This window comes from Punica granatum, chromosome 1, assembly GCF_007655135.1.
Source record: "Punica granatum isolate Tunisia-2019 chromosome 1, ASM765513v2, whole genome shotgun sequence".
Lineage (NCBI taxonomy): Eukaryota > Viridiplantae > Streptophyta > Magnoliopsida > Myrtales > Lythraceae > Punica > Punica granatum.
The window spans coordinates 53,661,776-53,780,368 of record NC_045127.1 but is presented as its reverse complement, the minus strand read 5'-3'; the positions used below and the strand labels follow the sequence as shown (position 1 = coordinate 53,780,368).

Genomic DNA, 118,593 nt, shown 5'->3' with positions numbered 1-118,593 from the left:
AGATACGGAATCTGTCATGAGCTCATGGTTATCACGAACTGTGAGTGCTCTAGTAGTGAGATAGGCCAAGAACTTCTGGAGTCTGTCTGGCCATTTGGAATAGGGAATATCGTCTAAAGTAAAGACAAGATTCCCCCTGGTTGGTGCTGCTAGTGCTGCCGCTTGTGGTGGATCCGCCATTTCAGATCTGGCGTCGTCCAAATCAACTCCATCTCCCCTTCCCATCATCTTTAAAGGAGGGTAGGAGTCTTCTATCTCCCACGAGTCCTCTGACTCCTCGGGAGAGGCTTCTGATTCTTCCTCTGATACTGAGTCAGATGTTACTTCATTAACCACCATCTGACTTTTTTCGCATTGCTCCTTAAGAAAAGAGCTTAGAGGATTTTCATTAGGGAAAACCATAAAGGCTCCCTGAGGATCTTCTTCTTCTTCGTCACTTCCGTTCTTCTTCTCCTTTTCTTCTTTTGGAGGCATGGGGGCAGACAAAACTAGTCCTGAAGGGGTTTCATACACCTCCTTCTTTTTCTCATGTTGTCTTCGAGCTACCTCTGTAGCTTGTCTTGCCCTTTCCCTTATTTTCACAAGTGTAGCCTTTTTAGGATGTTGTTCTTCCTGAGAAGGAGAGAACAGTGTGAGCCTTGCAGGTCTGCTTCTTTCTCCAAGTGGTCTCTCCAAAAAGTTGAAGAGGCTTTTGGTCGGGAAAGTTGGCGGAGATGGTGCTGGAGTCCCAGAGAGAATCGCAATTTGGTTTTTTAGCTTGCGAATCTTTTCCTCCTTTCTATCCAGATCAATCTGGAAGTATGAGACAGCAGGAGTGTTCTGGATCTCCTTAAGTCTCTTTTGTAGTGTCCGGAGGAGTGACTGGATCTCTTGATGGTGCTTGTCAACCTTGCCATCAAGCTGGCTGACTTTTGCCGTTAGAGTGTCCACCTTAGTTCCAATGGAGGAGAGTACACGGTTTTGGGATACCGCATTTTCTGATTGCCAGTTAAGAACGGCTTCTCCTCTGGTAACAGACTTAGGGCTTCCCCTTTCATCACGGTCAGTGGGATTTGGAACTTTGAAGACATGAGTATGCGATGTGAGACCCGTCATACTTTTTATTTTTTTTCAAACCTGCATACATACTCATATACATACATATACTTATATATGTATATTATATATCACGTTTATGTGGCTAGAAGGAAGAAAAAAGGTTTCAAAGGGCCCCACGTGGCCAAACATTCTTCCCCTCATTTTTCCCTGAGAATCCACCGCCATTGACTTCTCTCTTTTCCTTTTTCCTATTTTGTTTTGGGCTGGGGGCTGTGTTCTAGAACAGAAGAAGAAACAGAGCAAAAATAGGGAGGGAGGGAGAGAGAGAGAGAGAGAGAGAGAGAGAGAGAGAGAAGTGAGTTGAGTTGAGAAGACACGTTGGGGAAAAAGAAGAGGAAGAAGACTAAGTTTGGAATTCTTGATTTGTAAGTTGATTGACTAAAATTCAAACATTCATATTCACCAGGTTTGGCATAGTTATGGCTCTCCTTGCATTCATCTCAGCTTGGTTCAAGTTTGAGAAGTTTAGTTGCTATAATTTGATTAGTTTTCTCCAAGTTAATGTCATGTGAGTTGGATATATTGGGAGTTAGTCTTATTTTGTGGTTGGAATGAGTTTGGTCATCCATATGAGCTTAAAAATTCAGTCTTGAGGCAGGGAGCAAATCTCTTGATTGAATTAGTAGGTTTCTAATGCATATATATATATATTAATATATATATATATATCTTAGTGGAAATTGATCGTAGTGACAGAAATTTGTATTTTTTTTTGTTAAGTTGACTTGTTGTGATTGAGAGTAGGGTATGTAGGAAGTTTATTTGGGAATTAATCATGCATTATGGTGATATTATGTGGTGGATTGAGTGACTAAGCTCTTGCTTATTAGTATTTTAGAATAAGGGAAGTACTTAGAATTCTTTGCACCCTTTGGTTGAACTTGACTAATTGAATTGGTCAACCGTTTGATATGATCTGCTACATATTCTAAGTTGATATGATTTAGGTTATATATGTGAAAGTAAATGGAGTGATTGACATGTATAAATTATTATAAATGTTTTGGTGGGTGAGGAGATATATTGGTTGATGAATGCATGTGTATATCTCGAAAGGGATGAGATGAGAGGTTGAATTTAAATTGATTGAGCTTCTTTTACTTTTAAGTTTCTTTTTCTTGGACGAGTTGAGAAGCTGTTTGTTTTCATGGAATTCCACTACTGAAATCAATTTTTTTTATTAACTTAAGCATCTTGTTAATAATTGAAATGAATACTTTTCTTCATTTAATTGCTTAAGCAGAGTGTGAAGGTTAAAAATCATTAAATGGTGATTTTAGAAGATGTAGAGGATGATAATGAGGTGAATTAATGGTGTTACACGATTAAGTTATAGTGATTAAGCTGGGATTGATGGGTAATATAGGATAAGATAGAGATGAGATTGATTATTGAAGTATCAGTGTGGCTTTATCGTATCAGGAGGGAAACCTACCAGCATCGGTATGTATTGTCATTATACTGTTCATAATTTAGTTTTATGCTTCAAATTATAGGCAATGGAGGAAATCAAAATCATGAACCAGAAGGTTTTAACTCGGTGAAATAATTTTGGGCGAGTTTGGTGAGTACTTCATTCCATTGTGAAATGATATATATATAAACACACACATGTGATGTGTGAGTACTTCATTCCATTATGAAATTATATATATATATACATATGATATGTGAATACTTCATTCTATTGTGAAATGATATATATATATATATTATATATGTTATGTGAGTACTCTATTCCTTTGTAAAATGATGTATTATAGTTATATAAATTATTTAAGAAAAGTATTGTGATAGTTAGAGATTAAGAAAACGATCTTGCTATGTTGTGTGAATTGATTTGAGAGATATTGCCTTCTATGTTTCATTTTGATTTGAGATATAAAGTGTGATTGTGTATGCTGATTGTGTATAAGATATGTTATGATAACATGCTGCCATTATAATGTGATTGGGATTGTGGTTGTGTATGACGATATATGAGGTGAGATGACATGGTTACAATTGATTATGCTTGTGTTGTTTAACTATAGCCATGGGACCGTTGGACCGAACGGATTGTAAAATGGGTCAGATCGGCCGCTAGACCTGGCATAATATAAATATGGGCCAGATCAACCACTGTACCCGGCGAAATATAAATAGGGACATGATCGGCCGCTGGACCCGACGGAATATAAACATGGACATGATCGGCCGTTGGACTCGGCGGAATAGAAAAAGCGACCCGATCAGCCGCTCGACCCGGCGAAATATAAATTGAGGTCAACTCTTACTGCCAGAGGTTAATAGGCGGCCCCCGCTTATGAAACATGGATATTGGGAGTTGGGGATGATATGAATGTGATGTGCGGGGTCACGGTACCGTCATAACTCTGTTGCAAGAAAATGCAACCCTATGACTATATTAATTGGTTGTGTTGTATATTGTTTGTCTGGTATGATTGTTGGAGATATATTGATTGGTTGTGTTGTATATTGTTTGCCTGGTATGATTGTTGAAGATATGTTGATTGGTTGTGTTGTATATTGTTTGCCTAGTATGATTGTTGAGATTGTTTGAAGTTATTATGTGAAAGCTGTGTTGTTTACAAGAGCTTGATTTAATCGGTGTAAGGATGTTAGGTGGTGCTGAGTTAGTGGTAAATTCAAATATTATTATACGGTTATAAAGCTAACCGATTATCTAAGAAAGAATTTAGTAATTATTGGTATGTATTGTACAATATATTGTGTTGGTTAAATGACGAACGTGGGCATGCTAATATTATCTTTGTTCATTTAAAAAATATATTTCTAGTTAATAATAATTCATTTCACTCTGGAATTTTGTGCTCACTGAAATGCAGCTCACACTCTGCATATATTTTTCCAAATAAGCTTCTAGTTGCACAGGAGAACTTTTAGGACATCGAGGATTAGTTCGAGAACTATGTAGAAACCTTAATTATTTGATAAGTATTCTTTTTGTATAGAATGTATTGAATATGTTACGACCTGAAATTTTTGTTTAGTTTGGTTTAGTGATGCGGTTGAGAAAAGAAAATTACTCTCTTTGAGATGCATATTCATATTAGATCTTCCTAGATTGGTTTTACATGGGTAAATTGCACTTGTGGTCCAAAAAGTTTTACAAATATTTCAATATGGTACAAAAAGTTTTTTTTGCTACTTGATGGTACAAAATGTTTCAAAGTTGTTTCAGTATAGTACAAACCGTCATCTCGCCATTGACACCGTCAAGTCGACGTTGATTGTGCAAAACCGATTTTTGTGGGACGTTACATGATGGTGCAAGATGTTTTGAAGTTGTAACTTAATAGTACAAAATGTTTTACGTAAGTTACATGATGGTGTAAAATTTACAATCTTGTAAAAGACAGCTTGACGGCGTTAATGGCGAGATGACGGTTTGTACTATACTGAAACAACTTTGAAACATTTTGTACTATCAAGTAACAAAAAAAACTTTTTGTACCATATTGAAACATTTATAAAACTTTTTGCACCACCAGTGCAATTTACCCGGTTTTACATTTTTTGGAGTCTATGGAAAGTCTATTTTATGTAAATAATTATGGGATAATAGATATCGAGAAATTTTAAGAGAGACTGTTGAAATTTCGGGTCGTGACAGAAGAAGGTGATCGGGACGAGGAAAGTCAGATGATGACACTGCAAATGACAGTCCCTATAAGTTGAGACCATAGGACAATAGTTCAGACAAGTTTCACGAGGGAAGAGTTGAATCAGGTAGAGGTAAAGGAGTAGAAAAAGGTGAAGGAGGAGTGCAAGCACCGTCCTCGAAGCACACAGTATGGGAAGAGAATGAAGAGAAAGTGCAAGGTGAAATCTAGCAACTCAACCTCCAAAATCAACTCCAAATCCATTAATAAAATTGGATATAAGAGTAAATGAAGGTTCAAGGACAGGACTGCTGCTGAGAGGAAGAATTTCCAAATACTTTTAGCTCTGCCTAGGAGATAGAAGTATGTAGTGCAGATGGAACATACGTAGCTCCTGCTACATCCACATCTACTGCCAACCTTGAAGAATATAATATATGTGAGGGATATATATACATATGAGTTGAAGTCAATCCATGATGATATATGTGAGGGATATATATACATATGAGTTGAAGTCAATCCATGATGAAGATTCAGGAGATGAGAGTATCAGGTATCCATGTTTCAATTTAGAAGATGATCATAGTGTTGTTATCACTAAGTCAATGGAGTTTGAGAGTTTGGAACAATTCAAAAATGCTGTGAGTGATTTGAATATCTCCATTGGTAGGGAAGTTGATTTTGTGAAAAATAACAGTGAGAGAGTCAGGGCTGTGTGTGTTGAGAGAGATGTGGACAATAAGGGTAAGGGATGTCCTTGGGTCATACTGTGCTTAGAAAACAAGGCAACTAAAATCTTCTAGGTGAAGGCTTTCTACTCTGAACACACATGTGCTTCAAGGATGATCAACAAACTTGCAATAAGGGAGTAGATAGCCCCTAAGTTGGTCCCACTTGTCAGGATCCAACCAGACATAACTGGGCAGGTAGAATATGTCTATATGATCCATAGGTATGGAGTGAAGATGAATGATGTCATGTTATCTAGGGCTTTGAAGTCAGCTCATGAAATCTATGAAGGCCAAGAGAATGAGCAAGATACAAAATTGCGTGATTATGCTAATGAGCTATTGAAGAGAAATGTTGTTGATTACTGCCACAACAGAGGGGCTTTCCATAGAGACCTTAAGGTACACATTTCTGCTCCAAGAACTTCAAAATTGGACTCACCTGTCAGATATCCGACTGATCTCTAAGGTCATGGTCAACATCGAATTTATTGCTCAATGCGAATGGAGTCCTGAAAGTCTCAGATTTTGGACTGAGTGCCCTAGCTCCGCAAGTTCGGGTGAGTACGAAGGTGTTTCTTAGCCCCTCAGGACATGATTGCCGATGCCAACGCATGGGGAATAAAAAAGCATTATTCCCTCACTCTCCAGTGCCATTAGATACCATCACCTTTTGTCTCAATTATTTTAAAGAATGAACTCGTTATGTTTCTTTCAATCTAGGAAGATGGACTGCTCCATACAACTTGTGGGACACCAAATTATGTCGCTCCTGATGTATATCAGAATCTGCTGCTAATGCCAGTTTCTCCAGCTTATTGAAGTGTGTACATTTTCCAGGTGATTAATAACAACGGGTATGATGGAGCAAAGGCAGATTTATGGTCATGTGGGGTAATCCTTTTTGTCCTGATGGCTGGTTACTTGCCATTTGAAGAAGCCAATCTCATGGCACTATACAAAAAGGTAAATTTGTATTTCCATCTTCCAGTAGTTTCTGTTATGCATAGTGAACCGTGTCCAATTAGTAAGAGATCTCATCATATTTAGTAGAATTTCATGGAGCTGAACTTCAGTTTCCGTTATACATGTTTTAATGACAAGGCACAATTTTGGCAATCCGATTTTGTAATTTTTTTTCTCATCAAAGGTTGCTGGCCCTAGAATCACTGATTCAAGTACGATAAGCAAAAAATTTATACTTCCAGGTACTGGGCGTAAATGTATCTTTTAGTGAGTTCTTATATAGCGGTTTGGCTGAGGAAGAACTTAATATCAGTGATTCAATAGGCATGTTTGGTTTATAAGGTGTTGCTTGATAATTGAAGTTTTCTTTGTTGATCTAGATTTTGAGAGCGGACTTCTCATGTCCTCCATGGTTCTCCTCCAGCTTAAGGAAGCTCATCAAAAAAATTTTGGAGCCTAATCCCGTCAAAGTTTATGATTCCTTTTGCTCTGATATTTAATTGGTCAAAGTATATGATTCCTTTTGCTCTGATATTTAATTGTTCCGAGTTTAAAGAATATTGGCCTTCCAAATTTTTTACTGGACATGGCAGTTCTATTCTTATACCTTCTACTAAACTATGTCCTGATTCCTTGCAACAGCGTGTTTCAATAGCTGAGGTCATTGAGGATGAGTGGTTTAAAAAAGGATATAAGCCTCCAAGTTTTCAACCATCCGACATCAGTCTCGATGTTGTTGATGCCATATTTACTGAGTCAGGAGTAAGATGAGCCGCCTGTGCTGAATTTCCAATGAATTAGCAATCCTCATCTGGTTTATTTCTAACATTGGCAGTGGGGAGCTGATCAGTTTGATCAATCTTAGGAACCTCAAAACCTTGCGATGGAAAGGCAGGAAGACGGTTCTATTACCCCAGTGACTATGAATTCTTTTGAGCTGATCTCTAAATCCTAGGGACTTCACCTCAATACACTTTTTGGAAAACAAATGGTATGTTCCTTTACACTTTCTGCGTTAAATGAAGTGTGTAACTAACGTTTGACTAGGAAATGAATGGTCCAAATGAGGAGTCAAGAGTAACTCAGTTTATACAGCCTATCGACCTATTGTGAGTAGCAAGCAGGGACTCATATTTTCACACCTAAACAGGCTCTTGTGTGCTACATCTCTTCAAAATGTGAAGTTCAAGTAGGTTAATGATCACTCTGCATTTTATATGTTAATAATTATGATGATTAGATGCTATCTTATGGCATTGTTCATGGATATACAATACAAGAGAGTTGATTCTTGTGATTTGGTATCATAGGGAATTATCAAACGAGAAACGAGGATCTCTTTTAAATGCTCAGTTGATCAGATAATTGCAAAGATCGAGGAAGCTGCTACGCCAATGGGTTTTGATGTCAAGAAAAATAATTTCAAGGTACTATCTCATCTAATGTATTATAATCTAGTTTTTCTGTATTTAGGTGCATGTGCGCTTGTGAGATGGGATAATTCTTATTGCCCTGTGAACAATATCAGTTTCCCGTATGTTGATGGGTTCTCATTCTTATTGCCAACTGCAGATAGAGCGGCTGGCAGAGAAAAATGGAAGGAAGGGTCAAGAAAAAAAATGGAAGGAAGGTATTTTTATGCCTCCTCATTTCCAAGTTGAACTGAAACGCTTGCAGAGAATCACGAATAGAATATCACCACTGCTTGTGAAACTATAACTTATTTTCATTCGTGTCTAATTAGTTCTACGTGCATATGTTTCAGATTTTTGAGATGGCACCTTCACTTTACATGGTTGAGGTTCTCAAGTCGGGAGGAGATACCTTGGAGTTTCACAAGGTAAAAATATTACAGATGACTGTTCTAATCTCTTTTTGGAGTTCTACATGGCCGCTACTGAATTAATCTAATTACACTAAGAATCTTGATATATGTCTATGAAACTAAGATGTGCAGCATTTACCTTGCGATCAGTTAAGTTTGTAAATCTTGGGTCATATTCTGTAGTTCTACAAGATGCTCTCGGCAGGGCTGAAGAATATTGTTTGGAAAGCAGAAACAATAGCTGAAGAAAGTGATGGTTATCTCCACCATTTATATGCACTTTGAATGAACTTCCGAATACTTGTGCAATGTATATTGACCCATATTATTTGTGAGGAAGATATTCGAGAATATGAATGATGATTGGATGTGAATAATTGTACCCGATTAGTGTTATACTTGTCATTCTTCGTTATATAAACAGCCATTTCGAATAAACTCTCTGAATATTTGCACCATTTATCAGATCATACTCAGAGCTCAAGGAGAGAGAGAGATCAAAACTGAACATCCCTTACTACGAAAGATCTGCGTTAAGTTAGGGGCTTCAGATGCAAAGCAGCAAAAGTTGGCTTATATATATACCATCAAAAAACACAAAGCTCATATAGGCTATCATACTTACATGCATTAAAACAGCTTGCTTACTAGTTTAGCCAGTGAAGGGAAGCGGCGGCGGAGGATAAGGGCAAAAGTGGTGATTCAGGAAGCTCATCAATCCGTCCAGCTTTGCAGTCAGACTTGCCAATCCTTGCTCCTGTTGGAACCCGAGGTTCTTGAGTGATGATGCCACCATATCAACCCAAGCAAACAGCTTACTCAGAGACTCGTTAACGTTATCAGCCTCACCGCTGCTGCTGCCTCTAGGCCCATCAAGCGATATATCTCCTCGCGCTGCATCCGTTACTGAAGTCAGCTTTTCCTCTTCCTCTTCATCCATTGATGCCCGCTTCCCCTCGTCTTCTTCCATGGCTGCAGGCGCCTCCTCTTCCTCCTCATCTCCCTGTTCCTCCTCGTCAAGTTCTCCCGGCGCTTCCTTCGATTTCTGACCCACTTTTGTTGGGACATATCCCATCCTAAGAATGGTGTGTGAGTTGTAGACTTCTTTCCTCTTCAAAGTCTCATGAAACTCGTTCTTGGCTATATCAACACTGCATGCGACGAACACTTTGGTCAGTAGCATCCTGAAGGGCAAGAAACTGTTGTCAACCGAATTTACATATGGTATTCTCGATAGTTGGTCTGATTAGGACATGAATTATCTGGCCTGGATTTAAACATGGTTGAGTATACTCAAAAGAAATATTTAGAGGTCAATATATGCATTTACATCTTGTTCTAGTCATAGCGAGTTCGAACATTGCTCTGGCAAGATCTTCCTCGGCTTCATCCATTATTATGAGCAGCTTCTCCTCTTCATCCTTTACAAGTCATCCCGGTGGTATTATCAGCGTACCCTCTCCTGATTCCTTGTGCATTTCTTCCTCATCCAGATCCATGGATCCCCTCTTTCAATTCCAACCTGCCTCCGTCGGGATACGCTCTATCTTAACAGCGCGAACAATACAATATATAGATGTAGACATCTCTGCTCTTCAATGGTTCAAGTTATCATTCGTGAATGGGACGTCTTTGATTTGTACCGTTGTTTCAACTTGCAAAGCAAGCTCACCTACTCGTTCAGGAATGGATGTATCGAACCATGTGGTGGATGTAATATAAGAGATTCACATTCTCCACACCGAGGATCTTCTCGAGCAAAAGAACTAGCCCGTCCTTGAGATATGGTCCTCGGCAGGAACATGAACATCAAATGCAGTACAAGACCCGGATCAAGGACCGCATATTGGGACCATATCAAGTCCGAGATCTTATACATTATCCCCCAATACAAAACTCAAAGCTATGAGCTACGAATACAAGACTAAATTGCACTCATTACTTGATATTATAACGAGAGCGGAGCAAACTCCTTTACCTGCATCTTTGCATCCCATGTAGCCCTGCTTTTACTCTGTATTCGATGAGTATAGAAGCTGGAGATTCAGTTTTTTTTGTTACAAAGGAGGCCCAAACCTAATACAATGAAAGAGAAATAATAAATAATTAATAAAAAAGCACGAGATTTAGAATTTTAAATCATTCTTGTGAATATAATTAAACAGAAGTTGGCACATATGAGCATAGTTCACAGATGTTGGGATGTGAATGAATATACTGAATTTATTGAAATGAATATTTTAATGAAATTAAAATTTTATTTTGTAAGAAAAGCTCATAAAACCGAGAAATAACAATCAGTCCAGAAAATCTAAATTTATATGTTTTAAAGAACTTAACAATTTTAAATTTAAATTTTTTAAAGAAAGCTTAAAAATAGAAAAAAAAATAATGATCGTTCCCACAAATCTATATCTATATATTTGAAAAATCAAATTTTTTGTTTTACAAAAAACTCGAAAGATCCGAGAAAACTCCATTCAGCAATGTGGTGAAAAATTTCAATATATCATGTTGTGCGGTGAAATTAACTATTAGAAAATTCATCATCGTAGAAAGCTTAGAAAATCAAGAAAGTAACAACTGGTCCCAGAAATCTATATTTATATATTTCACAAAATTAAAAAAAATTGTTTTGAATAAAGCTAAAATATCTAAGAAAATTCTATTCAAGAACCAACCGATTTATTTGACCAGGCCCACCGTGTTCTTGCTTTCATATATGTATATATATTTTTATATATATTTATGCTGATATAACATTTGGAATACAACAGTTTCATTATAGAACAATAACATCGCATGAAACCTCGGTTTAAGAAAGTTGAGAAGGTATCACTATTCTATAACAAGACTACATGGGATATATATGGATTTTATCCTAATATTCATTGCAACTGCATTATATTTCCATGCAAGGTGTCGGTATATATCGATTTATTCCCAAGTTCTTATGGTCTGTATAATTTATTAGTCCACCCAAAATGTATCCCACGTGCTGGTGGAAGGTCCACTTTATACGGAAATTCAATTGGATGCCACAGAAATTGAAATTCTGGTGGGGTTGGAGAATCCCTCACGTGACGGATTCTTCCGGTAGGATTCACATCCATTCATGCTATAAAAAGGTTTCCAGCACCACAAGATGATATGGAGACAACTGAATCTATGCAGCAGGGGACATACGAACATTTATTTATCCCTCTTCCTGAAAAACACGAAGATATGTAGAATATTCTTATATATTGACATGAGTCATCGAGATTATTGAAGTTGTATCTTTTTTTTTTTTTTTAATCTGGGCGGAAAAGGTCGTATCGTTTTTAATGCCCCATGAGGTTCATTGGATACTTGAAAGAGCAAAATGAATTAGGAAGCAGAGGATGTAAGGACTCTGCTCTCAGCCTCAACCTATTTACTAAAACATCCTTTTTCATGGTAGATAATTAATTGGATCGATATAAACCACTTTTGCAACTTTTTTTTTTTAAGTAAAATTTTGATCCTAGGAAAGTTTACTAAAGCTTTTCATAGTTTCCAACTGCCAAAATAAGACTGACTAACAAAATGTATCCATATGCCACTGTATATAACATATAGATACATGTTCAGTATACAAGAAATTGACAATGCAGGAGGTAATGGTAGTTAAGTATAATTGCGAGTGAGGTCTCGCAACAATTGGTCCGATAGCAACGAAGAAATTGAACAAAATGATGTATGTGTTGACTAGAGCAAAATGTTCCTTCATCACAACCATCTATAAATAGACATCTTTCCTAAAGCTACAAGAATGTAGAAGTATGAGCGACAATTATTCTTCATCTCCTTCTTTTGCATCAATTCAGTAACAAAGCCAATCCCCCTAAATTTTTGAGATTTGGGCATTCAATAACTAGCACTGGCTTCAGGTCTTCAAAGAAGACACTGCCATCAATATCCTGAGTTTCAGTCGCCAGAGGAGTCTGCCTCTGAACTTTCTTCTAGATCCTGACTTTCTTCTCGTGTAAAGGCAATCCCCCTGGAAATTTCAAGTTTCGGACATGCAATAACTTGCACGGGCTTCAGGTCGTCAAAGCTGATGGTTCCGCCAATATCTGCATTGCAAATACTCAGTAGCTTTGGCAAATTAGACAGACACAGTTTTCTCAACGACATCTTTACTACAGGATCATGGCACCGCCCGGCAATGTCAAACAACCCTTCCAATGAATCACAATAAGCTATACGCAGCTTCTCCAGATTCCTGAATCTTTCAAGGGTGGTTTTGGGGCGGAAATATTCTCATCAGCTTTTTGCAATGATCGATCTTGACATCCCTCAGTTGATCAAACGACTTCTCTGCAAGTAGGTCATGCCATATGATGCTCAAGCTCTCCATGTGGGAAAGCACCAATATTTGCAAGCTAGGGAACAGAACCTGCAGTTTGCATCAATTCGACTGTATTATTAGTAGCGGGGACAAGATTCAATCCTAAACAATTCTTCCTCCATTCTTTGCACGAAATAAAGCACAAACACATGTGGAAATGCATGTACTTTTCCAGCAAATATCACCATGGAACGGCAGTAAATGTCAATCATCAACAAATCAAATACAGTCGTCAAATGCTATATGTGAGGTGATGTGGAGTTGCAATTTGTATCAAGAGCAACCATAAATATACTTGATTTAAATTGTTTCCTTTTCCAATAGTAAACCGACCTTTTCACAGAAGAAGGGTTCTTGAGGGATGTTAATGTCACCACTATCCTCGCACGCTCTTTTGCTTCTTTCACCCACCGGATTGGACAATTTCTCTTTCGGGCATGGAGAAGTGAGGAATGTCCTCATTTCAGGACAGTTTTTTATGGTCATGTTCATCAAAGATGGACATTCAAATAAGCAACTATGTGGAAAGAAGCTAACAACTTGGGCAAGGACTCTAGAGTTATATATCTCAACTTTTCAAGCCTGATGTACGTCTTCTCGCTTTCTTCTCTCCTACAATCACTGCCTCCAGCATCCTGCAGTCCCTAATTTCAAGGGTTCCAAGCCAAGGGAGTTCCGACACATGTTTTGGGGTAAGTATGTTCTCCAAAGAGTGACAATTCTCAACTTTCAGAGTCGTGAGGTTCGCGAAGTGGAAGTGGACCCCTGATGAGAAGCATGTCAGATTGGGACGGTGTCGCCCACTCCATAATGATCTGATCATGTTATCATGTTATCGTGTTGCATATGCAGGTTTCCACATTGGAAAATGTTCCCTGCCAGGATCATCCGAAAGTTATCTCTTATGTATATAACACAAAGTTACAAAATTCGCACTCAAATTAGTACGTAGCTAGAAATATCTCATTATTCCTGTTCTGCTCATCTAATGTGTGTCGATAATTAATTTTCATAATCTAGGGGAGAGAGTCTGGCATAGGAAGCATGTACCTTGTCAACCAAGAGCAGGGGTTGTTCAGCTTGATTGCCATTCCTGGTTACTGCTTGGGATTTCTTCGAGTCGAAAGCAAATATCTCAACCTTGCTGCTCTTGGAGATCATCAACTCTCTCAGCGAGGGCCATCGAGAAATATATTTGCCTGGGTAGAAACTTTTGAGCTGCGGCAGGTCTGAGAGCTCCAGCTTGGTAGCTCGAGGGAAAACAAATTCCAGGACACTAGCGGGTGGCACGCCTTTATCTTCCGCAGCAACTACCTCGAGGCTTGAATCTCTTACCTCCAGCTCAACAAGCTGGACGAGGGCTTTTGCCACAGAGGCATGGAAGAGATACCCGAGGCTGCTGCATCCCATAACTGTGACTGAGCTCAAATTCTGAAAGCTGAGGATCCCTCTCGGGTCCCTTCTCCATATGTGCTGCAAATTCGCCAAATCAGTGAGAGAAAGCTTTTTCAGTTTGGTGACAGAAAGATCAGAACCTGCATTCTCCTCTATTTCATACACCACTTCCAATGCACTGCAAGTTCCTATCTTCAGAACCTCAAGGTTTTGAAACGAGCACGCTGTGCCAGAGGGGAACAAGGTCACCAGTCTGTTCATCTCTGAAATCTCCAAGCTCTCCAAGTAAAGGAAGGAAACCTGCAGCATGCAGCGCTCAAATCGGATCTTCTTTTGGAAATGGTTGGACACAGAGGAAGTGTATATTTAATGTATGCGCTTATGCACGTATGACTGTTCCTAGCTAGGTCGAGCAACTTGCTCGAGCTAGACCACTAATATCATCTATATCTTGGCAAGTTCCTCATCGTTGCTTACGATAAATTTTAAATTTCGCTAGATAATATGAGGAAAACTGCACGACCTAAGATAATTACTTCCAGTTAGCAAAATAATTAGAACCTAAGAATCTTATTGTAAGAAAATAATTATGCCCTCTGTGATATGTATCAAATGACAATTTGGCTCGATGATGTGGTGGCAACTAAATTAGTAAAAAAAATAATTATCTTCTTAGAAAATAAAACAATTGCTAAAATAACTACGTAAGATAATTATCATTGAAAGATAATTGTTTAGACTATATATATATATATAACACTTATCCTGGAGAACCTGGGTGGCGCGGTGTAACTTCAAAATCTAGAATTGCCCTTAACAAAATATTTACAATTAATAGCAATTATTGGATTGGGAATAATATGGTAATTTTACAAAAAAACAGTCCATATTTCTCTCCACCACTTCCACTCTCCTCTCTTTCTCTCTCTCTCCTTCCTCTATAACACAACCTCCCTTTTATTTTTCCTAGTTTTGTTTTTCTTTTATCCTCTTTTCCTCAATATATTTAATTAACTTCCAAATAAAAATTAATAGGATTGAAAATACGTCGAGTTGACATATTAGACCTTATGCAAAAATTTCCTTTATTACGATAATTTTATGAAATATTGTATATTGAATATCAACACATCATTGACACTGTATACATCCAACCTCAATTTCTTGGCATATGTCGAACTACTACAACCATTATGTTATCAAAAGAATTTTTTTCCCCCGAGGAACATATATCTAGAAAAACTACATCAATGAAATAATTATCAGATTAAGAAAATTAAGTAGGCATAATATCATATGCAAGCTAGGGAGAAAATTTTTGGAGGGAAGCAGGGGCGCCAAGGGAACCCGTGGCCTAAAGCGACATGGTAAAGTGAGGCCTTCATTTATTCATTGGGTATGTAGTTTTGAAATTAATTTTTCTAAGTTTTGAGATGCAACATTAAGTATTAAATTTTTATATTAAATTATATCTATCATTTCTTCTCAACAATACACCAAAAGTTTTGCTTTCTTTGTTGCTCGTAATATTTTAGAGAAGTAGAAATTTAGAATGAAAAGATTAAAGAAAAGGAAGAAAATGTCTCTTTATAATGATGCAATGTAATCGTTGGAGAAGAGGATTTTTTTTCCCAATGAAAACCGTTGGAGCAATATGAAAATCGGAAGGAAAATTAATTGAATTAAAAATGATAATCCGAAAATATAGCAATCGATAAAGCTAACTTAAGTAGGTTAGGAAACTACTGAAAGGTAATCAAGTCAATTACTGTGGACGTTTGTTAGAAAGGATTTTGCCAACATCAATTAAGTAATCTAATGACAAAATTTAGGAGGTTGCTGAGAGTGATTAAGGAAATTAATGAAGAATTATGGGAAAGTGTCATTTAAATTTATAAGATATAAATATAATTTATGTACTTTGCTTGGGCCATGTACAGGCCTCAGTGGGCCTACAATTGAGGCCCCCAAGTAGACTAGTCTTCCTTTTAAATAAAGGCTTTGGTGGGCCTCCAATTATGGGGCCTCAAGCAAGGGCTTTCCTTGCCTATGGGTTGGGCCAGCCCTGGAGAGAAGTGCAACAGGAAGTTGAATATTTGTTGATTTCTCAATAAAATATTAGATATTACTTCAAAATATAATAAATTAAATGATTATGCTTCTCATACAAATTCTTGATATTAAAATTATACACTGCATTTACCCCTTAAACATAAATAATAAAAAGGTCAAATGACAAAAGAAAAAATACAAACCGTACGTGTACCTTTATTAGTATAAAATATTTTTTTCTTTCCATGGAAATACGCAAACTTTTGATTTATTATCACGTTTGGTACGGCGTTGGTTTCTCCATTAATTGTAACGGAATTACGGACTTGGCACTTAGTCATGTGCCATTTGGAGATCAGCCGAGTGAGCCCTAAGAGTGATGGAGCATAGGTTGTGGTACCAAATTTCAAGAAAACCATGCTTTTCTATGCCTTTTTTTTTTATTGTCATTAACTCTCAACAGACCTAGTGCAAGGAATTACTTCCAATGTTTTGAAATGACTCCTCTAGCTGATCCAGATACTGCTTTAATCAGCAAGTTTACCCCAGAGAATTAGTTGCAAGTTGTAACCAATTACGTGTGTTAGAGCTAATAATTGCTTTTGAGATGTATGAGTGTCGCCTAATATTTTCTCAACAAATACATGCTATAGCAAGCTGAATAATTAAAAATGAAAAGAAATTAGAAGAAGATCCATACCTTATCTACCAAGAAGAGGGTTCGTTGAGAAGGAGAACCCACATCATTATTGTTACCAGGTGCATCTCGGAACAAGTCGATTTCACAGAACAAGTTTTGGATGCTGTCACAGCGATTGATCTGCAATGTTCTCAACAAGGGCCATTTGGAGATATGCCGCCTTTGGCAGAAACTCTTGAGTCCCGGGAGTCCACAGAGCCTCAGATGAGTAGCTCGAGGAAATACAAATTCTAGGGTACGTGCAACTGTTTCCACTGCCTCATCAACTGCTGCTGCGACTATCTCCTCTAGCCCTCTATTATCCTCTATCACCAGTTTGCTGAGGTTGTAAAGAACCTTCGCCACGGAGGAAGGAAAGAGATACATGAGACTCTCGCATTCCTCAACTTCAACCGAGTCCAGGTTGTGAAAGCTGAGAATCCTTCCCGGATCTGCAATACTCCATATGTGCTCCAATTTTCGCAAACCATTGAGGCGCAATTCTTTCAGCTTGCTCCCAGCAACAACTTGATCAGAATATTCCATGCTGTCCTCAATGAGCCCTTGCATATCGTAGATGACTTCCAATGAAGAACAAGATTCTAACTCCAGCTTCTCGAGTTTCCATAGTGCACGCACCATGTTAGGTGGGAATATGGTAACCAGTGCATCACAGCCTTCTATTGTGATTCCTTTAAGTTTGCTGAAACAATCTCCAGTTATTTGATTGGGCCATATCGTTCCTAAATTCTTCATGCCTGAAATTGTTAATTCCTCCAATCGAGGGAATGAAACCTGCATGTTACAAATTTTATATTATATATTCTTTCTCCCTATATTATATACTAAATGGCTCTAGGAAATCCCTCTCAACAAGGCATTCACAGAAATCCTTGAGGAATTCACCGGGAAATTTCTCAGGGGTGATATGAGTTCTAGAGGTGGATCGAATTGCAAAATGGGAAGATTTGTACAAGTTAAAGTCATTTGGAATAAAAGGTACCTCTTTCACCTTATCAATATCTCAAATCAAGGAGTCCTTCGACTACTATATCCTTGAATCCTAGAGATAAAATGATTTTTCTTTATTTGAAATATAATATACTTGACTTGCTATTGAAACAATAATCAGAAGACGGACTATTTCCATATTAATGATATAGTCTTGAGAGTATTTCATTCTTAGTGGATCGGTAGTTTAGATTCATAAAATAAATAATAAATGAATTTTTCAAAAATATTCAAAAATGCAAATATTGGCAATATTTTTATGATATGTGATTCAGATAGTTTAGGTTATGATTATTAATTGGACTTCAAGCTAACCCCAAAAATATATCCTTCAATTTTTTTCTATGTCAGAGTGGCGGTGGAAGTGTGAAAGTTTAAAGAGATATTTCTGTGTTCAATGGAATTTATATTTACCAAATATTCAGAATTTCCATAGAAAAATAATCTATTATAGATGTATATTTGGAATCTATCGGGAAAAAAATGCTGGATCATACGTTTAGGAAGGTTACTATTTGGAATCTTAGTTTATTATGTAGAAATATAATAATTATAGAAATATATGTATATGAAAACAAAGTCTCGAACTGAATTATCATGCCGCCATGATATCATAAATATAAAACGAAGCTCTCTTACGATGTCACGTCATCATTTATATAGTAATAAATTTTTTTTATTCTTTTAAAATATAAAATTAGTTATATATTCATAGTATATTTTTATTTGTTTATTTATGTAAATTTTATATTTGCATATGTCCATGTACCCATATATAAGGTAATTCCAAAAAGAAAATATATATAAAAGCTCATGTATATATATCATAATGAAGAAGACTTCTTCTCGCTTTTCTTAGATTTGTTCTTTCTTTCTGACCAATTGTTATAAATTTTTCACAAAGAATTACATGTGAGAGTAAGTTTTTGCACTCTCTCCTCCAAATTCTTTTCTTTTTTATTGAACTTCGCTTTTGTTGAATGAATTTTCTCTTTATATATATATATATATATTTGAAATTGATCATATAACATCAACTTTGATTGTTTCAATAAGAACTTTAATCCAATTCCAAAGTGGCTTCTCAGTTGTAACTCTCTTTTGGTTTATTTGCCACTAAACATTTTTTTTTTATTTTTCTTCGTTGAAGATTTTTTCATGAACTTTGAGTTGAGTAGTTATACATTACGATAATGATTCTGATTTCTTGATAGTTTGAGATTTTTTTGTTTCATGAATTTTGCTTTTCATTTTTACACATATATGGGGCTTTAGAAGCAGGACATTAATTTTTGAATGCACGGATGACTAATTGAAATTTATTTATTTATTTTTTCTTATTTATTCAGGCTCTAACTCCATAATTGCTTCTTAATTGTAATACTTTTTCTGTTTTATTTTCCCTTAATATCTCTTTTCATTCTTTTCCGTTCGTTTTTTTCCATAAGCTTTGAATCAAGTACTTATAGGTTAATAGAGATTATATGTACATATTGATTCCTTTTGCATCTATAACAATATATTTCGTTTGTATTATATATATGCATATATATTAATTTCGTTATTTAATCCTTCTAATCTTTATATATATATATATATATATATATATATATATCGATTCCTTTTGCATATGCGACAAAATATATTTCGTTTGTATTAGATATAAGCATATCGTCAGCTTAATTATGTAAATAATATATCACGTAAAATATATCAAATTTTTTGTTTGGACTTAATTATAGAAATTTATTTTTTGGACTTAATTATAAATGGTAAAAGAATTATAAGAAAAATATATGACAGTGTAAGCACATATTTCTATTCCAATTAATATATATATATATATTATTGTAGAAATTTAAATATTATATTTCTTTTTAATGAACTTAGACATCTCTTTAGTTGGCTATAAATATGCATTTTATACTGTTCAAGTTTTCAACAAGTAATAATCCATTAATTCTCGAATTAAGACAATTTCTTCTTTTTTTTTTTCGGAACTCCCTCAAATCTTGCTCCAATTCAAGTGGTAGAAGATCCAATCGACTTTGCTACCACAAAATTAGATACCAATAATCACATTTTGTATTAAATAATTACTTTTTTGTATAGTTATTGCATTACGTATGTGTTCTAGCTAATAACTGCTAATATTTTCTAGTTATATATTTCTGCTAGCTAGCTGATCACCAATTAAAAGGGAAAAGAAAGAAAATATGTTAATACCTTATCTACCAAGAAGAGGCCAGTTTGTTGAGAATTAGGAGAACCCACACCATTACTGGGTGCATCTTGGAACCAGTTGATTTCAGAGAACAGGTTGTGGATGCTGTCGCAGCGATTGATCTGCAATTTTTCCAGCGAGGGCCATTTGGAGATATGCCGCCTTTGGTAGAAACTCTTGAGTCCTGGGAGTCCACAAAACCTCAGATGTGTAACTCGAGGAAATACAAATTCCAGGGTATCTGCTGCTATTTCCACTTCCTTATCAACTGTTGCTGCGACTATATCCTCTAGCCTTCTATTATCCTCTATCACCAGCGTACTGAGGTTGTAAAGAACCTTCGCAACAGAAGGAGGGAAGACATACTTGAGACTCCCACATTTCTCAACTACAACCGAGTCTAGGTCGTGGAAGCTGAGAATCCTTCCCGAATCTGCAATACTCCAGACGTGCTCCAATTTTTGTAAATCACTAAGGTGTAATTCCTTCAGCTTGGTCCCAACAATAACATGATCCGAAAATTCTATGCTGCCCTTTGTGAGCCTTTGCATATCGTAGATGACTTCCAGTGAAGAACAAGATTCTAACTTCATCTTTTCGAGTTTCCATAATTCAAGTGCCATATTGGGTGGGAATAGGGTAACCAGTGCATCACAGCCTTCCACTATGATTTCTCTAAGTTTGTTGAAACAATCTCCAGTTATTCGAGTGCGCCATATCGTTCCTAAATTCTTCATGCCTGAAATTGTTAATTCCTCCAATCGAGGGAATGAAACCTGCATATTACAAATTTTTTATAATGAATTTACACACGTTACATGTGAAACCTTCTTTGATAAGGTTAAAATCCATAATGCTTTAATGACAAAATATATGCTTGTAAAATAATACAAGAATTAATGGACCACAAGATGTTTATGAGTTCAAAATCAAGAGAACTCTTTTAGATAAAAAAAAGAAATATATAAATCAAAAGTAAATCAATAGTATCTCCAAGAAAAGCAAAAATTTGCCCTTTTATTATTTCTAGCATGAGTTTTTTTATTTGCATTAAAAATTACAATTATGAGTTTCGTGTCACGTCTAGCATGTCATCATTTTCCTGTCAATTTTAACAGATTTTTCTAATATGGTACTAACATTGCAGACATGGCTCATGAAAATCTATGAAGTGAACCCCGTGGGTATTTCAATATTAAATTAAAAATAAAGATTATTAAAAGCAACTAATAATATTCACAAAAAATATTTATTTTGATTTAATAAAGGAAATAAATAATATTAATTTTAATGAAACATATATATGTATATATATTGATAATAGTATTTACATATGGGTAACATAAAAGTATATACAAAATTAGCATACTAATGAAAAATCATTGTATCATAATATATGTATCAGTTTTTGTACGATTTTATGAAATTATTCCCATTATTTTTTACTCTATTGAAGAAAAGTAAAACGGAAGGCAACAATGAAATTATAAATGAAATTAATGCAATTAAAAAATAATTTCAATTATATTTTTTTTGACTTAATCTTTCATTTTAATAGAATATCCCAAAACAAAATGGAGAAATGAATTTAAATTTTCGATAAAATTTTACAAAATAATTAATAAAAGTATTATTTTCACGAACAGTCTTGCAATGACACCCGTAACTCGAAAATTCAGAAAAATCAGACCTAACGATCAAAAAATTCCAAAAATTAAAGACCTTGATCGACCCTAATTTTATGTATATATAATTTTTTTTAGAATAGAAATTTATTATATATTACAATTTATACTTAACAATTAAAAACAATAGTTTTTTTATTATATTCTTTCTCCCTATATTATACGCTAAATGACTCTACGACGCCTCTCTCAACAAGGCATTTTCTGCAATCTTAATCGAGCATGTTAGATGAAATTGTTTATTATTGCTGAAATTGACTGAAAACATAAATCTGCAATGGAATTTACTGGAAAGGGGCTCGAGGATGATCTGAGCTCTAAACCTTTTCCATATTTGGCTGAAAAAGTCAACAGGAAAGTTTATATTCTGAGAGACCATACTAGGAAAGATGAATTATTTCAGACGGTTTTTGGTTACTAATGAGGTCCATAGATCATAGCATAGCATGCAAGCCCTCGCCTGGTAATCAAGAGGTTATAGGTTAGATTCTTATGGTAGGACTATTAGTGCTCATTTATTAGTTATTTAAGATTTTTATTTTATTATAACAAAAAAAAAAAGAGGTCCAAATGACTCCTCTGGCTAATCCAGACGTTGCTTTAACCATCAAGTGTACCCTAGAGAATTAGTTGGAAGTTGTAACTGATTACTTATGTGTTAGGCTAATAACTGCTTCGAGATGTATTAGTCTTGCTTGATATTTTCTCGACAAGCTAGCTAATTAAAATGAAAAAGAAATTCAAAGACGATTCATACCTTATCTACAAAGAAGAGGATTTGTTGAGGAGGAGAAACCACACCATTGCCGTTACCGGGTGCATCTTGGAAAAAATCGATATGACAGAACAAGTTCTGGATGCAGTCACAGCTTTTGATCTCCAATTTTTCCAACCGGGGCCATTTGGAGATATGCCCCCTTTGGCAGAAACTCTTGAGCTCCGGGAGTCCACAGAGCCTCAGACGTGTAACTTGAGGAAATACAAATTCCAGGGTACCTGCAGCTGTTTCCACTTCTTCATCAACTGCTGCTGCGACTATCTCCTCTAGCCCTCTATTATCTTCTATTACCAGCTCACTGAGGTTGTAAAGAACCTTCGCTGCAGAGGGAGGGAAGAGATTCTTGAGACTCTCGCATTTCTCAACTTCAACCGAGTCCAGGTTGTTAAAGCTGAGAATCCTTCCCGAATCTGCAGTATTCCAGATGTGCTTCAATTTTGGTAAACCACTAAGGTGCAATTTTTTCAGCTGGGTCCCAACAAGAACGTGATCAGAATATTCGAAGCTGCCCTCAGTGAGCCCTTGCATATCGTAGATGACTTCCAATGAAGAACAAGCTTCTAACTTCAGCTTCTCGAGTTTCCATAATGCACGCACCGTGTTGGGTGGGAATATGGTAACCAGTGCATCACATCCTTCTATTTTGATTTCTTTAAGTTTGCTGAAACAATCCCCAGTTATTCGACTGCGCCATAACGTTCCTAAATTCTTCATGCCAGAAACTGTAAATTCCTCCAATTGAGGGAATGAAACCTGCACATTACAAATTTTACATTAAACTCGCGGGCTAGTACTGAAAAGATGGTTGACTTAAAGAATAAGCTTATAGATGATATAAAATATTAACAATTAACAAAAATTCATCCATAATTTTATAAATAGAGTTTGTCTATATGAAAGTTTTCTTTATACGTATTTATAAGGAAGTTGTTATAATTTTTTTTAATTTATGACCATATATTTAGTTAATATTTATTTCTTATTAATCCTATTTCGATTAAACTCCTACAAAATAGTTAGCTGAATATTTTTGTGTGCTTTCAATAAAAAGTTCAATTTTCGTAGTTCGTAGAATATGAAAGTTTGTATTTTATTTATGTGAAAATGTTAAGACTATGATAGATGACTTTCTATCTTCCATAACTGAAAAATTAGAGTTCAATGAATAATATGGCCAATGATACTATGCCATTTTTCATATCGTGATTGGTGATAATTTAAAGAGTCACTCAACTATGAGGTACCTGCATCCTATGAGGCGTTGTCCAGCGCTTCATTCCGGCTTTTACAATTGTATATAGATATATAGGGGCGTTTGTTTTCAGAGTTAAAGTAACTTTGATTTTGATTTTGATTGTGGAAAAGGACAAATGAGATTGTATTATAAATTTGACTTGGGAAACGTGTATTTTTGTTGTATAGTGAGTAGAGTTAAAATCAAAATCATGATTTTAAAATCATTTCCACAAACCAAACAAGTCTTATATTCTTTCTCCCTATATTATAGGCTAAATGCCTCTAGGACACCCCTCTCAACAAGGCATTCACTGAAATCCTCATGCATGTTAGATGATACATATTTTATTGCAAATATAATTCTCCAGAGAAATTCACTAGGAAGGAGTCAGGGATGATATGTATTCTGATGGTCTCTACGATATTTTTACGATATTAGCTACTTTAGTTTGTGTTTATTCACTAAACTTCAAGCTTACCCCAAAATTATATCCTCTTAGTTGTTTTTATATGTCAAAGTAGCAATGGAAGTGTGAGAGTTTATTGAGATCTTCGGGTATCCGATGGAATTTGTACTTACCAAATATTCAGTATTTCTATAGAAAAATAATTTATTATGATGTATATATGGAATTTATTGAAAAAATGCGGGATCATACAGTTGGGAAAGTTACTATTTGGAATGTTAGTTTATTATGCAGTAATATCATAATTATAATTATAATATGATGATCATTAATGTAAGGGCAATAATTTTTGGGCCTACGGCAAAGGCTTTTGTTACCTTGCCCTTGGGTCGGCCTTGAATTGATTACATATGTGTTATAGCTAATAACTGCTAATATTTTCTAGTTATATATTTGTGCTAGCTAGCTGATCACCAATTAAAAAGGAAAACAAAGAAAATATGTTCATACCTTATCTACCAAGAAGAGGCCTGTTTGTTGAGAATTAGGAGAACCAACACCATTACTGAGTGCATCTTGGAACAAGTCGATTTCAGAGAACAAGTTCTGGATGCTTTCGCAGCGATCGATCTGCAAATTTTCCAACGAGGGCCATTTGGAGATATGCCGCCTTTGGCTGAAACTCTTGAGCCCAGGGAGTCCACAGAGCCTCAGACGTGTAGCTCGAGGAAATACAAATTCCAGGGTACCTGCAGCTGTTTCCGCTTCCTCATCGACTGCTGCTGCAACTATTCCCTCTAGCCCTATATTATCCTCTATCACCAGGTCAATGAGGTTATAAAGAACCCTCGCCACAGAGGGAAGGAAGAGATACCTGAGACTCGCACATTTCTCAACTTTAACCCGCTCCAGGTTGTGAAAGCTGAGAACCCTTCTCGGATCTGCAATTTTCCAGATGTTCTCCAATTTTGGTAAACCACTAAGTTCCAAGTTTTTCAGCTGGGTCCCAACAATTACATGATCAGAATATTCCATGTTGTCCTGAGTGAGCCCTTGCATATCATAGATGACTTCCAAAGAAGAACAAGATTTTAACTTCAGCCACTCGAGTTTCCATAATGCACACCCCATGCAGGGTGGGAATATTGTAACCAGCGAATCACAACCTTCTACTGTGATATTTTTAAGTTTGCTGAAAGAATCTCGAGTTATTTGACTGCGCCATATCGTTCTTAAATTTTTCATGCCTGAAATTCTTAATTCCTGCAATTGAGGGAATGAAACCTGCACGCACATTACGAATTTTACATTATATTCTTTCTTCCTATATTATGCGCTAAAGGCCTCTAGGATACCCTCGATCCCCTCTCAACAAGGCATTTACTGAAATCCTCAAGCATGTCAGATGAAATCGTTTATTATTTGCTGAAATTGACTGCAAACACAAATCTGCAGGGGAATATTAGCAAAATGAGGATTATGACTAGGGCCATCACCTCATTATTTACCATAAAAAGAATTCCTTATTTACCGTAAAAAGAATTCCTTTCATGGTGATATATAGCGTAAGACATATCTATAATCAAATAAGAGCAAGTACTATATATATGCAAGGAAACTGGGCATTGAAGCTGACCTTTTCACTGAAGAACGGTTCTGGACGTATGTCAATATTACCACTACTTGAGTATGATTCTTTGCTGTTTTCACCCATCGCATTCAATGCTTTCTCTTTCAGGTGTGGAGAAGTAAATGTCCTCATTTCAGGACAGTTTTTTAGGGTCATGCCCTTCAAAGATGGACATTCAAATAAGCAACCGTGAGGGCAGAAGCTAACCAACTTGGGCAAGGACTCTAGAGTTACATATCTCAACTTTCCAAGCCTGATGTTACGTCTTCTCGCTTTCTTCTCTCCTACAATCACTGCCTCCAGCATTGCACAGTCTTTAATTTCTAGTGTTGCAAGCCAAGGGAGTTCCGACACCATGTTTGGGGTGAGTATGTTCTTCAAAGAGCGGCAATTCTCAACTTTCAGAGTCGTGAGGTTCGCGAAATGGAAGTGGACCCCTGATGAGAAGCATGTCAGCTTGGGATGGTTGCGCCCACTCCATATGATCTGTTTCATGTTATCATTGTGTTGCATATGCAGTGTTTCCCCATTGGAAAATGTTCCCTGCCAAGATAATCCGAAATTTATCTGTTATCTATATATCACAAGTTTAAAAAATTGGAAGCTCACCCAGCGGATGCTTCATCATTCATAATCCCCATTTTGCACTCAAAGTACGTAACTAGAAATATCTCGTTATTCCTGTCCTGCTCATCTAATGTGTGTCGATAATTTTCATATTCTAGTGGAGAGAGAGTGGCATAGGGAGCGTGTACCTTGTCAACCAAGAACAGGGGTTGTTCAGCTTGACTGCCACTCCTGGTTATTGCTTTGGATTTCTTCGAGTCGAAAGCAAATATCGCAACCTTGTTGCTCTTAGAGATCATCAACTTTCTCAGCGAGGGCCATCGAGAAATATATTTGCCTGGGTAGAAGCTTTTGAGCTGCGGCAGGTCTGAGAGCTCCAGCTTGGTCGCCCGAGGGAAAACAAATTCCAGGGTACTGGCGGGTGGCACGCCTTTATCTTTCGCAACAATTACCTCTAGGCTCGAATCTTTTACCTTCAGCTTAACAAGCTGGATGAGGGCTTTTGCCACAGAGGCATGGAAGAGATACCCGAGGCTGCTGCATCCCATAACTGAGACTGAGCTTAAATTCTGAAATCTGAGGATCCCTCTCGGGTCCGTTCTCCATATGTGCTGCAAATTCGCCAAATCAGTGAGAGACAGCTTTTTCAGTTTGGTAACCGCAACCAAGCCAGGAAGATCAGAACCGGCATTCTCCTCTATTTCATACACCACTTCCAATGCACTGCATCTTCTTATCTCCAGAACCTCAAGGTTTTGAAACGAGCACGCTGTGCCGGGGGGGAACAAGGTCACCAGTTTATCACATCCTTCTACCGTGATTTCTATAAGTTCGCTGAGAGAATCCGCAGCGACTTGAGAGTCCCATATTGTTGTCAGGCTGTTCATGGATGAAATCCCCAATCTCTCCAAGCAAAGGAAGGAAATCTGTAGCATGGAGCACACAAATTGGATCTTCTTTTTGAAATGATTAGACAGAGAGGAAGTGTACATTTACAATATGGGCTTACAGTTGGAAGTGCAATCGGAGGTTGAAAAAGCGCTTTTCCATTTATTTTTTTTTACGTAAAAGCAATGTTTGGTAAATATTTTCAAAATCATAGTTTTGGCTAATTTTGGCAATTGAAAAAAGCGATTTTCTGCGGTAGGTTAACACGTGCTTATGAAACTTACTTCTTATTCTTTATTTGAAGCACTACTTTTAATTTTGACAATTTTAAATTAGTGTCTCCCAAATAATTTAGTTTATTATAAAATCAACACTTATTTTTTTAGCCATTTTGTTTCAGCACTTACTCACAAACCAAGTCTTAGGGGATGGATACATCACTACAGTAATACCATGCAAAACTATGTGAGAATCTGTGGGTTGTGCAAGAAAACTTTTGATTTCATGAAGTAACATGACGATAACACGCAATAGAAAATAATTATTTCAAGTTGACGTAATTATTTAGAAGAATAATTATCTAAAATACTTATCATAGGAGAGTAAATATTTCCTTTTTGATAATTACTAGAATTAAGATGTATCGACAAACTTGATAATTTTGATATGATGATGTGGCGGTGGCTAACTAAGTAATCCATATACATATATATATATATATATATATATGTAAAAACAAAGTCCGAAATTGAATTCTAACATCACCACATCATCAAAAATATAAAACAGAGCTCTCTCGCGATGGCACGTAATCATTTATATATTAAGGAAATTTTTATATTCTTTTATCAAGAAATATTTATTCACCTAGAAAATATTCATAACATTTTTAATATATTTATATATATTATAGAATATAGAATATATAGAGTATATTTTCTTCATTTTAGAAATATATACTTGCAGTGTATATCATATATTGAGACTTAGGCTACTATTACCAATTATATATATGTCGTATATATCGTATAGTTGAATTTAGACAATTATTTTCCGAGATAAAAATTTCATTATATTGAAACTTTTATATTCGATAGGAAATTCCTTATCAATTTGCATGACATTTGCACTATATATACTGTATATGTTTATTTGATATACTAACTCCAATATTTTACATCAATTTGGTTGATCACAAGACTTCATCAATATTTCAGTAGGCTTCATCAGGTTTTTTCTTGAAATCCATTATCCTCAAATTCATGTATTTTTAATAAAAGTAATTTGTTTAGGGTGTTATCTTTTTAATTGGATGTTAATTTGTTTTGGTGCACTTATTATTTGCTTAGAACTATTATATTTGCAAGAAAATTTTTCTTTATCATTTATTGTTTAATCTATATACCTTAATAGATTTTGAGTTGTACAATAGTTTATTATATATTAGAAGAATTGGGATCGAAAGAAGTGATGTAATTACCAATTTTGATATGATTTTCTTGATATGGAGGCATAGTTGCTTGTTTGACCAAGTATATTATTTCATTAATCAAATATTATTAATTTATTATTTCTAATGAAATTAGGATTCATTGATGCATATAACTATAAGAAAGTATTAGATTGATTCTGTTTCCGGCCTTACTTTGAGAAAAAAACTTATACATAATTAATAATTGAAAGATAAATTATATCATCCAGTTGATGTTGAAATAAAGATATCGTTTTTACTTTGTCAATATGAATGATTTGTTATAATTTACTGATATCCTTAACAAAATTCATTGGGTTTTAACTAAATATTACTTATGCATAACGTATAGAATTATTTAGATCGGCTACAACAAAAAATTAGTTAATTGCGCACCAATACTTGAGTCATCAACTACAATATAATTCCCTCAGAGAATAAAAAAGATTGAAAAGTTAACAAGTGACACGGCCCGCGCAACATTTTACTATTTTCAATTAATATTTATGAATTAAAGTTACAAATAATTATGTCTAATATATTTCCTTATCAAGAAGATATAAAAATTGGTAAATTACCTCCATAAATATTTTTTCTAAATAATTTTTTTAATGTATTATATTTTTCAAGTAGTGTGCCACGTGTGCAGAGACGACCCACCTTGAAGGCCAGTTCAACTTACCGTTAGTGTTTCGAATGGAATTCAAACGGTGTACTAAATTTAAAAAGAGAATTGTGATATGTGCTATAACGTGCCAATTTTAAAAACCGTGCTAGATGATGAAAATGACTCAAATTATGTACTTCACGTAGATATATAATAAAAATAACTAACGAAACATTTCGCTTTGCCATGTCATCACTTCTATATTAAGGAAATTTTTATTATTGACTATATAGCATAATATATATTATTTATGTATAGCCTAAAAAATATATACTATATACATTAGTTGCTATTCAAGAAAGTTTTTATATTGTGACAATTGAATGGCCCTTTACAATATATTTTATATTTATAATATTTATAGACTTACCCTTCGCATTATGGACAAATATATTCTTATAATATTAACCACAATCAAATTTCAATTTATATAATGTTGTTTGCTTATATTACCGTCTATATTGTGCCATATATATATATATATATATATATATACACTCACACACATACCTCAATCGCACGAGTAATGGAAAAATAAATAAATAATAATAATATTTTATTGAAATAAAAGATTATGAAACGACCATTAGATTATTAATCTTAATAACCTTAATCTTTTAATATATATATATTTATATATACAAAGTATAATCTTTTAATACATATATACTCAATAATTCTCGTTTCTCTCGCAATGCCATGTAATTATTTATATAGCGAGGAAATTTTTAAAAATCTTTTATTCAGAAATATTTATCCAACGAAAAAGTATATATGTAATATTCTCATATTAATCTATAATATAGTCAAATATATAGATTATATCCACAATTGAGGAAGGTGGAGTATACAATGGAATATATTTTCGATAGGAGCATATTAGTGGAATATATATAGGGTAATAAGGACATCTGAAATACATAGTGAAATATAGTCCATCATTTGGATATACCTAACTATAATTATAGTCCAATAATTTAATAGATGGAAAATTTTTTAAATAGCTATTAAGGAAATAATTATGTATATATATTTGGTCGTCTAGTTCCAAGTACTGATGTATAATTACTGAAAAATAAGTACTAATTTTATAATAAGAAAAAACGTTTAAGAGATAACAATTTGAAACTATTGAAATAAAAATTAATGCTTAAAATAGAGAATAAGTATAAGCAATTTTTATAAGCACCGATCAACCTACTAGAGAAAATTACGTTTCCAACAGTAAAAATTAGCCAAACCATGGTATGGATTTTAAAGAATTCACTAAACACTAATTATGCTTAAAACTCAACAAATTAAGCACTTATTCAACTGTCACCGTACTCCCAAACAAAGCCTAAGAATCATATGTGAAAATAGATTTTTTTGCTCACGCAGACTTGAAGGCAGGGATTTTCTTTGTTTTCAAGTTTCAATGAGGTTCATAACATATTCATTATTTCCTGAATAATTGCATTGATTGGAGCAAGAATACTATTTCTTTCATTGGTTGTATTTTTTCACATTCATGAGGTTTTTCTTTATTTTCATAAATTTATTCATAGAGTTAATCCACGGCATTAGGATTTAGTTGTTATTTTATGTTATTGCGATCTTTTCAATTGTTATGAATTCGCACTACATATTTATTGAGCATTTTAGATAGTCGTCTTCTTGCTATTGAATTTTCGATTTGAAGAATTTTTTATTCTACTGAAGAGTTGTGATTGTCATGCGGGATGTATATTTGTTAAGATGGCAATTGCGATTGTGATGAGCTATCAAAAATTGAGTTGAATAGAATACTGATAGTAAAAAATAATTTTATTATAATTTATAATTACGGTCACTATCGTAGAGAAAAAATTACATTTTTTAATAGACGCCTCTTCTAGTTACTTGCTTTCCTAGATCAATTATTTAATATTTGTGTTTTCTTATACTTGAAAAACCGGCACATTACTTCATTTTTCCACAATATATATATTTAGGATATTAAAATTCTGCTCTTGACAAAATATAATTTTCTACTGAACTCATTTAATTTTTAAGTGAAACAATTTTAATCCACAATATATTTTTCTTGAATAAAAATTCATCATGTACTTAATTTTAATATTACCTAGTGTTAAAAAGTTAAAAATATTTGTCGCGCAATACGCGGGTTATCACCTAGTTATAATTATAATAGTATTAACTTAAGGGCAACAATTGATGGGGTCTAAGGCGAAGGTTTTAGTTTCCTTTCTCTTGGGTCAGGCTGGAATTGATTACATAATAACTGCTCAGAGATGTGTTTAGTCAAACCTAATATTTTATCGTTAAATTTGTGCTAGCTAGCTGACCAATTAAAAAGGAAGAGAAAAAATAAATGTTCATACCTTATCTACGAAGAAGAGGGTTTGCTGAGGGGGAGATCCCACATCATTACTGTTACCGACTGCATCTTGGAAAAAATCCATATGACAGAACAAGTTCTGGATGCGATCGCAGCTTTCGATATCCAATTTTTCCAACGAGGGCCATTTGGAGATATGACGCCTTTGGCAGAAACTGCTGAGCCGCAGGAGTCCAGAGAGCTTCAGACTTGTAGCCCGAGGAAATACAAATTCCGAGGTACCTGCAGCTATTTCCGCTTTCTCAACTGCTGCTGCAACAATCTCCACTAGCCCCCAATTATTCTTTATCGACAACACATTAAGGTTGTAAAGAGCCTTCGCCACAGAGGGAGGGAAGACATACTTGAGACTCTCGCATTTCTCAACTTCAACCGAGTCCAGGTTGTGAAAGCTGAGAATCCTTCCCGGATCTGCAATATTCCAGATGTGCTCCAATTTTGGTAAATCCCGAAGAAGCAATTCTTTCAGCAGGGCCCCAACAACTACGTGATCAGAATATTCCACTCTGTCCTGGGTGAGCCCTTGCATATGGTAGATGACCCTCAATGAAGGACAAGATATTACATGCAGCTTCTCGAGTTTCCATAATGCTCGCACGGTGTTGGGTGGGAATATGGTAACCAGTGCATCACAGCCTTTTACAGTGATCTCTTTAAGTTTGCTGAAACAATATCCTTCGGTTATTTGACCGCGCCATATCGTTCCTAAGTTCTTCATGCCTTTAATACTTAATTCCTCCAACCGAGGGAATGAAACCTGCGACATTACAAATTCTTTTTATTTATTTTTTGAGAACTGTTTTGCCCACTTGAGACTCGATTGGCAGTGAGCGCTCTGGTACACTTAACCTGATTAGTCAGTTTGTGCTAAAACTATAACGACTGAACCAAAAGAACACAAGCTGTGGGAGAGAAGATATGTCACCCACCTTATCAACTAAGAACAGAGGATGTTGGAGTACTGGAGAACCTTTTTCAGATGGCACTGAGAAACTCCCAAAGTCAGAAGCGAGGAGCTCCACTAGGTCGCCTACCCCTTCAACTGTCAATTTTTTCAACAAGGGGAACTGCGAAATACGTCTACCTGAGTGGAAGCTCTTGAGTTCCTTTAATTCCTCAAGTGTGAGGTCTTCCAGTTGTGGAAAGACAAGTTTCCAGTCATCGGATGCTTTGTCCACTTCATCATCAGCAACAACCACCTCTAGCTGGCTTGATGCCCCAATCGTCAGCTTCTCGAGCTTCAGAAGGCTTTCTGCCAGAGAGGCAGGGAAAAGATACGCGAGCCTTCCACATTCAGTAACATTAACAGTGGACAAGTTCTGAAAGCTGACGATTCCTGTGGGGTCCCCGTTCCATATATGCTTTAACTCCCTCAACCCATTCAGCTCCAATTCTTTCAGATGGGCAGTGGTGGCAGCATTTTCCACTCCCGGGTTCACTACGAGCCCTTGCAGATCGTATATGACCGATAATGAAGAGCAGTCTGTAATTCTCAGCTTTTCAAGGTTCACGAAAGACTGTAGCATATCGGATTTGAACACATGCTCTAGCTTATTGCATCTTTCCACATTAATCTCTGTCAATTTGCTGAAAGCATCTGGAGCAACTTGCCCATGCCATATCATCTTTGACTTGCCTATACTTGAAATCGCCAACTCCGCCAAGGAGGGGAATGAAACCTGCAGTGCAGGGCACAGAGCTTTGGTTAGTTCCTTATTTTGGTGATGATAAGGCAAGAAACAGATGAGGTGCGTGTCCATGCTAATTCTAATTATTGTTACTCAAGAGCACTAGACACGTATAGGAGTAACTTTAGACTGTGAAGCAATTAAGAGAGTAAATGTAATGTAGGGACCTGTGTACCTGCTCAACCCAAAATAGCGATGGCTGAATTTGATGCTGGAGACTGTCCTCTTCCTTCCGGCCTGATTCTTCATGGCTTTCTTTGCATGATGTGTGGCGCTTGTGGTAGAAGCTGCAGAGTTCTGGCAGATCATCAAGTTCCAAGTTAGTTAAGCAAGGAAAGACAATGCCCCCGGTTGCCAGTGCCTCTCCATCTGTAATGACATGTTCCAGAATATCACATGATTCTATCTTGAGACGCTGGAGATGTCGCAGACATTTCACATGAGAACTTGTGAAAAGATTTCTTTGCTGGCAACCATAGATCTCTAAGCAAGTCAGCCTCTCCAGTCGCTGCAACCTCTTCATGGCAAAGGATGGAACCCCGTGAAACTCAGGGCAGCTGAACATAACAGGTTGCCTCGAGCTTTGCAGAGACCCAGGAGGGGTCTGAGTGTGCAATGACAACTCTTTCAATCCTATTCGGCCAATCTCTAATTTCACCAATTTCGGAAGCTCGACCTGCATGTGGAGCAACAAAAAATGTCATGCAGACTACTGTAAATTAATGAATGAGGCAAAAGAACACCAGCTTTGCTTGCTTGCATTCGTCAGTCCACTTGATGTGTGATCAAACTAAAGCAAACATCAGCAACTGAAGACTGAAAGACACAATGAAATTTGTTTTGGGTTGTGTGTGTGTGTGTGTGTGTTTGGGGGCGGGGGGAGGGGGGGAGAGGGGATGGGGAGAAGGGGTGTAATGTAAACCTTCTCATTGAAGAATAATGCTGCAGTTTCAGTATGTGCTATGGGCGAGATGAATGCCTCCATCTTATGGCAGTCCTTTAAACTTAGGTCTTCTAAGGATGGAAAGTAAAATGAACAACTCGCAGAAGAGAAACAGATCAAATTCTTCAGATCATGAAGTTTCAGTGAACTCAATCGAGGGAATGTCAGTTCGTAAATCCCTTCCCCTCCTTCTTTCGCAATCACTTCTTCCATGCTGTCGCAATCTTGAATTGAAACTTCCTCTAGCTTTGAGAGTGTTGTGGCTGTGGCAGTAGGGAACATATACATTAAACTTTTGCACTCATCCACTTCAACTTTTGTTAGACTCGGAAATCCCAGTAGTAAGCTATGGGACCGAGAGCCACCCTCCACAACATGCGTCAGTTGTGGCAGATCATATAACTCCACTTCTTTCAGTTCGGGTAGACTCATCCATTTGAGCTTTTCATCAGAGTCCCGCAAAACAGGTGTGAATAGTCTTCTTAGAATTGAGCAATCTTCCACGCAAACACTTGCCAGATTCTTCAATCTTTCTATAAAAGTTGAAGGAAAGACAACTGATGATAGATGGCAACAAAATAGTCTTCTTAGATATGGGCAAATTCTAACATTGACGCTTTTCAGATTCTTCAATCTTTCTATGAAAGTTGAAGGAAAGACAACTGATAGATGGAGAGACCAGCCAATACGGAGATCTCCTAGCTTGCAAAAGGATCCCTGAGGGAGTTTGTCATGCCATATCTTTTCACAAGTTAAGTCATCGAGTGATAGCTCCTCCAAGCTTGGAAGATGAACCTGGGAAGCACAACATCGTCACATAAGCTTATCAATTGTCAATCATCACAAAAATGTTTTGTGACTTTTTATAATTTCGTTTTGATCTATTTTTCGGTATATCTATACAGACTATACTAGAAAGAGACCTCCATTAAGCGCGAAATTAAATTGAATTTCGGTTAAAATTGGGATGCAATAAAGAACGAAACAATGGAACATGTTCAAGACTTTCTGAATTAATAGAAATCGTTAACAATATATAAAGAAGTTTACATGGAAAAGTTGTATAAAGTTCTATTCTACAATCCAACATAAATATTTCCAGAGCAAGCACTTTCTAACTTAAACTTAAAGATGTTACCGATTGAAGAGTGGTATGTTAAGCGAAATAAAAGTGTTACCCCCATATTCGTTAACAGTGGAAAGATATGAATGGATTGAAAGAAGGAAGGAGAAGACATGGTAGACGATATAGATTTTTTTTTTTTGCTGGAAAGATAAACGATATAGAACTTAAAGATTGCTAATATAAGAGAGAACATGATTTGTGAAGTCAAATAGGAAAGAGACTGGATGGACAAGAAAATATTGTTACAAGGATATAACTCATAGACTTGCTTAAATGGGAAATGAGGGCACAGTATAGTCATGCAACTAGTAATTGTTGTGAAAATAGCCCCGGCCTTAATCTATATTGCAAACTAGAGAAGAAAAATACTTGATTTTCCTTTCCTTTTTCCAGAATTACCATTCCTCCAATTCCTTTAAAATTAAGTAGCTATTAGAGTTAAAAATAATTGTGATTTAATCTCTCCGTGGGAGTGATTTTACAACAGTACAATTAAAAAAAATGTATTACGGTAGTACATAAACACAAGCCATTAAATTTGTATCTTTAAGTCCTATTCATCAATTACTATTAGTACTTCAAGTGTTACTTGAGTCCTTTTAATTTTTACATTCACTTTTTACGCTATATATATTACCAAAAAATTAAATTGATCATACACGTGTTAATGATGTGTCTCTCTTTTAATTTTTCTAAGTTTTGAGCATAGAAACTATTTTTTTATAAAAAAAAAAAAGGAGATCCACGGAGGGGAGAGGAGAGGCAGAGGGCCAGAGGCGATCGGGACCAACCGCTATAGGTGCATGATTGCTATTATTAGAAACCGAAATGTAATTTTGCAACAAGATTTTAATAGGACTCATTGCAATGAGTCTGTTTCCCATTTTTTGTCCAAAATCTTTCAATCTTATTTAAACTAGGTAATAAGACGCGCATTGCACTAGAAAGATTTTTAATTTTTAACAATAAGTAACATTAAAATTAAGTACAATATGAATTTTTATTCAAGAAAAATATATTGTGAATTAAATATGTTTCACCTACAAATTAAATGAGTTCAGCAAAAAAATTATATTTCACCAAGAGCAAAATATATTATCCTAATTATAATGTGGAAAAAAGAAAGTAATAGGCTGATTTTTCAAATATAAGAAAATGCATTTATATAAATGTTCTAGGAAAGTAAATAACTGGAAAATATATTGGTTCCAAGATATAATTTTTTTTCTCTACAACAAAGATCATAATTATAAATTATAATATATATTTTTTATTATCAATATTATATTCAACTCAATTTTTACAGCTCACACACCACAATTACTGTATTAAATCTACGTCTCGCATGACAATCACAACTCTTCAATAGAATACAAAATTCTTCAAACCAATAATACAATAGGAAGACAAGTATCTAAATGCTCAATAAAATGGACAGTGCCAACTCATAACAATTGAAGAGATCACAATAACACAAAATAACAACTAAATCCTAATGCGGTGGAATGACTCTATGAATAAATTAATGAAAATAAAGGAAAACTCGATGAATGTGAAAAAATAAATAAATAACAACCAATGGAAAAAATAGTACTCAAGCTCCAATAAATGAAATTATCCATGATCTAATGAATATTGTTAAGAACCTCGTTGAAAATGAAGAAAATACCTACCTTCAGGTCTGCATGAGCAAAAATAATAATAATAATTCACCTTCAAGTCTGACTATCAGTGCTCGACAACCAATATATGTACATAATTATTTCCTTAATAATTATCTAAAAGTTTTCCCATCTATTAAAACATTGGACTATAGTTATACTTAGGTAATATTACGCTATATCTAAATGATGGACTATATTTCACTATGTAATCCAAATGCCCTTATTAGACTATATTCCACTATTATGCCCCTATCAAAAATATATTTCGCTGCATGCTTCACTTTCCCTAATTGTGGATATAATCTATATATTCCACTATATAGATTAAATAAGAGAATATTACAACTATATTTTTTTTGATAGATATATATTTCTTGATAAAAAATAGGGCAAATTACAAAAAAAAACCCAAGTTTTGTAAAATGTCTCAGTTTTGTCCTAAATTTTGTTTTGTAACAAAAAAAACCATAAGTTTTCTAAAATGTCTCAAAAATGACCTCCGTTATAACTTCCGTCAATTTTTGCCTACGAGTGACCTACGTGGACTGTTAAAGGGACCCACTAGCCTACGTGTGACCTACGTGGACTGTTAAAGGGACCCACCATCAGTAGCAAAAATTGACGAAAGTTATAACGGAGGTCATTTTTGAGACATTTTAGAAAACTTATGGTTTTTTTGTTACAAAACAAAATTTAGGACAAAATTGAGACATTTTACAAAACTTTGGTTTTTTTTTGTAATTTACCCTAAAAAATATTAAAATTTTCTTGTTATGTAAGTGATGATGTGACATCGCGAGAGAGCTTCGTTTTTTATTTTTTACGATGTGGCCGAGTGAGAATTCAGCTCGGTTATTTTCATATACAGATAAAACCCTGTGTGCTGTGAGGGAAATATTTAATTTTTTAGTATAAGTAATAAAAATAATTACAATATTATTTTCCTAAATAGAAAAGATTAATGCTATAATATATATATTGATAATAACCATATCACGGTGACACAATTTAGTTATGTTTGGGTCGGATGGCCCATCGAATATTTCAGTGTTTAAAGTCGGAATGACAAAATTTGAGATAATATTTCGGAAAGCAAAAGGATTGAATTTGAACTAAAAAATAAACATAATCGAAGAAAATTATCTTAAGAAACAATTTTAAAATAATAACTTAAGAAATTTTTTTCTAGAAAATCAGTTTTTTTAAAGAATTATCACCAATAAGACATATGTAATATTTTATACTTTTCATTTCGAATATATATAGATATGGTTATAGATTATTAAAAAAAAAGTAAAAACATTAAAGTAAAAGAGATAGTAATATTATATTTATTCACATATTTATTGAAAAGTGTCTGTGAAGGATTTCTTAATCATTAACTCCATACGTATCACCTTGATTTCTTCAGATATACATGTGTAGAGCGGAAACGAAATTCATCGTATTAAAAATATATTAAACCTAATAAACATTAAAATCAGTTTTTTGGATTCTCTATATTAGAGGAAATAATAATGCAACAATTCTGTGAAGAAGTAATTATTTTGGGTAACTTGGCCGTAGAAGATGTTCTAGGAAAGTAAATGCATTTATATAAATGTTCTAGGAAAGTAAAAAACTAGAAAATATATCGGTTCAAAGATTTTTTTTTCTCTATGACAAAGATCATAATTATAAATTATAATATATTTTTTTATTGTCAATATTATATTCAACTCAATTTTTTACAGCTCACACAACCACAATTACTGTATTAAATCTACGTCTCGCATGACAATCACAACTCTTCAATAGAATACAAATTCTTCAAACCAATAATACAATAGGAAGACAAGTATCTAAATGCTCAATAAAATGGACAGTGCCAACTCATAACAATTGAAGAGATCACAATAACACAAAATAACAACTAAATCCTAATGCGGTGGAATGACTCTATGAATAAATTTAATGAAAATAAAGGAAAACTCGATGAATGTGAAAAAATAAATAAATAACAACCAATGGAAAAAATAGTACTCAAGCTCCAATAAATGAAATTATCCATGATCTAATGAATATTGTTAAGAACCTCGTTGAAAATGAAGAAAATACCTACCTTCAGGTCTGCATGAGCAAAAATAATAATAATAATTCACCTTCAAGTCTGACTATCAGTGCTCGACAACCAATATATGTACATAATTATTTCCTTAATAATTATCTAAAAGTTTTCCCATCTATTAAAACATTGGACTATAGTTATACTTAGGTAATATTACGCTATATCTAAATGATGGACTATATTTCACTATGTAATCCAAATGCCCTTATTAGACTATATTCCACTATTATGCCCCTATCAAAAATATATTTCGCTGCATGCTTCACTTTCCCTAATTGTGGATATAATCTATATATTCCACTATATAGATTAAATAAGAGAATATTACAACTATATTTTTTTGATAGATATATATTTCTTGATAAAAAATAGGGCAAATTACAAAAAAAAAACCAAGTTTTGTAAAATGTCTCAGTTTTGTCCTAAATTTTGTTTTGTAACAAAAAAACCATAAGTTTTCTAAAATGTCTCAAAAATGACCTCCGTTATAACTTCCGTCAATTTTTGCCTACGAGTGACCTACGTGGACTGTTAAAGGGACCCACTAGCCTACGTGTGACCTACGTAGACTGTTAAAGGGACCCACCATCAGTAGCAAAAATTGACGGAAGTTATAACGGAGGTCATTTTTGAGACATTTTAGAAAACTTATGGTTTTTTTGTTACAAAACAAAATTTAGGACAAAATTGAGACATTTTACAAAACTTTGGTTTTTTTTTGTAATTTACCCTAAAAAATATTAAAATTTCTTGTTATGTAAGTGATGATGTGACATCGCGAGAGAGCTTCGTTTTTTATTTTTACGATGTGGCCGAGTGAGAATTCAGCTCGGTTATTTTCATATACAGATAAAACCCTGTGTGCTGTGAGGGAAATATTTAATTTTTTAGTATAAGTAATAAAAATAATTACAATATTATTTTCCTAAATAGAAAAGATTAATGCTATAATATATATATTGATAATAACCATATCACGGTGACACAATTTAGTTATGTTTGGGTCGGATGGCCCATCGAATATTTCAGTGTTTAAAGTCGGAATGACAAAATTTGAGATAATATTTCGGAAAGCAAAAGGATTGAATTTGAACTAAAAAATAAACATAATCGAAGAAAATTATCTTAAGAAACAATTTTAAAATAATAACTTAAGAAATTTTTTTCTAGAAAATCAGTTTTTTTAAAGAATTATCACCAATAAGACATATGTAATATTTTATACTTTTCATTTCGAATATATATAGATATGGTTATAGATTATTAAAAAAAAAAGTAAAAACATTAAAGTAAAAGAGATAGTAATATTATATTTATTCACATATTTATTGAAAAGTGTCTGTGAAGGATTTCTTAATCATTAACTCCATACGTATCACCTTGATTTCTTCAGATATACATGTGTAGAGCGGAAACGAAATTCATCGTATTAAAAATATATTAAACCTAATAAACATTAAAATCAGTTTTTTGGATTCTCTATATTAGAGGAAATAATAATGCAACAATTCTGTGAAGAAGTAATTATTTTGGGTAACTTGGCCGTAGAAGATGTTCTAGGAAAGTAAATGCATTTATATAAATGTTCTAGGAAAGTAAAAAACTAGAAAATATATCGGTTCAAAGATTTTTTTTTTCTCTATGACAAAGATCATAATTATAAATTATAATATATATTTTTTATTGTCAATATTATATTCAACTCAATTTTTTACAGCTCACACAACCACAATTACTGTATTAAATCTACGTCTCGCATGACAATCACAACTCTTCAATAGAATACAAAATTCTTCAAACCAATAATACAATAGGAAGACAAGTATCTAAATGCTCAATAAAATGGACAGTGCCAACTCATAACAATTGAAGAGATCACAATAACACAAAATAACAACTAAATCCTAATGCGGTGGAATGACTCTATGAATAAATTTAATGAAAATAAAGGAAAACTCGATGAATGTGAAAAAATAAATAAATAACAACCAATGGAAAAATAGTACTCAAGCTCCAATAAATGAAATTATCCATGATCTAATGAATTTGTTAAGAACCTCGTTGAAAATGAAGAAAATACCTACCTTCAGGTCTGCATGAGCAAAAATAATAATAATAATTCACCTTCAAGTCTGACTATCAGTGCTCGACAACCAATATATGTACATAATTATTTCCTTAATAATTATCTAAAAGTTTTCCCATCTATTAAAACATTGGACTATAGTTATACTTAGGTAATATTACGCTATATCTAAATGATGGACTATATTTCACTATGTAATCCAAATGCCCTTATTAGACTATATTCCACTATTATGCCCCTATCAAAAATATATTTCGCTGCATGCTTCACTTTCCCTAATTGTGGATATAATCTATATATTCCACTATATAGATTAAATAAGAGAATATTACAACTATATTTTTTATAGATATATATTTCTTGATAAAAAATAGGGCAAATTACAAAAAAAAACCCAAGTTTTGTAAAATGTCTCAGTTTTGTCCTAAATTTTGTTTTGTAACAAAAAAAACCATAAGTTTTCTAAAATGTCTCAAAAATGACCTCCGTTATAACTTCCGTCAATTTTTGCCTACGAGTGACCTACGTGGACTGTTAAAGGGACCCACTAGCCTACGTGTGACCTACGTAGACTGTTAAAGGGACCCACCATCAGTAGCAAAAATTGACGGAAGTTATAACGGAGGTCATTTTTGAGACATTTTAGAAAACTTATGGTTTTTTTGTTACAAACAAAATTTAGGACAAAATTGAGACATTTTACAAAACTTTGGTTTTTTTTGTAATTTACCCTAAAAAATATTAAAATTTTCTTGTTATGTAAGTGATGATGTGACATCGCGAGAGAGCTTCGTTTTTTATTTTTTACGATGTGGCCGAGTGAGAATTCAGCTCGGTTATTTTCATATACAGATAAAACCCTGTGTGCTGTGAGGGAAATATTTAATTTTTTAGTATAAGTAATAAAATAATTACAATATTATTTTCCTAAATAGAAAAGATTAATGCTATAATATATATATTGATAATAACCATATCACGGTGACACAATTTAGTTATGTTTGGGTCGGATGGCCCATCGAATATTTCAGTGTTTAAAGTCGGAATGACAAAATTTGAGATAATATTTCGGAAAGCAAAAGGATTGAATTTGAACTAAAAAATAAACATAATCGAAGAAAATTATCTTAAGAAACAATTTTAAAATAATAACTTAAGAAATTTTTTTCTAGAAAATCAGTTTTTTTAAAGAATTATCACCAATAAGACATATGTAATATTTTTACTTTTCATTTCGAATATATATAGATATGGTTATAGATTATTAAAAAAAAAAGTAAAAACATTAAAGTAAAAGAGATAGTAATATTATATTTATTCACATATTTATTGAAAAGTGTCTGTGAAGGATTTCTTAATCATTAACTCCATACGTATCACCTTGATTTCTTCAGATATACATGTGTAGAGCGGAAACGAAATTCATCGTATTAAAAATATATTAAACCTAATAAACATTAAAATCAGTTTTTTGGATTCTCTATATTAGAGGAAATAATAATGCAACAATTCTGTGAAGAAGTAATTATTTTGGGTAACTTGGCCGTAGAAGATGTTCTAGGAAAGTAAATGCATTTATATAAATGTTCTAGGAAAGTAAAAAACTAGAAAATATATCGGTTCAAAGATTTTTTTTTTCTCTATGACAAAGATCATAATTATAAATTATAATATATATTTTTTATTGTCAATATTATATTCAACTCAATTTTTTACAGCTCACACAATGACAATTGCCCTATTAAATTTACGTCTCGCATGACAATCACAACTCTTCAATAGAATACAAAATTCCTCAAACCAATAATACAATAGGAAGACAAGTATCTAAATGCTCAATAAAATGGGCAGTGCCAACTCATAACAATTAAAGAGATCGCAATAACACAAAATAACAACTAAATCCTAATGCGGTGGAATGACTCTATGAATAAATTTAATGAATATAAAGGAAAACTCAATGAATGTGAAAAATAAATAAATAATAACCAATGGAAAAAATAGTATTCAAGCTCCAATAAATGAAATCGTCCATGATATAATGAATACTGTTAAGAACCTCATTGAAAATTAAGAAAATACCCACCTTCAGGTCTGCATGAGCAAAAAAATAATAATAATTCACTTTCAAGTCTAATTCTCAGTGCTAGATAACCAATATATGTACATAATTATTTCCTTAATAATTATCTAAAAGTTTTCCCATCTATTAAAACATTGAACTATAATTATACTTAGGTAATATTATGCGATACTAAATGATGGACTATATTTCACTACGTAATCCAAATGCCCTTATTAGACTATATTCCACTATTATGCCCCTATTGAAAATATATTTCGCTGCATGCTTCACTTTCCCTAATTGTGGATATAATCTATATATTCCACTATATAGATTAAATAAGAGAATATTACAACTATATTTTTTTTATAGATATATTTCTTGATAAAAATAATAAAATTTTCTTGTTATGTAAGTGATGATGTGACATCGCGAGAGAACTCCGTTTTTTATTTTTTATGATGTGGCCGAGTGAGAATTCAGTTTGGTTATTTTCATATACAGATAAAACCCCGTGTGTTATGAGGGAAATATTTAATTTTTAGTATAAGTAATAAAAATTAATTATAATATTATTTTCCTAAATAGAAAAGATTAAAACTATAATATTATATTGACAATAACCGTATCACGGTGACACAATTTAGTTATGTTTGGGTTGTATGGCCGACCGAATATTTCAGTGTTTAAAGTCGAAATGAAAAATTTGACATAATATTTCGGAAAGCAAAAGGATTGAATTTGAACTAAAAAATAAACATAATCGAAGAAAATTATCTTAAGAAATAACTTTAAAATAATAACTCAAGAAATTTTTTTCTAGAAAATCATTTTTTTAAGAATTATCATTAATAGGACATACATAATATTTTATATTTTTCATTTCGAATATTTATAGATATGGTTATAGATTATAAAAGAAAAAAGTAAAAACATTAAAGTAAAAGAGATAGTAATATTATATTTATTCATATATTTATTGAAAAGTGTCTGTGAAGGATTTCTAAATCATTAACTCCATACGTAGCACCGTGATTTCTTCGGATATACATTTGTAGAGTGGAAACGAAATTCATCAAATTAAAAATATTAAACCTAATAAACATTAAAATCAGTTTTTTTGGATTCTTAATATTAGAGGAAATAATAATGCAACAATTCTGTGAAGAAGTAATTATTTTGGGTAACTTGGCGTAGAAGGATGGATTTGTATCCGAGGAACTATAAAAATATAATTAATGACCTAAATAAATATCTTGGCAAAACCTTTAATGAGAATTTAAACTATCAACTCAAAACCCCTAACGAAATACAAGAAGAAAAAATTGGATCCTCTTGTGTATAAGTTATTCCTACGTAAAAAAAGTCATATTATTGTGAGGTAGCATCTACAGGTTGACCGGATTCTCTGCCATACAGATCGTTGCTTGTCATAGAATTAGAGCAATATTAAGCACATATATATAGTCAATTGAGGAAAAAAAATTCGGTGGTTCGAGAAAAAAATAATGGTTAATTGCACTGGTGGTCTAAAATATTTCATAAATGTTACAGGTTAGTCCAAAATATTTTTTTGGTAACTTGTTGATACATTAAGTTTCAAAACCATTTTAATGTAGTACATTCTGTCATCTCGTGCTTAACGCCGTTAGTTCGACGCTGATGTGGGTTACTACATGTCAGCACCTTTCTGACGTGGCCGAAACAGTAAACAAAATGGCGCCAAAATATTTTACAAAAGTTTCATGATGGTGCAAACTCTTTTAAAATTGTAACTTAATAGTACAAAATGTTTTACAAAAGTTACATAATGGTACAGAAGTTACAGAAGTTACAAAATGGGGTGGGGTCATCGATCCCAGATCTCTTGAGAGATCTTGTGTCAGGGTGGGGACTGCCCTCGCTAGTGACCCCACGCTCCGACCAAGCTTGCTATCAGAGTGAGCCCACCGGCACCCTCGATGACCCCACCCCACTTTCACTCAAAAAAAATATTTGCAAGATCGCAGAGGGAGAAGTAGGAGGAGAGAGAGGTCTCTAGCAACCACGAGCCTTCCGACTACCGCTCCGAGCTTTGACATACACGGTCGCCCATGGGGAAAAGAAAGGCGTGAAGGTTCTGAGAATGCATGCATAGGAGTATGAGGGGGAGAGTAGAGGGACGGGAGAGAAAACATTTTGTACATTTAAGTTATAATTTCAAAAGAGTTTGCACCATCATGTAACTTCTGTAAAACATTTTGGCGCCATTTTGTTTACTGTTTTGGCCACGTCAGAAAGTTGCTGACACATAGTGAGCCACGTTAGTGTTGAACTAACGGCGTCAAGCACGAGATGACGAAATGTATTATATTGAAACAGTTTTTGAAACTTAATGTACCAACAAGTTATCAAAAAAGTATTTTGGACCAAACTGTAATATTTATGAAATTTTTTGGACTACTAGTACAACTAACCCAAAAAATAATTTTGAACTTAATAAAAGGAAACATAATATATAAAATTCTATAATAAGATGTACATAATGCAAATAAAATACATGCATATTGTGATCTTTTTGCTATATATATGTGGACGATTTGAACGATATATATATGGATTTGAACAATACATATAGATAATCTACATGTATCTGCTATATGTTAAACGATATATATGTGTGTGTGTATATTCTGAAATATATATGTAAATATTTTAAGCGTCATATATATCTATCCATATATTTTATGAAATTCCACTATATATTGTTAAGATAGTAAAAATATATCAAATATAAAAAATCACTATTTTTAAAAGATTTAATCTATATATTCTACGACATGAATTTCTTGAATAGCAGCTAATGTATACAATATATATTTTGTTGGGCTATAAGCAAATAATATATATATTTTACTGTATAATTATTGATAAAAAATTTATATTTTATTACATAAATTTCCTGAATAACAGGTAATGTATATAGTATATATTCTGTTAGGTTATATTCAAATAATATGTATTCTAGTGCATAATTAATAATAAAAAACTTCTTTAATACATAAGTGATGACGTGGCAAAGCGAGAAAGCTCTATTTCTTATTTTCGATGATGTGGTGGCGTGAGAATTCGACTTAGAGTTTGTTTATACATATATATATATATATATATATATATAGATAGATAGATAGATATTATTAATAATCACTTTACCTTTTTCAATCTTCCAGGATACAATTAATTATCTTGATTTCCTATATTATTACATGAATATAATAAAATGGAACAAGGCTTTGATATTACGATGAGCCTGTTGATTTTTGAGTTTTCATATAAAATAGTTGTTTGACTGTTTGTTAAGTATCTTACCCATGTTAGGAAAATATGATTAATAAAATTTTCCACATGACATCAACTATAAAGATCGGACAGTATTATATATTCATTTCATTTTTTTAACTTATGATCAATAATTTATATGTACCAATGATAATATACAATATGATTCTTTGAATCAATTAACCTATTATAATGTTTTCAGAATCGAGTATTGAGTATTTCAATTTTCAAATACTATTATAATTAATTAGATCATGAAAACTATATGTTTGTGGCATAATAAATGTACCAATTCTACTTTGCATTATGTATTATAAATATTACCTATATAGATTATAAATTATTTATGTATTCCTTTCAAATTTTATTCCTTTTCATCAATTTTTGACAGTCAATCTCCATAATTTTTTTATGTGTCTTATGGCATGTGATACCACATGTTCATTGTTAATGCCCACTATGGATACAAATCTAATATTTAAAGACGGCGTGAATGTGTATACGTACCTTTTCATTGAAGAAGACGGAATGGCTGTCGTCCTTAGACTCCGAGCCTGCGCTATCATCACCAGCCATCATGATGGCTTCTTGCTCCCTCTTGCATGATAAGACGAAACTCTTCATGTTATAGCAATCACGTATATCTAACATCCTTAAGGATGGGAACGCTATGATGTTCTCTGCCGTGTCTTTAGCTTTTTCAGTTGTTCCCTCCACTTTGTGACCGTCTACATGCTTGCTCGAAAAACTTGAGGGGCTGAACATGAGGCTGCCAGGACATTCGACTGCCGCCTTCAGTATGTTCGATGATGAGAACCAACTTCGTTTTGATGCATCTTCACCGTCCTCCATAACAATGGCTTCCATGTTGCGACACCATCGAACTTCTAATTCCTTCAGATTTGCCATAGCTTTAACCATGGATGCAGTAAATAGACATCTCAAACCATGGCAGCTAATCACCTTCAACGACCCTAAGTTTCGAAATCCTAAAAGGTCTTCGGGGCTCGTCGTGCTCCACAGGCACCTCAAACTTGGCAAAAACTTCAATTCTAGTGAATGTAAACGGGGCAAAATCTTGTTGACTGTTCCACTTGCAACGCCTCGTAAATCAAAGACTTCTTCCATTGACTCGCAATTTTCTATCGATAATGATTCCAAGCTCTCGAGCTTCATTATTAAATTACTCGAATCTACAACCTTCAAGAGGTTGTCGCATGCCTCTATTCTTAGGGACTTAAGCCTGCTCCACTCTACGGAATGCTGGTCCTGCCATATCCCTGTCAATTTGGGAAGACGAAGTAATTCCAGGGACTCCAAGCAGGGAAACAAAACCTGACAACCAGACAACAACTAAATAAGTCATTGAAGCCAAATCTATCTCTCTCTCTCTCTCTCTCTCTCTCTCTCGTGAAAGAATTTCTGATTCTTCGTTATTTTCCAGCACCATTATATATTTACTACTGCAATCTTAACTTGACAAAAATAGATAGATTGTGCTGACATGGTCGATGGTGAAAAACAAGTAATATTAAAGCAAGAGAAAGTAAAGCAAATTGCAGACTACTCTTCACCTGCTGGCTGTTGAAGAAAGAAACTGTATTTTGAGAGTCATCCTTCGCTAAATTGCCCCCTCCCACCTTCGTCTGTGAATCCAATGTTATTGGCTCTGCGTTGGTCAAGAAAGTCGTGAGGTTCCGCAAGTTCTTCAATTTTATACGGCGTAAACCATGCAACTTTATTTTATCATCCTTGGTTGATTTTTCCTTTTTTGCTAGACAGCCCTTGGCGACTTTGTCTTTTCTATCATCCTCTAGCGTACTTTCAGATACAACAATTTCCTGCATCATGCCGCAGTCAATCACTTCGATCTCTTCGAGGTTTCTAAGGTCTCTCAGCAAGGCAACACTGAAAAGATGCTTCAGCTTTCGACAGCCATGGACTCTCACAATTTTTAGTCTATCAAAAGAACCTTTTGCAGGCAGGCCATGGCATATGTTCTCCAAATTGGACAAATTCTCCAGAAAGAGAGACTCCAGAACGATAAATGCACTCTCAGCAGCACATTCGGTTGAGCGGACAAGGTAATGAGTGGAGGGACTGCGCTCCACGCGAAGATGCTTCAATTCCTTGAAGCCTTCTCTACACAACCCATGGATGCTTCTCTTTGTTCCATCTGATCCATGCAGATGAAGATCTTCAGTCCTCTGCAAAGTCAGCTGGAACCACTCTTCAGAGAGGATACCATTGCCTTTCAACGTGACCTTTAGTGTGCGCCGCCCTTTACGTATCTCAGACCACTTCCACTTATCGCCAATGAGCACTCTATATTTATCTAGTTTCCAGAAAAATTGCAGTTCTTCACGGAGCATGTCGACGTCAGGAACGAGTACATCTAGGTTGCTCAGACGATAAATCTTGTTCAACTCGGAAATGCTCGCATTACTTTGCTGTTCATCTACCTTTAGGTTCCACTGAACAAAGGATTTTTCCAGATATAGTTCTTCCAGTTGAACCAGCCCCTCCAGTGAGCCCGGTTCAATCACTTCAAGTCTCGAGCAGTGGCTCAAGTCTAACGATCTCAGAGCTGCGAGTTCCCCAACTTCTTTTGGCAGTTGAGTGATATTAGACCCCATGAAGCTGAGCACTTGGAGGTTTTTAAGCTCCCTGACAAATCTGACATCCTCCAGATCACAGTATTCAAGACATAACGTTTGCAAGTTTTTCAGGTGTCGGATTGATGATGGTAAGGGCTTGAAACATGCACGGGTGAAATGCAAGACCTTAAGTTTTGGCATTATTGTGAAGAACAAATATGGGACCTGCAGGAGACGGTCTTCTTGTGCAAACAGGACAAGTATCTCCAATTCTGAACATTCCCATATACAGGGCAACTCCCGGATATCAGGATAAGGAAGGAAGATCTCCTTGCTTTCACATAGCTTGACGTCCGACTCTTCCAGATCTTTTTTGTCCCGCAACACCAAAGCATATTGATTTCGGGCAGCAATGCTAATGACGGCTTCCCGAACCACATCATGAACCTTGACACAGTTATCACCACAATCAAGCAGCAATGAAGTAGCTCGAAGACCATCGAGCAACTCTCGCATTCTACCTCTAGCTGCTTCCATGGTGTGGGTGCTGCCTGCCAATAGGCCTAAGCCGACACCATACCTCAGCAAAGTTTCATCCGAAATGCCTTCTCTTACATCAACACCTGAGATTATGGACAGCAACTTGACCTGGCTGTCGACTAAATGCCTGAAACTCAGCTCCAGGGCCTTGTGTACGCTGTCAGATTTTATGAGCTGTTCTAATGCATCCTCCCAGTCTTTTGGCGAATCGCTATTCTGCAACACTTTTGCCAGCGCATCGATCAGAAGAGGCAAGCCTTCGCATTTCTTGGCTAGCTCCTCTGCTGTGTGCTTGAGGAGGGGGTCACTAAGTTTGTTGGCCGCTGTGTTTCCGAATAGTTTCAAGGCTTCTTCATTCTTCAGTTTCTCGAGATGGAAAACCTGCCGACAGTGCATTTCATCAGCAAGCACGTGACGATATCTAGAAGTCATTACTAACTTGACTTTGATGTCATCTTTCATCTCCTTAATTCCTATCTCCTCCAAGTCAAGTTTCTTCCAGAGATCGTCTAGAATTATGACCACCCTCATCGTTTTGGGCTCTTGCTCTTTGTCATTTTTCTTATCATTCTCCTGCTGCGCTTTTATCCGGACCCTTTCAATTGTCTCATGGATCTTCCCCTGGATTTTCTTCAGTTCCGGGTTTTGCGACACGAGTGTTGCCACAACTTCGACGTATTCCTTCGATGCCCTGGCTTGTTTTTCAACTTGAGATAACAGGGTGGTCTTGCCGACCCCACCCACACCATACACGCCAATCCTGCTCACAGTATCATCCGCCAAAGCTTGCATGATGTCCTCTAACATTGAATCCCTTGACTGGAGAGGAACGATGCTTTGAGAGGACGATGCGGTGGCAATGCCTTCTGGAAATTAGAAAACTAGATATATTATTTTCTCACCCAATTCAATTCATAATATAGTTCATGGGTAAATTATACAGGAAAAAAAATCTAAAACTTTAATGTTTTGTTTAGGCATGAGGGAAATGGAGAGGAGCGGAAGTAGGAAATCCTGTCTTTTTTTATGAATAAGTAGGAAATCCTGTCGGAAATATTATGTTTGGTTTTACATCAATTTTTAACTCTATTCCACTTATCTTCAATTTAACAACACAATTATTATTTTTTCCTTTTTCTTCATTTTTTTAACCATTCAATTTAATTTTTAATACTAAATTTTTTTAACTATTCATTACTTTTTCCACGATTCAACAACACAATCATTACTTTCTCTCAACTATTCATTACTTTTTCACACTTTTCTCATAATTCAATAACACAAACATTACAAACCAATTAAAATTAAAACTCAACTTTACTTAACTCTAAAACTAAACACAACAATCGCATACAAAATCTCCCCTCCTCCCTTTCCTTCCATTTTCCACTATCTAAACAGGTTAGTTATTCACAAAGATATCATAAAGTTCTCTTTTAATGTAATGAAACCATCAATTTATAATTTTATCTCGCATCCAGCAAATCAATCAATTAGGTCAATTTTTCCATTACGTTGATGATGAGGTAAAAACTGCAATATGTAGGTGTGTTTGTTTTAGGAACAATGTTCAACTCAACTACACTTATCTTCAATTCAACATCATAATCATTACTTTTTTTATTTTTTAAATATTTTTAACCATTAATTCAATTTTTAATATTAAATTCTCTCAACTATTCATTACTTTTTCACAATTCAACAACACAATCATTACTTAATCATTATTTTCTCTCAATTATTTATTATTTTTTCACATTTTTTCTCATAATTCAACAATACAATCATTACAAACCAATTAAAACCAAAACTCAACTCAACTCAACTCTCAATCCAAACGCACTCGTAAAGATTTATCCCACCGGCTATTTCAAAAAATTTCAAAATTATTTCACATTTCCGAATTTGACCCGTCCTCAAGCTTTCATCAGCCTCCCTCCTCCCTACTTGGTAGGGGTGTTCATGATGCGGTTCCGTTCGAAAACCGAACCGAACCATTCCCAACCATAAAAGTGGTTCGGTTTGGACCGATACTCAAGTAACCGAATCAAACCATTTGACATCCAAAGAACCAAATCAATTTGAATCAGCTAGTTCGGCTCGGCTCGGCTCAGCTCTGCTTTTAATAGCCCTGGTGTCAAGTGTGAGTCAAAGAGAATAGATTTTTTAAAACTTAAATTGTTCGATTCGGTTAACCATAGTTAACCGGCTAGAGATGGTTCCATAACTAACTGAACCATTCATGCCCTACCGAACCGCACTTAAAATGAACTAGTTCGAATGGTTCGGTTCGGATCCGTTTTTCAGGTCGGTTCAGTTCTTGATTCTTTTTTAATAGCCCTACCTTCCTCCTCCCTGGCCGGAAGGGCGGGGATGAAGCGTGAGGTGACCTCAGAGAGAAATAGGACCAATTTACCATGGACAAATCGTTTGCTGGCAGGGCGCGGGATATTGGGAAAGGAAAGAAATGGAGAAAAAAGTGAGGTTGAGGCCAATTTGAAAATATAAGAAAGTTTTTGACTTTTCAAACATAGATGGTGGGCCCAATTACCATTCGCTACAGAATAGGCACGGGATAGCGCTACGCACGAAAATAATATATTAAAACTTCATATTGTAATACAGGTTTAAATAAAATAAATATTTGAAGGAGTAAAGAGTAACTAAAACTTCAACTGATTATCTAATTTCAGGTATATATATCAATTTTTTTTTAAATCAAGTGATAAATATGGCAAATAAAAGCTCATGAGAAAAACTTGGAAGCACAAAAAAAAATGAGATAATGGGCAGCCACAAATGTATCCCTGGAACAAATAGGGATCAAAAGATAAATATCAAGATTATACATGGCCACAAATATAAATTTATAAATAAGATTTAGGGTTCAAATATTATTTATTGGAAAAGTAAGTACAATACTTGCATTAAATGTATTAAACAATAAAATAATTAAAAATTATTTTTTCATTATTTTAGTCATGATTAGCATAGAAGTATTGTGTAATTATTTATAATAATAGATTTATAAAAGTTATATCATTTTTTTATCTATTTAACTTTTTATGATACCGACATAACATATTTCCCCATACTTTATTTTCCGCTATAATGTTATGTATTATTTCTCATTTCCAGTTTTTTTTTTCTTTTTGCTTTTACTTGGCTTTTACGTGTATTTATTCTTCTGTGTATTTCATTCTTTGATAGATTATTTCTTTCAAGCAATTATCTTTTAGCTAATAAGGTGGACGTAGCCTAGCTTAATGTAATTTAAGTTATTTATAAGCTGAATATGTTTTAACAAATTTGTACTTTCGATTGATTCTTAATTTTCTTGAAATTTTGATAACAAAACTCATCACCTGTCTTTATAAAATAAGAGGAATCATGATTTATTTATCTTTGCTCCTATGTTATAATTATGCAATTGCATTTTAAGTAAGTCTTAAATATATATATATATATATATATATACACACACATAGCCTTCCAATGTATATCATGTGGCAGCATTATATATAATAAAGATAATCAAGTAATAAAATCTAGAGAATGTTATATAATACTTGAATTTTAACTATCTTTAGCTAAATATATATATATATATATAATCAGATTTTCCATGCATTTATATCGAAAATGTAAAAATATAAATTAATTTTCAATTTGTTCCTGCAAAATAAATTTTATTTAATCAATCCATGCAAAGCACGGGCAAACAACTAGTAGTCATAGATGGCAATTTCACCTCATTAATTAGACAAAAATATTGCAGAATTTACGAATAAATGCAGCAAAAATAATGAATTTTGCCTATTTTCTCAAATCTCGCATGATTTTTATCATAAAAATACATGAATTTTTTATCCAAATCCAATTCCTCCCCCCTCCCTTTTTCTTGTTGACGCGGAAAAACGATTATTAACATGGCACTGAAAATATATACAATGCATAATAAACAAAAAACAAATAAAGAGTTTTTGTGAAAAATTAACAAAAAAATAATATTAACAATAAAAATCAGGAAAAGTTTTTCGAAAATACTAATAAAAGTTCAAAAATATAAATATTCCAAAACTTTAAATACTACGACCAGCAAAGCTCTGTCAATCCTATTGGTATGAATGAAACTCGAGAAGTTTGCTTGCTGAGAGTTCCAAAAGCAAGTTTATCACGAACATTGTGACACTGTTGGGTTTGTTTGAGACTGAACTAACCTCAATTAAGGCCAACTCAGGAATGCGTTATTCGAGATTCAACCTGGGAGGCGAACAAAAGGTAACTTAAAGTGGAGAGTGAACGGCGCGATAATCAAGGAGAGAGGTATCTGTTGATCTCAAGGGTAATTCATATTCCCAAAAATTAATTAAATGTATCTACGCAATTTTAAGTGAAATTTTTGCTTTAAAGTTTTATTTTAAATTTTCATACCTATATTTAATTATTTTTTGGAATTTTTTTATAGGTAAAATGGTGAATAGCAATAGTGGCGCCATTACTGCCCTCACTACCCAATGTTCAGACTCTCATGTTCAACCACGAATATATCAGACGAATTAAACAAATAGCGTAAGCACTTGTCCCGTCAATTTAACACTCGCAAAAGCATAGTATAGTTTACAGAAGTCGGTGTTCATTGAGCCAAAATCAAAGAGCACACAACTAATAATTATTTTTGACAAATGCATTAGAAAGGATTTGAACTTAACTTTAAATTCTCAAACCACATGAAGAAAACCTTGTCAATTACTAGACCACTAAGTTTAGTTTTTTGAATCGTAAAAGTGCAATTGACCTCGCTAAGCTTAACATGCCTCCTTTTTTGTTTATCACGGAGCTCACTTTCTAAATTGGTTACCCTTTATTCGCCTCCTAGATCAAGCCCAAGATAGCTTATTCCTATTACTAGGCCTCCAAAGTTAGCTCGATCTAATTAAAATTCAACATGTTCATAATATACTAAGTTCAATTTTAATGGTGCGTTTGATTTTAGAGTTAAAGTAACTTTGATTTTGATTGTGAAAAAAAATAAAATGTTGTGTAGTGTGCTGAGTTAAAGTTAAAGTTAAAAATTTTTATTTGAAAAATATATATTTTTTGTTTTGTAATAAATTGAGTTAAAATTAAAATTAAATTTTTTGTGATTTTAATTTTAAAAATAAACGAAAAATAAAACTTCCGGCTGCTAGCAAACACGCTGGGTTACATCGAGGCCGACATGGCTTGTCCAGCGACTGTTTTTGAGCAGTAGTAGTACGTTTGTCGAGGTAAGCTTTCTTTATTGTCTTTTTTTTTTGTCTTTATTCATATATATATATATATATATATATATTGAAGTAAAGTCGACCGAATTAGTGTGAGAATAATTGAATTTTTGAATATTAAATTCTCAAAAAAATTATAAATACTTTTTTTTTAAATTAATCCTCTAAAAAATAAGTTTGTTATAATATGAAAAACATCTTAATTTCATTTCACGTCACATCATCAAACTATTACATATTAGCAATCACCTCGATAAAAATTGTTATTATTAGTTCAAAATTGACAAATATAGTTCACTAGTACATTTAAAAAGAAAATTATACCTGATAGTTACAATATTTAAGTTTAATCAAAGAACATTTTATACAATTTTGAAGATTATTGTTCATTTCTCATCCACCGAGAAAAAAATTAGTAATTTCGAAGGGGGAAAAAAAAGATATAGTATACCACGTACGTACCTTGATGTGAGGGGCGGTAAGTAATTCTTCCGAAGCTGCTCGCTTCAGGTGCAAGATGATCTCGAATGGCAAGCGACGTGCGGTTTGCCTTCCGACCCAACTTGTAGCGGGTCATCGGATTGGCAACACACCCACAGCAACCAGCAGCTTTCTTCTTCCGTTCAATCAGCTCCTCCGCCTCCCCCTTGAGCTCGGCTGCTCTCTCGGACCACCTCAAGACCTTGCGCTCGACCCAGTTCCCCACCTCGGTCGTGAGAGCCTCTTCAATGTTATGTTGGATCTCTTGTCTAGCATCGCCGATCTGGTGAGCTTTATCTTGCAGGTCGTTCACGTAGCTCTCAGACAGCAATGCATATCCGACTTGACGAGCAATCGGGCCGACTGTGTACCCGATGACTCCGGATGCCAGATTCAAGAGAAAATCAGTAGCCATCTGTCTTTCTTTTTTTTTTCCCTGGGTTTAGCAAAACAAGTTCAGAATGCTAACTAGAAAAGGGGGTAAGCAACTTCTTTTTTTTTTTTTTTTTTTGGTGCTGCAATAAATGAAACGGGGATGAGCAAATTAACAACTAGCTAGCCAGGAAGAGACAAACTGAAGAGCAACAAGAAATGAAAATGATTTACGAAACCAGAGAGGAAATGGAGCAAGCAAAGCTTTGCTTAGCAAACAATGGAAACCTAGCTCGTGGGAGGGGAAAGGCAAGCATGGAGTGTTTGATTCTCTCACGTACTGTGTACAGAAGAGTAGAGAGATTGGTTGAAGAAAGAAATGCTTATCATATCCTATTCCCCCCACCCGACGACAAAGCTATGCAATAATACATACATTTCATTAATAATTAATCTCAAATCTAGCGGGTACATTGACCATTGAAACCCTTCTCGCCTATCACTAATAGCTCTAGTTTGACCAACAGCTGACAGAACTCTCTCCCAAGAATTCTTGGTGGAGGAGCATGAAGGACATTTGGTCTGCCCACGAGAAGCCCGACTTGAAATCAGAACCCCATTCGAATTCGAGCCCGACTCTCTCTCAATATCGAATGCATTGACCCGCATTACTCGGTATTACCATCCTCTTGATGAGTATAAAGTAATAACTAGTTGGAGTGGTGGTTACAGAATAAATGATTTATTAATGAAATAATAAGTTATTAGCGGACTTGGATCTGTTCAAAGGCATGGAGAAAGAAAGCACGACTTTAAAGTCTGGCATTTGTTTAGTGGCATAAAGGGGCACGACGTTACTGACTAGCTGCATTAGAATGTAAAGACTACTCCTATCACCAATGTGAATTGATTCGAATGATTTAGCAAATATTGGAAACTAGCTCGTGGGAGGTGAAAGGCAAGCAGGGAGTGTTTGATTCTCTCTTATCTACTGTGTAACGTGTAGAGAAGAAAATAAATGCTTACCCTATCATATTCCCCCCACCCGACGACGAAGCTACGCAATAATACATACATTTCATTAATAATTAATCTCAAATCTATGTGGGGCCACGTAATCTATCTGTTTTCTTTTTTACTCAGAGAGTGTGCTCTTTTTATTTTCGGATGAGATGTGAATTTTAATATTCAAAAATTTAATTAGTTTAATTCAGTCTAGTTGGATCGATTCATTAAACGATAAAGTTCTCTCAGCATGAATATTTTATATTCACAATAACTCGAATTCAAATTTTTATTTATACAGAATAATATCAAACCGTTTGAATCAATCATCATCAACCGATAAAGATGGTGCTCTTTATTATCACTTTACCAACAAAAATAGCCCCAAAACGATTCGAGAAAGTGAACTCCAGCAAGATGCGCACTCAAGCAAGGCACAAAAGCACCAATAGTAAAAGGACACAAAAAGGAAATACAGGATAACACCAAACAGAGAGAGAATAAAACTAATCATTTAACACCCGAATCTTCTAAAGGCTTTTTGCAACCTGTTTTTCCGGGAGCTTATCCGGTTTCGGATGGAGCCTGTCCGGGATTCCAAAATGTAACATAATAGAGTATACTTTAATTTCAATAGATTATGTTTATTTTGCAGTTGATTATATTTATTTTTGGCCCTCCCCGGACCAGTCTCGCTTCCGTTTTTCCAGCTTTCTTTCTTTTCTTTTCTTCTTTTTTTTTTTCGGTAGGGAAGCTTTCTTTCCTCATATGCGCTGCTCCCAACAATCTTCCCTGCACAGCATTTCTAATGAAACTCCATGTTCGTTCTTCAGAGCAATCAAGAGGAGCATGAAGGACATTTGGTCTGCCCACGAGAAGATCGACTAGAAAATCAGAACCCTATTTGAATTAGAGCCGGACTCTCTCTCAATATTGAATGCATTGACCCGCATTACTCCGTATTGCCCTCATCTTGATGAGTATAAAGTAATAACTAGTCGGAGTGGTGGTAAAAGAATAATTAAATCTGTAATCCATGCCATTTATTTCGATCTTTAACTTGAGATCAATGACCATATAATGGCCGAGTGTAAGAGCTGCTTAATGTTGCTCCACATGCGTGGGTTTTTCGCATCAGCTTGGGGGTGTATTAACAGAGCAAAAAATAATAATAATAAAGATTGGGGTGTATTAGATATACACGATATACACTTGGTGGAGAGAATGAAAGACTGCCCAGTGAGAGCTTTTGTGGCAGTACATGCATGTGTGCGTGTATATGGACAGAGTGCCCGAGGGAGAGAACAAGTGAAATATGTGGTGGTGCTCCCGCTTCAGATTGTGCGAGAAAGAGGTCCTCGTGCTGTGAATCGTGCTGGTTCCTGCTCAATTATGTGGGGGGGGGGGGGGGTGGGGGCTGCTCAGATTGGGAGGGGTTGGGTGGTGTGGTGTGGGGGGGGGGGGGGGGGGGGGGGGGGGGGGGTGGTGTGTGGGGGGAAATCCATCACCGTAACTTTGTGTCGTTCTTGCAGAAATGGACTCCATTCGCTGGCCGAGGCTGGCTGAGAGGAGCAGGCTCCGGTTGGTGTCCCGGGAAGGTGGTGTGAGAGGTACACACGCCGAACCCACTGGGTGAAAAATAAACAGGGAAGCGCTGCTCCCTGTAGCAAGCGCTCCACCACTGTGTGTAAGCACGGGCGAGCAGTTTCGGCCTCTGTTAGCCACACTATTTTCACCTTTAGGTTTCAAATTTAATTTCTAATTTTTAATATTTTTTCAGAATTTTTGGAATCTGTAAAATGACAGTATTTATGTGGGAGTGCCAGAAATGAAAATATTTATTCTCTTGATAATCCACGCACGATCAGAGTAGTGCGATGTGTTTTTGAGCCCAAATTTTTTCTGATAATTTGGAAAAGTGTAAGGATCAAACGATAAATTTTCTGGAGTTCTTTGAAATTTTTCAGTGTATTTAAATATGATTATTATCACTTTAAAGTGTGATAAATCCGTAATAAATAGGTACGAGAAAAAGAATCTCGTTTTTTCTATAACATCAAATTGCTAAATGAGACATTATATATTGATTTCGGATCTTTAGCGTTGAATCTGATTTTTTTTTTGAATTATTCGTATGAAATTGCTTGAGTAATTGAGAAAATTACCAGAAAATTCTAGATAATGATTTATGTAATAAGAAAACTCTCCTGACTCTCCTAACTCTCCTGATTTTGTACACAACTAATTAGTTCCCTTTTGGGGTAAAGTTTAGGGTTTAGTCTCTCATGTTGTACAGGGTTAATGGCCTCTGATGTAATTACTTTTGATTAATGAAATTTGCCATTCATCCAAAAAAAATGATTTATGTAATAAAAAATTATTAATGATAATCATTTTTTCTTGAATTATGCCTATGAAATTGCTTGAGTAATTGAACTAGTAGAGACACATGCAACTAGTTCTTTTTTCCATAAAAATACGTTAATATAATAACATAGCTTGTATTAAAACAAGATAATGATTTATGTATTTTACCTAATAAAATGAAAAAGACCTATGCAGAACTTCTTTTTATATCCAAAACCAATAATAGAATTCAAAAGTATGAACGATGACTAGGATTTGCTCTTGATTTTTTCGTCTGAAGGGAGGACTCATGCCCCTTGAAGGATAGAAGATAAATGAGAGGTAAAGGCAGTGAACCATGAAAGACGGGAATCCAACTCAAAACTTGGAAGTCAATCCGCATAAACCGATAACATAATGATAAGAAAAGGTGAATTTCATGTATTAATTGTTCAAAATTGAGACTTCCTCCGACTATGCAAATTACCAAAATTCCACATCCAAAAGAACGATCAATGATAAAGATGTACAGAAATTATAAAGGATTCGAGGGAGTATAGTCGTACAGAAACATAAATTAACAATTAGTTCTATCAAGCGGAACAAAAACACCTGCATAAGCAATTCTAAGAAAGCAATTATTGTTATCTACTATACGAATGAACTTAAATAGGAAAGATTTCTCAAAGGTAATTGCACTATTAGAGCCATTAATTTATTTATTTTTGTTAGAATCTACAAATAATTTAGGAAATTACAATCAATTAAAAGCACAAGAGAGCGAAGCAAGAAGCAAATCAAAGGAGACAGTTAAGACCACATCTTTTAGTATGACAACATATTCACGCAGAGAGATACATCCTTTACATGAAAAACAAGCATGTATTTTTTACTCTAATCCACATATATCCTTTGAAAAACATCATTAAACTTTCAAAAATGCTTTCAAATTTTTATGTACTAGCAACTTATTTATCCAAGAAACACTTGCGTAAAAGACATATCTTTTCTAAAGGGGTTCTAATTGCTTTTATTTTTTTTGGTGAAATATTACTTTTCATTATTCGACTACTCCAAGGGACCCTACTATCTTCCATCCTACTAAGAATATATCGGGTGCCCTACTGCTTCTTTATCAATAATTGAAAACAAAAAACAGTTTCTCCTTCTAAAATGTAGGAATACTATGCGGGAACGGACAAAAGAGGGGGAAATAAAAGACCCACGATGCTACATATTATATCTCTTCTTTCTTTGCCCATCGATCTGACTCTTGCAACTGTGATCTCCATTGATTTTATATATTATATCTCCAGCAAGAACATTCAAATTCGTTGAGGCCAAAAATCCGTCCAGCGACAATAATCTTCCTCGGTGTTGAAAATTTTCTGCACGTTGGGTCTGGTTTATCTTATGCCATTGAATAACTATGGTTTGTCTACATCAAACGGTGTGGCATATATTGCTGGATCAATCAAATGGCAGGAAAAAAAAAAAGATAAAAACTGAGAGGATGGCAAGGCGAGATAAGAGAGCGAGGTTGAGGGACTGGCGGCTTGCACTGAATGATATGTAAATGGAATTAGCTTGAGGGGCATAACTTACAGTAAGACTTCGAGCGTTCACATCGACAGCAACGATTGTTTGAACAAATGAAAATTACAAGCGGCATGGTCCGAAGTGAAAATTTGTTTTGGAAGAGGAGAAGATGGAGGATGCTTGGCTGAAAGGGAAAGGCGGAGAATGTAACTACTGTTGGGACCGCTTACAGTCGGCCATTATATGAATTTACATCTTGTTCTAGTCAAAGCGAGTTCGAGCATGTTGCTTTTATTATTCTTAATAACATCGATGAATGAGACTATACATTATGCGGTATAGGCTCATCTCGCGAGGTCTTCCTCAGCTTCTCCTCTTCATCCTCTCCAAGAAGTCGTCCTGTGGTTGCGCTCCCCTGATTCCTTCTGCATTTATTCCTCGTCCAGATCTATAGATCCTTTCAATATCCAACCAGCCTCTATTGGGACACGCTGATGCGGCAGAAGAAGCGACAAATTGGTACTTCGAGAAAAATAGGTTCTGATGATCCTATCTCAAGGGAAATGGCCTCTGGAGCACAACTCATGGCCTTTGGCCATGAAAAGACGAGATTTAGGCCGAATTTCATCGTTTATGGCCTCAAAGAGATAATTTTATGCTATTCAGGCGTTTTTGCAATTTTTAGGGATTAGTTTATTTTAGAGAATATTTTATTTCCTTCATTATAATTTTATTTTTTCACAGTCGAAGATTGTGAGTTGTGCTCTAGAGGCCATTTCCCTTGGACAAAATCGTCATAACCTATTTTTCTCGAGGTACGATTTGCCACTGCCTGATCGATCGCATCGCACGTTTCTATCCCAACAGTGAACATAGAGATGTGACTTCGCTGCTTTGAATGGATAGACTTCATTATTAATGAATGTTTAGTCTTTCATCGGTATCATCCTTGCAGAGCAAGCTCACCTGCTTGCTCGGGAAGTGATGTACTGAACGATATGGTTACCATATGGCGGATGCAATATAAGAAGAAATTCACAGCCTCCACAGAGAGGATCTTCTCGAGCAAGAACAAGTCCTTGGCAGGAACATGAACATCATCAAAATGTGTCGTAAGACCCAGTTCACAAGCCGCATGTTGGGTGGGAACATATCAAGACCGAGATCTTATACATTATCCCCCAATGCGTACTCCAGAGCTTCTATAATATGAGAACAAATACAAGAATCATATATAGTACTCATTACTCAATACCACTATTAATGATATGCCCTAGAGTCGGTTTATGTATTTGGGTAACTCCTTTTATAGCAATGAAATTTATTCTATTATTCATTTATTATTTATGTTTATTAGAATAAGATTCTTAATATATTTTGAATGCTTCATTCTTAAGAGTTAAGAATATGAGTAACGGAGTAATTCGGTAAGAATATTTTTAAACTTTTCGCGATCTTATGAGACTTAACCGGGCATTATCTCTCCAGATAGATCGTCCCTCTATGTGTATCCATGATTAGTATATAGATACTAATGAAAATGGAGTAGTGAGTTTCATGCTATCTGACAACCGTTGTTAGGACGGACATGTGGATGCTTATGTGATAAGTTGTCAAATGTGATGTTCAAATAATTCTCATACGGTAATTTACTAATGTCAATGAATGTTATTAAGATCGTATTAGTGCATATAGTCCTTAGACCTGAGATGGAACGCCATCTCATGTATGGGTAATTAGAATTTGTTACTACTAATGTATTTGTACTTAGCATGAGTAGTCAATAGATAGTGGTTCTAGTTCGTTATACTTGGAAGAAAGTGTCCAATCAAGACGGGATTCACTAACTTGAGTAAACAGGAAAAAGGTTCTATGGATGTGAGTTTTATTCTGGATCGAGAAATCATCAGTCGGGGTAGATGGACTTGAATGGAAAAGGGTTTCTGTTTAAGTTCTACAAATCTAAGAATGAAATTAGAGAATTCATATGATTAGCTAAAGGGCTTGGCATTTACTGTAACTCTGGCTAGATCGAGATTTTGTAGTGAAGGGACTCAGTACATGGCATATACGATCATAGGTTCATTAGAATGTTTTAATTATACATTCGTCGCCATTTGAATTGTCATGATATGTTGCTAGGCGTCGCTTATAGACTTTGGGAGTCGATTGCATTTTGAAAATAATGTTTTTGGTTACAGAAAGAGTTTTTGATAATGTCAAATGAGTTGATATTATAATCTCATTGCCATTTGGTGATGAACCTAGTTAGTCACACACATTGAACGTGTTTAAGTCGAGAAAAGAATTAATTCTAATTAAGAAAATTAATTAGGAATTAATTATCAGATGAGGCTTGCAATGTGGTTGCTAGCACATTCTGAAGCCAAATCCAATATCAAGGATAAATCTAACTAAGGAAATACAAGAGTTTTCTTATTTGGAGAGTTTATATAAATAGATTGTCTATTAAAATTTGGCACTTGTATAAATCTAATCAGAAGTTGTTGCTAACCACTTGTAATTAGAATTTTCTTTTGGTGCAAGTTAACTTGCAATTGCCTCATTTCTTTCCGGCAAAAAAAAAAATCTGATTACAAGTGGTACACCCAACAAAGAGTTCTTGATTAAGAGAATTTCTTTTAAAATAAATTCCTTAAAAGACGAGAATAAATTGATTAATGAGTTTATAACGACATAAAAAATAGAAAAAATTGGTTACAATATCTGATTCTTTCTTTAATAATAGCATAAGATATAAGATATCAAATTCATACTCGTTATGGTTGAGTTTATTAAACAAACATAATATTCATGTGAATATTATTATAAGTATCTAGTGAAATTAATAACATAGGAATTACTTGACATATTTATAATCAATATTAAAAACCGCGACGACGCGTTGAGAAATGGCGCGTATGGCACAGAGGCTTTTTCCTTATGCAACCCTTCGTGTGACCTCAATAACAACATAACAAGTGACGCAATATTATAGTGACATCTCGCTTTCAAAACTGAAATGACATGCAATAAAAGCTCAAAAGACTAAGTTATAAATAAACCTATTTAACTGCACTTTGAGTCTTTCATACATTATTATCTTTAGAAAGGAAAGTGAAGTAATGTCGAGAAGTGTTGTTGTTTGCCCTAAAGGAATTTACTGATTTGCTGTAAGCTATTAGGAGACTTCATAGAAGAGCCTGTGAGATCTTTATCTAGACTCTGATCAAGTAAAGACTTCATACATCTTAGAGAGTTCTTTTAATCCAAAGTAATTTTACTGAATCGTTTTTCTGGTCCAATACTTTCTTTAGTTTGTCGTACTAAAGGATTTATTATGTCCCGGGTTATTAGAATCATACTTGATGAATGATATGGATAAACACTTGACGTTGCCAATTTTCGAATGAATTAGGATGCAAAATCTTTTCTCACATTTTGCTCGAGACGTTTCCTAGAAGCCGATGCTACTTGCTTCTCTTATCCTTTTTGCTTGAGAAACCTTTCAAAAACTAAAGCCATTTACTTTTCATTTGCTTCACATTTTTTAAATTCGTCGAGAGTGGAAGTCATTTTTCAAATAGGGATTGCACTATAATTTTAACTTGAGAGTGAAATGATGTTTTATAATTATATTGCATGGGTATCGAAATGTTCAAATTAGAATTAGGTATTATATATAAAGACTTACTTCTAAGTATACCGCAAACTCCTTAAATAAAATTATAATAAATTAAGATGATAAAAAAAGATTCTCCTTGCTTAACATTTCTTAAATAAGTCAGCATATATACCTACATATCAGTATTTTTTTTTATTCACGATATCAGTCGATTATGTTTCATATTTGCATATTTAGAAAATATTTAATGAAAAAAAAATGATTGGACTCAAAATGCAATGGTACTAGCCCGCGCATATGGCCTGGCATGTCTTCTAGTTCGCAAGAAAAAGGAAAGATGGAGAAAATCAGTGCAATCTATCGTTAGCCAATCGGTCTCGGACAGTTTTCCACGTGGCAGCCCTTCTGACCAATAAATGAAGCTCAAAATGAGCAGATGAGAAACGAGAATTGACGAACCTCAGTTTCCTCATCACTCTCCTCCGCTCAGTCCATCCATCCAAACACCATGAGAGCATCGCCATTGCACTCGTCGTTCTGCTGCTACTCTTCATCTTCATCTTCTTCATCGTATCCCAATTCTCAATTGTCAACGAAGCCAGCCATTAAACCTCAGAGCAGCAGCCTCCTCCAGGAGCACCCGCTCTACTCCCCTGCCCACTCCAACATCTCCCTTCAGTTCAAGGAGAAGATCCTCTGCCTCGAAATCATGGGGTCGACTCCGGCCGCCGCGCCCTTCCCTCAACCCCTCCCTCCACTCCGTCTCTCTTCACTCCATACACTCCGTCGTCTCCTTCCTCCAGTCCAAGGGCATCCACCAGAAGGACCTCGCCCGCATCTTCGGCATGTGCCCCCGCATCCTCTCCTCCGACATCCGCTCCGACCTCGCCCCTGTCTTCGCCTTCCTCTCCCAGGACCTCAAGGTCCCCGAGCATGGCTTCCGGAGGGCCGTCAACAAGTGTCCCCGCCTGCTCGTATCCAGCGTCCCCGACCAGCTCAAGCCCGCCCTCTTCTACCTCCAGAGACTTGGGTTCAAGGACTTGCAGGCAAGGACCGAGCTGCCCTGCCCTGCCATTGTGTCTTATCATTAACACGGTTCAATGAATTGGCAAAAATTGCATCGAAAACGTGACCTTTGTTTATGATAATGTTCCCGAATCATAATGCGCTTTCGGGTTTTCCTGATCGAGAAAGCACGCATGTTATCTTACTAATTTCCTTGATGCGAATGATTTAACACTTTCCTGTATGTGTTTGATAATCATTGATTTGGTTCATATGTAACATGCCACATCGGTCTAATATCATCCAACAATTTATCATAAGACGCGATGATGATGGAAATTTCTGACTCTATCCCGGCCATTGCAGGCCTTGGCCTACCAGGACCCTGTCTTGCTGGTGTCCAGCGTGGAGAACACCTTGATCCCGAAGCTCAAGTACTTGGAGAGCATCGGGTTCTTGAGGGACGAGACAGTGGATATGGTCCTGAGGTGCCCTGCGCTGTTCACGTTCAGCATCGAGAACAACTTCAAGCCCAAGCTTGAGTTCTTCCGTGAGGAGATGCAGAGGACGCTGGAGGAGCTGAAGGATTTCCCTCAGTACTTTGCATTCAGCCTGGAGAAGCGGATAAAGCCAAGGCACGAGGAGGCCATGCGGAGCAGGGCAAGGCTGCCTCTGCCGGTGATGCTCAAGAGCACCAATGAAGAGTTTCATGAGCTCATCAAACAAGGGACGTCCTCGACATAATATTATGATGAGATGATCCAGAGGGAAGTGCCCATTATTCTTTCACATTCAATTCTCTTGTGTAGATTGATATGATTCCAATTAATGTACATCATTCCCCGTTCATTCATTGTTGGGCTCGGTAGTCGGTACTCCTGCGTGAGCAACAACCTGAGAATCGGAGCATTGCCCGGGATACAAACATGTTAAGAAGAGGGAACATACATGAAAACATATACACACAAAACGTGTGAAATACATAAGAAGTGTGTGTGGAAACACGAAAGAAAAGATGATGACGTCTTAATATTGGTCCTTCTGAGAAGCTCTTAATTTTTAAGATTTGAGGTTATTGAAAGTTTTTTTTTTAAAGTGGAGCCTCCGTCAAGAGACGAAGAACTCTCCAAAAATTGGCGTATGCCACTATATACGGCGAGCACATGGTATTCTTTAGTAAAAGGCGAAAGAATAGTTCGCCTTGTGCTCACTGCGTGGCTGCGTGTTATTGAAAGTTTGGTCCATTAGTAATTAGTACATTAAAGAGTTGACGGTAGTACTTTAGATCTCCCGAAATATAGAATCATCATACGCAGCTCTAGCCTACTTTTCTAAACTTCGATTGTGTTGTTCTAACTGCAAAGTGTTACATCTGCAACGATTTTGCCAGGTGATTCATCAAATGTAGTCCGTATAACTAGATGTAGAATCATCTACTTAATATGATCTAACTAATTCTCGGAAGTATAGGTTGTGATTTATTGCCATCCATGCTTGGGACCATGATGCATGCGTGCCTGGAGTTTACTCAATCTAGATGGATGTAGAGGTGGTTCGAAGACTCATCGTAGGTCCACATGACGGGGCTCCTTGTATTACTTCCTCAGTCGATGCAGTTAGATCACTCTCATCGAGAGAATGCTGAGGTGGAAAGTCGATCATACATAGAGACGGTTACTGCATGTACAGACCTACATGCAGATGATTGCATCTGCTGACCGACGGTGTAGGTGTGCGATTTATTCTATGATCAACTGTGATACTGATGGCATGCTACAAATCATTTAAATCTTGCTCTGTTTCCGCCTCTGTTGTCTTGCTTGAAGCCTTTAATTCGCATTGTGTTACAGGCTGAACATTCGGACTGGGTTTTTACAAGCATAGAATTTGATGCCAGTTTTTTTTCCTATGAATGGAGGATGGAGTATTATATGCAAAAGACGTATTACAAGACTGCATCATTGATTGCAAACAGCTGCAAGGCTTTCTCTCCTCGCTGATCAAACAGCTGAAGCTGCAAATTTGGCCCATGCCTATGGCAGCAATCTAGTTAGTAGGCATGTACATGAATGTACATATAAACAAGACCGTCTTTCCATTATACCATTAATGGTTCTGAACTGATGATGCATAACGTATTATCCTACATTCTACAGGGATTGGCATTTCAATTGATAGATGATGTTCTTGATTTCACCGGTACATCTGCTTCACTTGGGAAGGACTCTTTATCCGACATTCATCACGTAGTGTATCTGTCTCGCAATATATATATTCTTTTTTCCAGGAATAATGCTTGCTTTAGGTAAATTATGAGAAACTTATATGGCAATGCACCCGTCATAACTTGGAATTTCTTTATGCTGTCATGCAGGAAATTGTAACTGCTCCATCACTGTTTGCCATGGAAGAATTTCCTGAACTGCCCCCGGTTGTCGACTGTGGCTTTGAAGATCCTAAAAATGTAGATCTCGTAAGTGTCCGAATCATCCTTTATTCCATTTTTGTATACATAACTGAAGCTTTTTCAGACGACAAAACGTTAGATGATCTTTTCTGAATGAATTGCAGGCCCTACAGTACCTTTGGAAGAGCCACGGAATACAGAGGGCAAAGGAGCTAGCGAGAGCATGCTGACCGAGCAGCTGCATCGATTGATCTTCTGGTAGGGCAATGGCAAAGTCGTGAGAGGATCGCGGCGAGCCCTCATAGATCTGACACACATCGTCATTACAGGAACCAAGTAATTGTGAACCCGGAGCAACACTTTACCAGCCCCTTCCTGTTCTGTCATCCCTTTTTTTTTTTTTTTGCAAGAATAACATATGTTTCATCGACAAGAATAAGCAACCTTGCAATTTATCCTTTTTAAGTCGATGCACCGAGTAGTTTGACAATTTATTCCTTTATATAGCTGGATAGAGCAGTCCTATATTCATCGAAGCAAAAGCAATACGAATCCAATGGCAGAAGCCTGACCTCAAATCTTCCTGCTTTTCTACTTAGTACTATCCAGTTTCAGTTTCGAATTTTGAGGTATTTCTCGTATTTAATCGAATAGAAGAAACAACAAAATCCAGCATACAAGCACGACAAGTGATTTCGACATAATATCTTCCGTTTCTTAAACATGCTATTACAGTTTTGGCGGTTCGTGTGGACGTCTGAGCACTTCTGATTGGCTCCAGTCATTCCCCACCCTGCTTAAACCAATATGAAGGGGTCAGTCAGCCAAGTGGTTCGAGTTCTCAGTTCGGTTCCCATTTGCCTGCCCCCGCATGGTGCACTAGCTCGTGCGGTGGTCACCTTAGAGGGTGCTCGCCTCCTCGTCAGATGCGTCCTCACAGCTTGGGGGTTGCTCCGTCAACCAATTCCATTGTGTGAGGCCGTTTTACTATTTTGTTATGAGCTGGCTGTCCAGAGACAGATTCGAGGTTCATCACACGTGAGTTCAAGTGACAGTGGCCCAGTACCTTCAATCGACCATGGGGCGTATTCTGCCTGCAAAAAGGAGTTCTCCCCAACATACGAAAGACCACAAATTCAACTCTGAGCTACAGCGCATCCACGCTCTACAAAAAGTAGCATGAGCTTATCGGCCTCCTCCTTCTTTCCCTCTGTCGCAAGCCTCTTGCTCAGCCTCTCACATAACTTTGAATCCGGGATCAGATTTCTTCGGAACATTCTGCAGGCCACTATATATGCTGACAGAGCAAACCCTCCGCTCATATAACTTTGCATCAGCACATGACAGGTATTGGCATCTTCCTTAGAAGCTGTCCTCAGGACCTTCCCCAACAAATTTTGAGCTGCCTCCAAGTTCCCGAAAATGCAGAGCTTCTCGATAACTTGATTGTATGCTGTCCGACAATTCTGCCGCAAAAGCATCTTCTCTAACAACAGCAGCAACTCTTCAACCCTTCCCAGCTCACAGTAACGATGTATAACAGTCCTGTACGTGGCGGCAGTGGGAAGTAGACCTCTCTTCAGCATGTTTACTGCAAGCTCAGTCGCCTCTTCTATTCGACCCTTCTTAGCCAAGGAGTCAATTAAGGTGGTGTATGTGAATACGTCCGGGTGTTTGTTGCTCAGATACATGTCCTCAAGCAACGATAATGCAGCCTCCAGTTTATCTCTCCGACAGAATCCATGAATCACTGTCGTGAAATTTACCACATTAATAGCACAGCCCTTGTTCAGGCATTCCTCCATGAACTTTTTGGCCTCATCCACTCTACCTTCATGACAAAGCGACTGAAGCAACAAATTGATATCAACTGGCGTTGGCAAAAAGCCCTTCTTCATCATCTCCCTAGCCACATCACAGGCCTCGGACAGCTTATTTTCCCTGCGTAGCCCATGCATCACAGCGCCGTATGTTATGGCATTAGGGACCCACCAGTTCTCCTCGCTCACGTCGATCATCTTCTTCGCCTCCAGTGAGTTTCCATTCCGGCATAGTCCAGTTAACAACGCCGTGTATGTAACCGTGTTTGGCTTCAAACCATGCCTGTACATCTGCTGGAGCAGCTTCTGGGCTTGATCTACTTTACCCACTCTGCAGAAACCATTGATCACAGCAGTATATGTCACCACATCCGGGATGCAACCTTTCGCGAACATCTCCTGCACCAATTCTTTTGCCTTATCCATTTTTCCCACCTTACAGAAAGAATGAACTATAGCACTTGCGCGCACTGTATGATGCGAAACCCCATCCGCTCGGACTCCCTTGAGAACTCAAGTGCCTCATCTCCGTGGCCGTGTTTTGAAAGCACGTGGATAAGATGGTTGTAAGTAACCTGGTCTACTACCAACTTACTATATCTCACCATCTTCTCCATCATATCCTTCACCTCCTGTATCCTCTTGTCCTTGCAGAGAAAATCCATAACCGTGTAGTAGCTAATCTTATCCGGGGAGCAATCTTTAGCTGGCATCATATCGATCAGCTCAACAGCATCTTGAACCCGATGCACATCACAGAGCCCCTTAATCAAGCAATTATATGTAATGACATCAGGCATCATGCCGACTATCTGCATACGTTCCATAAACTTGAAGGCCTTCTCAAGCCTCTCATTTTCTATCAAAACCTTAATGACAGTGTTACACACAGACAAATCGGGGTCAACTCCCGCCTTCTGCATCAGTGTCAGTATCCGCAGGGCATCCCTCACCTTCCCTGCCCTGCTGTAGGACAACATCACACATCGAAAAACTTCCGGGGGACGCTTGATTCCTCTCCGGCCCATAATCCTCAGAACCCTCCGAGCACCTTGGCACAGCTTGGTCTTGCTAAGAATCTCCAACATCGTGGAGTACACAATGGGATCGTGCCGGTACCGCCATTGCCGGTCAGCCCAATAGAAGAACCGGAGAGCAACCCTTTCGTCCTGCTGAGAGCGGAGGACAGACACAAACTTGCCTCGGCTTCAAGCTCCTTAGTAAATGCCTCAGTTTGCTTTCAAGCTTCGGGTCCCAAGTTGAGTGAAGCTGAATCAGACGACAAGTTTCTCGTACCAATGGGTGTCTATATTCACCTTCCATACCCTCAGCCCTTTGGTCTACATATCTTCCTTCGCTGGAATTCTTAAATGGACCCCAACCCGCCGGAAAGCTATCATCTTCAGAGCCATCACCCTCTTCATTGTCCACATCTTCTTCATCTTCGGATTCTTCATCGACATTAACACTACCAAAGTCCTGTTCTTGCTCACTCCCAGAGTCCCTCACACTCCCAATCGCATTCAACCCCCCAGATTCTCCACAATCCGTTCGCCTAAATCTACTGCGCCCATCTGAATTCCAATCGGAATTATCCTTCTGGGCACGTTGAGCAGCGGCAGCATCGTCGGAGGAAACAGCCCCGGAAGCGGGACTTATCGAAGAAGACGACGAGAAATGCCGTGGAGTTGTACGAGCGAGCTCTGACACACTCACAGTCAGCGCAGCATCAACATAAGCAGACCGAAGCCTAATCTTACCGCATCGATGTCTGAAGAACACCATCCCAACGCGATCGCACGAACTCTGTCACCACTTTCACTTCAGCCGCGCCGTGCTACGGCGGCGGGAGCAGCTGACGGAGAAGCTCCCGGGGGCGCGAGAGAGAGAGAAGGCAGGCCGACTAACAAAATGGTTCTTGGGCCATGAAATTGGGTAGGCCCAAACACATATGGGCTCTGGGCCTTGAAATTGAGTCCGGCCCAAATGTATTGGCTGCTTGCTTTTCTTCTCTCTCCCCCGCTACTGGATTTTCTCTCTCTGATGTTTTTCACTGCGGCCTGGTCGGCGGCTATGGTGCTGATTGTCTGAGCAGGGAGCAGTCCTTGAGCAACTGTTTCACTTTTAGTGGCGGCGAGGAGCTCACAAATCTCTACTGTCCCTCTACTTTGTAGCCGCCAGAGATGGCAGAAGAAGAGAAGGAGGAGGAGAGCGTACCGGTGCTGCCGTGGATGAGGAACCCGGTGGACGTCAGTCTGTCGGAGGAATGTCAGCTCCATCTCCTCCCTTTTCTTGATCCCCGGTACTGCTCTAGTCATTACTACCTTTCCACTCTTGTACATAAGAGTTCTGTTTTGTTCATGTCCAGCAACTTGTGTTGGTGATTTCCATCGACTGCAGACCATTTATTACTCGCAAAAAACATTGTGTGAAGTTGTTTCTCTGCATAGAGCATATCTTTTCAGATATATAGGACCACCTGGCGGTAAAGTTCCAAGCTTTCTTGAATTTATATTGATGTGTAGCTGGTTGAAGCACTCTTTTTTCCCGTTGGAATATGTTAAAGTATAGATAAAAGGTTGAATTTTCCTAAAGATATCTCATCCTGTTTCAATGATTCCATGTGCATTGGATTCCGGATGAAATTAGAATTAACCAATGCTATTATATCGTCTTGGAAAGCTTTTGCTTGTCATTGCATGAGGATGGTTTTCGTAATAAAAGAGATGTTCTTGTCTCAAACGCACTGGGACCGAAACCTTTGTGTGTTTGCCTTTGTAATTCTTGGCCCCTCTGAAAAGATGTTGCTCTCGCTTTAGTTTAGAGAACAGACACCAGAGCATTACAATTTAGGACCTCAACCTGTTGCCAAGATCCTTTGGTGTGGCATCTGTCTTTTTATTCACTGTCTTGTTTTATTTTAGGTTGAGGGTGGCTTTGCAGAAGATGGGCATATCTTCACTGTTCCCAGTGCAAGTTGCAGTGTGGCAAGAGACAATTGGACCAGGCGCATTTGAGCGAGACCTCTGTATCAACTCCCCAACTGGAAGTGGGAAAACTTTAGCCTATGCCTTACCAATCGTGCAGGTCCTTTCCACTCGTGCTGTTAATTGTCTTCGTGCTTTAGTGGTGTTGCCGACTCGAGATTTAGCCTTGCAGGTTCTAAACATTTAGATTTCCCTTCTCTCTCTTTTTTCTGAATATCTACTTGAGATATGGATTGGCTCCTTTAATTAACCTCCTTTTCTTTTTCCCCCTTTTTCCTGATTCAGGTTAAGGAAGTTTTTGATGCTATTGCTCCTGCGGTAGGACTGTCTGTTGGTTTGGCAGTCGGTCAATCTTCCATTGCCGATGAAATTTCGAATCTTGTAAGGAGACCGAAGCACGAGGCAGGCATCTGTTATGACCCAGAGGGCCCTCCCCCAGAGCTACAAAGTGCAGTGGATATCCTGGTGGCGACTCCAGGAAGACTCATGGATCATATCAATTCTACTAAGGGATTTACACTCGAGCATCTTTGTTATCTTGTAAGCATTTAATGCTTTCTTGTTTATTTACATATCGGCCTGTCACAATTTGTTGGCTATTTTCACAACTTAAAGATACCACGCTTACTGTGCTTCCTGACATTGATTAATTGATGGAATAATTGACTGAGAGGATTCATACTCGCTATTATAGCCTTGCTTTAAACTATAATTATTAAAAGATATCAAATAATAAAGTTAGGTGTGGACTGTAGGAATATAAGCTCCCACGTTGTTGTATTTCATGAACTTTTGAATCTTTGATGCCCTTTTAGTTGTTTCTTACATCCGTGCAAAAAATACTTTATTAAATATACTTGTGTTGTTCTTCAGGTAGTCGATGAAACAGATAGACTACTTAGAGAGGCATACCAATCCTGGTTACCAACTGTGCTCCGAATTACTGAAGCTAACGATGGAGGCCTCTCTAATACAAGGGATTTCTCCCTTCCCATATTCGGTTCATTAAAAACCATTAGGAGATGGTGAGTTCTTGGCATCCCACTATTTTCATTAGTTCTTGTCGGACACCAGCCAAAAGTAAAAACCTGGTTGGTGGCAAAAATATACTTTTTAGCTTATGCCTGGTTGATCTGATTCAGACTAAGCGCAATCTTGCGTTCTTTCATTAATATGATTAATTGTTTCTAGGCTGAGAGGGCCAGGCTTAATAGCTTATCCTAACAAATATTCTTCTTCTTTGGAAAAGTGACTTATCCTAACATTTTATCAGCTTCTGTAATTGCCATTAGAAGCAATTGGTTAATTAAGTAGTCTTATTGAGAATTTGTAGTGTGTTCATACACCTAGTTATATGCTCGTTGCAATGATCACTGCATAAACATATTGGTGACTTTTTAATTCTTTTCCCCCCGTTGATCTATAAACATTTGGATATAAAAGAGTAAAAGGACTCCTTTTTTGAACGTAGTGGCATTGAAAGAGGCTTTAAGGGTAGATCTTACCCTAGACTTGTGAAGATGGTACTTTCAGCTACTCTCACTCGAGATCCGAGCAAGCTTGCCCAACTCAACCTGCATCATCCCTTGTTCTTGACAGCTGGGAAGAGACGTTATCGGTTCCCAGAAAAATTGGAATCATATAAGTTGGTAAGAGCCCATTGCTATCTTGGTGGACCCATGGTAGTTTAGTATAGTCTCCTCTTCCTTGTTTTAATGTTTAAATATGAACCATCAAACTTTACTAAAGTACTAAATCAGAAAGCTACTGCTCTTGTATTTTGAGATTTAGGATTATGTTTTAACTGATGCTTGATTTAGGTATAGCACTGCTTAAGAGTTTGCCAATTTAGGTCATCTTTACTTCATGTCTATGATTAGATCCCATGTGCCAAGATTATATCTATGGGATCATTTAATCATTCTTATATTCTAACATTTCAATCAAAAGAGATTCGAAGATTATAATTAAGAATATAAAAGCTTCAGTTGAAGAATAACAGGCTCTTTTTTTTACTTCTTTTTATGTGTTAATGCCTCGCCCTCACTTCCACCACCTACATGTCTTCACAGATATGCGAATCAAAGCTGAAACCCATCTACTTGGTCTCGCTTCTGCAAAGTCTCGGAGGGGAGAAGTGCATTGTCTTCACATCGTCTGTGGAGTCTACACACCGTCTATGCACCCTACTAAATTTCTTCACCGATTTGCAACTGAAGATCAAAGAGTATTCAGGCCTTCAACGCCAATCAGTAAGGAGGTAACCTTTATTGCATTGTTATGTCTAATTCATAAACTTTCATTGTTAATGTTTCCTTTGTCTTATGGCTAGATTGGCTCATTACATATCAGATCATAATGGCATGAACCATTTGCTCTACTTAAATATGCAGTAAGACATTGAAAGCATTCAGAGAAGGTGACGTGCAAGTTCTCGTTTCGTCGGATGCAATGACTCGTGGAATGGACGTGGAAGGGGTGAAGAATGTTGTAAATTACAATATGCCCCCGTACATCAAGACTTATATCCATCGAGCTGGTCGTACAGCACGAGCTGGGCAAAGTGGCCGGTGCTTCACTTTGTTGCGTAAAGAAGAGGTTATGTCTTGTAAATGTTGAATAAGCTATGTCTTTGTAGGGCTTGCTCCAATCATAACCGATATCATCTTGTTTTTCTTGCTAGGTCAAGCGTTTCAAGAAGCTGTTGCAGAAAGCTGACAACAATTCATGCCCTGTTTATTCTGTTCCTTCAAGTTCTATCGAATCCCTGCGCACTACTTACACATCTGGTAATTCATTGAGACTATTTTTTGTATGTTTTGTATAAAGCTATGTTGGCCAATTATCTGATCTGCTGGAACTCAAATCTGAGAGAAAGAGCAACACATAAATCTAATAATCGTAAAACTTACAATAACTTGCTTGTATAACGGAAGAGTACCTCGAATGGAATTTAATCACCCCGTATTTGGTATAGAAGTGATTTTATTGGCAACGGTTGCCTTCTTTCATTCCTAACACAACCTTGGGTTTTTCCTTTTTCAATTAAGTGGTGTTGATTTGTGAATATCTTGTTAACTTATGTATTATTTTTTGTTTGGGAAAGCGCTGGAGAAATTGAAAGAGGTAGTTGAATCTGAGGCATCAAAGAAGCACAAGATTGGAATGAAGCCTCTACAAGCGAGGGATCAGAAGAAAAACGCAAAAAGTAGATTTCTATGGTTATCGGATACGAATACGTCCTGATGAGGTATTGTGATTTTTTGTGCATAATGTGAATTTTAGTTTCTTTGTGCAGAATTATGGAGAGCCCATTCAATTCTTTCTCTGTTTTAGTAAACACCAGTACTTCTGTAAGGTAGTGGGGATATTTATTGAGTTTTGATGTGTAAAACATAAGGAAGAACAGAAACTTTCATAGGAACCTAGTAGCGCTTCGATCAGTTCGATAAACTACACAATGCTTGTATCTGAGATGACAAAAGTTAAAAACCGTTTATTGTCCATTCAGAGGTTCCTCAAAAAACTGCTCCCTCTAAGGTCTCAGCTCTTCTGGTTCACCGAACTGACCCCCTTATCTTTTGCAAAGCCGATCATCAGGGTGAAAACCCATTGGACTATCAATCATGAGTGATTGCATCCAGCAGTCAGGAGCTTTCAGTTCTCGAAGAAGGACAGGTATTGGCGGACTTCATGGAGGAAGTGCTTTGAATTCACCGAGAATGAAGCAGAACTCGAAGCGGAAGTAATACTCCTGGGGGATGAGGAACTGGTCCTCGGAGATGGAGAATGAGATTCGCCTGCAGTGACGATATCGTCTCTCTCTTCTTCGCTGATTGTGTCCAGCATCTTCCGCGTTCTGTGCCGCATGACACTAACAAACTGCGGAGGTGCAACCTCCGTCACGAACCTTGCAAGCCTTGCATTTGCCATTCGTTTTATTCGTTTTCTTGATTATATTGAGGACAGGAGGAGAAGTTGAGATGAAGGAAACGGTGAGTTTGGTTATGAATGACTACTGAGACTGGTATGAGGTTTATATACCCTTTTCTTGATTACGGCATGTACTGAGTCAGCGGCCATAATTGATTGTCAAAAGTGGGCTTTTAACTCCTTGATTTGGATCTTTGTGCCGACCCCTTGCTTTGGTATTAATTGCAAGGAATTGGAAAGACACAGGAAGGCAGCCTTCCATGTTCTTGTGGGTTCTATTGTGTCTGAGATGTGTCATTTTCATGCACTGATTATGGATAAGTCGTCAAAGATATGGTTTTTGTTGCCTTTGCAAGCTTCCAAATTTCCACTTTTCCCATTTGTACTGGAAACAGCTCTGGATGGGACACGTATGAAGGGGTCAATTCGGTCAGCAAGCTGATCGGATTAATGACCGCCTCCGGTGATTTGAACCCGAATTCGATCATATCCAAGTTGTATCAATCTCGATCATCAAATACTTGTGAAAATAACTTTAATTGGCGGTTGAGATTCATCAAAATTTACATAATCATAAGTTCATAACTCGAACCTAGAATAGACTTTTAGGGTGTGTTTGTTTTATAAAAAATTTTCAACTCAACTCAATTCAACTCCACTTGTCTTCAATTCAATAACATAATCATTACTTTTTTTAAATTTTTTTAACCATTCAATTCAATTTTTAATATTAAATTCTCTCAATTATTCATTACTTTTTTCACAATTCAACAACGCAATCATTACTTAATCATTACTTTCTCTCAACTATTCATTACTTTTTCACACATTTTCTCATAATTCAACAATATAATTATTACAAACTAATTAAAATCAAAATTCAACTCAACTCAACTCTAAATCCAAACGCACTCTTATAATGATTGAGAGTTGAGTTGAGTTGAGTTTTAATTTTAATTGGTTTGTAATGATTGTATGGTTGAATTATGAGAAAAAGTGTGAAAAAGTAATAAATAATTGAGAGAAAATAATGATTAAGTAATGATTGTGTTGTTGAATTGTGAAAAAGTAATGAATAGTTGAGAGAATTTAATATTAAAAATTGAATTGAATGGTTAAAAAAATTTAAAAAATAAAAAAAAGTAATGATTGTGATGTTGAATTGAAAATAAGTGGAATTGAGTTGAGTTGAGTTGAATATTTTTCTGAAAACAAACACACCAAGTTTTAGTTGATGGGTATGGCCGTAAATGAGAAGGCATTGATGTATATCAAAGCTTTGTAGATTTTTATTAATAAAAATCAGTCACGTATCCCGTGCCTATGCATGCATTTGGCTTTTTATTCTTAAGTAATTTTTCGTAAATTGAATTTGGAAAAAGTAATTTATTAAGTCTAAAAGAAAATACAATCGAGATGTCTTGAAATATAACCTGTTATGCAAAATATGGGTAATCTTTGAACTTGTAAAAACTAATTGATTAAAAATAAACCAATGGAGTTGTATTGAAATTTAATGTAATGAATGCGTTATACAAAATTTGCGAGTTCAATATAATGACATGCGAATATATGCTTATTATGGGAGAATATCAATTTTTGTATTTTTTTAATGGGGAATTAGAGATTACATTAGTAAACTATCTTCGTCTTAAATAATAAATAAATAAATATATATATATATATTTGGTACATAATGAATATGCATTTTTAAATTATATTAAATTAATTTGTCCTAGGAATCCTCCCTTGAATTAAAGAGAGTGCAGGAATCGAAGAATATATATAAGTAATGAGAATTTCATGTGACAAATACATTAGTCAAGACGAAAGAGCAAACGAAAAATCAATAAGGAGTTGGGGAATACTCGAGCTCAGAAACTATTTCAATATCGTGTGCATATATTCTTTCTAAATTTTGTCCTCAGATATTCTTTTTCAAAACTTATATATATATGTGTGTGTGTGTGTATGATGCCTGGGGTGGTGATGGTGTATAAGTTTGGTAACTTATTTTCTTGGAAACATTTAATAAAATTAATAAATACATTATGAAGGGTTTAAAAAATTATATATTATTGGAGAAACATGAAGGGACGTCCAATCACGAGCTGAGTGTTTGTTCAATACGCTTAAGTGGAAACTCTTCGTCATATGAATAGTAAAATTTTGTGAGAGTACTCTAATTTATTATATACGTATAGATTAGAAGTAACAAACGTGAGTTAATTCAAGTAGTTTTCTTTTTAAGTAAGTTCTTGAATTCTAATCTTGTAAATAAAAAAGATTCCAAGAGTTTTACCGCTTAATTAGCTAATCTAGTTCAAACTCAATTTAACCAGGAATTCATTGGACTTTAGATACAAATATTAGTGCAGATACAATGTAGAGCAGAATGAAGGAAAAAAAAGTTCTTTATTGGTATGCATCGTTTGATATCTGAAAACTTAAGGAGCTCAATTAATTCAGTATCGAGCTAGATCGATTCGCTAAAGGGTAAAACTCTTCCAACATAAATTTTAATTACAAGAGTCGAATCGAAAACTTTATTTAAAGAGAAAAAGGACCAAATCATTTAAATAAATTTGCCTTGATAAAGTCAGGAAAAAATGCCTTGGTAAAGGAGTCTTTTCTATTATTTTTCTTCCTTGAGGAGTTTACAACATTTCAAAGTGACCCTTTTATAGATGCCCCCTTTTTTTCCCCCACCAAGTGCAGGTTTGAGGCAGCCGTTGCAATCCAGGAACAATAGCAGACCACGCCGACAACCTGTTCTAGAACGTGATCTCCGGCTTACTGCCACCAAGACTATACTATATTCTCTTTTCTATTTCAATTGTAAAGAGAATCTAAGGCGGCTCTTGAACAGCCAGTGCGACCCCATCCTAGACTAGGTCGAGGCGTGACTTTAGGGCAAAGGCAGCTACAATCGAGCCAGTATGATACCTACGTGGTCCACCCCTTCAAAGTTCAAACTCTTCCTCTCAAACCTACACATATCTTCGCTCAAAGAGTTTTTTAAAGAGTATTGATGAGAATTGGAATCATTCTATAATTTTTGAAAAGTATAGAGTTAGACTAGCAAAATCGTCTTTTATTACCCGAAGGAAAGGGCAATTAGATTGCAACAATGACAGATTTGATTGCAGAAAGTGGAGCTTCCTTCCTTCCATGAAATTTCTTGCGGAAAAATTCTGTGCTGCCTGCGTGACATTGCGACAAATAATGAGCTTTTTGCGCAGTGCGCCAACTCACCCGTTCTTATCTTCTTCTTTTTTTCACCCTAATATTTAAAAGCCTGAACTGAATAATCGATTAATTCAATTAGAATCGAGTCGATAGTTCTCTCAGCATATATTTTTTTCATTCACAAAATTTAAATTCGAGACATTGTGTAAGGGAAATACACACTGAATCATTGAACTAACACACATTGATGTCTTATCAATTTTTTTGTTTTTTCATTCTGCATTTTCTTTTGTTCACAAAATTTTTTTGGCTTTTTTTTTTCCTTGGTCGTTCGTTTCCTTGTGTCCAGAGAAGGTTGAAGTTTATCTTCCTTCAGTGCCCTCGTTGGAAGGGAAGATGGAATAACGCGCTCTCGACATTTTTCTGAAAATGATTTTTAAATGTGACCTTATTATTCAAGTGGCGATTTCTTTTTCTTTTTCTTTTTTTTTTATTCCATTGAAAGTGATGATTTTTTTTCTTTTTAATATTAAGTAAGAAATATATAAAAGATAAACTCACCGTACATGTACGATACTACTAAAAGCAATGTCAAGTTCCTGTCACGATAGATATATACTATTAGACAAATACCAACAACAAATACCTTTAACAAGAGGTTTGGAGAGAGTACTGACATAATCTTCTCGTGCAATATCAAACTTCTAATCTTCTCCGAATCAACCATGATGACCGGATAAGCTGCAAATCAGATGCATATCAAACCTGTCTATTTTCAGCAAGAAGAAGAAGAAGAAGAAGAAGAAGATTAAGAAGATTTACAAGTATAAAAAATAGCAAAGAAAAGCATTGCTTAAGTTAATTAATTAATGGACCCCCCCTCCATCCATATTGGACATGGTTTTGGATTGGATCCAGCTGAGCTAACATAAATGAGCCTCGCCGGCAGCCCAATCACAGAAGTGGATGTTGGGTCGGGGCGGTTCGGTGGCTGTGGACTGTATTGGAAAGTAATCACGTCTTCATGTCCATATACATATATACATATATAAATATCATATTGATATACACACGCGCACATATAAACAGAAATTTGATGTTGACTTTTGCCTTCTCATTGATTTAGATGTTGAAAGTTGAAACCTTGACCCAAATGTTTTTTCTTTTCTTTTTTGTTGAATAACTTTATTGCAATCAAATGTAATATGGCAACCTTCTTCTTTTTTGTGTGTTTTATGAGGGAAATGAAGATCACCTTGACCCAAATGTAGTATATTCTCCATTGGGTAAGGTTGGTAAAATACCATATTTTATACTCAGTTTATGGTGTTTCGATTTATGATCAGTAATTAGTTGTAGGAGATATCGTTAATAATATTTTTAAGGCAGAATGTTTATCGAATTTAGCATAGTCTATCTATAACACTCTTTGTCTCGTAGGACAATGTCCACTCGTAAGTCTGATCAAATCAAAGACACCAAATTGAAATCAAGAGATTCTGAGTTTGATCATTACCCATGAAACATATATATGTCTTTATTTCGCTTGATCTTTTATTCTTGTAATAAAATCAGAGACTTCTCGTACGACTGAAAAAGTGTGATTAAGCTTGTTTAGCACCAGACAAAATATACATATTCTGAAACGTTAAGCTAATTAGTAAGTGTAGGGATGATAATGGGTTTATATAAACGCATATTTCACCCGTCTCAAATCCTGATAGGTCATTAAAGAGTTTTGCCCTTTGGATCAGGGAAAGAGTTTGGGAAATTGAAGAAACCCTGTAGGGTTTGAGAAGGATTTAGAATTGTCCCCCAAAGCCCTTCCCAAACACATTAAGCTAAATTTACAAAAATAATCTTCATATTATTTCATTTTTACAAGATAACCTTGCCTTGTTTTTCTATTTCTCCTTATTCTAATTATGGTTCCACTCCCATCGTTCTCAGCTTCCGGCTCCATTTCCATCGTTCTCCTCATTCCATTGTTGTAGTTGCTGCAGGCCGGATGACTTTGACGCTCAAGAAGAAGATGCGAATGATGATTTGAAGATTGTTGAAGACTAAGAAGTTTCCATATTTCATCGGAATTTAGTTCGTTTCTTATATTTGGATGTTATTTGTAAGACTTGTTTCATGTAATGAACTTAAGTGTTATGGTTATTTTTTTCGAAAAATTAGTCGTTTGGAATTTATATTTTACACTTTTTGTTATATATTTTGTGAAAGTTTAGATGAGTTCATTAAAGTCGTTTTTAATAAATAAATACTATTAATGGGCGAAAAGTGGGTATCCAATGGGTACCAATTAAATTAATAGAAAGAGTTTAGGAATTTTTCTTCAAAATATTAACTAATTTGGGAATGGTATAGGATTAATTTTTCTTAATGACAGGTATATAATCGATCTAGCGGTCCAATACCCTTCCAGTGCCATCTCTAAATAAATGGGATAAAGTTTTATTCTTGAAGGTGTAAATACACGAGATATTTTCTACATTTTAAAATGAGATGGTCATTCCTTCTCATGCAACCCTTCTTATCCGTGGTGGACTGATCATCTAATTTATAAGGTCCAAATTTTCCATGTGACTAGTTATTTTATTCCCGATGAAGAACATTTTTCAGTGAAATAAATTGTCGAAAACATGACCGTCATAATTTCAGGGAATTAAGCGTTACTTTCCCTTCCTACAATAAGTACACTTCCCAAAATTCGAATTTGTGAAAACATTAAAAAAAATTCATAAATCGTATCGACATTAATAGCATAAATTAATAAATAGGCTAAATCATGCTAATTAATCTTATCCCATTCTTGGATCATCCTCCGAACTCCCTCACTTTAAGTACATATCAAACTAAGAAAAATGTGCATGAATGATAAAGACTCAAGTTGTGTTTGTTGGGATTTAATTTTTGAGTGCTGAAAATTAAATGTTGTTAAGATCTAAATAGAAGTGTTTAATTGTTTAAATGAAAAGTGTCTGATTGGGTCAAATTATAAAGACTGAAGTTATATTTAGATAAATCCCTATACTTTCACTTCTTTTCACTTTTACCCACATTTTTTAAATTTTTTAAAATCCAGAAAATTAAAAAAATGAAAATCGCAAATAAAAGGGATTGAGGGTTTCGATTTCAATAGGAGAGGGAGGGGCGGTTGTGGCCTCCGATTCTGGCCACCACCGCTGTAATCGAGGTCGTCAGCGACCTCGACTGAGTAGTGGTGGCTGGGATCAAGGCCATCACCGCTCAGGAATTAGGGTTCGACCCTCGTCTCTCTCTTCAATGAGGAGTGTCGAACCTCAATTCCCGAGCAGTGGTGGCCTCAATCCCGGCCACCACCGCTCAAGCGAGGTGGTAGACGACCCCTAACGTTATCGGCGACCTCGATGACGGTGGTAGTGGTCGGAATCGGAGGCCACCCCTTGCCTTAGATTATCCCAGTCACCACCGCTCAAGCGAGGTGGTCGACGACCTCTGACATTGTCGGCGACCTCGATTACGGAGGTAGTGGTCGGAATCGGGGGCCACCCCTTGCCTTTGATCGGATTTCGTACACAACCACAACCCCACCCACCCCAAAAAAAAAAAAAAAACTCTCTCTAACTTTATGATGAAATTTGGGAAATGGGACCAAATTGAAAATTCAAAAATGTTCAAAGGTTACCGCAGCAAATATTATAAAGTTTTCCCGAGGTGAGCAGTGAGCACTTTAAATCAGAAAATAAGTAGAAATACTTATGGTGCGTTTGGTTTCAGAGTTAAAGTAACTTTAATTTTGATTGTGGAAAATAACAAATGATTGTGTAGTGTGTTGAGTTAAAGTTAAAGTTAAATTTTTTATGATTTTAACTGCGAAACCAAACGGAGTATTATTTTTCGGTGCTGAATTTGATTTAACTTAATCAATTAAGTCAATTTTATTTGTACTTACTAAATAAGCTAAATCTAATTAAATATAAAAAAAATTAATTTCAATACTTAATTTAAATCCTTAATCAACCGAGTTGTCCTATAAGAAACAAATGCATTGTAATACATATGTATGTATGCCGACATTATACACACATATTATATGTATATGTATATGTGGATATAGATCGATGCAGAGAGCTGAGAAAATTATTATCTACCCAAAAAAGGAGAGCTAAGAAAATGAAGTCGATGATAAATTTACCAAAAAGACAAAACTACGTCAATAGGATTTATCTTTGAGAACAGGGCAGCCTGACATCGACACGGCCGTCATTCCCGGACAATTATGCGGCCGCCTTATGCGCGCGCTTGTTATATTTTATTTGAAGTTAATTTCTTATAAATATATAATAATTTTTTTGGGTAAATAACTAAATGATTTATCTTCGTTATCGTACTTAGAGTTTTATACCGTATATGTATATATATTGATAAATGCAATATTAGTAGAGGGTATAGATTTATTAGTTTTATATTATTACTCAATGTTTTGTAAATTATAATTTATAAATATTTTATAATGCATGTATACAGATATGACGTTATTTATGAAAAATAATAATTTCATACACATACTTTTCTAATACTTCCGTAAGAATTTTCGATGAACGTGATCAGCTCAAAGATGAGTAGATCTCAATTAGTATTATTTTCAAATCTAACCAAATGGTTAACTATAGAAAAAGTTCCCCAATTCTAAGAAGCAGGGTCTCAAACCAGTTGTAATATCGTGATGTAATCCATATGATGTAATATTATTATAATACAAATTAAAAGAACACTAAAGGGTAACTCATTTCTTGGTATCTAACTAGATTGTTTAAATTTTCAATAAATTAATGTAATTATTAATATAGATAATCCACGATGAGTTAAATATTTCACTTACCCAAAAAGTCTATGCGGCGTGCTCTTCTAGCACGAATGAAAGTTTCTCATTGCATCTTGTCGCAGGAGTGTGTTTTAATAACCTATATATAGATATGGGAGAAGGGGAAATTCTAACATAACTTAGTGTTAGGATGACACGTTTGGTATTTTAGTTCAAATATTTAGTCCTTTATTTCAATTGTTTAGTACTTTTATTATATGTGATGAATTATATAAAATACTAAATACTTAAACTGAAAGTAAAAATAAAAAATACTTTCACTAAACATGAGTACTAAAAATACTATGTATCACCATGACTTGTCTAATTCGATGAACCAAGGGAGAATATATGTTATATACACTATCTGAGAGTGTTGAAGGACTCTCCTTAGCTTGTCACATGTCACCATGTGAAATTCTAAAAGAAAATATATTTTATTTTTATCAATATATAAATTTATTATGCTAAAATTTGACCTTTTTTGTATCTTTAAACAATATAGTAATGAATAGAAAAGTAGTGCAATTTTTTTTGTACTTTCATTTTATAAAGTAATTCTTAGACAATACATAAAGTTCAAAATAAGTTCTATAATATGTTAATATGAACACTTTTATAATATCAATTTACATCTGATGAATACATACATGCAGGAAAGCACAATTAATAATCTTTGTCCTAGAAATAATACTTACAGTACCAACATACATTTCAAGGAGTATATAAATACAATTTTAAAAATTTTATAGTTTGTCACTCTTTAAAAAATAAAATTATTTTTGTAAATTTTTATAGTTGAAAAATATGAAATTTGTTCTTAATTATTTCATTTTTAATATTTTTATGGCACCATATTATTATGTAGGATCATTTAGTTCTAAAAATGATACTTATCAATTCACACACACATATATAAAGAAGCATTTTCATATAAGATTCATATAATGAAAGATTATTTTATGTAAAATCATTTTATATTTAACTGATAATGAATTTTACCATTAGTGTATATTGTAATGATTCTTTTAACGAATAACAATTCAAATTTTTACCTTGAATTAATCTACATATTCTTCTGTAATAGATTAATGTCACCTTTTTACAATAAGTGGCATCATCATCATCATAAAAGGAAGAAAATTTACATGATAGAGAAGTTATAGTTCTTAAATTTTATATCCATGCATCGTACCGGTCAATTGCACTAGTATATACTATAGAAAATTAATTGTGTATCTTTTTTGATGGATAATATGGTGGGCAACAGTAGTGAAGATTTTGTCGTTCTTGCTACGCAATATTTAGACTTTCGTGTTCAATCGTGAACATATTAAATGAACTGAATAGCCAGCATAAGTCTTAACTCTATCAGCGTAGTACTAATAGAGGTTTAGTATAATTTACATAAGTCGGTGTCCTTCAAGTCTAGGCTAAGAGCAAACTACTAGCAAATCCTTTGATACAAATGTGTATAAGGAATTCGAATATAGGATATTGGGATTATCGAACCACATGAAAGTAAATTTAGAATCATTAGACCACCACCTTTGATAATGCAAATCAATTGTATATTGCTGGCTTTGATTGGATGGGATTTACGTTTGGTTTTTCATGCAATCTTTTACACAATAGGCATGATGTGGTAATACTTTTCCACAATCATGCAATATATCCATATATATATACATATATAAGCTTGTTTTGTATTTGTCGGCAAGATCCAAAATGGGAATAGTAGTGCAAGAAGAGATGAGCCATCGTTGCCGTGCCCATGGGGATGCTCGCGATATATATACATAGATATATTATTATTATCATCATCATCATCATCATCATAGAGGCAATAATATATAAATGGTCAAATTATTTACATATTTCCATACAATTTAGTCTGCTTTCGGATAAACTGGTCAAAGAATTAGCGGGAAATTCAATGGTGTAATCACTTTTTTTTCGTGCAATTACAATTTGAATTGTGGAATTACAATTATTGATAAATAAATAAAAAATTTATTGATCATGTAATAGTAAAAAAACTGATTACGCATTCAACTGATTGCACCATAAATTTGTCTGAAATTCGCCGGGGCCAGGAGGGCATTAGATAGAAAATCATTATAAAAAAATTGAAGATGCATGTTGCGCTGGTCTAGAAAGGTTGATAAAGAACAGGTTAAATATCTTCGGAGGGGCCACAACTTGTAAAAGCAAAAAGTGCAACCTAACTCTCTCTTTGGTCAAGCTGTCGTCGATCTCGGATAATGATAACGACTCGCATTTATTTCGTTCGAAAAGAGCGGATTATTTACTTTATCGAACTGCACGTGAATTTTATCTATTACCGACTTCTTCTTGAGCCGTGTAGTAGGAAATTAATAGGATGTCTAGAGTTCGACGTCATTAATTAATTAATTAGAGGCTGATCCAACTTGAGTGGGATACGATAGCTTGCTTATGGCCTAACATTTCCGCCAATACATCATCCTCATTCTGATTGTAAATGTGCTAGCCTTATACTTCGTAAGTTGTCATACATAATGTATCGGAATGAGAAAGCCGTGGAGTACGGGTTTTGGTGCCTCGGTGAAAGCTCGAATTGCCATATATGATTTAACTTTTTTATGGGGTGAAATGGAATTGCATTATATATGGCCGACCCAACTCATTTTGCCACACATCCTCAAGATTCCCTTATCACTTCAGCTTTGGTCACCTATATATAAACGTACCAACATACCTTTCTTCGAGAGCGTCGTGAATGCTTAAAAGAAAAGCTGGTAAACGAAGCAATGGCCAACCCGGTTAGAGCTCCATTGTCTGAGTCGACAATTTCTCCACCGCCGCTGACACCATTCTCGGCTATGGCGCCGCCTCTTTACATCGGCTGGACCAGGGTTCATGTTCACGTAAGTCTAGAAACGATCTACGAAGAAGAGGAAGGAGAAGAAGCAGCTGCAGAAGGAGGAGAAGGAGAACAACTACCTGCTGAAGTGATTGGCAAAGAGAGCAGCAGCTTTCCGAGTTCACGGGCTGAACCGTTCTTGCTGGCAAAATCGAACTGTGCCCTTGAACTCGTGAAGTGCTTTCCATCTTACAAACATCATCTTCAATTTGGTTAAGTACGTAGGAGGAAATAATCCGATTAAGCAGCAGTTTTGGTCTGCTTTCCTGATATTCTCCCGTCTGTTGTATAGATATGTTTGTGGCTATATATAGTCTCGGGCAATCACGTATGTATCACAATGTTTGGAACGTGATACGTATTGAGCCGGTTTAGCCATGTGGTAATTAGATGTTCTAGCGGTGACACTATTTCAAAGAGTGAAAGCCGTGATCTAGATGAAGAGTTGTAAAGAATGTTGCACTATTTCTGTCAAAGCAATAGATTATGATCGATCCATAGTTGGTTTGACAGATATCTTATCAAATGTTTTTGCATATTGATTTATATAAATGGAAGGAAACATCGATTTCACCATTATTCATCAAACAGTATGGTCACAAAACATTTAGATTAGATCGAAAGCTGTTCGTGACAGTACGTACATGAAAGATCGATCCACGTGTATGATCATCTTGATAACTAACTATATATATGCGCCCTATTTTAAGGAGGATCTCGCGTACATGTCCATATAGTCGAGTCTCATGCCAAGTCGGGATTAATCTTCAATTGTCACTTCTATCAAAACTGATGAGCCGTGTTGTCTGGTGCCGGATCTTTTTACCAGAGTATGTCGTCCGCACAAACATGATATATTCCAGTCATGCAATGTAACATCTCGTCTGACAGTTGCATCCCTCATGTCAGTGGTCCTGGTGAGCAATTAGGCATGAGTTGGGCAAACCCCTCCCAATGGCCGAGCCGGAGCATCCTCAACATAATACTCGATATGCCTAGCGTAGTACTCTTAGCCCTGTCCATTCGACTCAGAGAAACACAACTCCATTGATATGCATCGTACCTTGAGCTGATCAATCCGTCACATGGAAGAAGCCGATCGATACCGCAGGAAGTAATAGGACATCACGGTCATGACCACAGGGAACGCAAAGAGCAGGCCCTTGTTGCTGTGACCGGCAAGCTTGAAGCAGTTCTCAGATCCCTCTTCGAGGATGGTCTCCAGATTGGAGCACCTTGACGATGACTTCTGGTGCGTCAGGAGGATCAGCCTCGGTGCAACTTCGCCCCAGGTCTGCATATATCTCATCTGATCCTTCGCCATGTCTCCGATTCTCCTCCTTTCTTCTTCTTTGCAGATTAAAGCTGCTCGAAATTAAGCAATTCGTAGGATTGCTTGGGTTGTAAGAAATTGTAGGAATGGCCTGAACTTATATAGAGGTATTTCGACAGGCAGAGACGAGGACTTTGTGGTAATTATAGAGGCAATGTCATGGAATTAGCTGGCAATTTAGACCAATTAATGGTGAAACCGCAAATGTTTGAACTATTAGAAGGGCAGAGCATGATTATCATCAAAATGGGCTATTTTTAGGCACCGATTTTGTCATAACGAGATCTTTGAAGTTTACAGACGCGCAATAAGCATTCAGTTATGTCTATTTCCCACAAAAAGAGATATTTAGGGAGATAAGATTGAGACATGAACTTCTGGCACACGATGTACAATACTATGTCGGAGATGTATACGCTCAATATCCCGCCCTTACACGGAAAAGAGATGCAGTATCAATCAGAATAATGAATTGATTCGGTATATATAAATGTGCGTACACAATATCATGAAATCACGCAGAAGATTTCTATCAAGAAAAGTAGTTGTACAAACTCTCCTCATATACTTAATTTATGTCCAACAAGGCCGCACTTAAAACCAATTCACTGCCCGACGATGCCAACACCGGGGACGTGATTTGACATGAACCTCTGTGAGTTGCTGAATTACAGAGAACAGCCAACAATCGAGAGGCAGTTATCTCTATCAATACATATGTGATGCATTTCACCAATTTTAGACAAACCGAGTGATGATTGAACAAAATCGCTTTGCAATTTGGAAGGATAAGCATCGCCCTCTCTCAAAGGGAAACATTCTTCCTATTCCAGTATGAGAAGGTTGCGTCCCCACAAGGCCTGCAGAACAGCACAAGGGAAAGATGAGATCCAATCAGAGCCCAGAGACAAATCGATATATCAAATGAATAATTAAGGCAGAAAAAAACTCACCTTGAGTCCTTCAAATGAAGTAATAAGAAGACTAAAGAGATGAATATACATGAAGAACCGACAAATATGTAGAAAACACCGAGGAAGTCATTCTTTCCACCTAACCAGCTCGATGTCGAGAGAACGAGCTTCTTTGCTCCACCAAAACTGTATGTATTATAATTGTTGGTTAAATTTACTGTTATCAAATCACTTGGATGCAAATCCTCTTCAATTCGCCCGTACAGCTTGCGGAAGCTAGGGAGAGCAGCAGTTCTCATCCACACGATAAGATCCTCTTGATCACTCAGCTAGTTATGCAAAGACCGGGAACAAAACAAGTGAAACAAAAATCAGGAGTTACGCTATGATGGAAAAACATTTTACAAGACAAATCCACCTTATAAAAAAGGTCCACACAGTTATCACCATAAAAGAAGTGGTTCAAGCACTCTAGCCATAGGTCAGACCGTCAAATGATTCACCATGGGTTCATGGATGTTCATGAATCATTCTAAGGATTGAACACTTCAGCTAGAGCTTAATGGTTATTAATCATATAAAGACGAGAATAATCTAAAATATGAATTTAACAAACTCAATAAATTTACGGAGAAAAAACAGGCTGAAAATGAAAATTTGGCCAGTTCAGTTTGAAACTGTCCAGAAGTATAGTTCACTTGCTAGACCAGTCACCGCTCTTTCTATATTATTAGCCAGTTCCACTGAGTTAATCCAACATAAATTCCAGTAAAACTTACGGGGATATGTGGATCCAACTTTCCACCGCCAATCAAGCTTCCATTCTGGAAATTGAAGGGATATACTCGCTTCCCAAATTTGTGATCACGATCGCTCTTCCACGCAATATTCTTTCGATTGACCTTTAATGGAACCGCACCACGAGTAAATATGTAAGAATCGTTGAATAAACTCCAAGCAACCAGTCCGCAAGGAACGACTGGGAGACCACCATTGGATTCTTCAGGTTTACAGGAACTCGTATCATTGTTTTGGAGTCCATCTAATAACTGTTTATCACTTCTACTCTTGACATAGCTGGAGAGACATAGAGTTCAATACAAGTAAATAACGAATTTATGAAGCTAAAAACAAGATCAGAAATCGTATTTCCATTTGCATTTCTCTTTGGGTTCTTTTGGACTGAGTGATTTGACTTTCATTTTGGGTCCAATTAAACTCAGGTAAAGCAGCATGTATTATCGCAAAGAAGAAGAAGAAGCGTGTACACAAGCAAATTTTTTCATGTTTCCACTCCTAATGGGATAAAAGTTCGAAGCAAAACCAAGCAGGAAATGCTAAGACTCGTCAAATAAAAGAATTGATTAAAGTGCACTCACCGCCGGTGGTTTTGGTAATAATTATCAAGCTGATAATAGATGTATATGGGAGCTTTCATAAGCTTATCCACCTATAATTCAATTATAAAACGTTAAAATGACAAGTTATAACATGTCCAGGCAAGGAGTTGTTCTTTCCCGATATTAAGCATCATTCGGGCAGTATTACGGGGCAAAAATCAATAGAAATTGCCTACATGATATGCATCAGCCTTGAAGAAAACCAAACTTAGGATGGCAATCAAAAAGCGTCTTTTTTTCCAGCCACACAGGCGATTGAGAAAGAATAAGAAATGAGAAAAGAACGGTCGTCCACCGTTGAGCATAAGGTGCATTACCTTTAGTAACTTAGTACAATTCTTGGAAATTGAGCCATTTTTTATATATGCCACCTTATTGCTCTTATATGCATCTGGTACACATTCAGCGTCATATCGCTCCACAATTTCAACAACCTACACCCAAATGTCTGATTTATTATTCGCAAATAATTGAAGTTCATGTCAATGAAGGAAGTCCCAAGAGCAAAAAGAGAAACATATATAGCAGCATGATATATTAAGAAAAGAGAAGAGAAGGATCTAACACTGTTTGAAGCATGCAAACTAACAATTCCAACAGGAATAAAAGCTACACCCAACACCAAAAAAGTGGAGATGACCTGCAGCATTTTAGTAGCCATAAAAAAACTAGCGAACAAAACATCATAGTTGAATTCAATTATAAATATAAAACAAATGACGCACCCATGCAGGTGTTAGGACAGGTTTACAAGCTGGGAGACTTTGCTGTGTAAACTGATATAAAGCTGCAAACCACAGCATGAATGTCATCATGTATTTGCACATTTGCATATACGGACATCCATAGAATATGTACAAGACCAAACCTTGCAATACTTTCTTTCAGCTAGAAAATTTGGAGCAAAAGCTCATAAGCTTCATACATAGCAGCAGAATTAGGAAATAGGCTTCAATGATTTGAAGACCGAATACCAACTATCTCACGATTATTTGGTTACATTCTTGAAAGAAAAGGTGGATAAACTGGCAAATCCATGGTAATAAATTTCCAGTATAAGAGAGCTTTCCATCATGCAACTGATTGCATATGAAATTCCATTACCCATGTGTGAGCTACGATGAACTAGCAGTAGCAGTAGCAAGAAAAGTACCCTTTTTGCGCCTTGAAGGTGGTGGTACTGAACTGGACAAGGAAGAGGCTGTTGAGATGCCGCCACCATCAACATCCATCGCTTTAAAAGTTTTCAGCAGAAAAAGAATGATGAGCACATGGAACAAAGAAAAAACAGAGGATAAGAAATCAATTTGATTCCAAAGCAAGGAAATGACAAATACTGTGATTGATGAGATTATGCTAATGACTGATAAGCCAAAGTTGACCATTCATTCTCAAGACAATCATGAGCCCATTTCGGCACATTAACCATTACTCCGCTTCTTTCTTCATTATCCTCAACTCAACGATATATGAAGTCGAACAGGGAGTGGGAAAAATCGATTCTTTTAACATGGAAGAACGTCACTAAATGATAAGTCGGTCTCTCTTCATTACCAGAGACTGAAAGGAAAATCAGAACGGTGAGAAATGTACCTGAGAAAGAAGATTCAATCGGAAGCTCGAACTGCCCCATCTTGGACAGATTAGGAGACCGCAGAGGGAAGCTAATAGACCGAAAGCTGCCGATCGGATGATTGAGCTGGTGGAGTGAGGGAATCAGCTCGAAATGTGGGTGGAGAAGGAAGAAACAATTAGGGTTTGGAAATGGGTACAGCAAGCAAAGCGGGAAGAAGATGTTGAGATTGCTTCGTCGGAGGGAAAGCCGATGGGTTGATTGCCGTATGTTCTTGCGAATAGTATTCCTATCCTCGAGAAGGAATTTCCTTTAAGCTGCTCCACTGTCTGTCTGCAGCAATGGATTCAATCCCCCACACACACGCAGACAGAAAGGGTGAGAGAAGAGAGAAGGGGAGAGATGTCCAATGAAAGAAAGCTTGATCTTGAAATTTCTCCCTTTTATAGCCAAAAGAGAGAGGAGCGGAGAAACTGCGGCAAAAGTCAATTTACCTGACCGTTGCCACTTCCCTCCATTGCCGCATAGGGACAAGCCTAAGTTATCATACCCAGCCGGAACAGTAGAATTTTCCTTAATTGTCGCCACTGACGACAGAGTAAAATATTTCATCTTGTCCCAAGAGAGGTTTTCGAAACCATTTCCACTCAACAGGCCCAAGGTCGCTTCCTTATCTGTACAAGATTTTCACTTACTTTCGCTTGATATTTGTTTCAGTAATTATCATCTGCATTGCTTCACTCAATCGAAATACTATAACCTCAGCAACGAGTGGGGAACCGGTTCCCGAGTACCAATATCAGATTTGAATGATTGATCGTACCATATACCAAACGATTTGCTATCAACAGATACATAGAAGTGTCAAAATTTTGTAGCGAAAACAACGAGCCAGCTAATGAAACAGGATCCACAGGGAACCCAGAAGAAGCTTGGTAAAGCTCTTGAGTTCCTCCGATAACAACTATAAGCATTCCAGAAGATTATGATTCTTCAACGGCCATGTCCTGCTCCCCTTTTGAGCTGAGCTGCGGGCGCTTGAGAGCTGAAAAAGTACGCCAAAAACGGCAAACATTGTAAATCAGGTCAAAAGAGAGAATCTTGAAGAGGGGTGCAATTCTATTACTACCAAACAGATGTTTACAGTGAAAGAATCCAAAAATTAAACAGATTCCAACTACGTAAAGCTTCTACGGTTCCAAAGTGACCATATGCTCCCTGTAAATACTAAAGCTTCTACGGTTGTGAACTGTATGCATGATACATTTCAAGGGCTAGAATTCTTAATGTGCATCCTATCAACCAACAGCAAAACCTTATAAAATGGATGAAAATATACAGACATCACATAGCTATGGTAGAAGGCTTATCTAACACCAATCATATGGTAAACAAGTAGATGGACCTCACCAAACAGTGGCAAGTCACAGAAAGACAGTCACTGCTTCGTAACCAGTGATTGGATGGTCTTAAAGTCTGTGAGATTTTAAAAAGCACAGAAACACTCACATTTGAGAGATGTTCCAGCAAGACAAGTGAGCCTTGATTTTGTGTTGGCCTCAGCTAAAGGATTTGGCTTCTCCTTCATGGCCATTCGGACATCCCAGACCCTTATTACCCCATCTGACGATGCGGAAGCAACCAGATATGGATCATCAGCCTCACTGGGATCAGTTCTCCTGCTTAGCACAACAAGACCTTTTACACGGAAAGCATGCGCATCCTCGATACAATATGCGACCTTCCCGCTCTTCGTGTCCCATGCAGTAATATTGCGGTCCTCTCCACCCGTATATAAGAGCCCACCCTGTCAAGATCATCGATAATCAGTCATGAACTTTAGAAAAACAATCACTTCGCATGAGATAATTGCCCACCTGATGAAATGTAGGGTGAAAATAACATCTGATTCATAGCACCCGAATCAATTCAACCAGCTGAACACTTGATATAAGCAAAATGAACCGAAAAGAGGGAACGAGAGAGCCAAACTGACCTCTCCAGGGGCAGCACAGAGAACCCTTTTCTGATTCTCCAATTCCCAGACAAGCCTCGCATCCTCAGCCTCATGAACCCCAACCTTCTCCTCCATAACCATGAAAAACCTCTCCCCACTCAAGTCAAACTTCACCAAAGTCGCCTCCTTTCCTAGTCTGCAGTAAAACTTCCTCTTCCCTCTCACCAAATTGACCATCCCCAAGCACTCATCCCGCCCCACGGTCAATGCCAGCTTCCCCGATGGGTGCACCGACACGCTGTTGACCCCTGCCCCCTTCTTGTGGGCCCAGAGGGTCTTCAGGTGGACGAAAGGGTCGGCATCGAAGATCGAGAGGGACCCGTCGGCGGCTGCTGAGAGGAGGTTGCGGGGGTAGGAGAGGTTCGGCGGCGTGTAGAACTCGAGAGCTGTGACAGAGGCGGAGTGGTGGTGGAGGGAGCCGAGGGAGGCGGCGGCGGCGATGTCGTAGATGTGGACGGTGTCATCGCCACCCCCAGAAGCCGCGACGGGGCCGGCGGCGGCGACGGTGGAGATGGGGGAGAGGTGGGAAGGGTAGGAGAAGAGGCGGGTCAAAGACAGGGTTTTCCCATCGTCAGAAGGGTGCTTCAAAGGCTTGAGCTTGAAGCCCCATATGAATTTCTCGTACGAACCGGCGATCAAACTCATCGAAGGAGTTTAGGGGTTCCAGGGAAGCTCAAAATCTTATGGAGATTTCAGCCAATGCCCTAGCTTAGCACTAGCGGCAGAGGGTTCATTCATGGAGGTTTTGGGCGGGTTTAAGGAAGGAGACGAGGAATTGCCGGGAATGGAAGTTTGCCGTCCTTCTTGGGCTTTTTGGCCCAACCATTTGTGGCCCAATATGAGATCGCTGATCACAGTAATATGGTTACTTCAATCCACGGGTCACAATCACTTTCAATGTATCCAACGTTTATTGACCCCACGATAATGGCCACTTGGTCTTGGTTGTAAAGAGCCTTAGGTTGGAAAGCTTTTATTTATCGAGCTCCGATTTATGCATTTCGGGATGAAACCGGAAGCTGGGCTGGCCAAGTCACATCATATGTAGCTTAGATGTTTCTCGTTACATGTAGTTGTTCACCAATGTAGAGACTACTGATCTCGTTATGATGTAGAGACGGATGAGAGTCGAGAGGCAGTTTAGGACAACTGATTTATTAAGGAAATCAAAAAATGGAGCAAGAAGATTCCGGCAAGGGCTGTGTTTGACAAGAAGGATGAAGAAAAAGGTTAAAGAAAAGGATCGCAGAGAACATAAAAGGGCAAATGTGAGATCCTAATTGGCACACTAAGAATATCACGAGCAAAAAGGTTTCCTAAAGTAGCAATAAAAGCACAGACGAACCTTCCAATAACAGAAAGAGATAAAAAGGACACAGATCTAATCAAGGTGGTAATTAATGTAATGGTGGAAATTATACAGTTTTTTAAGTAGCTAAATGTTCATTATTCATCAAACACCTATAGGTGTTTCGCTCTATATGCGGGAGGATTGTGATTTGTTGATATGCACCTAACCATATCTTCCACTTCTTGACTTCACATTTATGAGAAATATCATAGTTTGCATGTAAAGTCTATAAGAAAGGCACAAATTGTACGAAATTCCTTAAAGTGTCCATCCATAACATGTACAAAATCTCCATCTCACATGTAAATACACACTTTATTCCAATATTATTTTAACTAATTTAGTTGATTCTGATGACACTTCCTTTATTTTAAGAAAATACTGAAAGTTATCATTGAGAATTATCGTTTGAATAAAAAATAATATCATACGTATTTACGTAAAGGTAAAGATAACAAATTATTTTTTCCCATATTATTTTATTTCATTATAAGAACTAACTTGTCAAAGTTAGAGAGTGTTGAATTAATGTGTGGAGCATCGAGGTTGGCGTGGAGAATTCGAATTTTATAATCAGCCCCCTAGCTAATTTCAAATTGAAGACCCTTCCGTTTGTTTTCAAAGTCGTGATTTAAGATTTTAACTTTAACTTTAACTCAAAACACTACACAACAAAACACACATTTCAAAAGTCAAATTGGTGGGCCCCATATATTATTGAAATACAATCTCATTATAATTATTTATCTATACCTTCCATTCATTTCATATTTCAAAAGTCAAACTGGTGGGCCCCATATATTTTTGTCTTCTTCTACAATCACAATCACAATCACAAATTCGTGACTTTAACTCCGAAAACAAATTATCTTTTCAAAATCGAAGTTGGAAACATATATATAAGCACACCACCTTTCATGTGGTCCACGATCACATGCATTATCAATTGAATTCAATCCAAGAAAATTTTTATATGCACAAAGGAACCAATCACGTCATTATCATGGTTATCCAAATTAAAGATTAAATTTGACTGATAATGATAATTAGTTTGAAATTATAGTCCTCGTGATCTCATCTCTTTGAAAAAGGGTCCAGAAACAAACAATCATTTCATACATAATCGTCAATTTTTCTTGCTTGAAAAGTACTAAAAAAACGTGAAAGCCACTGAGCTAGTTTGACTCTTAGTAAATACTTGTTTGGTTTATAATTTAATTAAATTATATTATATATATATATTAAATTTTATTTGGACTTATACGGACTTGGGCCATATCCACTTAAAAGTTCAAGCTGATAAGTGATGGTACCCAAATCATATATTAACCCATGGATTTTCCTTTTCTTTTCGGATGTGAAATTTATCCAATTTTACTCCTCAACACTTGCCCTCACGTGCAACATGTGGTTTATTTCTGCCTACACGTTGTCACATGCCCTCAACAATTGATCTCGAACCAGGCTCATCTTGACTGCACTCTGACATATTGGGCATGGCGTGGTGTGGGTACACATAAGCACGTAGGTGCGCATACTCATAACCCGGGCTCTGATACCATATTAAATTTCCATTTTGGATTATACGGGCTTGGGCCCATATCCACTTAAAAGTTCAAGCTGATAAGTCATATATTAACCCTCTCTTCTCTCACGTGCAACATGTGGTCTATTTCTGCCTACACGTTGTCACGTGCCCTTAAACACCCGCCCTTAACAATTGATTTCGAGCCGGGCTCATCTTCCGTGCTCAGGCGAGGGAGGACACTAACACGAAACGCACTCTTAACTGCACTCGGACATATTGAGCATGGCGTGGTGTAGGTACGCACATGTACTTAGGCGCTCATACTCGTAACCCGGACTCTAATATCATATTAAATTTCCATTTAAGTTTATACGGACTTGGCTGATATCCACTTAAAAGTTCAAATTGATAAGTGGTGATATCCAAGTCATATATTAACCCATAAATTTTCCTTTTCTTTTTCGATGTGAGCTTTATTCCATTTTATGCCTCGACAATATATATGTAATCATTATCATGGACCCAGACAAGAAATCCCATATCATCATCAGGATTTGTACTTTTCAGAATGCCCATGTTGTTTTCAGTTTTCATCAATGGCGTGTAATGAATGATGGTTACATCAATCGATCAGTTAAATAAGCCTTCACCCTATAGATTAATTGATTTCTCAAAGTACATGTTTGTCTCTTCCCATGAGCAATAAGTTTCTCGTTAACCCTTCACAAATTAGAGAAAACCGGTCCACATCTTTCCAGTAGCTTCATAGTTTGAAAGTTACGTGCGCGCATTGATTTATTAGTTGAAACTAGTTCTTGCTCACAAATCAATTCGCCCTGAAATAAACCGACTTCGTCATTAAAAAGGGAATCAACCGTATCGGTGGCTGTTGCCATTTTTTTTCCTTCATGATTTCTTTGCAGCTTCGATCCCTGGAAGTAGATGCAGCTTCAATGCATGCATGGCACGCATGATTCACGATAGGTTCTGCTGAATAACGTGAAGATATATATACCCCTAGGTCGAAAAAAGGTTCACTAATTCGGGTATTAGCCGGCTAATGTGTTTTTGTTATTTTCAGTTACCAACCACTGATAAACTCGACACGTGCTTTTCCTAGCCGGGTTGTAATGTCGTATTGCTCATTCTAGGTGTAACCCTTCCAATTTCTGGCACCTTTTAAGTCGGAACCGCGTAAGCCAACTCGCATGGACTTCCCATCCCGACTCAATGTGCCTCTTATCGTGTTCTCGTCATTCTAGGTGTAACCATTCCAATCTTCCTAGGCTTCACGAACGAACTCCTCGATGAATCAACGGAACACTAAACCCTGATGTCCATAACACATCGGAACCAGAAAATTTCACTATTTTACTCCTCCTTAGATTTCGTTTTCCGGTCGAAGGAAATGAATATATAATTTGGTGAATAAAGAAAAACAAAGACGCTAGGCAGTTGCGTCGGTTTATGATAGCGACCAAATCAAGAATTACATTACATGATCAGGCACACGACAAACCTAGCAGACTCCTCGCTTGACTTCATCCTATCTTCTTTTATTTTATTTTTTTTTCCTCTCTTACAATATTTATCTGCGCATTATATGTCTCTCTATGCTCCTCATCCCGATCGTCTCCCCCGTAGACGAACCCAACGATAAAACAGCAGACTGAGAATCCAGAGGTTGTCTTCTTTGAACATGGAAGGAGGGATTCACCCTGGAGAAGCTGATGCCTCTGCTTTCAGAGAATGTTTCTCTCTGACATGGAAAAACCCTTATGTCCTTCGCCTAGCTTTCTCTGCTGGGATCGGGGGCCTCCTCTTCGGATATGACACAGGTTCGGTTTTGTGGAACTTCTCAGCTCTTCAAATATAATCAAGGCAGTAAGTAGTAATTACATTGACAACACTCAAGCTCTGATTTTGCTCTGTAATGGTTGTGTGAGCAGGTGTCATATCGGGAGCTCTGCTGTACATCAGAGATGACTTTAAGTCTGTGGACAGACAGACTGCTCTGCAGGAGAGCATAGTGAGCATGGCAGTAGCTGGGGCTATCATCGGTGCTGCCATCGGCGGGTGGGCGAATGATAAGTTCGGGAGGAGGAGCGCGATCCTTGTAGCTGACTTCCTCTTCTTTATCGGGGCAGTTATAATGGCTGCTGCGCCGAACCCGGCTCTTCTGATTGTCGGTCGGGTCTTCGTCGGGCTTGGAGTTGGAATGGCCTCCATGACCTCTCCGCTCTACATCTCCGAAGCCTCGCCTGCTAGGATTCGGGGAGCTCTTGTGAGCACCAATGGGTTCCTCATCACCGGAGGGCAGTTCTTATCTTACCTCATCAACTTGGCCTTTACCAAGGTGAGTGAGCAAACAACATCAAACGTCCAAAAAGACAGGAAAGATCCGTTCCTAGGATGATGTCGCCTGGATAATATCAAGGCCTCTACCTACCTAGCTGTGTCAAATACGACTGTCCGTTGATTATACTTCATTGTTCGTGGCGGACAATGATCTTGTTGAATTTCCTCGAGAACATATGATTCGTCTTACTTGTTCAAATAGACTGCTGCAAGTTTGTGATTGTGGTCTGGTGAATATTCTCAATGCAGGCTCCTGGGACATGGAGGTGGATGCTTGGAATAGCAGGGATTCCAGCTCTTGTGCAGTTCATCTTAATGATTCTTCTTCCCGAATCTCCTCGCTGGCTCTTTCGCAAGGTTTTTCTTTTTAACTGTTTCCGACGAGTAAAATGAATAAGCTGCCCTAAGAGTTTTGGTTGGCTGTTTGATGTTTCAAGTGGGTGGTCCATCTTTTTTGGCATGTAAAAGGGAAGAGAGGAAGAAGCCAAGGCCATCTTACGGAAAATCTACCCTGAGCACGAAGTCGGGAGAGAGGTTCAGGAACTGAAGGAATCTGTCGAGGCGGAGATCCAGGAGATGGGATCTTCCGAGAAAATCAACCTAATGAGTCTTCTAAAGACGAAGACGGTCCGAAGAGGACTCATTGCTGGAGTAGGCCTACAGGTCTTCCAGCAGTTTGTGGGGATAAACACGGTCATGTACTACAGCCCCACGATAGTCCAACTGGCCGGTTTTGCTTCCAATCAGACTGCGCTCCTCCTTTCCCTCGTGACAGCCGGGCTTAACGCCCTCGGATCCATTGTGAGCATCTACTTCATTGATCGAACAGGGAGAAAGAAGCTGCTAGTAATCAGCCTGTCGGGAGTAATCATCTCGTTGGGAGTTTTATCGGCAGTTTTCCATGAGACCGCTTCTCACTCGCCAATTGTCAGCTCCGCTGCAACTTCCCACTTCGCAAACTACAAGTGCCCCGACTATAGCTCGGCGAAGAATCCCGCTTCGTGGGACTGTATGAAGTGCCTCAAGGCCTCGTCCCCGAGTTGCGGGTTCTGTGCTTCTCCTGCTAATAAGGTGAGGGAAAGTGTTCTCCAAACTCACTGAATGAAAAACTAAGCCCTGCTTTTTCCCTGTTTCCTAAAATTGCCTTTCTTTTAAACGCGTCCAGCTATTTCCTGGAGCATGTTTGATTTCAAATGACACAGTTAAAGACATTTGCCATGGAGAAGACAGGCTCTGGTACACGCGCGGTTGCCCAAGTAAGTACGGGTGGCTCGCACTTGTTGGGCTAGCTCTCTACATCATATTCTTCTCCCCGGGAATGGGAACTGTCCCATGGATCGTAAACTCCGAAATCTACCCATTGCGGTTCCGCGGAGTATGCGGAGGAATAGCAGCCACAGCTAACTGGATTTCAAACCTTATCGTGGCCCAGTCTTTCTTGACTCTGACAGAGGCAATAGGGACTTCTTGGACATTCCTTATCTTCGGGGTTATCACTGTCGTCGCTCTACTGTTTGTTTTAATTTGTGTGCCGGAGACGAAAGGGCTTCCAATTGAGGAGGTTGAGAAGACGTTGGAGGGTAGAGCTCTGCACTTCAAGTTCTGGGAGAAGAGGCCCAAGCCATCGGAGAAGAACCAAACTGCATGACCTATAATTCGATTGCAATCTCAATTTGCGATAATCAATCAAGGTGAAAAGTGATTGTGTAGGAAATTGATATTGAACTCAACTTGAACTATGTGTCAACTACCTCGTGTAAAACAGAACCTGTATTTATGTAATGGACTATCAATGGAACATTTTCCCAGCAGTAGCACAATCACCAGAACTCGAGAACAACCACGGTATACATGCTTGAAAGTTTGTGGGATGCGCACACAAAGACGTGCTTCTAACACCAGAGACAACAAACTACAACCTCAGTGCCCATATCTCATTCTCATAAATCAAAAACTAAGATCCTTGTGTGTGATCAGACGATATGCTCCGCAAGTGACAAAATCTTGATATGATTCTTCTTCCTGAGCTCACGTGGTACAGGCCTGAAAACTCGGGTCCCAAACCATTTTCCCGGCTCCTCAACCAGGACACAAGCATTATCGTCAAACTTGACCTTGCTCACATCACAGCGGGCTTCATCCATCGCGGCACGCACTACTACAGCACAGCACACGTTTCCCTTCTTGACTTTCCCTTTGGACTTGGCCTTCTTGACTGATACTGCTATCGTTTCTCCCAGCCTCGCCCATTTCTTTCCCTTTACAGCTTGGATGCACATAACTTTTATTGCACCCGAGTTGTCCTCGACATTCAGGACAGTCCTCGTCTGAATGAATGTCCTCAGCTGCAGAATGATAATGAAGAAAATAATTTATCCCAAGAATCAAGCCCATAGATTCAATTCAACACTCATATGAACTGCAATTGATGTATCGCAAACTGCATGCATTAACAAAACAAAAATTGCTGACCTGAGAGAAGCAATAGCCATTCGTCAAGCATTGAGGTGATCTAAGTGAAGCCGGTAAATGGCTGCCGAGACCTCCCAGCAGCGAACGACCAACTGATAACATTTCACAATCAGCAGTAACCTCTCAATACATAAAACGAGAAATCGAATAACCGAAGCAAGAAAACCACCTCCTGTCCAAAGTGGCAATCTATGCATAAAGGAAATTTCACCAGTTCGAAAACATTCCGACATAAAACAACACAAAGATACAAATAATTGTTCATGGATGCAGGCAATTAAACATAAGCCAGTGCTCCATAAGACATGGTTAATTGAGCACGAACAAATTGCAAAGACATAAAGAACCATCCAATGACATTGATTTAACATGAAATGTGTACGCAAGCTTGAATCTTCTGATGCAGCAGCTATGATATCCATTTACATGCATACATTTGGCCTAAATTTGAGCAGAATCGACAGTGAAGACCACATTGTCGGGAAAAGGGGGACAGCTTAGGATCAAGTCTATTACCTTGTGGAATCTGGAAGGAGGTCCGACCAGGTGCAACCACCGACTACTCCACAGTCCTTCAAGAGATTAATACTCATTTCTCGCGAGAACCTGAGAGAAGGCAATCGTAATAGTGGGGGGGGGTCGCGGGGGAAAGAGAGGGAGCAACCTCGGAGATGTGAAGAGAGAGCGACTCCATTGGACGCGGGGCGGCGCTATCCGGCCAACGGGACGGATGGATGAGCTGGTGGACCCAAAACCGACCCGGGATCCCCACCAGGACAATCTCGCGGGTGATAGCAGAGATCTCGTCAGCTAGCCGTCGCAAGCAGCCATGTCCGATCAAATGAGGCAGCGACACGCTGATCGTCAAACTCCGAGCGAGCGTTTTAAGCTTTAACGAAGGCGACGAAGCAGAAGAAGAGGAAGTCCCGCACGCAGCAAAATTATTGATCAGGCCCAGCAGTTTGGCCCATAAGTAAGCCCAATGGGCCTGAAGAGGTTCATGGGCTAACATATGGATTGATTGTCCCCAGGCATTTTCTCAATCTCCTTTAGGAGGCATTTGGTAAATTCTCGGGAATTGAAGTACTAATAAATATGTGAGCGTGAAAATGCGAATTGCATGGCCCCAACTAAACAAGGAAAATTTTAAGGGTCTAGAGAATGTAAATTTCTACATACCAAACACCACCTTAGTTCTACTTTTAATATTCTTCGGTCCTCACATGTGAAAGTCAGATCTTCCGTGATTGTTATTGCCTCGTTATTGCTCCGCACTTCCAAGCTGTCAGAGAAGAACCAAACTGCACGAACTATAATTCGATTGCATAATCAATCTAGGCATAAAGTGAATGTGAAGGAAATTGTTATTGAACTCTCCGTCTTCTACCTTATGTAGAACATGAGAAACTGTACTTATGAAATTGATCATCAATGGAACATTTTGCCAGCACAATCACCAGAACTCGAGAACAACCATGGTACTTATGCTTGAAAGTACACAGGAATCAGAGCACACAAAGACGTGCGTGCTTCTAACACCAGAGAAAACAACTACAACTACAGCACCAAGATCTCATTCTCGCAAATCAAAAACTGAGATCCCGCATCTGATCAGGCAATATGCTGCGCTAGTGTTAAAATCTTGACATGGTTCTTCTTCCTCAGCTCATGAGGTACAGGGCCGAAAACTCGGGTCCCGATCGGTTGTCCCTGCTTATCAACCAGGACGCAGGCATTATCGTCAAACTTGACCTCGCTCCCATCACAGCGGCCCCGCTGCATCGCGGCACGGACTACTACAGCACGATACACGTTTCCCTTCTTAGCTTTCCCATTCGGAAGGGCCTCCTTGACTGATACGACTATCGTTTCTCCCAGCCTTGCCCCTTTCTTTCCCTTTAGAGCTTGGATGCACATAACTTTCTTTGCCCCAGAGTTGTCCACGACTTTGAGGACGGTCCTCATCTGAATGAATGACCTCAGCTGCAGAATAATAAGGAAGAGAATAATTTATCCCCCCCAAGGTTCAAGCCCATAGATTCGATTCTTCAACACTTGTATGAACTACAATCGATGTATCGCAAACTGCGTGTATCGCAAACTGCACACATATTAACAAACAAAAGTTGCTGACCTGAGACAAGCTATACCCATTCGTCAAGCCTTGAGGTGCACTAAATGAGGCCGATAAATGGCTGCCGAGACCTCCCAACAGTGAACGACCCACTGATAACATTTACAATCAGTATCAACCTCTCAACACATAAACCGGAAATCAAATGATCGAAACAGAAAAGAAACTCCCTTCCAAAGTGGCAATCTTTGCAAAAAGGAAATCTCACCGGTTCGAAAACATCCCGACATAAAACAACACAAAGATACAAATAATTGTTCAAGGAAGAAGGCAATTAACTTAAGCCAGTGCTCCAAAATACGGGATTCATGGAGCACAGACAGATTGAAAAGACACTAAAGAACCATCCAGTGACACTGATTTAACATAAAATGGAACGCAAGCTTGAATCTTCTGATGCGGCCAGTGCGGTCCAGTTGCTTAACACCAGCAAGCAACACGAAGTTGCAGATAATAATCATTTACATGAATACGTTCGGCCTCAATTTAAACAGAATCGACTGTGAAGACGACATTTTCGGGCAAAAGGGACAAGCTTAGGAGCAAATCTATTACCTTGTGGAATGTTGAAGAAGGTCCGACCAGGTGCAGCCATCGACTGCACCAGAGTCCTTCAATAAACAGCCAGGGAGCAACCCCAAAGATTAATATTCATTTCTAGCGAGAATGAGAGAAGGTAATAGTAAGTGAGAAAGAGGGGAGGAGCAACCTCGTAGATGTGAAGAGAGAGCGGCTACATTGGACGCAGGGCGGCTCTATCCGGCCAACGGGACGGGAGGATGAGCTGGTGGACCCAAATCCGAACCGGGATCCCGACCAGGACGATCTCACGGGTGATAGCAGAGATCTCGACAGCGAGCCGTAGCGAGCAGCCATGGCCGGTCAATGACACACCGACCGTCGAGCTCAGAGCGAGGGTTTTAAGGTTTAAGAACCAAGACGAAGAAGCAGAAAGAGGAGGAAAGCTCCCATTCCCATACACTGCAAAATCATTGATCAGGCCCAGCAATTTGGCCCATGAAGTAAGCCCAATGGGCCTGAAGGGGGTTGATGGGCTAATAGTTGGATTGATTCTCCCCAAGGCATTTTCTCGTTCTCCTTTTGTTCTACTTTTATTGTTCTTGGCTTCTCATAATACATGTGAGATCTTTCATCATCGTTATTACCTAGTTATATAGTGAATAATCACCTTCCAACAAGAGATTCGAATCGGCAAAGAGTGCGCTGCTCTTTATGGTCCCATCGACTGTTGGTAGTCATGCATACAGTGTGAAGAGATTATCATTGTTTTCCGATATAATATTCACTCTCTGCACTAAATAAAGTATGTTCTGATCGAAAAGTACGCAAAAACAAGAATGATCACGCGGCTTGCTAAAGTTATCAAGGGAGTGAAACGATATTTAACAGCATGTTTTATATTCGATCTCTCTATCCGTCATTTAACATTCTATAATCGTGAATAAATACGAATCTTATGAAACACCTAACAGTTTCATGCACTCGTAAGATGTTCCCGATTATACAATAACTCTTACTCATAGCGCATATATATATATATATATATATATATCGAGTTAAGCAAACTTGGTTTCCTTCTTGTTTTTCTGGTGCTAATAAATTAAGTTTTACTTCCTCCAATCACGATCATTGCCTCCAAAGGATTAAGCATGTGGGCCTTCTTCCTCCTCTCCATGTTCCTTCCTCCTCACAACCTTTCCTACTTTATACTAATGGCTATGTGCCACTGTTCTCCTTAAGTAATAAAAAATATAATGTCATACAAAATGGTGGCATCTGTAAGGATATGAACACATAAATAATGACCCCCAAAAAAAAATTCACTTTTCCTTTTCAATCATTCAATCCCCCATTTGGTGGAATCTTCCCAATCCTCCGTGTCCCAATAGAAGCGAATGATAGAACTTTATCAATGGTAGGAAAGTGGGGATGGATATTCATTCATGACCTACTAAAGTCCGAAACTCTTTATAAACACGTTGAGCCAATCTGACTAGGATAGAATTAATTGACGTGCAACACGACCGAAAGATCAAATAACTGATTGGGATAGCATTTGACACGGAATGTTGGGGCCTGTCAGAATGAATGGGTTGGGATGGGGACAGTGACAGAAAATGAAGGGTTCAGGGACAGATTCGCGGATCCGAACCCGACCCGCCAACCGATTGGTGGAGAGGTTGTGTACAAACAATTCACGTGGGGGATTGGCTGGGGAGGATGCAAGTGAGGGAAGAAGATCCATCATGTGATCAACAGATAAAAGCAAGCGCAGATCCAGCTAAATTAGCTGGAAATAGATTATGGCTCCCCCTCCCTACCTATTTAATTTCCCCTTACATAAAATATGCGAACAATCAATTTTGACCAGCAAACACACAACTGGGCTCCCAGCTATGGTGGGAGATATACACAATATACATATATATATATATATATATATAATCAATATCAATAAATCAAAGCAAAGGGAGTATCAATCATGCAGAAAAATGTATATGTATATGTATATGTGTGTTTGCGCATGTATGAAAGCTGTATTAATCATATACCTACCCATATTTAGATATGCATATATTCTATATGTATGCATGCATGCTGCTTCTGGGATTTTCAAATCTATTATGCACTTTTAATGGGGGCTGGTGGTTATGGTTTGAACTTTGAAATTCAATGTAAGGTCACCATTCATGTCCTTGGAAAGGAAAAAAAATGAAAATCAAATTCCATTTCCAGATATTTTCTCATTGCCAGCAATGATAAAGCAAGGGAATGGAAATCCCCGGAATTGAATGGGGCATGTGACTGACAATGACTGATAATAAATCACAGGAAGAAGGATATTCCAACAGAGATGAAATTTCCAGATGATTTGAGTGCAAACTGGACTCTGCATCGCGACTTAATCGACGTACAACGGTGCGGCACATAAAATTGTGAAGTCTGACAAAGCTTAGAACCACCTTAAAGTTGGTAAAATCAGAAGAACAATTATCCAAGACTTGTTACTAGTGAAGACATACCGAAGGAATAAGTAGATCAGTCTCAATAATTTGGGAAATCACCCGATTATGAAATCTCCTCGAACCCCGCCAAGTGTTTCTTAAAGCTTCCCGAGCTGTCAACCTCAGGCACCAACCAACCACCAGCACAAGGGAGAATAATGCACCAAGAGAGTTCTTAATCAGGGAAACCTAATTCCAGAGGTGATCACACTGGTGTCTCAGCTGGCACATTTGTCCTTCTCTTGATGGCGGGGACAACAACCGAAGCACCCAACTGAATCTAAAGCAATCACCCATCACAAATCCACTGCACGAGAGGTGCATAAAACCTGACTACCCAACCACTCCCTAGATTTAGCTCACGAAAAGAACAAACCCGATGGCTCTTGAAAGGAAACAAAGCTACAAGAAACGCGAATGAAATGCTTAGCCATTAAGCTAAGCAAGCGGGACCCTCGTATTATAAGTGATTTATCCTACACAGCACTTAATTGAAGTATATGCCATGTGGAATCTTAAAGCATTATTGTGCCATACTTTATCATGTAATACGGAAAGCAGCAATGCAATAACCATGAAAAAAGCCATCACCATAGCATTTAGCTAGGGGGCTTGCAGGTGCTAAAATCCAGAGCAGAGTACATTACCCGAATGAGTATCAGAAAGTACATAACATGTGCACAGCATTATCCTTACTTACCTATGAGATATATTCACATATAAGAGAAGACATGAAAAACATACGACTAATTACTCGAGCTCCAATGAAACATCCATATAGTCGGCTTTGTGCATTCTTAACAAGCATATGCCCAAGATAAAACAACCAGCAGATGCATCTTGACCCTCGAACTTCAAGCACAAAAAGGCAAGAGACTTGCTACTTGGCAACGATCGAGAGACCAACCAGTCATAACAGGCAGCAAGATTGGGCGAGACAGTACTCCACATTCAGCAGATGTTAGGACGAACCAAAATTGTTTTCTTCGGCCTTAGGCCTTCCAGAAGGGTGCATACTCATCTTCTCCTCAATCCCTTTTTTGTATGTGTGCATTCCCTGCAATTGTTTAGCAAATGACCTCACCTCAGTCAAGTGACTCATTAAACTGAAGTCGGAAATAGAAGCTGGAAACTAAAACAAATCCAAAATAACACTTGTAGCTCAATATGGAGGTTGAATGGCAGCACAAGCACTTCAAGATTCAGCGGCAAACTAGTTTAACTTAAGAGCAAGCGGACAACAATCAAGAAAACATTTTTCACCATGAATCCACAAATCTAACTAAGATTATTCCCGAATGAGCAAAGTATTTCCATCCTATATCCCTCCAACTACGAAAACCATAAGAAACTGTGCAGTATTATATCAGGAGCCCTACCACAAAGTTCAGCACAAGCATACTCGAAGGTAGAACAGGAAGTTTACAGACAAATCTACAGGACAAGATATGAATCAATAGATCAGTAAGGAAATGCATACAAAAAATGCATGAGACAGTAACAAAGAAATGCAATAGCTGGGCTAACCGGTCTTACAACAATTTAATCCATCCTTATCATTAGCAGCATTCGACTATCTTCCAACTTAATCAAGGATAGCAAACGAGAGAGTGAATGTATATACCTCAGCTACCCTTTCCGACCCTCAGAACGAGTTCATTTCCAAGCAGTAGGTCCGTCTCTTTACAAGCATCTTCGCAGCAGTCCCATAAGGTTCTTCAAAAGCAGTCGATACCCAAGACCCCTCGGAGACTTCCTTCTTCGCAGCAGATTGCTCGCTGGGTCTGATGGCCACAAGAGTAGCCCCCTTCAGCACCATCCCATTTGGCAACTCCAAGCGCGGCGCATACCACAGCCTCATATTCAGGGCCGGAACAAGGGTTCTCTTCGAGGCTGAAGACACCGATAAAGGCTTAACTCTAAGCTCTTCGAGCTGATCCCGATTCATATACAGAACACCCTGCCCATCAGCATCTGTCAAAACTAAACTATCGAGGGTCTTGTGCTCCGCAATTATAGGCTGAAGTAGATAGTGCCTTGCAGATGCAGCGATCAGGGAGCTTATAGTCCAGACTACCCTAAGCTTCAGACCCCCGTTCGTGTAGAAGGACTCCGGTATGCTTCCGTTATCATCAGCGGGGACGTTCGAGGAAAGCCCATCGATCCCGCCTTCAAAACCGGCAGAAGTTTTGGAGTGAGAAACTGATGATGCTCCCAGGATAACGCAATTGTCGAGAGTAGAACCAAAATCGGCCCTCCATTTCAACAGAACACCATCGTCTATCCCTAATTCGCCTTTGGGAAGCTCAATTCGGAGGAACCGAATCTCCTTGAAATTCTTCAGCACCTGAGTTGGGGAGTGGTGGGTGACCCCTCCCTGGTCCAATTCACCGTCATCGTCGCTCCCCACAGCGAGGGAAGACGAGGATGAGGGGCTGTGCAGCGCCGAGGAGGCGGGTGCAGACGCGGCAGATCGCTTAGGGCCAAGGAACTGCCCAAGGGCCTGGAGCGGCTTGACAATGTTACCAAGGACGACCCTGAAGAGCGCAGAGATGGGGTTCCGGGACTTGTCGGCAGCGGAGGGGGAAGAAGAGTCGTCGTCGGAGATGACGCAGTCGACCCGTACGAGGACGTTGTCCACCTGCGGGACGAGGGAATGGAAACGGCGAGAAACAGCGCAGCAGCGGCCGAGGGCCTTGACATCGGCGATCTTGTTGAAGACGAGGAGGAGGAGCGAGTCCGGGAGGCGGTCGAAGTGGTCCACCAGGGGAGGGTCCGCCGTCATGATAGGCTCGGGATGGACTCTGGAGGAGGCAGGTGAGGAGGACAGATCCGTTCGGATGGAGGAGGAGGACATTTGATCTGCGAATCGACGGAATGAGGATCCGTTTTTGGTAGGTGAAGAATCGGAACCGATCGGAGATCTGAGATCGGAAGCACCTGGACAGACAGAGAGAGAAGGGTGGGAAGAAGGGGGGAAGGAGGAGATAGATCCACGGCTGTCAGTCCTCTCTCTTTGCAAAGCAGAGAGATTAAATTTGAGAGAGAGAGAGAGAGAGAGAGACTGTGATGAGGGCAGCGCGTTGCAGAGGTGTGAGAGAGAGAGAGGGATGAGGGGAGGAAGAAGAGTTGAGGGGTTCGTGTGATTCGTACACAGAGAGAGAGAGAGAGAGAGAGAGAGAGAGAGTGGATGATATATTTTTCTTTTTCTTTTTCTTTTTCTTTTTCCTTTTCTTTTCTTTTCCATAATTATGCTTTTCTTTTTCTTCCCTTTCCCATTCCTAATGGCGCTATTAATTCCGTCCCCGTGAACTCGCATCTCCATTCTCTGTTATTTTTCTTCTTTTTTTTTAAAGCTACTATGGAGTATGGACGAAGAAAATTCATAATAAAAAGTTTTATCCCCTTCGCACGCCTCAGACTCAAATTGGATTATTCGAATCTGTTGGATTTTCAATTATCGGGTCACACAAAAAAAAATTACTTCATTTTTCGTTATTAATTTTCCAATTACAAAGAATATTCATGAAGCGACGAGTTTTATAATGATAGGTAAATGAATGCTAATTAAAATGTGAAGCAAAAATAATATACGGTGTCAATTACGCCATAATTATTACTAATTTCAACAATTCAGTGGGCAGAGGGAGAGAAAAAAGTTCCATTAATAAGAACCGAATCTAAAACCTCTTGAAATGTTGCACTACACTCCTTGTTTCAAATCAAATAGTCCAGAAGTTCTTCAATCCATCAACCCCCGAGGAACATTAGTCCCCCAAGATCTGACGACCCTGAGAGGATCTTAAACGGTCCAACGTGCTGTATAATTAATGATATTATCGAAAGTTCAAAAAGATTTTCAAGAAATATGGGGAGAATGCTTGAAAAACTATATATAACTAAAATTTATTTGGATATGTAATAAATGAGATTGGATGCATAGTAAATGTCTAAAAGAAAATTTAAAACAGAGATAATAATTTTTTTTTTTTAATAAATGTAATTAATGCATCTAAATCTCCCACTCAATATATAATAATTAAAAGAAAAAAAAAGAATATGGATAAAAAATAATGAATAATAGTTAAAAATATTTAATAAATGCAATTAAATGTACTTAAATATCTTGCTAACTACAATTAAGAGAATTTTTTTGTAATTTCTTAATTATATATAAGTGATAAATGTATATAAATAATTAACTTAACGTAACGTTAATAAAATTAAGTATAACTTATAGAAATTGATATAAAAATTTTGATATTCTTACTAAAATTAATGAAGCATATATAAACTTTATGATTAATTATCTAAAAAAACACAATTTTTTCGCATTTTATTAATTATAGCACGAACTTTTTGACCTAAAAATATACAAACTATCAAATTGATATCAATTTTAGCACGACTTCTATTTTTTCGATCGGTGGGCCTCAATGACAACCATTGCCCACCCAATCGGGATTGCCCATGACAGCAAAGGTATAAGGCGACCCAAATTAGGGAGATGGTGACTGCCAATAAGACTTCCACCACCCACCCCCTTCATTTTTTTCTCTATTTTACTTTTTTTTTTCAAATCCAGGCAATGAGGGTCTTATCGGGGGCCACGCCACCCCTATAAGGTCGCCGGCAACCTTGGCTACCTCGATCACAGTGTGTGGCCATAAATTCTCGTTTAAATTAACAAAAAAGTTGAAACATGCTAAAATTAATATCAAATTGTTAGTTCGTGTATTTTTAGGTTAAGAAAAAAAATTTGTACTATAATTGATAAAATGTAAAAAGTTTGTATTTTTTTAGGCAATTAACCATAAAATTTATCATAAAAACTAAACATATCTAAGTACAATCATATTGTAAAGTAAATTTAATGTGTTAAAAATAAAAATCATTAATCATAGAAATATATGAAAACTATATATACAAAATAGAGTTAATATACATATATAAAAAAATTATATAATATCTCATTTTATAGAACAGTAACAATCTTTACCAACGAAAGGAGATTATATAAATTGAAAAAATGATGTTATATAGAATAATAACAACATTTATTCAGAAGGAATATTCCATAAAATTTTGAAAAATAATATAAAAGAATAAAAATATATAATTATTTGTATCACTAACTAAAATTGTGAAATAAATTTACAGTACATAATGATAATGTTTATTGTAAAACTATAATTGAACTATTCAAAAGCATTCATGCAATTCTATTGAAAATTATTTTTGAAAATTGATTGTTGATAACTTTTATTTTCAATAATAATAATAATAATAATAATAATAATAAATTAATTAATATATTAAATTGTGATAATTATTATTCGTACAAAATATAAAGATATGAACACAAATTCATGCAACGCACGGGATTGAACACTAATATAATTTGAAGTTTGAGAAGCAGGAGAGGTTTTTGTTCCAATTCAATGCCGAAAGAAATGGAAAACTCTAAAAATAGCACAAATCTGAAGACTTAGATATACTTATTGTGTAATGATCATCAATGCATGAAACCTTTCGTACGTTAAGGCACGTTTTCTATTTTTCGAAGTAATTGTTGAGCTAAGCCTCATAGCATAGATGCACTTTAGTGAACCTCCAGGCAGCTAACAAAGAAAAATAAAATTCGAAATATTTTCAAAGTTTCAATTAATTTATTCTTCGGTTAGGCTAAAATTCGACAATCTTCTATTGCTAAGATGTGAACCGCCAACATCTTTCATTCATTACTATCATAAACAAGAAAGTAACACAATACAGTATGAAATCAATTATCGAGTTTGCTTTTCCAAAAAAATTGAAAATGGTCTTCAATTTCATGAGATATTTCAATTTCAATCTAATTGATTGACGTATACTGCAAAATATGATTTATTTAGATAGTATTTCCATCAGATGTCATAAATTTTGTCAAAGTGATGGAATATTTGAACTAATCAATATAATAATTGTGGAATTAAAATATTTTAGAAAGATTTATATTGAAATATATATTAAAGTTAAAAAAGATACGGATTAGGTCACGGCTAAGTTGGCTTTTAAGTTAATGGTTGATGCAACTTGCAATGGAGATGGTTGGTGGGGATAGCCTACGGATATGAGACTGCAACTAACCTCAAGTTGGGTTTGGTGGGTATGTGGTCCTCTTGGGCCAACCCAACATGATATATAGTTGTGAGTAAAAAGCCCATCTACTTACGTTAAATCTTCAATTTTTAACTAACTCTCTATGTCTATTTATTTATATCTATCTATATCTATATCTGTGTCTAATAGGTATACTGTCGCGTAAAACGGGTCTCAAGCTAGTTCATAAGAGCAGCACGTCACACTCTCATAAAAATCAGGTACGTATTCTTATCGAGTCAGTTTTTCGGTTTAATAAATAACAGTAATAATAGAAAATTTGTATGCAGTGCGAATGATGGGAATCTGGTTTCTAAGTGTACTAATCCATCCATGTCTAAACTAATACGTACAAGAAGTCTCAAATTGATTCGTGAGAGTGCCATGTCATAAAATTCAACTGCATATTCGAATCTTTTTCTTTTTATGTTTGATAATAAAGTTACAGTGATTTTAGGAAATCCTTGTGCAAGACCGATAATGAGAATCCGGTTCCTAGACGCACTAATATAAATGGTTCCGGGGCAGCCTCGATGTCCGCATAGATTTTGGTTGCATCTGCACCGTCAAGGCTAGTACATGGCATAATATAAAAAGCCACATCTACGTGTAGTCGTTAATTGTTCTCTGTGGGGCTCAGTCATTGATTAGATTAGTTCCATTTTTCTATAAATACGATAGTCCCTGAGCTGAACTAATTTATTTGTAAAATTCCTGCCCTAAAAAAATTAAATAAATCAATGTATTTATAAATAAATAAAAGAATTACTATTAGAAAAGTTTGGAGGGTGGAACTCATTAACCTACGGATGAAGATGATGATGATCATAACCTTGGATGGATCTCTTATTTTATATCATTTGTGGTCATTAAGAAATGATGTCTTATTTGCATGAAGCATCGCAGATCTTTCTGATTCCTTCCGTCGTATTAAATGTGCTTTCGCGAAACATAGTACTTATCAGAAATCCTTGCCACATTTTGAGTTCAGATCTAAGCAAATTCGGCACATTTTCATTGATGCTGCTTGGACGACAGAGAAATCCAGTCTTGCAAGAACTAGAAACCAGCCAAACATGCCCATCTCATTCTCGTGAATCTCCTCAGCTGAGACGGTTTCACCCATGCAGGCTGAAGCAATGGCAATTCTATCGGCTATCTCTCTAGCACTTGAACACGACCAGAGAAAGATTTGGATTAGATCTGATGTTTTATTGCTTGTTGATGCTGTCATTTCTCCTCATCATTCCCCATGGGAAACTAAAAGTGTTGTTTCGGATATCGTTAGGTTACTAACTCTACTCTTAGACTGGAAATGTACTTGGATTCCACGTTCGGATAATCCTCATGCACATGACTTAAGCCAATGTAGAAATAAGTCTAATTTTCACTCCTTTTATATGTTTTAGGATTATCCTAGTCTTGATGTTTCGCTATCTTTTAAGTAATATAATCTTAATCTTAGTTATAAAAAGAAAAAAAATTGGGACAGGATCAGAAGCCCACACGTTGAGGCATGTGTCCATGTTAAATGCGCATCCGTGGTTATTTTCTAACACCAAATACATAATATATATGCCATTAATATTTGATTTTTGGCCTTGACAATTCTATTCATTCCGTGGCTTCCGTACACATTCGTATATATTTTGTTATTACAAGCGTGCAATGCCAGATTCAATCACAGGTTATTTTTTATTTTTTATTTCTTCTGTTCCATGACTCAATCACAGTTGAAAATGCAGAAGGTCGAGCCATCCAAACCGAACGTTAAGGAATTAAGTGCATGTTTGGTGCACTATGATGGAACGAGAATTGAATAAAATCACCGAACGAAACTATTAATGTTTTTTTAATGATAATTTTACCAAATATATAGTGAAGAATCAATTTCACAGTGAGTTTTTAAGATCCGGATTCACCTCTTTTTAATTCTCACTCTATAATAGGTATTATAGAATGAGAATAGAATGAAATCACCGTACAAAACCGCTAACAATTTTTAATGATAATTTCATATCAAATATATAATCCAAGAATCAATTCGAGAGTGAGTTTCGGGATCTGCATTCACCTCTTTGTAAGACGGATCAACTTATCAAATTATATTATGCAATTCATATTATTGTCCTTTCACGCGAACTATGCACAATGCAAGAGCCTCTAGCTAAGTAATTATATGGTTCCCGACCATTAGTCGCAGCCCATGATCGTGTATGCCTGGCACCTTTTTTCTCGGTTCTTGCATACTAGATGGACTATAAGTGATGGTCGACATGGCTACCTTAATAATGTAGCATGTTAGACAGCACCATCCACACCCGAAACGCGTACCACATATCGATATAATAATTCAGCCCCAGCTCATGAAAGGTACAAGGCACAATGTCCCTCACATTTATCATCATCCCAAAGCAATGGGCCTATAGGGAAGCGTTTGCATTTAATGGTTCAAGCGGTTGAACAATATAAAGGTGACAATAAAGGCAAACGTCAATAGAAGGAGACAAACAGCAACTGATAAGTACAATGCAATTATGGCAAAATGCGCAGTAATGTATACGTTGCCCGATTGATAGCCATATAATTGACCATTGAGCGTCTTCGAATAGTTGACGATTTATAACCAATCATAGTGTAGCAATTAAGTGAAATGCATGTCACCCGTTTCTCCCCCGTGAGATAATATCTTAGATATATATATGTGTGTGTGTGTGGATATTACCCTCCCCTTTGACCACCAAATCTCTGTTGGAAATGAAGATCTGATATCTAAAAAAGTAAATAATTTACGGAATAAAAAATTATTTGGTAAATAATTATGTATAGTCATGATTTGATTTGGATTGATTAAAAATTTTAGATTATTTTGTTTCTCATCTGAATGGCTCGTTGATCATATAAATAAGGATTTGCTTTGTGTAATTATTAAAATCCCTATTAATAAATTTGCCCTCTTCTATGGTTTCGGTCTATGGCCAACAATGTTTATCCTTGTCCTTATCAAAACTCCTTCTCCTCTATCAAATTTCTTCACCATCGACCAACTGATTATATTATTAACTTGTCAGTACATATGGTGTTACACTTAATTTCACAGTACTTAATTAAAAGACAGTTATAACTAGCTAATTCATCGTATACCGAGAAGATATTCTTAAAGTCTCGATATTGCCCTTACGATAATCATATGATAACATTGGTGCTTGGTGGTCCTTCAACTCTTGGATGCATTAATTCAAATGACTTTGACCAGTGAGTCCAAAGGATATAACTGAAATGACCAAAGAAACAAAAAGGAACAAAGCAAAAAGACCAAATGAGCAAATTATGAGAAACACATATATATATAGAGACAATTTTCGAACGTCGAGATTTCAGTTTCATGTAATTATTAAGAGCCAGAACATGGGGTGTAAGAGAATGTCAATTAAATAAAAAGAAAAAAGAAAAAAGGAAAAAGGAAAAAGGAAAAGGATTTGAATTCAATTATGTGAAATTATGGTCCCAAAGAGAGATTATATATGGTCCTCCATTTTCTCCTTTTGTCTCAGTATATTACATTGCTGCCACCTGCCATTCGATGTTCCTTTCATATATCAGTGGTCCTGGCTAGTGTCATTCTCAATATATAATGCCATATGATTGTAGAAATGGCCTCACGTGTCAATGGAAGATAGTAACTCATCCGTCGAGCTACGTCGGATATACCTTAGCTCAGTTTTCAGCTCTGGTTAGCTTTGCGTAATTCAGTCATATGCGTGTATATATATATATATATATAAACACAAGTCATTCATAGATTGATTCCTATTTTGGAAAATCGAGCTGCTTTTACCTTCATGTACGAATCTATTATTTTATTTAATCGTGTTTGAGGGAGAGATGAGATGACCTGATGTTTCTTCAGGACAAATCCCCCATTGTGATTGAAAAAACTAGATTGGGATTAAGAAATAAACCCATAAAATGCGCAACATTAATTAGTGAATTAGTTAACACATGACTAGACATCATGCAAAGATTAAAAATAATGAAACCCAGCTAAGATTCAGGGAAGCATTGTCTGGACCTGTCTCCCATTTTAATAGGAGTTGTTATTATTAATATTTTATATTTATTTTAATTTTCTCTTTCCATGAATTTCATCAAAAGTACAATGAAAAATTAATTAACAGATGACCCATCTGATTTTTATCATCATAAAAATAATGATAAATTATAAGAAGCTGTTTCTTGGTGCATTATTACATTACAGCCAAGAGAGACACAGCATAATTTGTCTCTCCCCACGCCTCATCAACAAGGAATGATTAGTCGGTGAATTTGGCCCCATGCAATAAGAATGGAGCTATTAAATTTTATATTTCCTAACGCATCACAAAAACAAAAAGAAAAAAAAGAATTTTTTTTATATTCCCGAGAAATAAAAGTTCCCATCTAATAAAATAATTTCTATTTTTAATTATTTACATATTTATTATTTGTCGTCAAGTACAGTCTACAAGTTCAGGCAGGCCAATTGGAAAGATGGGCAAAGAAAATTTGTTTTTATTTTGGGCCAATTTGGAAGCTTACATCTATCGCCTAACATGACAAAATTAGGACAATGGTGGAATTCAACTTCCACCATTATATATGGTAGCATTATGGTCCATCTTTTAACTATCATATCCTTTCATTAGGTTTTCTCATTATTCATGAATATGATTGGCTCTCTGATCTCCACTAATTTCTTCGAAAAATATATTAGTTCAAGACTATTCCTTTCTCACATCCTCGTAAATTGTTC

At 36.9% G+C, this 118,593-nt stretch overlaps 8 protein-coding genes, 1 long non-coding RNA gene, 1 other non-coding gene and 4 pseudogenes across 15 annotated transcripts; 5 read left to right on the top strand and 9 right to left on the bottom strand.

Moving 5' to 3' along the window:
* Window positions 1–5,332: 5,332 nt before the first annotated feature.
* LOC116207756 lies at window positions 5,333–8,535 on the top strand (annotated as a pseudogene).
* Window positions 8,536–11,806: 3,271 nt separating this feature from the next.
* Window positions 11,807–13,172, bottom strand: LOC116208319. Its single transcript, XR_004157035.1, has 2 exons — window positions 12,952–13,172; window positions 11,807–12,666 (listed from the first exon to the last, which is right to left on the bottom strand). It is a non-coding gene; the product is annotated as an uncharacterized LOC116208319 (long non-coding RNA).
* A 273-nt stretch (window positions 13,173–13,445) lies between these two features.
* Window positions 13,446–56,462, bottom strand: LOC116207749. The gene is made up of 15 exons (XM_031540836.1): window positions 55,552–56,462; window positions 48,260–50,688; window positions 47,193–48,020; window positions 34,299–35,114; window positions 33,552–34,052; window positions 32,618–33,367; window positions 31,672–32,445; window positions 26,471–27,208; window positions 25,722–26,258; window positions 24,596–25,369; window positions 22,422–23,195; window positions 19,982–20,755; window positions 16,766–17,539; window positions 13,669–14,313; window positions 13,446–13,493 (listed from the first exon to the last, which is right to left on the bottom strand). The coding sequence occupies exons 1-15, from the start codon at window positions 55,982–55,984 to the stop codon at window positions 13,446–13,448; spliced, it is 11,595 nt and encodes a 3,864-aa protein (XP_031396696.1). The 5' UTR covers window positions 55,985–56,462.
* Window positions 56,463–64,892: 8,430 nt separating this feature from the next.
* On the top strand, window positions 64,893–66,394 carry LOC116208244 (annotated as a pseudogene).
* A 124-nt stretch (window positions 66,395–66,518) lies between these two features.
* LOC116208301 lies at window positions 66,519–68,399 on the top strand (annotated as a pseudogene).
* LOC116193360 lies at window positions 66,563–66,681 on the bottom strand. The gene has a single exon (XR_004154269.1). It is a non-coding gene; the product is annotated as a U5 spliceosomal RNA (small nuclear RNA).
* LOC116208174 lies at window positions 68,396–71,588 on the bottom strand (annotated as a pseudogene).
* Window positions 71,589–71,630: 42 nt separating this feature from the next.
* Window positions 71,631–76,793, top strand: LOC116208190 (DEAD-box ATP-dependent RNA helicase 1-like). Of its 3 annotated transcripts, none has more exons than XM_031541512.1 (10): window positions 71,631–71,990; window positions 72,613–72,775; window positions 72,961–73,215; window positions 73,549–73,700; window positions 74,147–74,324; window positions 74,748–74,935; window positions 75,069–75,273; window positions 75,359–75,464; window positions 75,782–75,925; window positions 76,187–76,793. In XM_031541512.1, the coding sequence occupies exons 1-9, from the start codon at window positions 71,872–71,874 to the stop codon at window positions 75,919–75,921; spliced, it is 1,506 nt and encodes a 501-aa protein (XP_031397372.1). In that variant the 5' UTR covers window positions 71,631–71,871; the 3' UTR covers window positions 75,922–75,925; window positions 76,187–76,793. The 3 variants fall into 3 exon arrangements, with proteins under 3 accessions (XP_031397372.1, XP_031397362.1, XP_031397353.1); XM_031541502.1 differs by having other exon boundaries at window positions 72,613–72,847; window positions 76,265–76,793; XM_031541493.1 differs by having other exon boundaries at window positions 72,613–72,847.
* Window positions 76,794–89,335: 12,542 nt separating this feature from the next.
* LOC116211209 (putative ALA-interacting subunit 2) lies at window positions 89,336–93,417 on the bottom strand. 4 transcript variants are annotated; one of them, XM_031545491.1, is made up of 10 exons: window positions 93,269–93,417; window positions 92,795–93,107; window positions 92,355–92,435; window positions 91,927–91,988; window positions 91,767–91,841; window positions 91,519–91,635; window positions 91,181–91,251; window positions 90,581–90,878; window positions 89,841–90,130; window positions 89,336–89,747 (listed from the first exon to the last, which is right to left on the bottom strand). In XM_031545491.1, exons 2-10 carry the CDS (start codon window positions 92,832–92,834, stop codon window positions 89,693–89,695), a joined length of 1,089 nt encoding a protein of 362 aa, XP_031401351.1. In that variant the 5' UTR covers window positions 92,835–93,107; window positions 93,269–93,417; the 3' UTR covers window positions 89,336–89,692. The 4 variants fall into 4 exon arrangements, with proteins under 4 accessions (XP_031401351.1, XP_031401343.1, XP_031401367.1 ...); XM_031545483.1 differs by lacking the exon at window positions 93,269–93,417 and having other exon boundaries at window positions 92,795–93,235; XM_031545507.1 differs by lacking the exons at window positions 92,795–93,107; window positions 93,269–93,417 and having other exon boundaries at window positions 91,769–91,841; window positions 92,355–92,368.
* Window positions 93,418–93,557: 140 nt separating this feature from the next.
* LOC116211231 (p21-activated protein kinase-interacting protein 1) lies at window positions 93,558–95,532 on the bottom strand. The gene is made up of 3 exons (XM_031545519.1): window positions 94,771–95,532; window positions 94,284–94,581; window positions 93,558–93,819 (listed from the first exon to the last, which is right to left on the bottom strand). Exons 1-3 carry the CDS (start codon window positions 95,434–95,436, stop codon window positions 93,758–93,760), a joined length of 1,026 nt encoding a protein of 341 aa, XP_031401379.1. The 5' UTR covers window positions 95,437–95,532; the 3' UTR covers window positions 93,558–93,757.
* Window positions 95,533–99,199: 3,667 nt separating this feature from the next.
* Window positions 99,200–101,839, top strand: LOC116210803 (probable inositol transporter 2). Its single transcript, XM_031544864.1, has 5 exons — window positions 99,200–99,508; window positions 99,620–100,026; window positions 100,278–100,385; window positions 100,497–101,099; window positions 101,194–101,839. The coding sequence occupies exons 1-5, from the start codon at window positions 99,370–99,372 to the stop codon at window positions 101,674–101,676; spliced, it is 1,740 nt and encodes a 579-aa protein (XP_031400724.1). The 5' UTR covers window positions 99,200–99,369; the 3' UTR covers window positions 101,677–101,839.
* Window positions 101,784–103,093, bottom strand: LOC116207738 (50S ribosomal protein L14-like). The gene is made up of 4 exons (XM_031540825.1): window positions 103,017–103,093; window positions 102,848–102,909; window positions 102,501–102,592; window positions 101,784–102,373 (listed from the first exon to the last, which is right to left on the bottom strand). Exons 1-4 carry the CDS (start codon window positions 103,091–103,093, stop codon window positions 102,002–102,004), a joined length of 603 nt encoding a protein of 200 aa, XP_031396685.1. The 3' UTR covers window positions 101,784–102,001.
* A 753-nt stretch (window positions 103,094–103,846) lies between these two features.
* Window positions 103,847–105,584, bottom strand: LOC116210812 (50S ribosomal protein HLP, mitochondrial-like). The gene is made up of 4 exons (XM_031544875.1): window positions 105,344–105,584; window positions 105,190–105,245; window positions 104,635–104,726; window positions 103,847–104,483 (listed from the first exon to the last, which is right to left on the bottom strand). Exons 1-4 carry the CDS (start codon window positions 105,508–105,510, stop codon window positions 104,112–104,114), a joined length of 687 nt encoding a protein of 228 aa, XP_031400735.1. The 5' UTR covers window positions 105,511–105,584; the 3' UTR covers window positions 103,847–104,111.
* Window positions 105,585–108,206: 2,622 nt separating this feature from the next.
* Window positions 108,207–110,814, bottom strand: LOC116215681 (F-box protein At5g46170-like). Its single transcript, XM_031551493.1, has 2 exons — window positions 109,285–110,814; window positions 108,207–108,717 (listed from the first exon to the last, which is right to left on the bottom strand). The coding sequence occupies exon 1, from the start codon at window positions 110,515–110,517 to the stop codon at window positions 109,306–109,308; it is 1,212 nt and encodes a 403-aa protein (XP_031407353.1). The 5' UTR covers window positions 110,518–110,814; the 3' UTR covers window positions 108,207–108,717; window positions 109,285–109,305.
* Window positions 110,815–118,593: the final 7,779 nt, after the last annotated feature.

What these genes read in the sequence shown, in the direction of transcription:
- LOC116211231 (XM_031545519.1), bottom strand. Translation starts at nt 95,436, where the DNA reads ATGAGTTTGATCGCCGGTTCGTACGAGAAATTCATATGGGGCTTCAAG. An exon ending in TCTGTGCTGCCCCTGGAGAG is followed by an intron (nt 94,582 to 94,770) that starts GTCAGTTTGGCT and finishes TGATCTTGACAG; the next exon opens with GGTGGGCTCTTATATACGGG. An exon ending in TGCTGGAACATCTCTCAAAT is followed by an intron (nt 93,820 to 94,283) that starts GTGAGTGTTTCT and finishes GTACTTTTTCAG; the next exon opens with CTCTCAAGCGCCCGCAGCTC.
- LOC116208190 (XM_031541502.1), top strand. Translation starts at nt 71,872, where the DNA reads ATGGCAGAAGAAGAGAAGGAGGAGGAGAGCGTACCGGTGCTGCCGTGG. An exon ending in TCGAGCATCTTTGTTATCTT is followed by an intron (nt 73,216 to 73,548) that starts GTAAGCATTTAA and finishes GTTGTTCTTCAG; the next exon opens with GTAGTCGATGAAACAGATAG. An exon ending in CTTTGTTGCGTAAAGAAGAG is followed by an intron (nt 75,274 to 75,358) that starts GTTATGTCTTGT and finishes TTTTCTTGCTAG; the next exon opens with GTCAAGCGTTTCAAGAAGCT.
- LOC116210812 (XM_031544875.1), bottom strand. Translation starts at nt 105,510, where the DNA reads ATGGCTGCTCGCTACGGCTCGCTGTCGAGATCTCTGCTATCACCCGTG. An exon ending in TCTCTCTTCACATCTACGAG is followed by an intron (nt 105,246 to 105,343) that starts GTTGCTCCTCCC and finishes TGTTTATTGAAG; the next exon opens with GACTCTGGTGCAGTCGATGG. An exon ending in ATGGGTATAGCTTGTCTCAG is followed by an intron (nt 104,484 to 104,634) that starts GTCAGCAACTTT and finishes ATTATTCTGCAG; the next exon opens with CTGAGGTCATTCATTCAGAT.
- LOC116207749 (XM_031540836.1), bottom strand. Translation starts at nt 55,984, where the DNA reads ATGGCTACTGATTTTCTCTTGAATCTGGCATCCGGAGTCATCGGGTAC. An exon ending in CTTTCTTCAACAGCCAGCAG is followed by an intron (nt 48,021 to 48,259) that starts GTGAAGAGTAGT and finishes TCTGGTTGTCAG; the next exon opens with GTTTTGTTTCCCTGCTTGGA. An exon ending in TCCTCTTCTTTGTAGATAAG is followed by an intron (nt 20,756 to 22,421) that starts GTATGAATCGTC and finishes TGTAATATGCAG; the next exon opens with GTTTCATTCCCTCGATTGGA.
- LOC116211209 (XM_031545491.1), bottom strand. Translation starts at nt 92,834, where the DNA reads ATGGGGCAGTTCGAGCTTCCGATTGAATCTTCTTTCTCAG. An exon ending in ACCTTCAAGGCGCAAAAAGG is followed by an intron (nt 91,989 to 92,354) that starts GTACTTTTCTTG and finishes TGTGGTTTGCAG; the next exon opens with CTTTATATCAGTTTACACAG. An exon ending in CTTCATTTGAAGGACTCAAG is followed by an intron (nt 89,748 to 89,840) that starts GTGAGTTTTTTT and finishes GCTGTTCTGCAG; the next exon opens with GCCTTGTGGGGACGCAACCT.
- LOC116210803 (XM_031544864.1), top strand. Translation starts at nt 99,370, where the DNA reads ATGGAAGGAGGGATTCACCCTGGAGAAGCTGATGCCTCTGCTTTCAGA. An exon ending in TCAACTTGGCCTTTACCAAG is followed by an intron (nt 100,027 to 100,277) that starts GTGAGTGAGCAA and finishes TTCTCAATGCAG; the next exon opens with GCTCCTGGGACATGGAGGTG. An exon ending in CTCGCTGGCTCTTTCGCAAG is followed by an intron (nt 100,386 to 100,496) that starts GTTTTTCTTTTT and finishes GGCATGTAAAAG; the next exon opens with GGAAGAGAGGAAGAAGCCAA.
- LOC116215681 (XM_031551493.1), bottom strand. Translation starts at nt 110,517, where the DNA reads ATGTCCTCCTCCTCCATCCGAACGGATCTGTCCTCCTCACCTGCCTCC.
- LOC116207738 (XM_031540825.1), bottom strand. Translation starts at nt 103,093, where the DNA reads ATGAGTATTAATCTCTTGAAGGACTGTGGAGTAGTCGGTGGTTGCACC. An exon ending in CTCCTTCCAGATTCCACAAG is followed by an intron (nt 102,910 to 103,016) that starts GTAATAGACTTG and finishes TGGATATCATAG; the next exon opens with CTGCTGCATCAGAAGATTCA. An exon ending in TAAATCAATGTCATTGGATG is followed by an intron (nt 102,593 to 102,847) that starts GTTCTTTATGTC and finishes AAATGTTATCAG; the next exon opens with TTGGTCGTTCGCTGCTGGGA.